Here is a 144,179-nt window from a genome sequence, read left to right on the forward strand (position 1 = left end):
AGTCATATAACCCACGCTAGGTCGTTTCCAAGTTTTTTTTCCAGCGTAGCACCGTGTTATTATCCATTGGTTAACAAAACACACAAAATTTAGAGTGGGATCTCGAGATAATAAACATTAAGTAAAATTGTCCTAATATTTCGAAGAATGTTAAATATATATCCTAGGGATACGATCGTACCTAAACTGCTGATATACAAGCTCTTTCGATACAAATTTTTACGAATTACAATGATAGTGGATTATGAGTTTACTTAAAAACTTTTTCAGAACCAATTGCCCATAATGAAACTATTAAAAATTGAATTCCGCATAATTCTAGAAGCTTAGGCAGTTTTTTTTATAGAAACATCAAAATATCAGCTATAGACCCGGCGCGGTTGCTATTATGGCTGAGATATAATAAAAAAACCAGGACAACCTCGATTTTTGAACTATTTTTGATCTATTTCGGACCTGCAATGGGTCAAAAATATATTTTAACCCGATTTTTTTTGTTTTTCGCCAAAAAAAAAAATTTTTCATACAAAATTTTTTATTAATAAATTAAAAAAAAATTTCGATAAAAAATTTTTCAATAATAAATTAGAAAAAAATTTTCATTAATAAATTTAAAAAAAAAATCCATAAAATTTTTTTCAATATAAATTAGAAAAAAAATTTTTTAAATTTTATTCCACTAGAAATATTTAAAATTATAATTTGGTGAAGGGTATATAAAATTTGGCACAGCCGAATATAGATCTAGTAATTGTTAATTTTTAAGTCCGACCTAAATGTGAAATTTTTCAATTAAATAACATTTGCACTTTTTTCCCAAATAGTTTAGATATCTATTTCTCCAATCTTTCGAAAAAAAATTTTTAAAAAAAATTTTTCCTTGAAGACCTATTTGGGCTTAGTGGGATGCGAGTTGGATATCTAATGGTTTTTTTTCGAAAGATTGAAGAAATAGCTACCTAAACTATTTCGGACACATTTTTCTAAGAACAATAGGTAATAAGTTACATGGATGAGAAAAAACACCTGCTTGTCAAATTTTTACCCCCTCTAACTCAGACAGTTCTCCACCAATCTTGTTAAAAAATTGTGTCTGAATTACTATCCAAGGAGTTGGTTCACTTGACATGAAATCCCCCATATATGTTTCTAATCGAGCAATAACTTATATTTAAGGGAAATATATGGAAAATGGAAGATTTTCTTTTGAAATATCCTTTGTTCAAGGATGATTTTCAGTACTATATTCACTTTTGATGAGAAATGGGTTTCTAGAAAAAAATCTGACTAACAGTTCTACAGTTATTTACAGTTTTACTTTATGTAATTTGCACGCATCTATTAAAAAATGTGAACTTTGAATATATATAAATCAAACCAAAACAATTTGGTCCCGGTCCCGGTTGTAAATCCCATAATAAATTCAAGCTCATTTTTTCAAACCAACTGATTCTTAGCTAAAACAAAGAAACAGTTACATAAGAGGGTTAATTTGAATGACAAAAGCGATTCAAGCGATCAACTAGAAGTGACGTATTATGCCACAATGGCGTATACGTAATATCATTTGGGGTCTTTGACAACAAGAAAGCAGTTGCAACTTGCAAGCTACAGTCTAGCTAGGTGGCTGTGCTCGTAAATAAAGTTAAATGGTGGCAAAAGTCGACAAGAGTTTAAAAGAGTTCGTTAGACTGGGAATTTTAAACTAAAAGAAAGAAAAACATTTCATTTAAAATGTTGTAACAGCTTCAGAGAAAACAGCTGCAGCAACACAAAAACACCGACAGACAGACAGACAGCATGAGCTTGCTAAGCATGTATTACTGTACAACAACTATAACTTACTCCAACCATCTGCATGTTCATATACAAACGCTTGATTTTTCAGCCAAAAGCCAGCTAAAAATGTATTGTATTTGTGATGGTTGTCTTTGTGAATCCGAATTAGTTTGTTTGGTCGTCGATTTTTTTGGCTGGGGGTATAAATCGAATCTGGATTCGAACCATAATCACAGTCAAAGCCAATACGTCTTAGAGCAACGTACTCTAAGCTAAAACACAACACAAATAAATTCATTAAACTAAAAAAAAAATCGTGTGATATAGATTTTCTTTAAAAAAAATAAAACAAAAGAAAAATCGCGTGTTAAGGAAATATTCCAGTGAAATCTATTTCATATATTTAACATAATAGAAAGTTAAACCTACCAAAAAACAAATCAAACAATATGATGAAATTCATTGTAAGGAAGTGTTTTACATTTTATACTTATGCAGTGCAATTACATTTTTTTAACTCCCACCTCAATTTTAGATTCTGTGCTCTTTTATTGTGGCCGCTACAGCCGCCCTAAAAATCCATGATTACCATGGTCATGGTGGTCATCAGGAATACGAACACATCGAATATGCCAAACATGAAGAACCCGCCGAACATGTCGAAGAAACAGAACTCCATCACGAAGTAGAACACAAACATGCCACATCCCATCAAAGTGTCAAACTGCATCACTATCATGCTGTGCCTGTGTACATCAAGAAAGAAGATCAACATTTGGTCAAGAAACCTGTAGAAATTGGAGGCACTAAACAAAAATTGAAAATCCTCCATCCCGAAACTGAAAAGAATCACAATCATGGTTTAGTTTTGGAAGAACACAGTGAATCGAAATTCCACGAACACGGTCACTACGAAGAACCCCAACACTATGAACACTATCATCACCATGAATAAGTTGACATTGATGTGTTAGAAATAATGTTCCTTCTTTGTTCTTACCAACCAACCAGCAAGAAGAAAATATCTAGCTACAAAAATTGCCAAATTATTCCATATGTTCTAGAGTTGAAATATAAGACTACTTACTTTACTGATAAAAATACATTAATTTTTGATGTAAAATGTTCACGAATATGTATAGTTAAATACATATTGTGTAATTAATTTTAAGTTAAGTTTTTCAATGTATTTTTTAAATAAATAATAATAAAAATAAATAAAAAAAAAAACAAAATGCAAATTAGTTTCACTTCACTACTACTGTCTGCAATCAAATTAAAAACCTATAAACCTACATAAATATGTATAGAAAAAGTAACAGGTGTACAGAAATCATACAATCATACCAGGGAAGTACTATTTATTTGAATTTTAAACATGTTTGTATTTTTTGTATATTTTTTGCATTTTTGTCTGGTCTGTCAGTTTGCTAGCTTGTTTTAACTAACATTGGAAATTTTCAATACAAAAAATTAAAAAAATTAAATTTAGTAGGCAAACGAACAGACTGAATTTTCAACAATCTTTTTTTTGTGCATGATTTATTGGCTCATATAAAAGTGTACGACACAATTTTAATGTATTTTCCCGTTTTTACCCCCTTTTGGGTACCATTTGTATCCCCACTGCGCTGGTAAAATTTTATTCAAATAAATTTCTGTATCGTGGTGGGAACTCATAATAAAATATATACATATATATTACACAAAAATGCTAAATTTCCATTAAATAAAAATTTAATATAAACCGGTTAACCGGTTTTTTTGGAATATAAAAACCGAAACCGCTTAACCGGTTTTTTATAAAAAAACACTTTTCCGGTTTTTTAAATTTGCCGGTTTTTTGTACACTCTAATACCGATCGACTCAAAATCAAACCTAGTGTGCAAAGTACAGGTCGCAATTTTGATGATATTTCGATCAAATTTAGAAATACACTTTTTCGACCAAAGGACGAAGACTATTGAAACTGGCTGAAATTGATCCATTATTTAACTTAGCTCTCATACAAATGTCCTTCCGAAATAGAACTTTTTTGTAATTTTTTTTGAATCAATCCATAATTGACTAGCTCCTAGGGTATTCGATTTATTCGATTTTTCTCTTGTTCGAATAAAACGAATAATTCGAATAAGAGATTTTAACTTATTCGAATAATTCGATCACACGTTTAAAATTAATCGAATTATTCGAATAATTTAAATTTGTTTAAAAAGTAAAGAATGAAGTCTTAATGTCGGTTTTTTAATATTTTATTGTTAAAGAAAAACAAAAAATAACGTTAAAGTTAACAATTCAAGTATTGATAATGTTAAAAAACATTAGAAAACAAAGTCAACCATTAAATTTTCAACAGAAATATTCTGATCAGATTAACTCCCGAACAATCTACAAAATTGACTAGCAGACCCTTTAGTTTATGTTTTGGAGTTGGACATGATCCTGAATTCAAATACAATATAAACGTATTAAGAACTTTTTTATGTCGTTCATTAAATCGGGTTTTAAATTGAGTAACTAATTCTTTAGTAAATGAATTATTCACTATTTCTAAATTATTTATAACAAATTGTATTATACATCAAGCTCTATCAACGTTGCCGAATCTTTGCTTAATAAAGTGATCTTGGGGAATTACACAACAAGAGGATCTGTCCAAAGTTTGATATCATTGGCAGTGAACGTGGCTAATTTTAAGTCAGACAGTGCATGATTGACGCATTTACATATACGCAAAAAGTTTATTACCATGTTAGACAAAGATGTTCAAAATCATGTATAAGACGAACTCCATGCTTTTCTTGCAACAAAGCGTTAATTTGAATTATTTTTGTTTATCATTCGATTTATTAAATATTTTGCAACACTTTCTTACATACGCGGTTAATAACATCACTTATATATTTTAAGATCATGGCCTTCATCTATTTCAATGTAATCATTACAAATGTCATCCTCAATATCACTTTCGACGACCGTTTCAAAATCACATTCTCCATCACATTCAACTCCACTTTAATCTAAGTAAAAATTTTGATTATTAATTGCCATTCTTCTAATATTATTATATTCCGTACCTTTTATTTTCATTGGTTCAAGTCCTAAGTAATATTCTTACAGTAATATTAATAGAAGGAGCTATCGGAACACTCATCTGCAGGGATCGAAAGTCCCTTTGTCTTTAGTTATTTGTCGAATTTCAGAAACAATACAATTTTTGTGAGTCATTATTACTTATTTAAATTTGGAATTGTGAAATATTTTGAGCAATTTATTTAATTTAAATATATGTATATGAACATTTATTCGATTATTCTACATAAAATTGTTCGAATTATTCGTTATTCGAAAATGGCCATTTTTAAATTGTTCGAATAATTATTCGTAAGAAATTATTCGATTAATCGAACGATCATTAGTCGAATGAATGCACTACTAGCTCCCATATAAGGCCACTTCCGAAAATCACTTTAACAAGCACAAATCTCATAAAAATTTTCGAATCCAAATATAATTTAACAAAAATAAGTATCATATAGAAAGAAATCACGAGACTTAATTTCAGGACTATCGGGCCATAATTGGTCATAGCTCATATATAAGGCCACACTTTCGAAAATCTCTCACGAAAAAAAAATATGGAAATTTTAATTGTATGTATAATGATTTACTTATATACTCAGTCGGGCCTTACCGACTATACTTTCTTGCTTGTTAATTCTGAATTAAGATTGTATTAAGATGAAATTTAAGTATTTTAACCAAATCAAAAATCAAATTCTATAAACATATTTCAAAAATGTTGAATTTAAATCCGATTTTAACTACATTTGATGTGGCTCGTATAAACATTTTCGAACTGAAGATCTTATTGCTATTTTTTATAACTTATCCCCTAGTCAGCTCTTCAATACGTATCGGTTGAGAGGCATTGCCACAACATAATCCCAAAAAAAAGGTAAATCTAATGTACATACATTTAATTTGAAAAATATTCTTGTTGTATTTAATTTTATTAAACACTTTTCGAACATAATTTCTGTTTTTAAGAAAAAATATTAAAAAAAAAATTCAATGCAAACGAAAAACATTTACAATTATAATAAAAATGTACATTAACAACCTTCAACATATTTTATTAAAATGTTCCTAATTTCCTTTAAAATTACCCTTAATTTTTTTGGTAAAATATATATAATTAATTTAGTTAAAAGCTTGTTATACATAAATTTGTGGCCTTTTTTCCAAATAATTAATATAAAATTAACAAAAGTGTTTCTAAACTAAAATTATGTTTCATAAATGAATTTTTGTACCTAATTAAATACAAATATGTAACATATTATAAAAATGGTTTTTATTGAGAATAAAATACAATTGCAAATGCTCATCAAAACTAAACATGCTTAAAGTATAATTAAAAACAAAAAAATTAAATAATTATTAAATAATAACAAAAAAATATTATATATATAAAGAAAAACAAACAAAATCAAACATTTTCATATTTCAAATTCTATATTCATTTATACATTTTATGTATAATATAAATAATAAATAAATAATACTACAAATTATAAAATAAACTAATAAAATTTACAAACACTTGTTTTAATTAAATTTTCTTTTTTTTTTTGTTTTAAAAAGGGTAAGTAAGAAAATAAAATAAAATTTAAAATTTATTTATATTGTTAAATAAAACTACTTGTTTTTTTATGAATTTTTAAATATTATTTATAATTTTTATTTCCGCTTCGGTATAATTTATAATTTTTTTAGTGTTTTTTTGTTCCATTTTTTTTTATTTTAAATTATTCATATTATTTTGGTTTCATTTTTTATTTTGTTAGTATTTTAATTTAAATTAATTACTAGTTAGCTTTACCTTGTGTGTTTAAAGAGTAAATGTTGGTTTTTTTTAATATAAAAAATCTTAAAACTGTTTATATTTAATATTAATTAAAAAAGAAATTACTTTAACTTTACAAAAATTAAAAAAATATTTAACAAAAAAAAACTAAATTAAATTATTTTTAAAAATAATATAAAACTGAACACAAGAAATTTACATATAAATATTGTTTGAAATAAACCTTTTAAACAGAGTAATGTTTAGGTAAAATGAACCTATTGTGGGTATATATTTTTTTGAATCGTCCATCTTACATAAACTTTTATTAAGTTTTAGCATTAAAAACTATTGTTCGATTTTATATTGTAAAATATATAATTTTTATTAATAAATGTCTGTTTTCCAATACACAGTACGAAATAACCTAAGCAAACAAAATAAAAAACAGAAAAAGCTTTTCTCTTAACACGTTGTGTTTCTAACAATCCAGCAAAGGTTCGAATGAATTAATTCTTAATTCAATTTTCAAAATCAAATTAAATATATTCCATTCCATTAAATAATTCACAAAGAATTCTTGGTACTTCAAATGTATTGAATTCATTCCTTTGAGATTCATTCTTTATAGAATTAATTCCTAATTGAATCATTCAAGTTTTCTGTAATTCAAATTCAAATCTATTACAAAAAAGCTTGAGTAAATCTGTTTTCAATTCAGTTTGTAAATGATTAAAAACAGAAACATATCGAATGAAGAAAAATTTTTTTAATTCAATTTGGATTCGATTTGAATTAATTAAATATTTAATCATTCAAAAGTTGAATGAATTCCGTTATGAATTAATTTCATAAGCAATTGATTCAACAATGAATGAATTATAATTCAAATAAAAGCAAGTCTATGAATGAAGATAAAGAATTAGTTTCTGGGATTGGATTTATGGAATGAACTGCAGATATTTTTTAATTCTGAATTAAGATTTAAGCTCAAATTGAGTTAATTAATTTGAAGTTCGACTATCCAGGCAACAAAAGACAATCAATAGAACGTAGGTACACCAACATAGAAATGATAACGCCAAATAATCGGATCTGGACTATTTTAATAAGGACTGGGAGGTTAAACGCCATTCCTATATGCCACTACTATAGGTTGACCTATCAGGTCAATGTTGGATGCAAAGATAACCAGAATACTAAATGGGTTGGATAGGAAAAGTCTCAGGTCTTCAGTAATTATTTGGGGGCTTTATTTTCCTTTTCATTTTGTATGCTTAGGTTTTTTCGTGCTATACATATAAAGTATAACTAAAAAAAGTCAATAAGGAATTTGATATGACATTAATTTGTTTATGGGGAAACAAATACGTTTAATAAAATTCTAACAAACGATAAAACTTGGCTTAAATAAGTACGAAATAGCGCTAAATATATTAATTTATGAAATGAAGAAGTTCAAAATATGGAAAACTTTCAAAACAAATTTACTTAATTCAAAAACAATTTAAAGAAATTTAAATATACAAATCAGAAAGCTTGCTAGTTAAAACAATTCGTAAATTTATACTTTCGAACTTGTATGTATCAAACATAGTAATTCGAAAATGTTTTCTTTACAAAAATATAATAATGCAAAGCCATGTCATATGCAAAATTTGTCAATCTTCTAATGTACAAAACAATACACAACAAAAAACAAAAGAGAGTCATTAACAAAAATATTTGAGAAAAGAAACAATCGTCTGCAACCAAGTGGAAACTATTTATGCTTTTCAATTATATATAAAAAAAAGTTAAACGTTTTTTTTGTTTGTTTCAAAGCAGCTTTTCTAAAAAAATTACATTATTGAGTAAATATTATGTATATTAAAGTTATTTAAAAATCAGTTTTTTTTATAAATTTTCAATAATTGGCCATTTGTTGTAATTTTCTTTTAGCAAAATTTTCTTTTAACCAGTTATACACACACATATATAGATATTTAGGCAACATATACAGATTTATTTGTTTCATTGTTTTTTTTTTCTTAAATTTTTGGTTTAATTTTTATCAATATTAATTATACAAAACAAATAATCCAAAATATTCTCACACATATTAAAGTTTATCTTATTTGTTTATTTTTTGTTTTATTTTTATTCTCTTTGTAATACGAGTTAAATTTTTGTTAAAAAATTTTTAATATTTTCCTTTTTCCATAATAGTTAGGGTTGTGTATGTGTTAAATGTTTATAATTTTTATTATAAAACTTTGTTTTGTTTGGTTTCTTTAAGAGTTTTTTTCGGTTGTTATATTTATGATTTTTTTTTGTTTGTATTGAGTTGTTAATTTTTCGCTATTATCTTATGATTTATATAGTGAGTGTATTTTTTGTTTGTTTTAAGTGTTTCATTAAGAATTGTTTCTATATTAATGGTTTCAAGGAGTTTTTTTTCAGAAAAACTTAAAATTGAGTCTTAAAATTACTATTTAAATGACAATTTCAAGTCTCAACAAAGATTTTCTGTTTTAAAAAAAAACTCCTTTGTTTTCTTATAAATACATGAATGTGTGAGATTTTCTTTTAAAAGCCATTTTTGTAATTTTGTTTCTATGGGTTTTTGCCTTCTACGATTTTGTTTCTTGATTAATAGAATGTTTTTCATTTTTTTAATTAATTGTCCATGTTTCTTCTATTTGTTTTAAAAGCTGCTAAGTTGTTATAGTAATATAATGGAATTATATATATTAATGTGAACTTTTTTTGGTTTTTTTCTTTCGTTTTTATTGATTTGGAGGGTCAATTTCTTGTTGTAGGTAGTTAGATGTTAAAAATTTTACAAAAAGAAATGTAATGTTTTTTTGTTTTGGTGGTGGTGGTGGTAGGAGTAGTGTGAAGTAGTTGGTGATAGAATGAGAATGAAAATGTGTACAATTAAGCAGACTTTTTAAAAAATATTAAATTATAAATTGTTCTAAAAAAAATTCAATAAATATGAGCTACGTTTTTAAATTACTGAACAATTGTGATCATTCTTTTTATAAGTTTGGTAGCAAAGAAGTTTAACCCTCAAATGAAACATACGTTGTTCACCATCGTGTGTTGTTTTCCACACATACCATCAATAACACATTTATTTTTATATTTTGGCAGAACGAGCACATTTGACAACAAAACAATTTGTTTCTAGTGCAAAATACATAAAAATTGCATATGTGTGGAAAACCACACAAGAGAAAAGGCAATGTTATTGTGTTTTCTGTAATAAATTGATGAGACAGGAAAAGTCAAGAAAAATGTTCTTCCTAGTGCAAAATACATAAAAATTGCATATGTGTGGAAAACCACACAAGAGGAAAAGTAATGTAACTTCATAAATATCTCGTAATCAAAAAATATATTTTTGAATAAATTAATGCGTTTTCTGTGATAAATTGATAAGACAGGAAAATTCAAGAAATATCATGAACATCGCTTAACAATTTCTTTTTAAATTTATAAAAATATTAATTTTTTATGGTTTTACACACAAAAGTGAGAAGAGGATTAAATTTGTTGAGAATTTTAGAACTTTATTGAGTAAAAAATTTCAATTTAAAAGAAATTCCTTAAAAACAATTTTAATATTGAATTTGAAGTTCTTCAATTCTCATAAATGTCCTTTATGATTTCGCGGTATTGTTTTAATTATTGGTTTGTTTATGTGTTATGTATTGTTTTGAAACCGTTTATGTCTATACGTTGGCTCATATTAAATTGTTTAGTTGAGAATTATTGAAAAGGCAGCCTAAAATTAGTATTTAATGTTTATAAAAAAGATAAATCTATATATACAAATGAATTTAGATATAAAACGATAGATTTAAAGGTTTGTCAAAGTTTTATTTTACAACACATATATTTTTCAAAACTCTTTATGGGAAGATTACAACTTATGTTTTGGAAAAAATCTACTATCCATGAATATCAATAATACATGTTTGATATGTTTGAACCAATCTGTGAATCAAGAATGAATCGTATGATTATAATTAATGGGCGATTCTGGCCTTTACAGAGAATATCCTATTAATTTGATGTGTGTAGTACATGTTAAAGCTGCACTGTGAGAGTTTATATTGTCATTGCTTTTACGTATTTCTGCAATTAATGCTGGCAAATAAATAGCGGTGTTCCATGCTGAATTAATCATTATACGTTCGGTCAGACAAATTTTATTGAATTGGTCTCGCCTTATAATTCATATAGTCGATGCCTGTTTAGTTTCGTTCTTATATGTACATAAATTTAATTTAAATAGTCTCACGGAGTTTTCAAAATATGTAGCTTTTTCTATATTATTCAATGATTCTTGCGTCTATTATAATATTTAAGAAACAAGTCCATAACAAAAACAGATCGGTTTTAAATTTTTTAAAACCAAAACCTCGAATTTGAATTTTGTTGATTTTTTGGATAATCTAAGTCAATCTGCTACAACAACTGAATTTGAATTACCCAAAAACTAAACCAGGAACATGTCCGATTTATTATTGTTTGTAAATTATTTGGGCCTTTTTAAAACCAAGTACAAAATCTTCAATATTTAAACACTTTACCATTATGAAATCAAATTTTGAAAATATTATTTTAAAATTTTAATTCCAACTATAACAAACCTGTAATCTATCGTTAAGTAGAAAAAAAACATTTAAATTTTTCTTTTTTCTAAATTCCAAAAACTTAAACATATAAGAGTTTGTTTATTAATATTAAATTGTTTTTATTTTGCTTTAAATTAAAATAGAATTTTTATTTATGAAATTATTTCTAATGTATAACTACTAAGTAAAGATAAAAAGGGGAGATATTTGTATTTTTATAAAAAAAAAATAAAAAATATTACAAACAAAAAAACAGCCTATAAATTAATTAAAACAAAATAAGAAATTCTAATATTTAAGTTAAATTAGAATAATATATGCAAAAGAAATCTATAACTTTTAATTTATTTATAGAGATGAGAAGAGAGTGTTGAGTGGTTTACTTTTATGTTTTCATTTTGTTTTTTCACTATATAAGTAATTATAAGTTAATATTTATATATATAAAATTGGGATTTCTATGATGTTGGGTATTTTTTTTCATTTTGATGGTAAAGGAAGGGGGTATATTTATTAAATTTATATCCTATATGAATATGTAAATTTATATATCATTTATATATATATATACGTTATGGTTGACATTTTTCTGGTATTTATTTAGAGAAGTTTTAATTTTTTTTTATTCATTTTCATTTAAATTTCAAATTGTATTTTTAAAGATGACTTTTTTCATTTCATTTCGTTTTGTTTTTAGAATGATCACGCTTTTAAGCTGAATTAGCAAAAAATTAAAGTTTTTCTCGGTTTTAATTTATGTTTTATATTAAATATATTGTTGTAGTATGTGTATAAATAATTTATTTAATTATATATGTATTCTTTGATTTTGTTTAATTAGCAAAGAAAAGAAAATTTATTTAATTTATCAAAAAAATCACAATAAAAAAAAACAAGGAACTTATTCGAGATGGAGAGTAATTTAAACTTCAAAAACTGTCACAAAATTTCAATATTCATGAGTAAAGGAATTGTATTGTAAAACTTAAATAGCAATTATTCAAAATACATACAATTTCAAATTGTAGAAAACCGATCTTTGAGTACATTAAATTAAGTTCAATATCAAAGAAAAAATATATAATTATATTCATTATCTATACTTGTATGTATATAGCTATAAATGTAAAATGTAATTTGACAATTATGTTTTCTTTAAATATATTTTACGCCTTGTGTATGTGTTTTTTTTCATAAATTTTATGTTTTTTTTAATGTATGTAATGTATGTATATATAAATATGAAATTGTTTGTATGGTTGTATGTATGTTTTGAAAAACTACAATTTTTGTTTTATTTTGTTTAAAGGTGATATTGTGACAACATATTTAGCGTAATTGGTAAATGGTATCTCCGTGTATGTAATGAATATGTATATCTTTCTTTCATTCTTTTTTTTATTTAAGGTTTAGTTTTTTGGAAAAAAGTTCATTCTTTCAGTTTTTCATGTTTTTTGTTTAACGACAGTAAACCTTTGATGTTAATGTGGGTAATTGAGGTTTTGTTCTTCATTTGTATTAAATAATTTACGTACCATTGGCTTTTGGTAACGGTCGCACTAAATATAATTTCTCACCCTGTTTATTTGTATATATGGGCGCTCTTTGGTAATGATCTACAAGTTGATCTAAAGTATGAAACTTACGCTGGCCTATGCAGTACATGCTGTTTTCCACATGAACACGGAAATGCTTATTACGTCCCGGAGCCTTTAGAGAAACTGAGTAGTCGCCCATCTAAAAATAAACAAAATACATACATTAACAATTTGAACTATTATTTGTTATTTTCATGCACTTACATTAGTTTCACTGTCACGTATTAGAAAATCACCATCATGACCGTGTTGGTTTAAGACCGTATCACATTGACTGCGTGTTATAGCTCCATAATACCATGATTTGCCAGCCAAATTTGGCCTTTCCATGGGTGGTGGTGAATTTTGTGGCATACCATCAGCTCGACGATCGATTGAGTCACCATTAGCATTTGCACCACCGCCAATGCTGCCGCCACCATTGCCAGCATTACCATTGCCCGCTGCCCCACCATTATTGCGATAGGGTGTGGCCAAATAATCATTTAACTCTTGTAAATAATTGCGTGGAACTAAACCGACTTGACCCTGATTATTTCGAGCTTTATACCAATCGGGATCTGAGGCAGGACGATCAACAATTTCTAAACGATCGCCTTTTTCAAATGATAATTCTTGATCATTATTTGAATTGAAGCTATATAAAGCCACCTAAATATAATAGAAAAGAAATAGTTATTAAAAAATGTTCTCTATAATAAAATTGTTTTCAAATCTTACCACTATATCTAATACATTTTCAGCCATTGCGTATGTATGTATCTCACCATCATTATCACAATCTTCAGTTGTGTAGTTGCTTGGAAACCAGCCCACGGCATTACCACTTTGTCCCCGCCACCAACCATCATTGGATTTCTCCAATATAAGTATACGTGTACCCTTGGTTAGTGACAGCTCATCCGGTTGTTGTGCTTGATAATTATACTTAACAATAGCTGAACCAATAGCCTCTGATGGATCTGGGGGCAGTCTTCGCGACATTGTTGGACTTTCGATTTGTCTTGATGGAGAACAATTGGGTAATGTTTTCGAACCTGAACCTTTTTTCACTTTTTTTTTTATGCTGAAAGGTAAAAAAATATAACAGATATTAAAATCATGTTGTAATTTTTAAAAATATATTTTAAATATTTGTAATTTCTTCAGAATTTTTAATATTAGATTTACATCTTTTCTTTTTATATTTTGATGTCACATATAACAAACTCTAAATTACACTAATCAATTGCAATCATATTGTTTAATAAAATAATATTTCCTATGAATAATTTTTTGATTTATACCCCACACTCGTTCCTATTTTACCATATTTTTATTATTTTAATCATAATGTTTTTTTAGGATAAAATAATTATTCTTAAAATAATCTATACTATTAAAAATACCAACTAATTATTTCACATCTGATCAAGTATATTTAAAGACTTATTCATGACATGCTATCCTAATCAATCGTAAGATTTGATAGAAAAAAAAACACTCAGTTTTCGCCACTATGTTTGTTGTTGATGCCAAAACATTACATAAAATCTATCAAATACTATGTCAAAAACTGAAATAGATTCAAAATGGTCACCGAAAAACGTAAGTGAAAAATTATTTAAAGTTTTAAAAAAAAATCCAATATGGACTTTCAAAAAATTAGCAAAATATCTGAAGGATCTCGTCATACTGTTTCCAAAGCCATTAAACAGTATAAGGAAGACTTGAACATTGAAAGGAAAGGATCAGGAAGAAAAAATGGTCTAATAGATATTGGAAGAGCAACGAACACTTCTATCAGAAAAGCAGCTAATTCTGGATTGAAGTCGTATAAAATTCAGAAAGTTCCAGATCGCAATTCGGTAAAGAATTTAGAAGCAAAAGAACGAGCAAAAAAGTTGAGGTAAAATTTTATAAAAAAAATACACGCGTTATGTGATGGATGAGGAAACTTATGTACTGGCAGACTTTTTTTCATAACTTCCGGGTCAAGTTTTTTATGTTTTTTATGCAAAAGAAGCCAATCATTTGTGACATCAGGTACGATAAACACAAATAAATATTACGGAATAAAGTGTCTACAAAAACTGATTTTACATATTTTTACTACTTAAAACAGCACACAGTGTCTTCATATTTCCGGCCCGATTTGGCATCATGCTACTATGGAAAAAAGGAGGTAAAATCTTTAATCCGGAAAAATTAGATAAATTTAGGAATTTCTTTATAAGACTTCTTTCTAATGTTACAGTATTATTTATACACATATAAAACAGAAGCGTTAAGATTTGTTGCTAAACCAATGATTCGATTATATCCATAGATTTGTTCGATACTAGCAACAGAAATTTGACATAGAGCAATTGTGATTGAAATATCCGATTTTTTGTCATCATAACCAAACATTTTTTGCCACAATAGAAATATTTGGTCAAATTGTAATTTAATATTTTAAGAGAATTATTAAGGTGCTTAACATTACAACAAAGGATATACAAAATTAGCGAAAATAATTGTGGTTTAAATTCTGAATGAACTACGACATTTTCCAGACCCTCAAACTTCTTTAAAGTACAGAGAGATAGATCTTATTGAATTTTGACCGAGAGTGACAAGTCGTTTTGAATACCAATATTATGGAGTTTTCAAAAAAATCGAAAGAGTTAAAAATCTCGGTTTTGGTTTTAAAAAATTGAAAACCGACCGGTTTTGTGGACTAGTTATAGAAACATTTGATAATATAGGTACGAAACGACCAATGTCGATAAAAAAAAATGAATTCTTGAACCTTTACTCTTCCGAATTCAATAATATTTGATATACATCAGAATATATCAGAATTTTGAAAATCGCTTTAGTTTAGTTTTTATACACGTTTAAAGTTCATATTTTAATAACATCAGAACTGTTTGTAATGTTAGTATAATTTTAAAGTTTATTTTAGAAATTCGTTTCGCATTATAGCATAGAAATCGTCCTTGAACAAATGATATCTCAAAAAAGGAATATAAGTGTAACTTAAAAGCAAAAAGAGAAAAACAGAGAAAGAACAAAGTCACTTAAGCAGAAGGATATTTCAATTTTAATAGAAAATATAAGTAAAAATCTGTATAAACATTCAAAATAATACGAAATATTTAAGGAACTTTTTTAAGTTTGACATATTGATTTTTACATTATGGTCAATTATTAAAATAATAGTGTATAAAATTTAGAGATATGTATTTTAAAATATCCTTGCTTAAAGGACATTTATTAAATTTATAAAACTTTTTCCTTCATTAAAGATTTTTATGGTATTATATACAGAAAATTTTAAATTTATACAAATCGGACAACTAATTACAATGATATGTCTAAAAATATATTAGAACTTGTTTGAAATGTGTATTTTTTCTAAAAGTTTATTGTTTCGAAATCCCGTAATGGTCACACACTGAATTTTGTATGTGTTATTAATTATACAATGTCTTATAATTGAGGAATATCTTTAGAAAATTTAAGCTAATTTCTTGGTTGATTTATTGGTGTTCAAAAAAACAATATTTTGAACCTAGTTTCACATTTATATGAACCAATATTGTAAAAATTGGAAAAGCGTTTAAAAAGTTATATGAAAATTGAAATTGAGCGATTTTTCACTTTTGTTATTTAAAGTCTGAACTTTAAATTTCGCTAGAAGACAAACCAAAGCGAATTTAAAAGTTTTTAACAACTTAACATTTTGTATGACCATAAATATGCTGTGTACAAAGTTTTTACAAATAGAACAAACGCCACCAGAAAAAAAATATTTAGTTTTTTCCGGATTTCCTAATATACATTTGTTTTATTTAAGAATCACTAGTTAACCAAATTGCTTTAGTCTATGATTATTTTCCTAACAAATAAATATTAAATCAATTTTAGAAAAACATAATCCAGTCAATTTTTTATTTCATATGTATAAAACTTTCAATACTTTAAAGTTTAAACTCATATAAAGCCCCTCACATTTCAAATTATTTGTTTATTTATTATCATATGCACTCGTACGTAATGAACACTACTATGCCAGCCATTCATTATTATTAATAAATTGAACATTTTATTGGCTTTAAAATAATCATTGTATAAGTAGTACATGTACATATGAAAGACTGTTTCAAAACAAAATACGCTGTAATAACATGGAACAAAAATAAATTATGTTATCATAAATGAACTTTATTATTTTTTTTTATTATTATTATTACGTAAAAAATATACACTTTCATATGCATAGATGACGGAATAAAAGAATACCAAACAATATTAAGGGAGGAATTTTAATGATGATATTGAGCCACGCGAGTTCATAAAAATAAAACAACCATATGTACTTGTATACATTTGCAGATACTATGACAAATCAGATATGTTAAGAGAATTTGAGAAATTGTACTAAAACAAAAACACAATGGTACTTGCTTAGTACTTTTTGTTTGAATATAAACAAATAACAAGTGGAATTGTGTAGGGTTTTAGAAGTAATAAATAAATTATTTAAACAATTTCTGATAAAGGAATAATTCAACAGAATTATCACTATTATATGTTGTCATATATTATTTTAGTGGTACTTTCTATGTGATACAAACATATATGAAGAATTTTTCCTCACTGAAATATAATACTCAGATAACTACTACTCTATTTTCGTTTCGAATTCTATAATATGCAATCAACTTCTTAAGTAGTGAAGTGTTGATTAAGAAGAATAAAATTTTAAAATAACACACTATAACACACAAATATAGAACACAAATGGAGCGATGAACAATATATTTGTTTTATACAAGGGGACAGACAACATACACACAAGATATATTCTGAGATAAAGTGAGTGGGCGGGGGAGTTAACATATATTTTCACATAACACTTAGGGTTTGAACAAGTGATTTGAAATGAAACTTTTTAAATAGCAACATAAAAATTGGTATAAAAATAATAATGTGAAAAAAACCAAACAGAAATTGCTACTTAAATAATAGATATTTATATATAGAAAAATCAAACAAGTAAAAGAAAGCTTAGCTAAATGAAGGGGAAAAATAAAAAAAGAAAAACATTTTTGGATTAGTAGGGTTGGTATGTTTAAGAGTAATTGATATGATTATTATTATGATTATCAAAAATTCTAACTCACCTATCAAATAATGATGGTTTTTCCTTTTTTACATAATTACTGGGCACATAACCCGATTGATTGCGATTATTTTGTACACGCCACCAATGTTTGGAATCATCTAATAGTAAATAACGTTCATTTTTTCGTAAATCCAATTCTTGGGCTCCCTGAGCAGCATAATCGTATTTGGCTACTACGTAGCAAACATCTTCTTGTGATTTTCCTAGAAATTTTAGAAAATGGAAATTATAAATGTTATTTTTTATACAAATAATGGGAGAATGAATTTGATAAATATATAAAATAAAATAATTGCAATGTTTATGAGATATTGGAATTAACATTGATAAAACTGTTATTATGCAAACGGAATGCATAATAAAATTTTAATTTTTATCGATTTTATGACCGATTAAATTTTTTATTCAAATGTGCCTAACAAATTGAGCTTAGCAAAATATATTTCAAAGATTTTCACTCCATTTTATAAATTTCAAGCCATTTCAACATCTTTCCTGCCAATTTTACAATTTGAATTTATGAATTTTCGTATTTCAAATTTGTTTTATTGCTATTTTGAAGATATAACGGACAACATTCGGAAACTTTTATTTGAAATAAAAACGACTTCTTGTGAATCTAAACAGACTTGCTATTTTCATTGTAATAAACTGTCAGATTTTGGAGGTTTTAGTCGGAGTTTACATAAAATTTTAACCGTTATTAAAATTTCTACTTTTCTAATACTTTTGTTTAATTCTAACTAAAACCTAGTAGGATTCTTTCTACAAGGCGATTGTTAGAAAAATCTATTTTTTGTTCGGAAAATCAAAAAATTCTTAAAGTCGACTTATTAAAAAAAAAGTCGAAACTTTTATTTTTTATTTTTGATTTCTAGTAGTTGTTTAAAAAATGTTATAAAATGAATCATTAACATAGAATGAAAACTCGAAAAAGACAAAAAAATAGAATCTTCATAAAAGCCAAAGTCGAATATTAAAAAATTTTGAAAAAGTGTATAATTGGCAACAGCTCAATTATGGGACAAACATTATTTTTATTGATTTTAATCCTTTCAAATTCATCTCCCATTATCATTGAAAAATAGTTGTAAGAAAGATAATTTCTTTGCTTTAAAATTTAAATCCTTACCGTGCTTCATATTGCCCGCCATTGATTGTTGACCACCACAACTAGAATTACCGCTACTACTGCCAGCACTATAATCGCCACTATTAGAAGTTGTTACTTGACTAAAGGTGACACTTTTATGTTGAGCACTGCAGGAAGATGCCGTCGATAAGTTACGCTGATGCTGTGGTGGCTGTGGATAACGCGGTTGATGAGCCGGCGAAGCTGGTGTTGTTGGATATGAACCCTGTTGTTGTGAATGTGGATGATAATGTGAGCCCACAACTATATGTTGCTGTTGTTGTTGATAGTTTTGATGTGGCAGTGGCTGTGGTTGTTGATGATGTAAATGATGACTGTGATGTGTATTGTTTTGTGTTGTTGTTGAGGGTTCGGGGATATTACGCGCAAATCGTTGAGGATATTCCAACATTCCAAGAAACTCCTCTAAAATTTATTTAGAGGAGAACTGTAAAAAAAAACACTTAATCGAGGACGGGGAAATGATGGAATGTCTGGTTTGTGTGTGAGAGAGAGTTATTCCGCAGTCTTCTTTTCCTCTCAAAATGTTTCTCTTAATCTCTTTATTGTTCTCTAATAATTTCCTTATTTTGTGAGCTGCCAATATGTAACAAAATAATTTGTGTGTATAATTAGTAAGTTGTTCGCTCTCTTGTATGATCGGATGACAACAATGATGTATGACGTTGATGATTATGTGGTGGTTGTTAGGTTAGCCTTAAGTTGAATCCAATTGTCTACAATGATCGTCTAGGGTTTGATGATGCCAATATTTGAACATTTCTAAAGTTGCAATAAAGCAAAATCAAAAATGCAATTTATATTAAAAGCAACCAAAAAATGAAAAGAGAAGACAGAAAGAAAGAAACAAACAAAACAGAAAGAGAACATAAATCATAAGTTTCAACAAAAAAAGCATATTCATTTTTAATATATAAAATACTATATAACAAAGCCAATAAAATAAAATCAATTTTAAACTATTAACAAGCAATTTAGAAGAAATTTTGTTTTTTAAATAAATTTTAACTGATAAAATCATTGTTTAATATGTGAATAAATAGCAAAAAATTTAATTTTCTTATGCCCCATTTACACTTGCACCTAATAGTCTTTAATGTGTGATAAACATGATTTTTTTGTAAAAAATTTTCGGTTTTATTTCAAAATCGTCAATGTAATTATTATTTTTCCATGAAATTTACATACAATTTCACATTATATTTTAAAAACCTAACTTTTACAAGGCAATATTTAAAAAATCTTATTCCGATTTTATTTCAGGCAGAAATTTTACCCTTTCTATGCCTCATTTTTCAATATTCATTTTATTCTCGTAATTTTTCGCATTTTTCGTAATTTTAAATTGGTAGTAAAACTCTAGCCATAGAGTCAAGACTTAAGAAAATTTTAAACGAAAGCAATAAACGACTTGAATCAAACCCCTATCGGTAATATCAAAAATTATAAAAAAATTCTTGAACTACTTCAAGACAAGATAATTAAATAGCAAGATATATTAGAAAATTCCCAAAAATTACTACCCAGGAGACAAATTAGGCTGGTATCGCCCCTCGAAAAAAATCGTTGAGTTCTAGAAAAATCCAAAGAACACTTAAATGGATCGAGACAGAATGGAATGCAGTTAGTTCTCATTTTGAATGAATCGAAATACAATTTAAGAGGTATTGATGGGCGAACATTTGTCGAACGAAATGAAACTAAACTCAAAGTACACAAATAAAACAGTCAAGTTTGTCGATGAAAATATTATGATGTTGAGCAGTTTTTCAGAGCAAGGTATGGGTCCAATTCATATGATAAAAGAAAATATGACTGGAAGCTGATACAGATCCATTATAAACGATGTTATGTATCCATACACTGAGCAAAATATGACCCTAGTTTGGAAATTCCAGCCAGCCCAATCGCGATTTTTGTTTAATTTTTAGTTGTGAACAACGAAGTTGTTTTTTGCTTCGAATTTGTCGAATTTTGTACCAATAAAGCGTCATATGCTTCTTTACTTCTTTAATTTGAAAAGTGCAGCTGAAGCACATCGATTGCTTTTCGAAGCTTATGGTGAATGTGTTTGATCGGTTGCAATGTGCGAGAGATGTTTTGTGCGGTTCAGATGTGGTGATTTTGACACGAAGGACAAAGATCCCCAGGCCAGCCAAAAAAAGTTTAAAGACGAAGAATTGGAGGCATTACATCATGAAGATTTCAAAATCATTGGGAGCTACTCAAGCAGCAATTTCAAAAGAGACCTTGAATGACGATTTTGCTTGAACGCTATAAAAGCAAATCATTTTTGCACCGAATCATTACTTGCAATGAAAAATGGATCCATTACGATAACCAGAAGCGTAAGATATCGCATGTAAAGTAGTTGGGTAATTTTGCCTCATCCGTCTTATAGTCCACACCATGCCCTGTGCGACTACTATTTGTTTCGATCGATGCGGAACGCTCTCTCTGGGATACGCTTCACTTCAGAACAGAATATCCAAAATTGGCTTGATTCGTTCTTGGTCTCAAAAGATGCTCAACTTATTTTGCCGCGGATTCCATATGTTGCCAGAAAGATGGGAAAAGGTCATAGCTAACAATGGCCAATACTTGGAATAAATTTATATTGTACAAATGTTTCAAAATAAAAACTAAACATTTTTAAAAATCCAGCATTTTTAAGTCATACACCCAATACAATAACATATTAACAGAATTATATCAAAATAATGTTAGAAACCTCTGACCAATTATTAATTTTCTACTGGAAGGAAACAACATAACTAGAAACTAAGGTCAATTGCTAATAACCTTGGGCATCAAGCGATACTGTTAAATCAAACCTGTTAACTCATATTATAAAAAATTAAAAATAATATGTTACTATGTATTTTATATTCCATCCATTTTCTGCAATTTACAATTCCAGGTAAACACAAGAAAGTTTAATGAATTACTTTACGTGTTAAACTAGTTTTCTTTGCCAGTGGAAACAACACAACAATAATTTTCTGAATAAATAATTTAAAATTGACTGTGGAAAATATTTGAAATTTGAATAAAACATATTTAGATGTAGATTTTTGTGACAAAGATTTAATAAACAAAAGTAAGAAAAGTTCGTTTCGTTGAATTTATTCTTTTGAGAGAGTTTTTATTTCGTTTTAGTTTTTGTTTTTTGCTGCATATATTGAAATTATGCTTCGTTTGGTGTCCTAGTTATTCATGCTAATATAAATATGTGTACAAGTATGTAAGTGTAGACGTTGTTTTTTTCATATTCTTCTAGTTTTTTTTTTTGTTTTTCGTATTCAGATTGTTCAGTTAAAGTGTGTTATGCAAATATAACTTCTAGAGTAGTTCATGTGCATTCAGTTCATGTTTGTTTTTGTAAGGGTTTTGAATTTGAACATAACTGAACTGAACGACAGAGCAGAGTACAGTTCAGAAAAAAATTGCATTTCAATATGTTTGTACGTACGTAAAAGTAATAACAGTTTTGTTATTAAACTTTTAGTCGAAATTGCAACCAAATTGAAGTGACAAATGAATGTTGTTAGAATAACATAGAACATAAAACAAACAAAAAGGGGAAAATTTACAATAAATAGGGGATATTGTATTGTATTGACCTACATATATTTATTTACTTTATATCATTTTTAAACAATCATATTATTTGGGAATATCTTGTATTCAGGAATGGATTTAATGTTAATTTCAAGTCTTTAATTCGTGTTAGTAGATTGTTTAATTATTTTAGAATACATGTCAATTAATCCTCCTTACAATTTAGAACGAAATTCAAAATTTTTTGAAAATATTGAAATCTAAATTTTTATACTAGGTTGTGTCAATAAGTCCGTGACTTTTTTTAATTTCCCGCCTTTTAACTGTGAGAGCAATACTGCTTCTGTCAACAGGAATCTGTCAGTTGACTAGTGTCAAAATTTGACCAAGTTGTATGATTTAGTTTGTGTTTGACAGCCACTGATAAAAGACTACCGCGAGATTGGAGGAGAAAATGGAAACAATTTAATTTCTTATTTTTTTGCGGAAAAAAACCATCACTCAAAGCATGGCTAAGCTTGGGAACTCTGCACTATCAATTTCAACGGAAAAAAATAAAAAAAACTTTTTAATTAATTTAATTTTAAATTAATATTTTATGCTTTTTATTATTATGTATAAGAAACCGAAACTGAATATTCGTTCGAACTCTATTGTCTAATCATAAAAAAAACTAATAAATGAATCATATTGTTACACCTTTAAACGCCAATATGTTTTTAACAAATATATTCAACACCATGTCAGTAACAATGTAACAAAATAAATTTTCAATTTATATTTATGAATATACATAGATTTCAATTTGGAGATAAATATTCAAGAGCTTAAATGCAGCATTTTAATAAAAAAAAAAGTGATATGAAAAATACATAGTAAAAATGGTCAATAATTTATGCGTTTTTCAGTTAATTTTAAACGCTTAGTGTTGGTGACATTAGCTTAAACGATTAAGAAATGAATCGATTCGATTTAAAACTTTAACTCGAAATTAAAATGTAAGAAATTGTATGTTTTACAAATTCAGTAATGACTTCTAAAACAGTAGTACCAAAAAACCTTTTTGACCTTTGACCGCCGTTATATCTCTCCTACTTTCAATAATTTCAGATAAGTTTAAGACTATAAAGTTCCAATAATGACTGCATCGTCTTTTTTTTAAAATACAATTTTAAATATTGGATGTATGACTTAAAAATGTGGGATATTTTTTAAAATGATTAGCTTTTATATTGAAACACAAGAAAAACTATTTAAAAAGTGGCGCCTTTGTAACCCTTTGATAAAATTGAAGGTAAAATATGTAGCATATTTTCGAGGGATTAGGGCAACATTATTTGAAAAGAACACGTTATACGCTGATGTAAAGGTAAAAGGCAGAATAAAGGCATCTTTTATGTCAGAAAAAAAAACACCATAAAATAAAATTTGGAATTCACCCTATATACGGGTTCACCCTATATATTCCTATGATTTTTATTAAATATTTGTCACCCATCACCCACCATTCATCAATTATTAAACCCTGTTCTTAATATCACTAACTGTTGTTTTGGCACCCAACCCTAAATTAAAAATATTAAAATAAAAAGGGCGTGCTAGGGGAAAAAAATATATTTAAAAAAATAAAAAATTTACAAATCTTGTAACGCAAGCAGAAACAACGCCTACACAACTAACTCAAATAAAGGAAAGAAGAAAAAAAGACCAAACAATATGTCCAAAAAAATTACTACTACGATTACGAAATGTTTTCCGTTTTCTCATTATTTTTTTCGTATTCTTTTCATCTACAAAAATGTACGTTGGTAATAAAACAGCAAACGACCAATAAACATGTATTATGGAGTCGATTCGAGTCTATGTTGTATGTCAGTCAGATTGTGGTTTGTTTGTTTTGTTTGTTTCTTTCTTACTTCTACTATATTCTGTTGACGTCTTAGACACAGCCATAAGCTGAAATTTCAAGGACGTTATAAGCTTCTATTATTAGATGTTAGATGTTGATTATTATAACCATCATACGTATCATAAAACATGAGTACTTAAGGCAAATATTATGGGCATACGTTTAAAAGAGTCAATTCGTTAATATACCTACATTGGTGGTAAAAATATACAAACAATTTTATAAAATTAAAATTTCAGGTTTGTAACAAACCATTCCAGCATCATATGTAGCACGAAATATCCATGGCGCTAAGGTAATGTACTGTATTTGGTGGAAAAGGGTCCTATATATTATAAGCTGCTGAAATCTGATCAGAATATCATAGGGAAGTTTTGCTTTACTTCTTTAATTTGAAAAAAGTGTTGCTGAAGCACACCGATTGCTCACCAAAGCTGATGATGAATGTGTTTCATCGTTTTCAACGTGCGAGAGATGGTGTTGATTTTAACACGGAAGACAAATATCGCCCAGGCCAGCCAAAAAAGTTTGAAGAAAAAGAATTGGAGGCATTACTCCATGAAGATTGTTGTCAAACTCAACAAGAGCTTGCAAAATCATTGGGAGCTACTCAATCAGTAATTTCAAAACATTTGCGAGCAACATAATTCATTCATCAAGCAGTAATTTCAAAACGTTTTCGAGCAACAGGATGCATAAAAAACAGGGAAATTGGGTACCATATAAATTGAAGCCCAGATACCTTGAAAGACGATTTTGCATGTTCGTAATGATGCTGGAACTCTTTAAAAGAAAATCATTTTTGCATCGAATCATTAGTTGCGATGAAAAATGGATCATTTACGATAACCCGAAGAGTGAGAGATCGTATGTAAAGCCTGGCCATCCAGCCAAATCGACACCAAAGCCAAATCTCCATGGCGCTAAGGTAACACTCTGTATTTGGTGGGAGCAAGAGGGTCCCATCTATTATGAGCTGCTGAAATTTGATCATACCATCACAGGGAATCTGAAGCATTTGCCGAAAAACGCCCAGAATATGCGGCCAGGCATGAAACCGTAATATTCCATCATGACAACGCTAGGTCACATGTTGCAATACCTGTTAAAAACTATTTAGAATGGAGTGGTTGGGAAGTTTTACCTCACTCTCCTTACAGTGCAGACCTTGCCCGTCCGACTACTATTTGCTTCGATCGATGCAGAACGCTCTCTGGGATACGCTTCACTTCAGAACAGATTATCCGAATTGGTTTGATTAGTTATTGGCCTCAAAAGAGGAGATGATCTTTTGGCCCGGAATCCATATGTTTCCAGAAATATGGGAAAAGGTCATAGCTAACAATGGCCAATACTTTGAGTAAATTTATATTGTACAAATGTTTCAAAATAAAAGCAAAAAATTAAAAAAAATCCCGCATTTTTAAGTCATACACCCAATAGATAGCAGGCTGCTATTAAAAATCGGGGAAATCAAGTAAAAGAAAAAACTGCGACTTCCCCGCTTTTTGACCTACATATATCTCGATTATTTATTCAAGTACATAGACGATATGGATTACAAATTAAAGGCATTTCAAAGACCTTTCCCACGACGTATACAACGCCATAAAAGTTCAGACCGACAATGAGTCAAAATTGGTTTCAATCTTTATCGAATGTATCACACTAACTTGTTTAAATGAGTTTTGTTTAACAAGAGAAGCAATTCCTTTAAGCACCCGATCAAATATACACACTATTTTTTACACATCTAACGAACAGTAGTGGCATTATTACAAGTACAATTTTGCTTGCAACATGGGAAAAAAATATTTTGTATAAACAGTTATTATGGTTGCAGTTTTTAATACAGAAAAAAACACATAAAATAATAGGAAAAAATATATAGACAAATACTTAAAACAAATCACAAGCTGTCTCTATGTCTGCACATTTTATTACTCGTATATGTTGTCAGATTTACTATATTTGCCTAAGTGTGTGTATTTTATATACATATACATATATTTATGTAAGTGTAGACTCAACGGCTTATTACCGGAAATCCGATATTATGTATAAATATATGTATATATATAATATATGTATGTTATAATATTTAAAGAAAAAATATAAAAATTATCACAAAATATCACGTAGATTGTTGGTGGTTGTTTAAATAAATTTAAAATGCGGAAAAGTATTTTTTTGATATGGAAAATATGCCATGCCACAGTTTTAAATCTGTTAAATAAGAAAAAACTCTAAATATTTCTAAAATATTTCCCTGCTTTAAATTTTAATTAAATAAGCAAGAACTAAATAATTAAGAATTTTCTTATTACTTGGTGGGCGTATTATACTCGTGCTACATACATACATATGTATTTTATTTCAAACTCAATATTTGAACTTCTGACACCTAATTGATAACAACAGCAAAAACAACCACTACCATTCCATAAATTTATTTTTTTTTATTTATGTTCACCACAAATCTCTTATATAGACATTCGTGCATTCAATAAAATTTCTTGCGCCTAGAGATTTTTTTGTAAATTGTTTGTTATTTCTTGTTTATAATTGTCAAGGGAAATTGATAGCGATAGATAGATGGATGGATGAATGGAGGCGATGGTTGGTTGATTGTTTTATAAATAATTTGTTATTTCTTCTTTTGTTAATGCTCATTGTATGTATTTACAGGCATACATACATGTGAAAAAATAAAAATTTATTTTATTTTAAATCTTGATTTTTTTTTCTTCGATCGAGGTGTTTAAATTTAATTATTTACGCTAAAAAAAAATGTATTTTTAGATAAAATAAGAGAATTTGGGGAAATTCTTAAAAGTTGTTTATTTTAATTTAATGATAGTTTTTTTCTGAATGAATGTTAATAAATTAAGATTATCGATCTTTTGAGAAATGTGAAAAAAGGTGATTATCGATTTTTTTTTTATTTATTCTACTACGTATTTAAATAGGTCAGGCATAATGTAAGATTTTTACAGTTTTAAAATGTACCACTAAATTATATACGAATACATTTTTAAATTTTTGTTATGTATATTCTGCCTCAGAATAACATCAACCGAGACCTCTTTTTTACGGCCCGAAAAAGAACCAAACCAAATATTCGTTCAAAAACTCATTATTCGCCCATAATCCGAAACAAACCAAGACTTTTTCAAATGTAATTTTAGAGCTAGTTGCAACTAATTTTTAGGTGCCAAAATTTAGGTGAAAAAAATTTTGTCAACGCTTCGCTTATCTCGTGTATGCATCGCCGAAAATAGTCCAGCGGCTTTAAATCAGAATATCGAGGCGACCAATTGACTTTGCTGAATTTTTTAGTCGGCTGTATGGCTCGTCGCGCCGAAACCAAAGATCAAAATATCAACATTAGTTTGTTTCCATAGCGGCATAATTGAAAATGTGAAAATTATCACTAATGACGATTTTGTCGCTGCTTCTGTTCAGTTTTTCAAAAAGCTAATTCACAAACGTTAAGTTCATACTAAATAAATGTCAAAGGATGACGGCTCAATTCTTGACATTTCATCAATTTTTTTGACAATTTCATCACTTAAAAAGACATCTCATCGACAGTCCAATAAACGATTGTTTGTAAACAAACTTTCCTCCGACAACTCTCCAATAGATTACTTCTGGTGGGTAAAGTGCATTACACAATAAACCTTTAAAGTGACTACATTCTAGTTTACTTGGAGACACAAAAGTGACAACTGACTTCACGCTAGGTTACATGGAATATCAGAATACTTAAGCAAACAGCAAATAAACTGTATGAGAACTATATATCAACACAAAAACAGTTTGTACGAATTACTCACAAAACGTTTAAAGTGACTACACCTCAATCTACTTATAGACACTTAAGTGATAATTGACTTCATGCTAGATTACCAGAGGTGTATAAAGTAACCAATTGACTTCTCTTTGCGCTATATAGAGCACATACATGTCAAATGACCAAAAATATATGAATTGGAATCAGTCAAGTGATCAGACATAAGTGACAATTACTGTATATAAAGGATACTTAGACTAATTGCTTAACTGCTGGGTTATTCTCCTTAAATTCAGTATAGAATTGTTCTTCTAGGAGTTTGTTAGTGTCTGCATTAACATACACTCGGAATCCTGATTTGTTTCTATTGGGTCTCTAACACATTACGAAGTGTCTATCTATGAACCTTGGCTTGTTTACACTTTTTAGCTATAATTCTTACTGTCATATGTTTTTTTCCATACGATTTTAAAGTTAAAAAACCAATGATCAATCATTCTGGTACGAAGTTCGGGCTACAAGTTCTCGCTCTGTTTTCATATTTAAACCCAAAAAAGGAGTTTTACAACAACGGGTTTATTTTACACAGAGAAAACAGATTCGTAGTAGCAACCGAACTTGATGCCAATCGAATGATTCTACCTCAATGACCGAATTTAAAATAGATAATGATTGGAATTGTCACACAAGAAACTTCTTGGCGAATTTTGATTGTTTTTTATCCGGTATTGTTCTTGAACATCACCTTCACCATCAACCACATACAAAATTTTGAAATTGCGAAAAACAGGTCTATTTTTTTCACTCGATCTTTTGCTTCTAAGTTCTTTATCACATTCCGATCTGGAACTTTCCGATCTTTATACGACTCCAAACAAGCATTAGCTTTGGCTTTTTTTTGCTGTCCATTTTGACCGAAAATGAATGATTTAGAAAAGATAATATATGACATATTTTTAAAAGCTAACGTGATTAAAAAATAATCATCCTTATTCTGTTATTCGTCGTCAACATCGTCGTCAATCTTGAGTCAACATCACTTTAACACAACGTCAATGCTAATTTTGTATTCTCTAACAGTCTTATGACGACGTTGAAAGCCCTTGGCCGAGTGAACTCGGGTCATTCCGGTGCGTAGAACAGGCTGTCGTGGTAATGTTGGTGTTATTATTTTCAGCAATTGGAGCAGATTTGCCACAGCTGAGTCCAAGGGGCTCAGTATATTTAGCGCATTCGCAACACTTTCCCACTGTTCCTTAAAATATTTAGAAAAAGTGCCCCTGCGAAATTATTTGGCAAGAGATGGATTCTTTTCCAACTCTCCCACCAGCTTTTCAAATTGGTTGGGGTTAGAAATTTTAATTTTGTCCACGTTTAATTAATTTCTTTCCTTTTTTATTTTTACTATTTAATTATTTTTTTCATTTATTTGTAATACAAAGCCTAAAAATTTGTTTTTTTTAAATACTTTTTTGAACACAACAGCAGACGACACCAAAAACGGCGTCGACAAAATGAAAGGCAACATCAACGTCAATTTTTCTTACAGAATACCAAACAAATGTTGACAGTCATCGATAAGTGGCAATATTGTCAACGTGAATACAGATTTACAACAAATGATTAAAAACGGCGTTGTGTTGTGTCGACGACGCCTAACAGAATAAGGGTGAATAATTTGTTGGACCAAGGATAAATTTTGACTGGAATAAGGTATATAAGTTTTTTCTGACTCACTAATTCCTTATTTCTTTTCTTCTTTTATGCACTAAAAGAAGCGAAGTGTGTGTAATATTAAGTACAGCGCAACATAGCACAATAATTTGGTTTTGATTATTCTTACAAAATAAAAAAAAATTAAATTATATTTTCAAACAAGCCCAAAAACTGTCGATTTCAAAATTTTGTCGTAAAATCTATAAAAAATATCAAAATCGAATATAACTATACCACTTTGTGTCCATATAATTAAATCTGAAACTTTTAAATTTCTAAAAAAAACAAATATTCAACACGATTTAAGTTGTATGTCCATTCCGGCTAACTGCAGCCTATGAACAAATTTGACACCATTCAAGTTTAATGTCTCTTTTTCAAAATACATACGAATGGTAGGTACTAACTCTGTATGCAATGTTATTCTCACTTTTAAAATATTTTGAAAAGTTATACGTCTTAAATTTCTTTGTTCTTTTTTTTTTGTACTGTCCGCTTAATACACAAACAATAATATAGTCTAATCAGATTATAATTTCAAAAAGTCTTAAATGTCTCACTAGACAGAGAAAGAAACAAAATATGTTTGTAGTACGACGAAATAAAACTTGGCCACGGGAATTCCAAGTAAGTTTTCAAATATTTATAAAGTGTTATAAAAAACCCTTAAGTGTTGTCTGCTTAGTAAGTTACTACTACGACTACTACTGCTAGATACTAGTGCTGTAGATACTTGTACTAAGAAACAACTTAAATAAGTATTGTTGCTACTTTGTTGTTGTTGTTGTCTTAGTAGTTGCTACTGCTGATGTTGCCGCAACATAAAAACAAGTACTTAGTAAATATGTAGTACATTTCAAACTAAAATTAAATGAAGGCAATTGCCTAACATAATATTATGATTGAAACATACACAATAGTTACAGTGTTGGACATAAAAAACAATAACATTTTAAAATACAATTACACGATTAAAAGTTTTCTCATGGTAAAAGTTACTTTACCTCGGTCTTGTCGAGCCATCAATTTGTTCACACTGCGAACAATTTATTGACCGCACATGAAAATGTCTCGTGTGGACAACTCTTGTCGTGGTTATTTTCGCACAACATTGTCATGTTTTCCCCATACAAAAGAACATGAACCAATTTGTGTTCAAAATACTGCCAATTATCAGCACAAAACGACGAATAATTTAGAATGCATTTTAAACATTTTCTATCCTCAACTGTAGCTACTTCAACAAAGAAGACTTCAAAGTGTGAACATTTGTGTTGTTCTTTATTTGAGCAAGAACATATTTTAGAAATGTAAAGAAACTTTCATTTTAAACAATAGAACGTCTCGATAGACTTTAAAGCAATACTGTAAAGCAAAAAAACAATAGTTAATATTTAAGCCAAAAAGTAGTTAATTGATAATTGCCTAAATTAACCTTTAACTACCCCCACATCATTATTTTCTTATCAAAATCCCCATTTTGTTTTAAGTGAGTCATAAAATACCAAGGAATTCCTAACTTTCATACCACTATTAAACAATTTCGAATCAAAGCAAAAAATAAATTCAACAAATTATTTTTATTTTTTCAATGTACTACTATGTGTATTTAATTATTTACTTAAGATATCATGGCTTTCACGCTGTCATGCTGCTGTGAAGTCAGTCAGCGAGCGGTTGCTAAAAGCGCAAAAACACAAAAAACATTATTTATATCTAACGATATAAAGTAGTAAAAGTAACGTCATCACTGCAACACGAGTAAACTTGAAAGTGTTTGCGTCTGCTGAAGTGGTTACAACCAATCTTGTGTGTCTTGTAAGACATGCAATAATTGACAATGAAAAACGTCAACAAATTATTGCATACTTTTTGTTTTATTTAATTATTATAAAAAAATAGAAACAAACATTTAAAATATTTTGAATTAATGAGCGGAAAAAAACTAAGCATACTCCAAATGCAGAAAACTCCCTTTAACTACTTCTTCTATTTGAATCTTGTTAATGTTCCGAAATATATTAAGAAACGAAAGAGGAATATAAATAGAAACGCGGAGAAACAAGCTAAGCATACAGAAAAAGTAAAATAAAAAAACAGCAATTTAATTAATAATATCTACTTCTCCTATTTGAAACTTTTTAATATAGCACAACATATTAAGACAAATTCAGGATATTAATGTCCACAAATCAGGGACCGGTTATAAGTGATATCAAAAAAGTTATTTTTTAACAGTTATTTTGTGACTTTAAAAATAAAATTTCGCATGAAACGCTTAAAAAAAGTTTTAAATAGCCGTCATAAAAAAACTCATTTGAGGAGTTTTATTTTTCCCGTCAGAAAAAAAAACTCATTTGAGGACTTTTATTTTTCATTATATCAGATAAACTCAATAAAGAAAAAAAGTAGAAAATAATCGAAAAGAGTTTTATTTTTTGACGGCAAAAATAAAACTCCTCAAATGAATTTATTTTTGACGGAAAAAATAAAACTCCTCTGAAAAAAAGTAGAAAATAATCGAAAACAGATTTATTTTCAAACGGAAAAAATAAAACTCCTCAAATGACTTTCATTTTATGACGGAAAAAATAAAACTCCTCAAATGAGTTTTTTATGACGGCTATTTAAAACTCTTTTTTAAGAGTTTCATGCGAACTTTTATTTTTACGTTGAAATCAGCCCCCAAATAACTTAAATACATGATTCATAATTCAATATTCTTACGGCTGGGTTGCTATTTAAAATCGAGAAAATCGGCCCACAAATTGCTGAGATAACTGGAATAACATAGATTTTTGGCCTATTTTTGATCTATATCTGGATTACTAGTCATTAATATGGATATCCAATGATATTTCAAAGTCCATTGCAATTGTATATAAGGCTATAGTAAGTTGGACCTACAATGGGTCAAAATCGGGAAAAATATTTTTAACCCGAATTTTTTTTCACCAAAAATTTTTTTTTATAAATTTTTGTTTTTCAATAAATTAAAAATAAAAACAATTGGAAAAACTTTTTTAAAATAATTTAAAAAAAAAATATTTTTCAAACCAATTTTGAAAAAAAAAATTAAAATTTTGTTTACCTAAAAACATTTAAAAAACTAATTTTAAAGTTTGGTGAAGAGTATATAAGATTCGACACAGCCGAATACTTGTTTTGATATGTCGTAATGGAAATTTTTTTCCTCATGCCAAAAGCTATCGAAAAATCGATAGGACAATATCAAAAAAATTATGGCTTTCTAATCGACCCACTCTAATGTATGTAGATAAATGATTCGATCATCAAGATTTTATGAGACTTTTGTAGGACCGTTCAGTCACATTTCAACATTAGATTTCTGCCCACACTGCCTCGATTTTTCTGGGACAACAACTAATTTTGGTAGATCTTCACCTAATTCATCCTTATGTGAACAACGATCTAATGAAATCGAAACAAACAAACGAGCCAATAGTCGAATCCTCGAAAAACATTAACAAGAAAGAGTGTTATGTTCGGCTGTGCCGAATCTATTCAAACCGAGAAAACATGACCTCTCGGACCAAAAGTCCGAACCTCGAAAAACATAAACAACAACAAATAATTTTGGTAGACCTTCTGCAAATACATCCTTATGTAAACAACGATCTAATGAAATCGAAAAACCGAGCAAAAATTATATCTCGGCCAAAAGTCGGAAACTTGAAACACATAAACAGGAAAGAGTTCTATATTCGGCTGTGCCGAATCTTAGCAAACATGATATCTCAGCCAAAAGTCGGAACCTCGAAAAACATAAACAGGAAAGTGTGTTATATTCCGCTGAGCCGAATCTTATATACCCACCACCAAAGTAAGTCCGAACAAAGTTTTTCATATATTTTGATGCAAAACTTTTTACCTTCAACCTATGTATTTTGTTAATTTTTCGACATATTAATAGCAACAATAAAAATTGCGTATTTTAATTGATTTTGTAATTTTTTTTTGACATTTTTTTGTAATTTTTTTTTGGGAAAAACTTCATCTCCTTAGGTTGTTTCCTCTGGGACCTATTCTGTCTACAACAGAAAAACATAACATTTTACCATGCAGACAGACATAACATTTTTCTACCTCTTGAAGAAAGTACATTGGCAATAATAAAAAAAGTAAACAAAGTACTTTTATTATTGCCAATTTTTTTATTTATTGAAAGTGAAACTAGTTTATTAAAATAGTAAATAAACAAACTCGCAAAATATGTTTAACATTTTTTTTTCAAAAGATCTTTACTAATGTGTTAAATTAAATAACAACTTTGTAGAGAAATAGAGGAATGAAAACATTTCAGAAAAAAAAAATAAAACAATCCATTTTGTCTTACATAAAACTCAATCACTAACTCTTAATTTAATTTTCCTCTCTCTCCATTTTAAACATAAATTTCACATTTTTTGTTTTAGCTTTAAATTTTTCTTGGTAATTACAAGTTTTGATGTTTTGTTTTTATTTTTGTTTTTTTTTTGGTTAGAAATTCTTCTAATTACTATTTTTATCACTAAAGTGTATTATGTACAAGTTTGTATGCCAATGTTAGAGTTGTTTGTAGCTGCTACAAAATGCTGTCATTGAAATTTATTTTGATCTTAATAATAAGTGAAAGTTTCCATCACCATCAACTATCTAACAATGAAAAACGGCTACATCAACCTCAACATGACAACCACAATTTGATGAAGAAATACATAGAAATGCCACTACTATGTACGAGTATTAAAAGTATTAAGAAAAAAATAAATAAATAAAATAATAAAACATAAACAAAGTGTATAAACGTGTTTTTTTATTTTTCTTCTTTCTGTAAACATTTTTCTTACACGCTCTCAAGTATTTCTTTCTTTTTTTCAAAATATAATTCTTTTTTATCCGAAACCATATACAAAACAATACATATTTTAGAGTACAATACCACAATACAATAAGTCATTTAGTCAGTACAAAACGACCTGAGTCGTACGTAATGGATGTTTGCACAATATTTCGTAGCAGAAAATACCCAGCAGTTCTTCTGCTTTTAGACCGTAATTTTCCCTGGCTGACTGCAATTTATATAGTTGTGGGTCATTTGACAAGTTAGTTCATTATGTAATTAATAGAGATTTGGTTACTTTATACATCCCAGGTAATCTAGACTGAAGTCAGTCGTCACTTTACTGTCTCCAAGTAATCTGTGGTGTAGCCACATTAAATCTCTAAATGCGGAATTAACTCTTTGCAATTTATGTAGGATATGCACATGTTAAAATATGGTCGTGTCCCCATTGATGGGTAAAACCATTAGATCGGTACACTTAGCCAGAACTGCTGGGTAAACAAAAACACGCACATATTTTTATCTTTCAAATCAATGTCTTTAAGAGGTGGTGTCTGTTTGGATTTAAGTTTAGTATCTTTGTCTAGAATTAGTTAAAACATTGAATTTTTGTGTGTCTGTTGTTTTGAAGTCACAACAATTGAAGCATTGTTTTTATTCAGCATTTGCAAAATGTTTTGCAAGTGTTAAATAGTTTTAACCTCTTAAATACAAAGCTTAACTGATTCATGCGAGTTGTGTTGCAATATGTTATACATTTTGTTACATATTGGCCATATTATGTTCGTTCGCCCTCCCCTGGTGCACAACTCTAGATTTAAGAAAAACTATTGGGTGTATGACTTAAAAATGCGGAATTTTTTTCAAATTTTTTGCTTTTATTTATTACATTTCTGCAATATAAATTTATTCAAAGTATTGGCCATTGTTAGGCAAAGACATTTTCGCATCTTTCTGGCAGTTCCGAAAGAACTCTTCATCTTTATAGCCCAAGAATGAATCAAACCAACTCTGTTTCTCTGTTCTGAAGTGAAGCATATCCCAGAGAAAGCGTTATGCACCATAGCTGTAAATGAATCATTCATTTTTGATTTTATTTAGTTACGAATTAGCTAAATTTTGAATTAACTCTTTTCACAATAAAAAAGAATTAGACAGAAATGAATTTCAAATCATTTTGAATTCAAATGAATTTGTAAAAATAAGTTGCAATTCGTTTTCAATTCAAATGAATCTGTAAAATGAATTGCAATTCCTTACCAATTCAAATGAATTTGTTAAAGTGAATTGCAATTCATTTCCAATTCGTTTGAATTGATTTTGGATTTTGGATTCAAATGAATTGAATTAGAACAATGAATTGCAATTCAAATGAATGAAATCAAAACCAAGTAAGAGAACTATATTCTGCTGTGCCGAATCTTTATACCCTTCACCAAACTAAACTTAACATTTTTTTTTTTTTTGAAAATTTTAAAAAAAATTTTTAATTTTTTTCCAATTTTATTTTAATTTTTTGAAAAAAAAATATGAAAAAAAATTCGGTTTAAAAAATATTGTTCCCTATTTGGACCCAATTTTTTTTGGTTTGAAAATTCAAAAAAAAAAATTTAATTTTTGAAAAAATAATTTTTTTAAATTTTAATTAAATTTATTAGTGAAAAAAATTTAGACAAAAAAAATTTTTTTAAGAAAAATTCGGGTTAAAAAATATTTTTCCCTATTTTGACCCAAATTACTATAGCCATCGTTGCAATGGACTTTAAAATATCTATCATTAGATATCCATATTGTCAATATTAATGACATATTAATCCAGATATGGATCAAAAATAGACCAAAAATCGAGGTTGTCCCGGTTTTTTTCCTTATATCAATATCCATTTTTGGGCCGATTTTCTCGATTTTAAATAGCAACCGAGCCGGAATAATTGATGTATTAATCATGTTTGTAAGTATATTTGGGGGCTAAGGAAAGTTGATTTCAACATACAGACCGACTCCTTATCTATAACGATCCAGAATATATATACTTTGTAGGGTCGCAAATGAAAAAGGTTGAAATTACAAACGGAATGACAAACTTATATATACCCTTGCCACTCATGGGGAAGGTTGCAATCGATCAAATTCAAGAGCAGATCTAGGGGGAATGAAAAATAAAAATTTAAGATTCTTTTAGCAAATTATCGCCATTACCTAATAATTCAATTCCTATTCTGCCGCTACCTGACAATTCCAGTATATTATGGGAATTTAAAATCTAAGAATTTTTAGTCTATACAATATACAATGATATACAAAACGAGAGTAATACTTTACATACAAAATTAGTTGAATAACAAAAAAACAGTGATTACTGTAGATTTACTTACAAAATCAATTCAAATTTCAATCTATATAATTCAAATGAGTTGGAAATGAATTGCTAATTCTTTTTTTTGGAAATGAATTGCAATTCACTTTGACAAATTCATTTCAATTGGAAACGAATTGCAATTCACTTGAATTGAAAATGACTTGCAATAATTTTTACCAAATTCATTTGAATTGACTCAAATTTCATTTTTTGTGTGAAAAGAATTAATTCAGAATTTGCTAATTCATGATAAAAACGAATGATTACTGATTTGTTATGCATCGATCGAAACAAATACTAGTCGGAAGGGGCAAGGTCTGGACTATAAGGCTGGTGTAATTTGTGAGACGGGACTAAAAGCACGTTTGCACACTAAACTAATATTAAACAAAATGTATATTGTCATAAATTAATACTCCTCTTCTTTGCATACAATTCAATCTATAAAAAAATGTTTCCAGTTGACACACAATTCAATTTCTTCAATATACAGTCGTTAATTTTCTAATTATAGCAACAAACAAATATATTTCAACTCACTCAACAACAAATATTTGACCTAAATTTTTTTACGAAAACAAAATTGTACCCTTCAAGACAATTGCTGTATCAATTATAATTAATCATTTCATTAGTTTTAATAAGAAGTAAAATAGAAATAATAAATAAAAAAAAAACACTCAAAACATAATTTCACAATCTGTCTGAGTACAAAAACATACATATTTAATAATGTAAATGCAGCATTAAATGATTCCAATTCATTGAACACTTTAAAATATTTATATTCAATAAACCTCCAGAAAAATTAAAGAAAATATGGAGAGAAAAAAAAATAAAAACAACATAATGATTTAGTTTAAAATACTCAAACAACCGTATAAATGTATGGTTGTTAATAAACAAAGAAGTCTCGTGATACTTTTACAGCACAAAACGGCACCATGGCCAGAAAAGTTAAGTTACAATTCCTGTTGGTGACTCATACAATTTGGATTTTCTTAAGCCAAAAATATAGTTGAAAATACAATTGGAATGGAAAAAAAATTATGTACATATTAGCTGAGATTGAAGAAATGTAATCAAAATACACTGTAAGAAATTGTATAGGATTTGTTATGCACTTAAGGAAATACTTTTGTGGTTCACCTTGAGAATGTGTCAGATATAAAAATGTGTTTATTCAGTAATGCTAAGATATTTCCAAATAAAATTAGAAATCAAAGAAGAATCATTTAAAGTTTAATGAATTGTTTGATAAATTAAAATAAACGCCTTGGAATGAAGCTAAATAATTAGATTTTGGGAGCGGATTTAATGAATGAATGGCTGATATTTTTTTAATTCTAAATTAAGATTTTAGTGAAATAGGAGCAATTTAAATTAATTAATTCGAAGCTTGGACGCTATGAAATTAAATACTTATATTTTGGCAAAAAAAATAGAAAAAATTGTTATACACTAAATTATCTATAGATAAACTGTTATACAAACAATTTTCTATAGAAAAAACTGTTATAACTAAAATTTTCTATAGAAAAAACTAAATTTTCTATAAAAATACTGTTATACACAAGATTTTGCTAGAAAAACTGATTTACACAAAATTTCCGATAGAAAAAAACTGTTATACAACAATTATGTTGGCAAAAGTGTTATACACAAATGTTGTCTAGAAAATTCTGTTATATACATTTTTTTATATTTTTACAATACTTTGATACTTTTAAATATAAAATAGTATCAATTAAACCGCTGCTTATTCTGATGCCTTGAGAAATGCTGTAGGATCTTGCCAAGAAGGTGAGATAACGGAATGGAAAAGGGTGAAGTATATATTTATGGAACTCGAATTCTCGGCCATAAGGAACGTGCGCAAAAGGAGTGGATCTCCGATGAAATCGGCAATCGAACTACGGAAAAGCAGGAAATCTAATCTCATTTGAGCTCGAACTCGTAGAGTTAAACTACATTTGCAGAGATCGATAGAGAAGTGAAACGTAGTGCTCGTCGAGATGGCTGGATGAAATCAGCAAGGATGCACAAATCGCACCAGATTGTCATCGTACCAGCGATATGTATAGGTCTCTGAGGAAACTGCCGAATGGTTATGCGACATCGCAAAGGTCGCTAAGATGTGCGAACAGCGAACAGAAGAGCAACAGGTTGAGGTATGGGCCGATCAATATAGCTGAATGGTCTCGGGGAATGTCCGTCCTCTACGAACGGAATGCGTATTTGAGTCTCACGTGGATGACCCAAGCATCATTTCCGAATGTCCTACCATAGAGGAGATTCCGAATACAATTGACTGTTTAAAAGGAAACAAATCCCCAGGTGTTGACGGAATATCTGCTGAGCTCTTGAAGTCCGACCCACATACGAGTGCTGGAATAATACTGCCAATCATTCGAACATTCTGGGAGAGCAAAAATCTTGATAACGAGCTGCCTTAGGGCGTGATAATAAATATACCAAAGAAGTTAAGGCCTGTGAGATGCCGCACCACTTCCCTAAGAAGTGGTGCGGCATTATTCAGCCAATCGTAATTAATTAGGTTACAGCCCAGATAATTGTCAAAAAGATCTCTCACAGGGTAACATCAACTTTAAAGCAGGAACAAGCTGGATTCATACCCCATTAATACACAGCAATTGCAAGCTTCAATGCCAATGTAAAATCTACCCTTCTGTATGACTGCGAAACTTGGAACGCTGCCACTCATGATATACGAATAATACAAGTATTCGTGAACCGCTGTCTTAGCAAGATCGTACGTGTATTCTAGCCGATAAACATATCTTATCATACGCTCTGGGAAAGAACAAGCCAACAAATCCTATCGATATAAATAACGAGATTAAAGACATTACTAGAATTTCCATAGACTAGAATTCGCTCATACATGGAAAAGACAGATTGAGGCCGAAGTAAATATCAGTGGCAAGAGTTGGGGAGAAGTTAGCACCAAATAGAGAGATTTTCAAACATTTTATTGATATTTTCTAACACAAAAACCCATATTGGACGATCTCTACGAAATTCGTTCTGATTTGAACTACGACCACAACAGAAATCAGAGAACCAAGGAAACATGGCTCTCGGTAAACTTCGGAAAACATAAAATTTCAATCTATACGCCTAATATTCGGTCTAATCCAAGTACTAACTGAAATTTTTTGTAAAGTACTAATGATTGCCGAAATAATTTAAAGCTACAAATGTTAAAGTACATTTTCAGGTGCCATACATCACGATTTTTAATTCGTCTTGTATCATGATTATCTGTACATTGTTCTCTTTCAAAATTACGTACTCCCAAAGAAAAAACAACTTAAAATCAATAAAAACTATATTGAATCAATATGAAAAATTAACGAAAGTCTAGTAGTGTTTAAATTCAGTATAATTTTTCTATTGTAATCTATTATAATGAACATTATTGAATTAATATGACGCGTTTTTATTTTTAAGTTGCAGGTTTTCCCTCAGTATAATCTAGGTTTTTCTTTTAAAATGTTATGGCCTAATCCGAAATCGAATACTCGGTCAAATTTTTAAAATATAACTCAGAATTGTCTCATAATTAGCGAAATTGGACGAGCCATTAGTCAAAAACAAAATAACAAATTTGTCACAAATAAATTTTCATTAAAAAAAATATTTTTCCTTAAAAAAAACTATTTTTCATAAAAAAAAAAACGAAAACCAAATTTTAAATTTTAAATTTTAAAAAATTTATTTATTTTCAGATGCTAATAAATTGTTATCAGTTAAAAATTTATATCAGTTTTAAAATCTCAAAACACAAATAGTAACCCTCGTAAACCACCACAACTAAAAACTACATAATTTATATTTAAACTATTCTAAGCAGCAGTTCTTGAAATCAAATACAAAAAAACACACTCAATAAACATTTATTGAAAACGGAGGTATAAATTTTATTTCTTCACTTTACAGAATCTTCCTTTGTGACAAGGGAAAATTGATTTTCCGGTGTTAGAGACAACAACGACAACAACAATAACAGCAATAAGAGATGAAAAGAAATAATATATTTTTACATGCTAAAAGTCTTTTAGTACGAGTATGAGCAAAGAAATATTCAATTTTCTTTTATTTCATTTATGTTTTAATCTTTGGTGAAAGAAATTTTAAAAAGACCGACAACAAGATTTTTGTATGCAAACGCGTCTCTATAAAATTGTATGCAGCATTGCTTAGCGCCAAAATGAAATTTTTTATCGTTGCTGTTGTTGTCGTCGACGTCTTCTGCTCCTCATGCTACATCTTTAGGGCTTTGTGCCAACAAGTATATTTTTTCTTTTATTTTTTTTATTTATAATATATTTTAAGTATTTTCACTTTATTCATGCTCCACCTTGTTTGGTGAAATTAGAAAAGTAAGAGAGAAAAAAAATCATGAATAAATGAAAGAAAAACCACTATTATATACTACGTTCATTTGTGTGTACTGCTGACGGTAAATAGCAGGGATTTTAAAGAATTAAGTCGTTTATAAAGGTTATACGCTCATTCCAATTACACTCCTGACATTCTCAGCAAATAGCCAAGAAGAGTCGAAAGGACCCCGTTTTTACTAGATCACACCACTCGTCTGATGTAGTGTCATTTACATCTTAATATATGCTAATAAGGCTGGTATCAGCTCCAACCTGTGGCAGTGATATACAGTGAACCTCAAAAGTGAGTATACATCAAAAATTATTTGATTTTTTTTAATATAATGAAAATTCTAAAATTTTGTTGGAGATTGGGTTGAATAACAGATTCGGTTGTGAAAAAAAAAGATTTAAGTCGGACTATAATGATTTTCATGATATAAAAAAAATCAAAAAATTCACTGGTGTTTACTCACTTTTGAGGCTGTGTGTATCTCAGTAGATCGTTAAGTCTGGATCTAGTTAATTCATCAAGGTTGGTTACTATGTCATAGCCCAGTTAGGGCCGTGCATTTGAAGAGAAGGTAGAAAAATCGTTTCCTTCTTCAACTGAAAATTCTTATTGCAAAGAAAATTATTTCTTTTAACACAAAGAATAAATTCCTTTAAATAATTACCCAAAAGTATTATTATATATTTTTTTTAGTATTAGTTTTGCATTAGGGAGTTGTTTTTCTTACAACTTCTTGACTTTATTACAGGTGCATAAATTATTAAAGGGTGAGCCTTCTATTAATGCGAAAAATGTTGTAACGATTAATGTAAAACAAAATTATATTTCTGCACTCCCTGGAAGACTCACCCTTTATTTACAATAGTTTTTAGTTTTTTATGTATTTTTCGTCTGCGGTTTAACCACGTAATATTTTCATTATGAAAGGAAAATTTCATATTTAAATTCTAAAAGATTTATGCCATTTTCTCTTGTATTTCATTTATTTCGCTTGTCATAATAAAGAAAAAATAATCCAGCAGTCTTTAATTAGTTATTTAATGCATTCGCTATGCCATCAAATTAGCTTTTTTTTTAAATAGAAAAAATGTTTTAATACAATTTAGGTTTTGTGGAAAATAAATAGAATTAAAACAACTTCCTGAAATACATACATGCATATGTAAATAATTACAATGTAGGAGGTGACATATTTTTTTGAAATAAATTAAATTAAGATTTTGAAGAATTACATTTTAAAGGCCTTTATTATAATAAAGTTTTTAAATATATCAAAGGTTCATGCTTAAGTTAATTCATTCTAAAAATATTTATTAATCCTTAATCTGAACATGTCCATGAATCCCGGATATCCCTTAAAGAGATGACGAGCCATTCAAAATTGTGTCACTGTATCGTCAACATTGTAGATAAACTTGAGGTAGCCTTGAATAATGAGCGACACATATATAATTTTTGAATCACTTTTCTTTGTATGCTTAGATTTTTTCGTACAGTTATTGAATTAGAACACTTGCACCGTATCGAGGACAATATGGCTAATACTGGACCCTCTGAGCACTTAACATCTTCTAAGATTGCAGCATATCATTGGACATTGTAATTTTGGGATTCATGCGAGTCATCTCGGACTATCCTTAAGCAATCAAATTTAGAGGTTTTCGCATTGAGGAATAAGAAAACACAATTTGGATTATTTCGGTAAATGTATTTGCTCCTATTTCATTAACGGCATTTCATTGATAGATGGCGATGGTAGGTACATTAGGGTGGCCCTTAATAAACGAAAGTTGGATTTTGGCCATTCTCACCCTCCAGTTTGGTGAACATTAGCAAAAAAATCATCCTGAAAAAATTTTAGGTAAATCGGTTGGGGTTAAGACGTGCCGCAAGCCCTCTGAAGTTTTGAGATGCATTTACAAGGGGAAAAAATGCATTTTTTTCAGTTTTTGTAAAAATTTTGCCATTAAAAAATTACTTTTGTAATTTAATTTAAAAGAATCGAAATGTGTACGTAATTGTCGTTCTAATGAGACATAAAAAACAGAAATCGGTCAAAAAATGTTAAAGTTATTAAAAATTCGCCAGGCCATTAACGTGTCTCAGGCCACTAGAACATGAAATGTAGGAACAAAATTAACATATTTTGAGAAATATTAAAATAAAAGCTCATTTTTACTTAAAATATGTCCATATTTACTTGTATATGAGTTTTTGTCTTCGTAGGATACCGTTAACCTATTCTTAGGTATGAACAAAAAAATTTAATTTTTTTAACGGCAGTTTCAAAACTCCATTTTCAAATTTTTAAAAATTTTGTTAAACAAATTTCAGAATTTTTTGATCATCTCATTGGGATTTATTAAGAGTATAATAGGGAATAAAAATGTGAAAAAATTATGAAAATATCTCTTATAGTTTTTCCGTACCTGCGATTTAAATTTTGAAATTTTCGAGAAAAACCAATTATTTGGCAATTTTTAGGCCAATGAGCTCTATGTCCTTACTCTTATGAATTTTAAGTAAAACCTATTCAGAATATTATAGTCCAGATAATTCAAAATATACTCTGAAACTTCTACTAAAATCGGAAGACGTTAACCCTTAAATCGTGAAGGTCAAAGGTAAAATTTTTCAATATTTGGAATTTCTCTTGGAAAGATTTCGAAATGATCGAAATGTTGTATATTTTTGGGCCGATTTTGATGAAATTTAACAAAAATATAACATAAACTCTAGGGTTTATAATAACAGCACAAGAATGGAAATTAACGCTTAATGGCACTTGGGGTTAAAATGACACCAAACTTTTAAAATCATAATTTTTTATGGTTTTAGAAGTTTGGGGTCATTTTAACACCAAGTGCTATATAGGGTTAATTTTAATTTTTCTGCTGCTTTTGTAAATACTAGGCTTTGTGTTATATTTTTGTTAAATTTCATCAAAATCGGCCCAAAAATATACAACATTTCGAACATTTCAAAATCTTTCCAAGAGAAATTCCAAATATTGAAAAATTTGACCTTTGACCTTCACGATTTAAGGGTTAACGTTTTTTGATTTTAGTAAAAGTTTCAGAGTATATTTTGAATTATCTGGACTATAATATTCTGAATAGGTTTTACTTAAAATTCATAAGAGTAAGGAAATAGAGCTCATTGGCCTAAAAATTGCCAAATAATTGGTTTTTCTCGAAAATTTCAAAATTTAAATCGCAGGTACGGAAAAACTATAAGAGATATTTTCATAATTTTTTCACGATTTAATTCCCTATTATACTCTTAATAAATCCCTATGAGATGATCAAAAAATTCTGAAATTTGTTTAACAAAATTTTTAAAAATTTGAAAATGGAGTTTTGAAACTGCCGTTAAAAAAATAAAATTTTTTTGTTCATACCTAAGAATAGGTTAACGGTATCCTACGAAGACAAAAACTCATATACAAGTAAATATGGACATATTTTAAGTAAAAATGAGCTTTTATTTTAATATTTCTCAAAATATGTTAATTTTGTTCCAACATTTCTTGTTCTAGTGGCCTGAGACACGTTAATGGCCTGGCGAATTTTTAATAACTTTAAAATTTTTTAACCGATTTCTGTTTTTTATGTCTCATTAGAACGACAATTACGTACACATTTCGATTCTTTTAAATTGAATTACAAAAGTAATATTTTAATGGCAAAATTTTTACAAAAACTGAAAAAAATGAATTTTTTCCCCTTGTAAATGCATCTCAAAACTTCAGAGGGCTTGCGGCACGTCTTAACCCCAACCGATTTACCTAAAATTTTTTCAGGATGATTTTTTTACTAATGTTCACCAAACTGGGGGGTGAGAATGGCCAAAATCCAACTTTCGTTTATTAAGGGCCACCCTAAGGTACATATCTAGCATTTATTCTCACTTTGTTATTGAACATTATAGTGTAAACAACAAAGTTGTTTTTGCTTTGAAAATGTCAAATTTTGTACCAACAAAGCGTCATATGTGGGAAGTTTTGCTTTAATTCTTTAATTTGAATAAAAAGCACACCAATTACTCACCAAAGCTTAAGGTGAATGTGTTCCATCGGTTACAACGTGCGAGAGATGGTTGGTTCCGTTCAGAAGTGGTGATTTTGACACGGAAGACAAAAATCGCCCAGGCCAGCCAAAGAAGTTTGAAGACCAAGAATTGGAGGCATTACTCCATGAAGATTGTTTTAAAACTCAACAATAGCTTGCAAAATCATTGGGTGCTACAAGCAGCAATTTCAAAACGTTCAGCAGGATTCATCCAAAGGAAGGGAAATTGGATATCATATGAATTCAATTCGAGAGACCTTGAACGACGATTTAGAAACAACACTTGAACGCTATAAAAGAAAATCATTTTTGCACCGAATCAGTACTTGTGATGAAAAATTGATCCATTACGATAACCCGGCCAATCAGCCGAATCGACATCAATCAGCCAATCAGCCGAATCGACATTATCCATGGTAATTCTCATTATTTGTTTGGAGCTGAAGGGTCCTATATATTATGAGGTGGTGAAATCTCACCAGACCATCACAGAGGACCTGTACCGAATTTTGAAGGGAGCATGCGGCTAGACATGAAACCCTAATTTTCCATTACGACAACGATCGGTCACATGTTGAAATACCTGTTAAAAGATATCTAGAATGAGGTGGTTGGGAAGTTTTGCCTCACCCGCTTTATAGTCCAGAACGAGCCCACCCGACTGCTATGTTTTTCGATCGAAGTAGAAGGCTCATTCTGGGATACGCTTCACTTTGGAACAGAGTATCCGCTATTGGCTTGATCGTTTTTGCAGTTCTGAGTTCTGATGAGCAGTTCTTTTGGCCCGGAATCCATATGTTGCCAGAAAGATAAATTTCAATGTTGACTACCGATTCGAGGTAACGGTATCGCTAATTTGGATTATTTCGGTAATGATAACAGTAATTTCTAGAGGATTCGGAAGCGGAATTTTAAAGATAATGATATTCGACCTTAGAGCTCTTGGAGCTCTTGGAGGTAATGGAACCAACCTTGGAATTATGTGTTTTGAAAGTCCTCAATGGTTCCAACATTTTTAGAACCAATATTATGTAGTGATTGGGTCGATATTTCGAAACATACGACAATTCAAATGATGTAACACTTCAATGTCCGCATCCTGTATACTTTTCCCGACTTGTGAGATATTCAGCGACAATCGTTTTTAAGTATTCTGTGCAAACTATCCACGATCGATCAAGAATTGGGATCGGCACTCATATCCACCATTGTCCGAATGTCAATAAAGTTCAAAAAATTATAAAAAAATCACAATCAGATTACAAGAGAGAGAAAAATAAAAAAAAAAATCACAATCAGATTACAAGAGAGAGAAAAATAAGAAAAAAAATCACAATCAGATTACAAGAGAGAGAAAAATAAAATCATGATATTATAATCCAAATTCCATATTCCCATTATGACGGTCACTGATCTAGAATCTAGATCGTATGCTAGTACGTGCTAATCTGATATTTTGATTTGAAAATAGTTACTTTCCTTAACTTAAATTATTATTTTCTGTCATCTTATTATCCTACTTCTCTTTTCACCTAGCAATTGTTTTTATTCCAGGTTAAACAAAGGCTTTCGCTTAAAAGCTTATTCCATCAAATATTTCCACGGTCATATCTTTAGTTAATTAAATTTGATTCATATTTATGAACAACAATCTCGTATATCCTATACTATCCAATTCCTAATATAATCATCAAAAACCACTTTGTTTTTCCCACTTTTTTTTGTATGCTTAGATTTTTTCGTTTTAAATAAAATTTTATTATAATTTCAGGGTAAATCAACTACAATATAATTAATTTTGTTTAATTAATTGTTATATTTTTAATTAAACTTGTTTTACAAACTTTCAAATCAATATGCTTTGAATTAATCATTTATTCTTATGAGCTTCTATGATTTATGAATATATCATGTAAAAAACAATGTTTATTATGCATGCAAAATATCTTAAATATCTTTATAAAAAAATTTAATTAATTTAAAAATAAACTATAACTACTACCAAACGACCTTCACCTTAAGTATTTAATTAACTGAAGTAATACAGTAAAAAAAGTAACTTAAGCTACAGTGTAACCACAATTAAATTATACAAATTTGTAATTTTGAATAAATAGAATTTGGGTTTACTAACAAAATATTTTGAAAATACATAAACTTTAATTGAAGTTCAGGTGAATTTTGCAAATTTTTATATTTTCAATAACAACAACTGTTTATTTTTGAAAAGATCTTTCAAAAGAAACATAATAACTGTCACTTTATAACTTCACATACAAGTACTTTTCACTACAAGCAATTTAATAAAAAAAAATTACTGAACAATACAATAATAAATCCACAAGAACGAAAAAATATTATATTAAGAAACCTCAGCAATTGGTAGACGTACGTAATACAGAGAATACGAGACAAAACAAACAAAACCAACAAAAAAAAAAAAAGAAAAAATATTAACATTCACAAACCATAAGAAAGGTCGTTCTATATTTGTTTATGATTTTAAATCCATATGGTTGTTTTGTGGTACAACGTACAACTGCCAAAGCCAAGTGAATCATTTACTTTAGCAAATATGGATTTTATTGAATCTGTCTTGTTTGTTTTTTGTTGTGGTATTTCTTTTGCCGACATAAGTTTTAGTCTGGTAACGTAATACATATTATAATAATTGAATAATTGTTTTGTCAGTTTCTTTTTGGAATTATTAATTTATTCGACAAAGAAAGATAGACAGACAGACGGACCGAAAGAAAGAATACAGGGAAAAGGAAACTTAAAAATTACTTAATAAATTTATTGATCTAAAGTTGTTGATCTGTAGGTCTGCCGATTGTTGTTAGTTTATTTTTATGACGATATTTTTATGTGGGTTTATTAATGTTTGTTGTATTATTTTATATTTTTATATTTATATTGTAATATTAATTAATATATTTGTTATGGATTAAAAATGATTGATTGTACTATTTATACATAATTTATTTATAATAATTTATAAAAACTGTTGTAACTATAAACAAGTAAGAGAGCTATATTCGGCTGTGCAGAATTATTCTTAAAAATATAAATTTTAAGTAAACAAAATTTTAATTTTTATACCCTTCACCTTCGTGAGAAGGGTATATATAAGTTTGTCATTCCGTTTGTAATTTCTACATTTTTCATTTCCGACCTTATAAAGTATATATATTATGGATCCTTATAGATAGCGGAGTCGATTAAGCCATGTCCGTCTGTCTGTCTATCCGTCTGTCTGTTGAAATCAGTTTTCTGAAGACCCCAGATATCTTCGGGATCCAAATCTTCAATAATTCTGTCAGACATGCTTTCGAGAATTTTGCTATTTAAAATCAGCAAAATCGGTCCACAAATGGTTGAGATATGAGGAAAAAACCAAGACAACCTCGATTTTTGACATATTTTTGACCTATATCTGGATTACTAAGACATTAATATAGACAATATGGATATCTAATGATAGATATTTCAAAGACATTTGCAACGTCGTATATAAGACCATAGTAAGTTGGACCTACAATGGGTCAAAATCGGGAAAAAAAATGTTAACCCGAATTTTTCTTTCAAAAAAAAATTTAAAAAACAAAAAAAATTTTTTTTAAAATTTAAAAAAAAAAATTTATATTTAAAAAAAAAAAAATTTTAAATAACAATCGAAAAAATTTTTTTTCCAAAAAATGAAAAGAACTGCAAAAAAAATTAAATTTTGTTTACCTAAAAATATTTAAAATTTTGAAGTATAATTTGGTGAAGGGTATATAAGATTCGGCACAGCCGAATATAGCACTCTTACTTGTTTTTTTAAATTGTTTTTCAAATTATTTTTTTTTTCAAAATAGTTTTTTTAATTTATCTCCAAATTTAAAAAAAAAAAATTTAAATTATTAGTGAAAAAAAAAATTATTACAAAAAAAAATTCAGGTTAAAAATATTTTTCCCGATTTTGACCCATTGTATGTTCAAATTACTATAGCCTTATATACATCGTTGCAATGGACATTGAACTACTTACATATACACATCTGCTCAAAATAATAGATACACCTAATTGGAAAAAATTTAAATGGCGGTAACATTGAAAATTTCCGCGCAAGCGTTAAGAATACATCATATTATTAAAATTTCTATCTGGCAATGTCATGTCAGTCAAAAATCTGGCAACTATTTGCTTTCATGTTGATTTTTAAAAACGAATTTATTTGAATTACAAAAAATTATTAGCTCATAAAAATAGATACACATCAGTAATTTGTAATTTGTTTATATAAAATTTTTTTTTTGTGCAATTTTTTGTTCCTATTTACGTGAAACAGTAAGTATAATTTAAATTTTAGCAACAATTTTATAAAAAATAGGACTCTTTTGAAGAAAATGGGACGAAATCATCATTGTACCGAAGATGAGAAAAAAATTGTTCAAACGATGAGAAATCAAGGAAAATCATTACGGGAAATAGCAAAGAGCATAGGAAGATCTTTACATTTTGTCCAAAATGCTTTATCTAAACAACAAAAAAGAGAAACTCGCGGTAGACCAAAGAAAACCAGTCCAGAAACAGATAGGCGGATCGTCCTTATGGTTAAAAAAGACCCTTTCATATCATCGAAAGCTATTTCTGCGGAGCTATGTAACGAAATCAGTCCACAAACAGTTCGTCGTCGTCTTTTACAAGCTAAATTGCCGGGAAGAATTGCCAGAAAAGTGCCACTAATGCGCCAAAAAAATATCAAGACAAGATTAGAATTTGCTAAAGAGCACTTACAATGGTCCGGGTGTGAAGGCGAAAAAAAATGGAGAAATATTTTATGGAGCGACGAAACAAAAATAAATTTGTTTGGAAACGACTGCCAAAGAAATGTACGCCGACCAAAAGGAAAAGAATTCCACGTTAAATTTACAAAAAAGACGGTAAAACATGGCGGGGGAAACATAATGGTTTGGGGTTGCTTTTCATGGAATGGTGTTGGTCCGATATTCCGAATAGAAGATACCATGAATGCTAGTGGGTATAGAGACATATTGGAAAACGTAATGCTTCCATATGCATCGGAAAATATGCCATTAATATGGACATTCCAGCAGGACAACGACCCAAAACATAGTTCAAGATTAGTTAAAAACTGGTTCTTGGAGAATAACGTACCTGTTTTAAGCTGGCCCAGCCAATCCCCTGATTTAAACCCAATAGAAAACTTGTGGAGTGAATTAAAGATAAGGCTTTCGAAGGAAGTTTTCAAAAATAAAGACGAATTATGGGAGAAAACGCAAAAAATATGGTACGAGATTCCATTGGAGAAGTGTCAGAACTTGATATCCAGTATGCCCAGAAGAGTGGAGAAAGTTTTACAAAACAAAGGTGGATATACTGGATACTAGCTTTACTTTAATAATAAACTAATTTTTTTAAGATAAAATTTATTAGCTTTTGTTTAATAAGAATTTTTAAAAATGTATCTATTATTATGAGCACCAAATTTTTCGAAATTTAAGAAATTTAATTTACTTTATAATATTTATTATTAATTATGAAATATTTTGTTTTTGTTTTTTACTCTCCTTTTAACTATAAATAAAAATCGACTGAATTTTTTTTATAATTTTACTATATACCATTATTTTTTTTCGTTTTTAAAAAATAAATTTTGGTGTATCTATTATTTTGAGCAGATGTGTATATCATTATATAATAATGATCCAGATATAGATCAATAATAGGCCAAACATCGAGGTAGTCCCGGTTTTTTTCCATATATCTCAGCCATTTGTGGGCCGATTTTCTCGATTTTAAATACCAAGCCGGGATAATTCCCGATATATTGATGTATCAATCATGTTTGTAAGTTATACAGACGGACATGGCTATATCGACTTCGCTATCCAGAATATATGTATATATATCGGACCCCTTATTTTCATAATCGAAACCATTTTTAACATACTTTTGGCATATTAATATAGTTTGAGGGAATTTCTTCTTGAATTGAGCACCAAAAAAGCGTCATATGCGGGAAGTTTTGCTTTACTTCTTTAAGTGCCGCTAAATCACACCGATTGTACACCAAAGCTTATGGTGAATGTGTTCCATCGGTTTCAAAGTCCGAGAGATGGCTTGTGCGGTTAAGAAATGGTGATTTTGACATGGAAGATAAATATAGCCCAGGCCAGTCAAAAATGTTTGAAGACCAAGAATTGGATGAAGATTGTTGTCAAACTCAACAAGTTGTCAAACGTTTTCAAGCAACTGCATTCATCCAAAAGCATGAATCCAGTTGCTGAGATGAGAGACCATAAAAGACTATGCTATAAAAGAAAATAATGTTTGCACCGAATCATTACTTGTGATGTGAAGCCCGGTCAAACAGCCGAATCGACACCAAAGCCAAATATTCGGGGCGCTTAGGTCATGTCCTTGATGCTATTTGATGACATTTGCGAGTTTCAAAGTTTCATTTAAGGTTCAAGACTAATTGCATTTCGAAAAATTTTAAATTTTATAGCTCATACATATTGTTGTAACTGTTGCCAAGAGATCTTTCTGATATTGACAAAATTATTGATTAGTGCTCTGGATATAGGTTTAAATTGCCCGGAACAATTCGTTCACGGTAGCAGTTGTGGAATCTTCACCAACCACCTCTTAATTGTGTAAGAGAGCAGAGCTTGTGTAAAGGATTCTTTTCTCGTTTTTCCACAATATTGACTTCGAAATATCGCTTTTCCATCCTCATATCCTGTTTTTTAATGAAAACCATCTGGTCACGTTAGTCATATTAGACTAGAGTTTCTTGTTCGGTTTTACCGAATGAAACAAATAACTGAGACCCAGATCACAGAATTAAAGGAGTTCAAGACAAAATGTTTATAATTCAATGAAGAAATATTGCTTCAAAATGTTTTATTCCATAAAGGAACTTTCTAATCCATATTTTGAAAACTTCCAATAAAGAAAGTTACCAATTCATTTAAACAATTTTTCATATCTCTTCTCAACTCTAAATTGAGTTATGACTGCCAGAAAATATCAAACTAATATCATTTGGTACTCAACGAGTTTTCAGCATATGAAAAATGTATTTTATAACATTTTTTTAATTAATATAAATGAAAATAACCGAAAACCGACCGGTTTTAAATTTTTTTAAATTGAAACCGTGGTTTTCAATTTTGTCCGTTTTTTTTTTTTGAAAATTCATATTGTAAAGTTAATCAGAGTAGTATTCGAGTTTATTTTTTGAGGACGGTCAACAAAGACCAGCGCTGTGGGGTCTCAAAATAGAGAACCTCGGACAAGCAAAACTTTAAAATTCTTGCAAAATCAAAGATTTTAATAAATTCTTATAGCTCTTTATTATGCTATAAAACAGAAGTTCCGTGTGCTATTTATCTCTTTAGTTAATGAATTTGAAAATTCAAATTTAAAAATTTATGACCGATTATGTTAAACATTAAATAAGAAATTCATAGGAAAAAAGTAGCACAGCAATTTTAAGAGTCCAAAATAATCGATTTTGAATTTTTCTTTTTCCAAAAAACTGTTATTACTCTTTGCTTCCTAAAAAAAGTTTCTTAGTCCCGGTCCACACTGTGAAACATTTGCTGCATTCACATTTTTTAATTCTCTTTTGAAACTGCATTCGTTTCAACACAGTGAAGTTTTTGCTTTTCAGTTTTTGACATTTCTGTACAGTACGAATACGAACGAATAAATGTGGATGACATACTCAACAAAAACTTCATGTACATGAAACAAAGTTCCCTATTTCATTCCTCTTTCCCCTTTCATCAACAAACTCAAATGTTTTGCAGCAAATGTTTCACAGTGTGGAACGGGACTTAGGGAACTTATAATGCTTTTTTTTTGTTAAAGGTATCTCAACAATGATAGGCTTTCCCTAGGCCCATTCGAATTAAATCAATATTTTTTATCGAAATTTTGAATTTAAGCTAAGTGTTCTAAGCTGGAATTCTAAAATGGGCAACTATGTTCGATTCCAAATCATTCATATTATTATTTTACCAGCTGGAACCAAATGTGGACTTTATGGACGATATTCAAAAAAATATGCGAAAATTGGAATTATGGTTTGTTTTCTAACAGGTTAATATTGACATCAAAATTTTAACAATTCAAATTTCACATTCACCTGAAGCCGATTGCAAATTTGTTTTGATTTGTAGATTATGTCATGATAATCTCAAAACTATTCTCAGTCTAAATCTACTTCACTTTAGCTCAAAAATACATATTATTTATTATGCCTCATACAAATCCAAACATTCTGTGCTAATAAATGACACAACCTTTTAACTATTTCCTCGAAAGGTTGGCTGATCATAGGAAAACATGTGAATGTCGCTTTCTTTTAACTAATTTAATGAATCTTACATATTTCTTACCAGCAATATGTACAAAGCACACTCACATTTTTCTACAAAACAATCTAATAAAAATTAAAACAATTAAAAATTACTGACATTGTCATTAATATTTATATTGTATTGAATGAATGACGAAATCTTTTTTCTGACACACAAACTGGCTGTAAACATTTCGAGAGTAGCAGACATTTGCAACAATTAGCACTTGAGAAAAAATGTATTTTTCTGTTCTGTTGGTGAGAGTGACAAAGAGAATTCAAAAGAAGTTTAAACATATGTCAGCATATGGTAAAAAATAGGAGGAGACAACCTTAGCCTTCAGGAGCTAGAAAATATAAATAAATCTCAATTATTTTAGTCAACCATTCTTCTTTAAAATTATAAAGGGCCCTAGGTTGTTGATTTCATTCTCCTGTACATATTTTATATGGTAAATTGGAAAAAAAGAAAGATTCATTTAATTTATGTGAATATTGTGCATTCTGCCAACAACTAAATAAAATAAAAATATCTATATAGAATGTACGTATGTATTCCATATAGTGCGATAGAAATTGCGAACTAACGAACATATCAATGACACTATGACCTTATGGTATGGAAAAAGTACATTCATCCATCCATTCAGTTAGCATTTATATTATATTTTATACAGTAGATATATTGATAAATTTATTACTACACATAGTACATACAATATGTTTAGTACAACTACATAAAAACACACTTTAGTAAATATATAAAAAAAAATGCTATAAAATCTAAAAAAATTTCAAAACTTTATAGAGTGAAAGTTTGATGTTCATATAAACTGAACTATTTCAGGTTCATAAAAAAAGTTATTTAAATGTTTAAGTTTATTTAAAATATATAAATCGTATTTTAGTTATTTTTCTATAAAGTTTATTATAGCTTATCTACCAATTGTAAAAACCATAAATCTTTCCTGGAAAATGTTTGTGAGAAAAAAAATTTCTGCTCATAAAATAGATGTTGTTTATAATAAACTTTTTGAAAAAAAGCTAAGTATTATTAGAATCGAATTATATTAAATAAGTTTAAAATTAAACATTTGTTGCAAAAAATGCTTAACATTTTGAAATTGTGTGATCTCTAAAAATGTTTACTTAAATAAAAAAAAAAATTGTTTGCGTCATTATTTTCAGTGTTGTGAAAATGTGAATGTGCTAAATTTATTTCGCATTATTTTTTTTTGAATTCGCGACATAGCAGAGCAACATGCAAAGGAAAGTAGAAATTCTGAACTGAACATTGAATTATAGGGAGAATGAATCGAAGAAGAGAATTTTGTGCCAACAAAGCTTCTTATGCGGGATGTTTTGCTTTACTTCTTTGATTTGAAAAAAGTGGAGCTGAAGCACATCGAGCTCATTAAAGCTTATGGTGAATGTGTTTCATCGGTTTCAACGTGTGAGAGATGGTTTGTTCGACCAAGAATTGGAGGCATTACCCCATGAAGATTGTTGTCAAACTCAGCAAGAGCTTGCAAAATCATTGGTAGCTACTCAAGCAGCATAACGCTATCTCTGGGATACGCTTCACTTTGGAACAGAGTATCCGATATTGGCTTGATTCGATCTTGTCCTCAAAAGATGAGCAGTTCTTTTGGCTCGGAATCCATATGTTGCCAAAAAGATTGCAAAAGGTCATAGCTAGGGTTTTTATCCTCGGATTTCCCGGTACAAATTTCCCGGGAATTTTGCCAAAGTACGTTTTTTCAAAATTTCACAGATACATATTTACAACGTAGTTTTGGTTAGTTTTAATTAAATTTTTATACTAAAATGGAATTAATTAAATTTTAAAAAGGAACATGAAATACTGCTCTCGGGGACATTCACATTTAGTTCCTACTAGCAAAAAACAGTTCTTTAGATACCAAAAAGATATATTCAACCCCATTAAGACACTTTAGTGAATAATTTTGTGGTTAAATCCGAATTTAAATAATATTACAAGAAGAAATGGTATAATGGTATTGACATTAGTCTATTGTAACAATTGTTATATATGTATTAAATTTTTTTAGTTTCATTTGGTTAATTCGAATCTGTTAATCAAAATACTCAAAAACTCTTCATAAAATACAACATTTTTTTAACAAAACTCTAAAAAAAAAACTGAATTGTATTGGGACAATTTTATAATTTTGATCATTTATTTTTTCTAAACTGATCGATGAACATATCGAGCCCTTAGCGCCAAATTATCGTAAGCGACATTTTCAAATTTTTTTTTATTGCAAAAATTAAAATTTTATGGACCGACTGACGTTTTAGCGTTCTCAGAATATCAAAATTGTTAATAACTTCAAAATTATAGGAGGTAAGATTTTATCGTAAGTCAATGTTTACATTTTACAGTAAACGAATTTTATCGTAAGCGACACATAGTGGTATAGAAAAAAAGAGGGAAATAAATCTGTAACTTCTAAATGGTGAGATTGGTTTGAATGAAATTTCACATGAGCAAAGAAGAAGTGTTCTCAAGTTTAAGTTCTGAACGTGGACCTCATTTGCCCACCAGGGCCGCGACCAAGGGTCCTCAAAGTAGGACACCTTGGGTATATTACATTTTTAAAATGATCCTACTTCTTCGTTTGTGTTCCGATTTCAAGAACATTACACACATAAAATCGTTTCATCGAGTGCTACAAAAGACCTAGTCGTAACTATCAATTGCCTCTTAGAGCTTAGGAGATATTCGCATTTGAAAATTAAATTTTCAAAATTTTTACCCAACCTACTCCAGATTTTTGATAACAGCGTATCCAAATATTTTCCGAGTATGTGTCAAATAAGAAAAGAACTGTTTAAAAATAATGACGAAGTCCAAAGTTATATGCATTTGAATTAAAATAAATTTTGAAAAGCCGATTTTTTTTGGGAAAAAATAACTTTTTTTCTTTTTAATTTATCGCAAAAAATTTCTAAGAGGATATATAAGGAATTGATACTTTCTGAAAGCTAAGTTTTCATAAAATATTTTTAATGAAAAAAAATTTTTGTTACCAGGGGACCAGGTCCATTCAAAAAACACCTATTTTTTATGTAAAATTAAACTTTAGGCCAAAAATTCTCAAATCGCATATTCGGTATCAAAATATAACAACATAACTGTGAAATTTCATTAAAAACTATTCATAAATATTTTATTTAAATTCGAAAAATTTGTATCTATGCAAAAAAAAATATTTTTTGTCATATTTTTCAATAAAGTATTCCATGAATTTTTAATTGTCAAAAGTTATAAATATTTTTGAAAAATAGACAAATAGCTTGAACGGAATTATAATATATCGAATCATAAATTTTTTAATTCTATGTATAAATTTCAAAATAATCGAAAACACCTTCTCCTGTAAAATTTGTGTTTTATCGCTTACGATAATTAGGCGCAAGGGCTCGATATACTGATGTCGGTTATCCAATAGATTTATATTTGGTAAAAAATAAAGGGCTTTAGAGTGAGTGTGTTTTGCAGACATTGTATTATGAAAATTCAAAATCCTCTCAATTTTGTGAATGAACTAAAACAAAAAAAAAATCAAACTAATTTCATCTTTGATTTTTCATATTTTATGAAAAGTTATTTGGATAATTGTATATGGAACATTTTCAATCAGACACTATATAATGGGTTCATCGCCAGAAGCAGTAATTATCTATGTGCTATTTAAAGCTTTATATTTTTTAAATAATAAGACATTAAATGAAGACTTTATGTTGATATGCATATAAAATACATAATGATTATAACATTAAGTTTTTATATACATAAATGTTAGGTTTAATATTTCGAATTAACAGTAGAATTATATATTTCGGGAATTCTCGGGTACCTGGGAACGTACCAATAAAATTAACCAATTCCCGGGAATCAAAAAAGTCAGGAAATTAAAAACCCTAGTCATAGCTAATAATGGCCAATACTTTGAATAAATTTATATTGTACAAATGTTTCAAAATAAGAGTTAAAATTTTGAAAAAATACAAAATTTTTAAGTTATTTCTTAAGAATGACCTATTAAATAAATGAATATTTGAAAAAGTATTCATTTTAAAAAAAATATTTATGAAAATTTTGGTTTTGAATCGGTCCATAAATGACTGATATGTATATAAAGAAAACCCCAACAACTGATTTTTGACTATTTCGAAATTGACACAGAAATTACTTGTGGTTAGTTTCTGGTTCGTATGATCACATTCAAGTTCTTTAACCCGTGACTATCTCTCAAATAAAACTGGTAGAAAAAATAACTGAACAATACATACATGCAAATCTGAAATAAAATTGAAAACTCGAAAATAATTAAAACAATTAGGAAAATTAACATTTTTAAAATGTGGTATTTATTCAAATAATAATTATATGCCTAAAATGATTATGAGTTTTCTTTTGGCAATTTTTTATGTTGTTGTTTGGCTGTCGCTCTATGAGTTTTATTTGTTGTTTATTGTTTGCCATTTTTTACACTTAACGATACTTTGGTTAATGGCCAATGAACTTCAGTTTAGTTTTGTTGAATACTTGAACACATTTACAATTACGAGTAGTACTCGTCGTACTATGAAGTTGTATGATTACTATAAGATACAATTGATGTTGTTGCTATTTCTTTATTTTTTTTATTATTAATTTTATTTTTAGTTGTAATTGTTGTTTTGTTAATGTGCACATTGTTGGTTTGGTCGGTCGGTCTGGTTGGTCTCTGGTGTGTTGACAAGAGTGGTGTTGTCGCCATTACTTGTTATTCAAAACGTAGCCAAGTTGTGAAGTTTCGACATGACGTTGACAATGTAAAATAACAATAGAGTACAACAACAAAAAAAAAACAAACTCACTCACACACAACAAACAACAATGTGGCAGAGTTTAAGAAAATTAAGTTTTGCCAAGTCGATTTTTTTTTCTAAAATATTTTCTATTCAAAGAAATTGTACGCAAACATTGTATCCAACAACGAGAGAGAGATTGAAAGAATTGATAGAAAAGAAACACAGAGAAAAAAGAAGAAGCAGAGATTCAGGGAGTTGAAGTGGAATTAATGAATACCACAACAATAATAACAAATTTATGAGCCATTAAATTATAAATATACCGACTAAAAACAAATAAAAATTTGTAAAATACTTTTAACTCTATTTAGGTGTTTTGAATGCAGGAAATAATGAACAAAATGTTTTTAATTAAATACAAAAAAAAACTTAGAACTAACGGTGTTTTTTTTAGAAATTTAATGATTTACTAATGCTTATAGATTAGAAGAATTAATGATTTAGCTAAATTGTGTTAAATATTGTTATTTACCCTTAAAAATGTTTTAAATTAAAATATATTCCCTCATTTACCCTTAATTTAAGTATATTTCCAAATAATTTCATTCACTTGGCCTTTGGCAATTTCTTTTTTTTTCAATTTAATCTCACCACATCACACCCCTTGAAAAGTATAGAATTTCACCACTCCGTTTCACTTGACAGTTGTACTTTAGTCTGTACGAAATAATAGCAAGAAAACTATACCTGCTGATTGTTTATCTGTCTGTCTGTCTGACTGACTGCCTACCCATGTATTTCTTCTATCCTTTAACCAACCACCCCTTTTTTAATATTTGTGTACTGAAAATGCTATTCCAACAACCAAAACGTGTATCTTTTCCAATTGGATCTCGACAACTTGCCGGCATATAATTTTGTATAAACAAAAACAAAATAAAACGCAAACAACAACAACAAAAACACAAACAAACCTACGAAAATAAACTGTGAATTTTAAAATATGTATGTACACAAAACAACATAAACAAATTGATGATATACACTCAAAAATTAAATTGTGTTTGAATAATGCAGGCCGGTAGAAAATCTTAAATAAATTAAAGCAATTTTTGGAAAATTAATGAAATATAAACATCTGCAAACAATGGCATTTTTGCAAAAACACTACGATTAATTAATTGTCAAAACAAACATTTTGATACCCATATTGACCAAGTTTGAAACATAATAGTATTGAATGTTTGACAATAAGTATATATCGTCCCCTCAATAAAACAATAGTGCATAAGCATATACACCATTATTTTTTTATTGCATAATAAGAATCTACATGACTGATTCTATGTGGTCAAAATTTGGTGAAATTCTACTTCCACAAAGTGGGTCAAAAGATCAATTGAAATATTACTCTTGTTCTAGATGTCTACTAACACAAAAATTTTAACCTCAATTTCGAAACGGCAAAAAAATTATACACTATTGTTTTATTAAGGGGACGATATAAAACAAGCTAACCATTACTTATAACAGGGCGGTTACTGCGTAACTCAATCCGAAAACGAAAATATTCGAATTTCATACTTCTTTTCTCTTATATACGAAGTTACACCCCCCCCCCACTTGCACATTCCGAGCAGTGCAAGTGGGGGAACTGAGATACCCAACTTTAGGGCCTTGAGCCTTAGAAGATACAGATTTATTTCAACTTTATTTTCATTTCCCCCACAGCAATTTACAACCTTTATATTATTATAATTCGATATCTTCTGAACTATTAGAAATATCTAAATGAAAGTTCACATTAATAGCGTTAAAAATTGCAAGAGATGGCAATATTTGTGAGTAAAATAAAAAAAACTAAAAAAATAAAAAACTTATATGGATCGAAAGGTCATTGCTGTCCTTAAATACCGGAATTCGTAAAACGGGAAAATATATTTCAAAAATTGAATTTTTTTCATAAAAGAGGCAACTTTCCGTTATTTACCGTGTTATATATTATTAGCCTTTGGTGAATTTATATAACATATAGGGGCTTCCAAAAATAATGGCCCATAATCATAGTCAAAAATAAAGTACATTTTAAGAGAATTAAACTCGACTTTACTTAAGAGTGGACTTTATTGAACAGTTATCAATAAAATTAGTACCAAAATATCGTAATTATAATCTTATATTTTCCATTTTTCCACAACAAACAACTTTCTTTCTTTAGATGTCCCGGTTACTTTTATTGTTTACGTTTTTTGGATTTTTTTTAATTTTCTATGTCAGCTGTTCAGCGTTGCCACTTGTCTGTTTTTTGTTGTATATTGTATGAAAACATTTTCTACATTTGCGGTGGCACCCAGTTAAAGTCGGTTCAATTTAAAACATACTTTAATTTTGACTATGGTTGTAAATTAATAAAAAGCTGGTTTTTATTTTAAAGTTGTTTTTAAAAAGAACCGACTTTAGTGTTTGACTATGATTATGGGCCAATATTTTTTCATAATCTGGGTTTTGTGTTTTTAGAAATTTTCAGATAAATCTAAATATAAATATTTAATAAAATCATTATTTATTAACAAAACTCAATGAAATATTCAAAGTTTTTTTAAATTTCTCAATCTAAATAACAATGTATAAAAAAATTGTCAAAAGGTCAAAGGGAGAATCCCACAATTCCGAAATTTTTATACAAAAAGTTCTCCGTAAAGATACCATAAAGAAAAACATAAAATTGTTATATGTTCTTTTTTAATAAAAAAAAAGAGTTAAGTCTCCATTTCGCAAAAAAAAAACACAAAACCCTACTATTATTTGAATTTTTAAATTGGAAATTGTTTATTTTTGGATCCCTAATTGATATTGCTCTTTATCTTTTGTATATTATTGGTAATTTATTTTTCTAACTAACAATTCGAGTCCATTCGGTCCAAAAGTACGACCTTTAATTTTAAAAAAGCGGACCAAGGTATTGCGAAATTTCAATTTTAAAATGCCTATAACTAGAAAATTATAAGAGATAAATAGCACTCGGAAACATGTTTTATCAATACCGAGTGCTTTCCAAAAATATAACAATCTTTGAAATCGGATGAGAAACAAAACAAAATGGCACGTGTTTAAAAATGTTACATTTCGAATGTATCATACTTTGAGCCACCATAGCGCTGCACCTGGACCATTTGTTGACTCCATTTTAATAACTTGAGTTTAAGTTAACTTACTATTATTTGACGCCCACTTCAAATTTTATACTGTTCGGACCAGCCGTTTAGAAATACCATTTTTATTTCCAAAAATTTTGATTCTGCCCCACTGTGCGATGAAACCAACTTTTGGAAGGCAATACCAAAATAATCAAAATCTGTTGATACATTTGTTTTGCAAAAATATTTCCTTAATCAGAGTAGTTGAGGCTTTTTGCTTATATGACCCAATTTTAAATAGCAACCGAACCAGGACCATATATGTATATATTGCCAGGACCGGTATATTGCGGTATTAATTATATTTATAAGATATTTTGGGCCTTCGGATAAAGGGTATAACTACTCAATGTAATCAATGGGAAAAACATCAAGAGTCTGAAGTATTTTATCGCATAAGATTAAAAATAATCGGATCAACTAAATATTGAAACAAATTTACAATCCAATGCCAAATAAAAAATCATTTGAAATAAATGTAGATGTTTGCTATGATATACTAATATATAAGAACAAAAAAGGTATTCAAGAATAGAGAGCGAAACAAATCCAATCTAAATAAAGAAAACTTTATGATCATTTAAACTGTTAAGAGAACATTTATACTTGGGATGGAATATATTAACAAAGAAACGGAGTTGACAAATGACATTGAATTTATTAAATAGTGGCAGAATGAAAAAACTGAAAAAACTCTAATGATAGACATCAAAGTTAAAAATGAGCGACAACAAAACTAAATCCTGTAATTTTAACACTACCACAATGTTATTTTAAGATATAATTTATAATATAGGATGATTCTAATATTAAATCTTTTATTATTAGGAATATTTTCCAATTGGGTTTTAATTATTCCTGTTAACACACACCAACAAATACATAACGGTCATATACGTATACAAGTGAAACACAAACATATATACAAACAAGTATATAAACATGCATACAACAAATACATACAATCAGTAGACCAGACCCTTTAAAAACTCATACTCTCCAGGAAAACAAATAAAAACAAAATAAAACGAAAACGAAGCTTTACAAAAATCCACTCGGCAACAACAAACAATTTTACACAAAGGAAAACAATTTTTTAAATCAACTTTTCACACAGAGTACTACACATGTACGTACCAATAATGATGGGTACTGTTAGGATAACAAGAGCATGAGATGAGATGTTTTTAGGAGGACGACAATGATGCTTTTGCTGGTGGTACTGTTGATACTAATGCTGCTGGTTGGTGATGATGAGAAAGGACATTGAATATATTTGTTTTTGTTATGTTTTGTTTGTTTAAATGTTGATGATGTTTTAGCATATGGTTGGTCAAATCATAAGTTTGTTTATTCTTACTATAGTAGTTGTTATTCTGTTTAATTCTATGATTCTATATTTCCCTACAAGAACCAGGGAGTAGTCATTGTTCATTAACTCTTCGTTAGTGACTCTGTATTGTATGTATATGATTGGAAATCTAATGAATTTAAATTTTTAAAAATCATATCTACATGTGCTGAGTAATGATTATTTTACATAATTGAAGTAGGATTTTAAATATTTTGCATTAAATAGAAGAAATTAATATAAAAAGTGGAAAACATTTTTTTAGGCGTATTAATTGTTGAAAATTGTCAATACATAAAATTAAACAGGCTAACAATCGTACTGAACAAAGATTAATTCTTAATTCTATTTTCGAAATCGAATTAAGTTTGAAGCTAAAGATTTAGTTTATGGAATGATTTGCTGTAATCTTTTAATTCTGAATTAAGACTTCTTTTAATACTGATTACCACAACAATAGATTATTGATCAACTAAGATCAAATCAAATAAAAGCAAGCAATCTTTCCCAAGTTCTTTAGAAAATTACAACATACGAAACATGTCCAATTAAGCAGCGTAAAAAGTTAAATTCGAAATACATTTTTAGTCCTTATTTGAATATTAATGTGTTTCATTTGTTAAAATGTATGTTATTTATTTCTTATTGCAGAGGAACTACATCTAAAAATTTTTGTTCAGTGTTAAAAGGAACATTTTTTAAAGGTCATCTTAAAGTAATATATTTTACTAACAGCTGTTTAGCAGCTGTGCATTGGCAATTTTAGTAAAACTTATTCGTTTGCAATTTTGAGTATTAGCACTTCTTACACCATATCATCATGAGAGGTAGGTTGTTTCCATTTGTAATTTCTAATTTTTTATTTGCGACCCGATAAAATATATATTAAGTCATGTACGAATTCGCTCCGTCTGTTGCAATCAACTGTCCGAATAACTTTTGTAAATAATTTTGTAATCATTTTTTATCTGTATCTGTATTACTAAATCATTATCGAAGACAATGTGGATATCTAATAATAGATATTTTAAAGACCTTTCCAAAGACGTATGTATGTAAGACAAGGAAAAAATTTTGAAAATTTTTTTTCACCAAAAAATTTTTCTTTTTTTCCTTAAAATTTTTTTTTCGCCAATAAATTTATTATTTTTAAATAAATCATGTTTTTATAAAGTACATAACTAAAATTTGTAAAATAGTTTTTTTATCTTAATTTACAAAGTTTAAATATGTATTCATATTTTGAAATTACAACAATTTTGTGTTTGAAAATTTAACCTTATCAATCCTAATTTTTTTTTATTATTTTGTAAATCTTATTTCAATAATTTGTTTGGATAATGTTTTGAAGTGATGTAGAAAATTATTCCCTTTAAAATTTCGCCAATAAATTAATTATATTTAAATAAAAAATATTTTTATAAATTACAAATTTTATACCCATAATTTATTCATATTTTGAAATTATGCAATTTTGTGTTTAAAAATGTAACTATTCCTTATCTATCCTAATTTTTTTTTATTAATTTGTAAATCTTATTTCAATAATTTTCCTTGTGCGCATTTTTAAATTTCATTCCATTATCGTCTTAACATAACTAAATTGCCTGTATTTCTTTGAAATACTATGATTAGACATAAAATATTGATTCAATTTGAAATTTATAATTTTCAGAAAAACACATTTAAAATAAAAATTATTTTTTCAGCAAAAATCAAAAATGTTCTATTTTACATTTAATTTAAAAAATTTAGAAAAAATAGGGAAAAAACTCCTATTTTCTCCAAAAAAAAATATTTTTCTAATAGAATTTTAATTTATAAAAAAAAATAAATACCTCTTACACATTAGCCTCAAAGCGTTTGTAAACATTAAACTTCAACAAATAAAATAGTTTACCAAGTAACAACAAAATCCAAATGATTTAAACAAATAAACAGAAAACATATTTTCTAATCGTACTCTGTTTTGCAATTATTTCAGTTTTCCCCGATTAAAAAAAGTGTTTACAATAACAAACAATAATGCAAAAAGAAATATACAAAAATGGGTAAGAGCGAAAGAAGAAAGGCAAATCAAAACAACAACAACAACAACAAATAATAACAAAAACACAACAAACAGCACATAAAAAAGGTGGTTGAAAAGAAAATTCAAGAATGGGGTGTTAACAAAAAGAGGTCGTTCATAGAAACCAAACTAAATCGTGGGGGGTTAAAGAGAGAGAATAATTTTGTAAGCGGATACAGATAAGATGAAACCGGTGTAACGGTAAAACAGATTCATATGCCGGTTTCCTTATAGACACTATTAACAACAACAACTACAGAGACTTGAATAGAGAGACTGATATCTTGTATAAAACAGTAAATTGTTCCGAAATAAGTACAATACATATGTATGGATATAAGTAGTTGACATATGGAAATAAAAGGTGTTTTAAAATCGATGAGGTGAATATGAAAAATATAAATACAGGATATTTGTAAAAAGGTGAATTTGTTGTTGTTGTTATTAATGTTTTTTGCTATTATTGAACGAAAAAGAACTTGCACAAATTTTGGGGTGGTGTTTTTAACGAGTTTGTTGCTGATGTTGTTGTCAATATGTTAGAGAGTAAAATGCAAATATAACAAAAACAAACATATTTTCTTTTTTATCCAAGTTAAAAACAGGGAGCAGAGCATTAAGTTTCACAAAAGAGTACAGGCATAAAAACAGGAGCACAAGGAATTACACGATATTAAAATGCAAAGAACGAACTTGTATAAATTTGAGCGAACTCTATGAAATTTTGAAAATGTGAATATATGCAAGATACAATATGGGGATAAAAAAAATGACTGGATATATGTGGTCGGATATTTTGTGTGTGTACCTACCGGAGACAAAACTACGATGAAAATGCGTTTTTTTCTTCGTCGTTGTCGATGAAAAAAGCAGCCCCAGCCCCTTTAATGCATTATGAACAAAAAGGCTTTAAACTGATTTTTCTAACTTTTTCGTTTAAGTTTTATTCCAAATTGATTGATTTATACTGTTAGTTATTGTATTTGGCAACAAAATTATGGTGCAAATAAATTTTATATTTATTATTGATTTCACAGACTTTCGTAGTTATTAAATTCTTGAAATGATGACGCCAATACTTCTGAAAATGCAATACTAAAACTTTTAATCTCACACACTTTTTCTTTAAATGAATTTTTATTTTATATCACTAAAACACAAGATTTATTATACGATTTATAATGAATTTTGTTTAATATTTTCTTTAATTTATTTATTTTTTCCGAAAATTTCACTTGCGAAACTTTTCTTCCTCCTTTGACTCACTTATTTTCCTAGAGACTATTTTTCCAATTTTACAATAGGTCTTCTTTAGTTTAATATTTTCACTTTTCAATATTTTTAAGTTAAACAAATTCAATTTGGCAATATATTTAATGTTTTTTTTTATATATTTTCAAGACTTTTTTAATATTTTATTAAATTTTCCCAATACGCGAATCACTCAGACACCTTTATACGTTCAATTTCTTTTGCATCTGTCTTTCTCTTTTTGTCGTTTTCTATGTCTTTTCAGTTAGGGTAGCCGTGTTGTCGAAATACAATTGAAAAGGGAGTATTACACATAGTTGTATATTATGGTAGTACAGAGTTGTTATTAAAATATTTTGCATAATGTTTACAAAGTGTAAATAATGTATAGTTTACATCAAGCTGAAGTAATTTTTTAAGGAGAGCATGTAATAATAAAAACAATACGCTTATAAGGATTTAATAATTAATTTTATTAAATTATTATTTTGATTTTCAGAACAAATTTATTATATCCAATTTGTATTTGTCAATTCATTGCATTAATATTTTGAAAGCTCATAATTCTAATTCGAAATCCTTTTAATATGTCTGTTGGTGAACATATTTAATGAAACAACACCATTTCAACTTGAAATTGAAAAATCCAAATTTATATTAGTAAATAGCAACGTCATTATCGTTTCCATTTTTTCTGCTGTAATTTATATTTTTATGTAATAAATGTCTACATACATATTTTCCTTAATCTATAACAAATAAACTAACATAGACTTAAGTTTACATAAAAGGTTTACACATGGCCAATGTATGATCAACACCAAACGCCACTTTCGTAACTTTACCGTTAACTGCTGTTTTCAAAGGGAAAAATTGATCTTGTTTATGACCTAAACCTAAATGACCAAAACGATTTTTGCCCCACATAAAAAGATCGCCATCCGAATTAATGGCGCCCATATGGAAAACGCCACAACCTATTGAGGTCACATAGGTCTTATCGCTAAAATCATTTCTGCCAAAGAGGGGTGGTAATAGATGTTGTGGCTTAGATGTTTGTTCAACATAAGGACCAAAGCCTAAAATACCAAAACCCCAGGTGTAAACAAGACCTTCTTCATTGAGGACCATGCAAAAGGATCCACCAGCAGCTATGTCTTTAAGTTTACCAATTCCTTTGGTTAACTTTAAATATTGTGGAGTGTTTATTTGAGTAATGGCATTGTCAGAGTCATCCAATTGACCATATTCAGAATTGCCCCAACCAAAAACTTCTCCCTTGTCGTTAAGAGCTAGTACACAATCCGAAGAACATGCTAATTTAACTATATGTTCTTTTGATATATCACCCAAAGCCTGAGATATTCTTCCAGTAGTTTCATAATGTCCTTGGCCTGTTTGACCATCTGCTCCCCAGCCACATGTATAAACACGTCCCTGTCGGGTTAAAAACATTGTATGGTCCTGACCACACACCACATCAATAATTTCATCTTCCTGGCCACAAATATCTTTTTGAGATAAACGATATATTAGGGAGCTACCTTTATAGGCTTCATCCTCAATTATTTCGCGACAACACTGACCATATGCATTATTGCCCATAGAGAAGATGGTGCCATTTTTAGTTACCACAACCAAATGTGCTCTTCCAGCTGACATGCACTTAATCATCATATCTTCATCTGTTTCTCCCGCAACTCTAGGCAATTTAATGGCCGTGGGATATATTATGACATCTAAATTTCTGGGATCATTGGAATGACCTTTCATTTGTAGACCCAACTGTGAATCGGTATTTAAACCAGCGCCAAATAATGTCTCACCATCTGAACGCTTAACAGCAAAAGCTGAGAAGCCATAGCCAGCAGTTATATCAATTATTTCATTATTTACCGAAAATTGCATGCGAGTTGGATGATGTATCATTTCGGTATAACGTTCCTGAGCTTTTTTGACACTTGTTTGTATGCCCAGAGCTCCGGTCTCCTGGTAGCCCCATGCGTACACTCGTTCCTTATGAGGATTTGAAGGTTTTGTTTCAATAACTAAAATAAAAATACAGTCAAGGTAAATAAACAGAAATAATTATTTTAAAACTTACCTTTAATTTTAGTTTGATCTTGTTTAAGCAGACTCCTTTTCGCTTTTGTTGTGTATGTGCGATACAGTAAATTTTTACGTCTTGCTAAATTGGCCAGCATTTTTATTTATAAATTTATATTTTCGCTTATATTTTATAACTAAACTAATTAAATTAATTTATTTGGTAACAACAACATGCTTCAATTATTTTGTGTTGTTGTTGATGCGTATTGTAAACACAGCTGTTCATGTAAGGATGACAGTTTGTTAGTACAACAATTATCGATAGCTAGTGGTGGCATTGATATTTAACATAAAATGTTGAGGTAATTTTTTTACCCAGAGTCGATTAATTTCGCATTCGTATACGAGCAAATAGTTATTTGAACGTGCTTTATTCCGATCGAATAAAATGTATAGAAATTCGTGTTTTATAAGTGGATTTTTAGATTGTGCTAACTTTTTGTTCGGAAAATAACGAATAATCGTTACGAAAGTCGAAAAGTATGCTAACAAAAACTGTTTTTTTGTTGTAAAAAAAAAGTAGATTTTTCAAAAATAACAAAAGTCGAATTTTCAATAAGTCGACGAGTGGTGTTTTCACACCACTACGAATCTTGAGATATCTCAGTGAGTAGTATCGGGGTTTAAATATGCAATAAAATGTATTTTCCTGTTTGTACCCCTTATGGGTTAAATTTGAAAAAAATACCAAACACCTGACAATTTTTTTAAGTATTGGTTACCAAATTTTGCTTTTTTTACTTCTTAAACCTAGTCCAAATATCATCTCTCTAACTTTTGACATTTGGACTAGGCGATATTGAATCAGTCAGTTACTCAGTAATGTTGTGCGGATTGCTCCATTATTTACCATAGCTCCCACATAAGGCCCACTTCCGAAAATCTAACAAACATAAATCTCTCAATGTTGATATCCAAATGAAATTCAACACAAATATGTTTTATATTTACAGAAATCACGAGATCTAATTTTTAAGATTTCTATACTCATTATATTTTGTACCTCCAAAAAGTCATAAAAATTAAAAATTTTAGTTTTTAATGTTTCTTTTATTTATATTCTTAATTCTATGTTTTTTATTTGTATTTTTTTTAGTTAAACATTATACACATTAGATAAATTATTCTTTGAGATAACATTTAATAAAATTCTGATTTTTCTATATATATATTTATTTTGTATTGTTTAATTTGATGAGTGTTAACGACACATGTCTTGATCTTTACAAACGTGTTCTAATGGAGGTTTTGCTTTGTATTGCTTCAACATTAATATCAAAATTAAAAAAATAAAAGAATAAATCTGCAGTTTAATTGAATTCATTATTAAAACATAGACATTGAATATAAAAATTTTGAAAACAATCATAAAGAATTAATTTAAGGGAGTTTGAAAATATTTAACTATTTTTACGTTTTTTTAAATTTACTTTAATAAAGGTACCTGTAGGTATTTCATCGCTTCTTTGAAATATGTAATATTTTCGAAAATAATTTTGATTAAGCTTGAAAAGGAATGTGTTCGTTCGGTGCGTAGATGAATGTAAGTATATAAATAAGAAAATATTGGTTACAGATAGAAATGATTATTAATTTAATTTTATACAATTAAAACGGTTTATTTGTATGCCAATGAGTATATGAACCAAATGCACAATTTTAAAAACCACAACAACAATATCTTAAAAAATCCTTTAATCCAATTTATTTTAATACATATTTTTTATGTTTGCTTTGTTATTATTGCTAAATTTAAACTTAGGTTTTCGTTTCTTTTAGTAGCATTTATTTATATATAATGTTTCGTTTTTTTTTTATTTTAAATTTAGCTGATAATACAGGATGATTATACAATCAAAAAACTACACACTACTAAAAAAGTTTTGAAAAAGACACTCGCTACAGGCGAGATCATTTGTTTCATTTAGGTAAAATTACAAATCAATTTTTTTTATATGTTTTTTTGTATTTAATATTTATAATTTATGCAGAACTTAGTGGTGATAGTTCTATTTTAAATGTTGCCTTTCATACTCTTCAATTTCACCAATATTAACAATATCAAATTCGACAATTCCTTTGCCAGAGTACTCGGCAAATTTGCCCTGATCAGCCAGAGGTTTAGCATCACGTTTAAAAACTAAAATAAAAAGAAATTATTAAAATATTTACACTCAAATATGAATGTAATAAATTCTACTCACCTCCTGATACATAATTGTCCAACATATACACCTTCATGTCATAACATTCGTTAGCAATACGTTCCGATATAAGAGTTAGATCTGTAATTGGAGGCATAACAACTCTCATGTTACGTCTTACGCGATCGGTATCAATATTATAGTAGCCAGAGCTCATTTTCTCCATTAAATCGATAAAGCTTTTTGGTGGCAATGTGGTATTACGATCCAAAGGCATTATGAAACAACGATTGGCTGTGGTATCAATAATAGCCGATTGATTTTCTTTAAAATCATGCATAAAACGTCCATGACGGCCATCTTTAAAATCAGGTACATCGATTTTTGTATAACTCTCATCATCACTTATGTCCATTTCGATTTCTTCGCGAAAGAAATCATCGTCATTGTTGCCATTGCTATCGAAATTTCTACCAGTCAGGCGTGGCAACAACCAATTGAAATTCAAATCAAATTCATCTGGTTGGGGATAGAAACGTGGCACCGTTAAATTACTGGTCAATTCATAGGGTACATCGCAAAATGTACGATAATGAAATTTGGTTGGATTGTCTGTGGTGCCAAAGGAACGATAAATGAAATAGCCACCAAACATGCCCAACAAAATCGTTATGAAGATGAGCAAAATCGTTAAACCATTCTTGATGCAATTGAAGGCGGGTGGATGAGTGTAGTGTACCGTTTCAACATCACCACCATTATTGGGCAGATAAGCTTTTGGCTGAAACAAAACAAAAAAATTAACAAATTTACTATTAAGATATTCTAAGAAATTTTAAATTATGTACATATATAAAAAACAAGTGTGCTATATTCGGCTATGCCGAAATTTAAACACACTTCACCAAGGCATTATTTAAACTAAATTTTAGGTAAAAAAAATTTGGTGAAAAAATTTTAAGTGAAAATCCCACTATAAAAATCAAACATCATTTTCTCTACTCATTCTCCAAAAATACAGTTGTACCCGTCTTCAACTTTCATTGTAATGTATTAAAAACTGTTTTTTGCCTCTACTGAAAATATTTTCTTTAGAGGAACAAGTGCGATATATAATTTATGGAATCGCAAAAGAAAAATGTGCAAATTACTAACGGAATGACAAACTTATGGTGAAGGGTATATCAAGAGTAGTGGTAAAATAACAAATTTCAGTTTACTTAAGGTGTTAATTTAAAATTTATTTTTTCTCCGATGACATATTTAAATTTGGTTTACTTTTCCAAAAAAAAATTAATTTGATGTATGCAATTGCAATTAAATAGTTTACATATACAAACATATTCATAATATGTAACTTGAAGATGGTCAACACAAACCAAAGACCCCCTTCGTTCTCATGTGTAAACAACAAAGCATTTATGAACTCAATAACTAAATGAGCTTTGTTCGATGACATGGATATTGCCGGAAAATCAATATGAACTAATAGACATTGTATGTGTTACATATTTTAAATTCATATGTTTGTAAATAGCAAATGTGAATCACTGTTTTGCACAATTGGATTCAATTGATTGTTTAAAATAAAAGGATAAATAAACATCAACATTTAATTGAGGCATTAAAGCAAAATTTATAAAAAGAGTTTTGTAAACTTTTAGTTGTTTAATTTAACTGTATGCATTTGCACTTACAGAAAATATATACAATAATTTAATAATAAAAGCTACTGACAATATTTTATACAGAATTAAATGCACCCTTCACCATGAATAGTAATTTTCACAATATTCATTTGAGATCATATAAAAATATATATCTAAATATACATATATCTCAGTCGAATTAGCAATATTCGTTTGCCTGTTGGTTTCGGAAGTCTACATGCATACTTTAGACTAAATATTGGTATCAATACAAGGTAGGGAAAAGCAATCACCCCATGTTCTTTTGCTGTAATTTTATTTTTAATGAAAAACTATGGTTCTGCTTTTACAAACCTTGTATATTAGGTTCGTGAGAATTTTGTATACTTAAAGATAAAGTATAAGATTCAATATTCTTGAAATCGAACAAAATAAAAAAATTATTTACATCTGATCAGTTGTATGAATATTGTATAAAAAAGTATTGATATTACAAATTAGCCACATTTTACACATTTTTCTTGTTATGGTATAATTTTTTTGATTCGATACGACCTTAATTAGCATTATTTGTAGCATTTCAAAATTAGTAAATATTAGAGTCTGATCGAAACCTAATATTCGGCCTAATCCAAATATGTAATGTAAAAAATCGTGCGATTTGCAGAATATCAATTTGTTAATTTTGCATTTTTGAAAACCAATCGATTTGCAGATCAAGCGCGATTGAAACAAAACATAAATAAATTTTAGTTTCGGCTTACCAGTAACAATAATATTCAATAAATTGCATTATATACATGAATTCAGTGTAGCTATTTACAACAAATTTCAGTGGAGTCGCATTTCTGGTCATATAATTTAAAAGTAATGACAAGCAAAAGAATATGATCTTTTAATATATAAGAAAATTATGTATAAGATTGTATTAAGCCACAATATTCTTTTTTATAATATGTATTTTGTTTACATTTGCTATGTACTACAATAATTTACTATTAATAATTCATTATGACTTTATAATTACAGTAGGAAAAAACCTTTTGTTACAAAAAAAAAAAATCTTTTATTATAAATAGAAAATGTTAAATGAAATACCTAAATGCATACAAACATTTACTAATTAAGCCTAAACAATGAAAACAATTTTAGAAACTAAGTGTTAATAGATATTAATATTTAATAGATTTTGTTAGAAAAAAACACAAAAACAACACAAAATATGATTATAAAATCTTTATGATATTTTAATTTATAGCTAAAACATATGATAAGATAAAACATTTCTATAAACATACATATACTGAAACAAAATTTAAAATTAAACAAAATACAAAAACCTAAGGTGTTTTAGTTAAAAACATTGCCATTAAAAATTACAAGTCAACAAACAAAAATACTTTCACATGCAAAAATGAAAGCAATATTAAAAAAAATGTAGCGTGCAATTTTTCTAATAAAACGTTTTGTTTACTTAAACGATAAATTAATGTATATTTTATAGATTGATGCTAAAGTCCATTAAAAATAATAGCAAACGTATAAGTATTTGTTCAAATTAAATACATATTTCTTAAGTAACGACTGCACTAAACTTGGATGTAAACAACAAATTTAAATACAGTACAATAATATAAGTATATCGAATATTTAAAAACCTTATCAAAGTTATTATTAAAAGAATTATAGTATGTATATGGACTAATAAAAGAGTTGTGATTCATCCAAACTTTGAAACAGGCCTTCATCTTAGTAAATGCAACAAATAAATAAAAATTCGTTTTTTATAAAAAACTAAATTTATTTAAAACGGTTATTCACAAAATTAAACATTATTTAACAAAAATTCAGTTATTTTTTTTTAAAATTTTAAATTTTCTAGATTTCAAAGTTTAAAAAATACTTTAATCGAATGTATACTTTAATTATAATACTTATTAGCATTGGCAAAACTATGGAAAATTCAAAACTTCTGCAAAAAAGAAGACTACAAAAAACAATTGGTCAATTCACTAGGTCTCCTATCATGTCATATTGTTACGATTCGGTGGCTCGACTTAACCCATAAGTTTTTTAAATAGTTATGGCCATGGCAATATTATGGTGTGGTATTGAATTTAGGGCAAGGTATGGTTCTAATTCGTATCATAAAAGATACTGTAACTGGAATTGAATACATATCCATTTTAAACGATATTATGTGTCCATACGCTGAAAAAAATAGGCCTTTTGTAGATTCCAGCACGATAATGACCCCAAACACACCTCTAGTATTGTAACCAAGTAGTAACAATCCAATGAGGTACGTGGTTTGAAGTTTCCTGCCCAATTGCCAAATCTCTCCTATGAGAAATCGTAGATCGCAAAGTACGGACTAAAAATTATGAAATATTTCAAAGGAAACGATTGAATCTTCAATTGATTCAAGTGATATCCAAAATAATGCAGATCCTTAAAAGGGCCAGACAATTGTTTTGTCAATATCATAATCTATATATGGGGAATTTCATGTCAAGTGAACCAACTTTTGAAATCGATGTCTTCCGATCGGGATGAAATTTGCACCAAGGTTAGCTCTATTGGATAGTAACTCAGACACAATTTTTCAACAACATCGGTCGAGAACTCTCTGAGTTATAGGGGGTAAAATTTTGACAATTTGGTCAAACAGGGGTTTTTTCTTATCCATGTAACTTATTACCTATTGTTCTTAGCAAAATGTGTCCCAAATAGTATAGATAGCTATTTCTTCGATCTTTCGAAAAAAAATATTTAAAAAAAAAAAATAAAAAATTTTTAATATTTTTTTTCCGAAATCAAAAACTTTTTTTTTTTTTTTTTTAAATTTTTTCTCTTTTTTTTTTTTTTTTTTTTTTTCTTAAAATAAAGTTTAGATATTTTCCTTGAACACCTACTTGGTCGCTTAGTGGGATGCGAGTGGGATATCTATCAAAATAAATATTTTGTAACTCAAAACATAAAATTTTTGACTTTTTTTGCAAAATCAAAAACTTTGTTGACTTTTTTTTTTCAAAATGGAACCTTTTTTAATCTTTTTTTTTAGGTCAAACAAAAGCTTAGATATTATCCTTGAAGACCCTTTTGGTCGCTTAGTGGGATGCGAGTGGGATATCTATCAAAATAAATATTTTTTAACTCAAGACTTACAATTTTTGACTTTTTTTTTTGCAAATACGATTTTTTTTTCCAAATGGGCCCTTTTTTAAAATTTTTTTTGTAGTCAAAAGAAAGCTTAGGTCCATTCCTTGAAGACCCTTTTGGTCGCTTAGTGGGATGCGAGTGGGATATCTATCAAAATAAATATTTTGTAACGCAAGACATACAATTTTTAATTTTTTTTTTGCAAAATCAAAATTTTTTTCCAATATGGGCCCTTTTTTAATTTTTTTTTTTGCTCAAAAGAAAGCCTAGGTCCATTCCTTTAAGATATTTTTAGTCCCTTAGTGGGATGCGAGTGGGATATCTATCAAAATAAATATTTTGTAAAAATTTTTTAATTTTTTTTTGCAAAATCGAAATTTTTTTCCAATATGGGACTTTTTTTTAAAAATTTTTTTTTGCTCAAAAGAAAGCTTAGGTCTTTTCCTTTAAGACCTATTTTGTCACTTAGGAAGATGTGAGTAGGATATCTATTAAAATAAAAATAAACTCAAGACATTCAATTATTGACTTTTTTTTTGCAAATTCGAATTTTTTTTCAAAATGGGCCCTTTTTTAAAAATTTTTTTTTAGTCAAAAGAAAGCTTAGGTCCATTCCTTTAAGATATTTTAGGTCCCTTAGTGGGATACGAGTGGGATATCTATCAAAATAAATATTTTGTAACTCAAGATATACAATTTTTGATTTTTTGGCAAAATCAAAAACTTTTTTGACTTTTTTTTAAAATGGGCCCTTTTTGTATTTTTTTTTTTTTTGCTATAAAGAAAGCTTAGGCCTATTCCTTTAAGATGGTTTTGATCGCTTAGTGGGATGCGAGTGGGATATATATCAAAATAAATGTTTTGTAACTCAAGACATACAATTTTTGTGTTAAAACATTTCTTTTGATAGATATCCCACTCGCATCCCACTAAGGGACTAAAAATATCTTAAAGGAATGGACCTAGGCTTTCTTTTGAGCAAAAAAAAAAATTAAAAAAGGGCCCATATTGGAAAAAAATTTTGATTTTGCAAAAAAAAATTAAAAAATTGTATGTCTTGCGTTACAAAATATTTATTTTGATAGATATCCCACTCGCATCCCACTAAGGGACTAAAAATATCTTAAAGGAATGGACCTAAGCTTTCTTTTGACTACAAAAAAAATTTTAAAAAAAGGGCCCATTTGGAAAAAAAATCGTATTTGCAAAAAAAAAAGTCAAAAATTGTAAGTCTTGAGTTAAAAAATATTTATTTTGATAGATATCCCACTCGCATCCCACTAAGCGACCAAAAGGGTCTTCAAGGATAATATCTAAGCTTTTGTTTGACCTAAAAAAAAAGATTAAAAAAGGTTCCATTTTGAAAAAAAAAGTCAACAAAGTTTTTGATTTTGCAAAAAAAGTCAAAAATTTTATGTTTTGAGTTACAAAATATTTATTTTGATAGATATCCCACTCGCATCCCACTAAGCGACCAAGTAGGTGTTCAAGGAAAATATCTAAACTTTATTTTAAGAAAAAAAAAAAAAAAAGAGAAAAAATGTTAAAAAAAAGTCAAAAAAGTTTTTGATTTCGGAAAAAAAATATTAAAAATTTTTTATTTTTTTTTTAAATATTTTTTTTCGAAAGATCGAAGAAATAGCTATCTATACTATTTGGGACACACTTTGCTAAGAACAATAGGTAATAAGTTACATGGATAAGAAAAACCCCTGTTTGACCAAATTGTCAAAATTTTACCCCCTATAACTCAGAGAGTTCTCGACCGATGTTGTTGAAAAATTGTGTCTGAGTTACTATCCAATAGAGCTAACCTTGGTGCAAATTTCATCCCGATCGGAAGACATCGATTTCAAAAGTTGGTTCACTTGACATGAAATGCCCCATATATATAAAACTACAAGGCCAGACTCACTCGCCCAGCACAAACCGTTAAAGCTAGAAACTTGTAATTAATATTTCAATTTTCAGAATTAAATTATGTTCTTATTTTTTGTTGTTACCCCCTGTCTATACTTAACAAATATTTATCATAACAATTAATGACGTTTGTTGTCAAGACAAAGTTGTCTGTACAAAAGCAGTAACAATTTTGTCATAACGAAGCAATAATACTAATAAATGGAGACTATACCTGATAATTTTTTATCCAGACAACCATTTTGAAGTTTATTATGATAAAAATTTATCAGGTATAACCAGTAGGTTAATATAAGTAAATTAAAGTATGTATTAAAAGTATTAAATGAAATATTAAAAAAAAAATACAAATGTTTCTATTGTATTATCAATCAACATAAAATTGAGGAAGTCCATGTTTTTTTTAGCATTTTGTGAAGAAGACTTGGAATTAATAATTAATAAATGAAATCATGGTCATCACATCCAAAATTTTACGAAAAGTTAAGAAAAATTTGTTAAAAGTTCCCAATAATGTACTGTATTTAAAAAAAAATAAAAATTGCTTAAATAAAAAAGGTATAATAGCTTTTTTTGCGCTACCCTGTATAATAAAAAGTTAAAAATACAATATTCTTTTTCATGCGAAATTTTTGTTTGTTTACAAAATAGAAAACAAAACTAATAAAAACAATATAAATGCATTTATTAATAATGTGGAGATCATACAAAATTAAGATATAGCAGAGAAGAAATAGGAATATTAAAATCAGATTCAAATTACAGAAAAATAAAGTGATTTAATTCGCATTAATTGAAACTTTTATAAAAATACTAGGTACCTATAAACCAAAGTAAGGAAATACTGATTTTATGTATATCGTATAAACTACAATTCGAAACCAGCAATACAATATGGATCGGGTTTATATTAAAAAAAATAAAATATGAATCTTTTAAAGTTTATGCCTATTTGTTTAGAAGAAGTGTACTCAAATGTCGCTACGATTTGTACCTATCATAGCTTTATGCTATGATTAATAAATATTTTGCTTTATTAGCAACAATAAGTCTGACAAAGAATAACACAAGTCTCATATCTACAATATTTCACAATAACCCATTTTTTCTTTAGTTTTTATAAAAAAAATACGCAGTAGAAATATTTTTGCTTATTTAACAAAAGACATTTTTACCAATAATGTATAGGTACATATAACAATATTATTTGTAAAAAAGGTAATAATATAAATATACAGTAAAATGAAACCAAAAGATAAAATGACAATGAAAAAAATAATATCAACAGGATAATTGCTAGATAAGAGATGGGTCATGGCTACAAAAAAACACACCAAAGGACCATAAAATAAAAGTAAACAAATAAGACTACAATAATTTGTACATACACTGATATATACCTTGTATATAATATAAAAAATAAGAAATAACATACATGTAAGAGTATATTACATGACGCAGTAAATGACAACGAAAAGAAAAAAAAAACAGAATATCAAAAAGGGAAAAATCAATAAATGCACTTGACTGAACCTGACACAAGGATACACAATATGAAATATATAACGAAATATACAGTAAGTGGAACTCAATGTTCAATGCTATATACTACTGATGAAATCAGCCAAATTCTCGTATATCAATTATTAGCATTGTATACAAGGACAATAGTGTCAAGGAATTTTAATTTAATTGAAAAAAAGTGTTATTTTATTACAGTTTTCTGTACAGGAACTTACCCCCAATAAAGATTTCTCCAGATGATCTTTTCCAAAGCCCAGACCCAAGGGCAATGGTAATTTAAAAGCCTTTTCAATTGAGGGTTTTGTTATAATTGTCATGTTAGCTAATTGTTTCTTCTGTTTTATTTCTATTAAAAATTAAACAGTTCTTCACAAATCACAACTTATTCAAAATATACTAGAAAGAAATGGAAAATTAGTTTTACACTTTTGATGTTTTTTTTGCAAAGATACAGTTATTTATTTTATATCTATTTTTTACAATATGTATTATATTTTACTTTTTCTTTACTTTCTATATTTGTTGGTTCTTTTCTGTTCAAGCTCTGAATAAAATTTGCTCCAAAAATCGTTTAAGAAAAAATAGTAAACACCAAGGCGAATTTATTAATAAGGTGATGACGATACAACAACATTTACAAAAACCACTTACAATGTTTTAGTTTTTGTTGTTTGAGCTGTCAAAATCTGTCTATTGTTTTGTGTCTTTTACGTTTGGAGTAGTTTTCGCCGCAACAAACACTAGTAAATTTGACAGCTCGAACATCTAAGCAACAAAAGCAAAAAATAATCTGCTGTGGCGTCAATACCACCTTATATTAAATTCGCCTTGGTAAACACCAGCGTTGCCACACATAAACTATTCCTACCTACTTTTTTTTTTATTAAAATTACAAAAGGAAGTAAATTATTTAATAATCTAGGTATTTTATAACTCAAATTCTGCTTGTGTCATTTATAAACCAATCATAACGAATTGGCCATTTACAAGGTTCATGCAGAATACTATTACGATACAAAGATTTATTCATTAAATTTGTTTAGGGATTTCACTGTAGGACTTAATGATCTTATCCAAGGTGCATTTAATAAGGTGCCATCGGCAGCACAGCTGATTATAGAAATAGCACGCACAAATGTCAAACTACATATATAAAAAATATTCGCCCGTACGTCCGTATGTCAAACTCTATATATAAAAAATAAGTGAATTCGCCTGTATTTATTTCAATTCGCCACTGCTGTCACCTTGTTAAATACGCCTTGATCTTATCCTTGCAAAATTTATTGAATTACAATACCTATATTGTATATTTGACATAATGGCGTTCCGGCGAATATTTTTTATATATGTAGTTTGACATTTGTGCTAGCTATTCTATAATCAGCTGTGCTGCCGATGGCACCTTATTAAATGCACCTTGGTGACTGCGATCAAGGCGTATTTAACAAGGTGACAGCAGTGGCGAATTTAAATAAATACAGGCGAATTCACTTATTTTTTATATATAGAGTTTGACATACGGACGTACGGGCGAATATTTTTTATATATGCAGTTTGACATTTGTGCGAGCTATTTCTATAATCAGCTGTGCTGCCGATGGCACCTTATTAAATGCACCTTGACTGCGATGAAACAACTGATTATTTTTTTATGCAGTTTGAATTGTCAATTCACTTGTGGTTGTTGTGGCGAAAAATACAACAAACCCAAAAGCAAAAACAACAACAGGCAACTTTGACAGTACACCTACTTTTTAACAAAAACAAAGTACTTGTTGTTTTTGGTATTGTTGTAGTGATGCAGTCACCCAAGGCGAATTCATATAAGGTGGTGTCAGTTCTACAAAAACAACGATTGGTCTTAACAAATGTCAAAAAACCAAAATGAAAAATTCAACAAATAAGTATTTAAACTTAATATAGTGTAGATAATTGAATAGTGAGGGCTTTAATTATTTACGTAAATAATACATTTTTTAATTCACTTATTTTTTATATATAGAGTTTGACATACGGGCGTACGGGCGAATATTTTTTATATATGTAGTTTGACATTTGTGCGAGCTATTTCTATAATCAGCTGTGCTGCCGATGGCACCTTATTAAATGCACCTTGCTTGAACCCAAGGTGCATTTAATAAGGTGCCATCGGCAGCACAGCTGATTATAGAAATAGCTCGCACAAATGTCAAACTACATATATAAAAAATATTCGCCCGTACGTCCGTATGTCAAACTCTATATATAAAAAATAAGTGAATTCGCCTGTATTTATTTCAATTCGCCACTGCTGTCACCTTGTTAAATACGCCTTGCTTGAACCCTTCCAAGGCGAAATTAACACAGCTGAGTAAAGGGTTGCCAAGTCTTTTAGTGCATAAAATTATGCATTTTAAAAATGGCAAAAAATTATGGAATAAATATTTAAAAACAAATATGACTATATCTGTGTTTACTTTATTATATCTTTCAATATCATATTGGTTTGTTTTTATCATTTGATAAAAAAAAATTAAAATAGATTTTAGATAATTTATTGAGGAAATTTGGCAACTGTATTTAAATAAATTTTGAATTCATTTCGAATATCTGTTGCGTAACAATCGGCAACCGTCTTTACCGCATTTAAATTAAAATCAGTTCTTCGTTGAAAACAATTGTATTACAACAATTCATTGTTATTACCCTAATTTCATCAGGTGAAATATTGTTGTTAGTAGTTTTCTAAAACGATGGACCAATATACCAAAGGCATTCTCCACTACTGTTCTTGCTCGCGACAGTCTATCGTTGAAAACTATTTGTTCTATGTCAGTGGTATAAAATTAAAAGGTTTTAGTTTTTTTTTTGAAGGAAATGCCGCGTCCTCTAAAAAGACATGTGGAGCTTTTATTTTTTGAAAAAATAACAGTTGAAACATATTTTTAGACTTTTAGAAAGTATTTTTTATATTTTATTTAAGTTATCGTTATAATTTTAAATTGTAGCCTTTCGTTATAAATATGTACTTAATTATATAAATGTATTTAAGTAATAAAAAAAATGTATTAACTATAAATTTAATAATTTTATTTTAATAAACAAGCTAGCTAATTTTTAATTAAAGACAAAAAAATTGTGTATGTATATGTACATTTTTTTAATTTAATTAAAAAAAAGTCGATTCCCTGAAGCTGGCAAAAATTTGAACGTAAAACTAAGTTATTAAAAATATAATTTAAACAATATTAGACTTTTTTTTAGAAGAAAATACTATGAAAAAAGTTAAAGGCTAAAGAAACTAGCGGTTTTCAATTTTAAACTAGTTTAAAATTATGATTGTTAGTATGTAATTTGATTTAAAAATCAAATCAATGGATAACTATAACAATATGGAAACAAATATGTAAAATTTTTAAAATCTTAATCAAGTTTTTCCATACTGAAATTGTTAAGTCAATTAATAGGAGGAGTCTACTAACTATAAGTGCGATAAATACAGTCCATTTTCCCAATCGAAACAAATATTGACACCGAAGAAATCCCAATAGGCAGTCATATGATAACCCATATTGGTAAAAACTACTATGTACTCGAATAAGGCAAAGAAAGTATAAACTGCAAAAGAATAATAAAAATGTTATAGGTATTAATATGTATGTATATGTTAAAATATTCTAAACACTTACCTCCCGGTTCACATTTTGCATTGTGCCTTAAGAAAAAATAGCCCGCCATGGCAAATGCCACCAAATTTGTAAGAAACAAATAAAATTTAAATCTAACAGATTTCTCTTCCAATTCTGTTAATTGTAGTTTACGCCCATTTTTATGTAGAAAATATGTTATCAGCATGTATAGTTCACTGCAAGCAATAAAAGTTACAAACGAATTCCTATGCATTTCGTAATCATCGGAAGAAGTCCATAGTGACAAACTTAGTAAAGCAAAATTTTCTATTATATTTAAAGTCACCGCGGTGCGAGCAAAAATGCGACGATTCTTGCGTATATGATCACGATAGTATTTTGAGTAGATGTGTGAAACAGCCAAACGTATGGGTAAATGCAAAATTATGGCCAGCCTCCAGACAGTCTTTTGAGGCTCATAGTTTCCTATGGCCGCCGATATGGAAGGTAAATAATTGGGTACATCGCAGTGCGTATAAGTGGCCCGTTCAAAATCAAACATTAAGGTCCATATTATCGTAAAAAGAAAAGCACCCAGTGCTAAACTTACCGCACCTATAGCTAATTTGGAGAAGGCAACATTGATTAGGGTCTTTGGAGCATTTAATCGTTCATATGTTGGTAACATTTTCCATTAATGTTACACTATTTCTTTGGTCAGTCGGCTGCTTGATTGTTTCAAAGGGTAAAACGTGTGTAGTTAATTGATCAGGGGCTAATAGTGACATGGGTGCTGCAAAAATTAATTTCAAAATTATTATTACTTTTTAATACCACTCACTTTTAAGCTTACACATTTACCTTGTCACTCATAATTTTATATTTAACTTAGGTTTTCATATATGCATGTGTATATTTTGTATTTACTTTAACTGTGTTGCATTTTATTAATTGAGGTTGTCTTTTTTTAATGTTGCCCTTATTATTATTACAATCAATTTATCAAGGTATTTATTTATTATATTTTGTTGTTGTGTTCATCATCAAACACTGTTGTTGTTATAATGTACGTAAACAAAAATTCACTCTTTCTTTTCACACCGCTCCTGTGTGCGTCAAAATGTCAACAAAAAGTTAGCAACAATGCAATATGAAAATGTGTTGGCAACGCGTGCAACAGAATACACTTTGCTATTAGTTTTCTTTAAGAGGTTTATGTTTTCCTTAACAAATCTGTTATTTTTATACCCTTCAAGCAAGGGTATATACATATAAGTTTGTCACTCCGTTTGTAATTTCTACATTTTTCATTTGCGACCCCACAAAGTATATATATTCTGAATCGTTATAGATAGCGGAGCCGATATAGCCATGTCCGTCTGTGTGTTGAAATCAACTTTCTGAAGCCCCCAAATAACTTACATACACGAATGATACATCAATATCTCCGAAATTCTTCCGGCTCGGTTGCTATTTAAAATCGAGAAAATCGGTCCACAAATGGCTGAGATATGAGGAAAAAACCAGGACAACCTCGATTTTTGACCCATATCTGGATTACTAAATCATTAATATAGACAATATGGATATCTACTGATAGATATTTCAAAGACCTGTGCAAAGACGTTTATAAAACCATACTAAGTTGGACCTACAATGGGTCAAAATATTTTTTAACCCGAATTTTTTTTGTCACCATCATTTTTTTCACTAAATATTAAAAAAAAAATTTAAAAACTTAAAAAAAAAATTTTTAAAATTAAAAAAATAAATTATAAAATTTAAAAAAAAATGGAAAAAATTTAAATTTTGTTTACCTAAAAATATTTAAAATTTTTATTTTAAAGTATAATTTGGTGAAGGGTATATAAGATTCGGTACAGCCGAATATAGTTCTCTTACTTGTTTTTATATAAAACGCATATTTTTTTTTAATTTTAAAACTATATATTTCTTAAAAACTAATCATATTTTTAAATGATAATAGCTACATAAAGGTATCATTCTTTTTTCATTAGTTAACGGCTTAAATAGTCGTCTCTTGGCTATAAGTATATCATTTTGACCATTGCCATTTAACTTTTCATTTCTATGACAAATATCTCCCGTTTGTAAACCAAATTTATTTTTCGCTTTAATTATTACCGGACGACAACCGGCAAATTTAAAACGTATATTGCCAGCACGATTTAAATTCATATTAATCGGTTTCAGGTCCGGAAATACTTCATTTATACATGGTTTGGGCTTTAAAGCCTTATTGGGATCATCACCATGACACATGGCTGCCGCTAGGGTGCTCCATTCCAAGCGTCTTACACCTAGCTTAGGATTAAACTTAAATGTGGCTGGCTTGCGTCTGACATAACGATAATTTAATAATTTCTCATAATACTGAGCATGGTGAATCATAAATGGTTGCAATTTATCGCCTCCACATACAAAATCTAACCATTCATAGAGGAAGATATCGTCGCGACCTTGTAGGAAAACCGCTGAAAGCTAAACCAAATATGAATAAATATTTTTTAATTTCGTTAAAAACAACTTACCGCAAACTCATTCCAGAGAGGTTCGGGTATATCATCGGCTTTTAGTTTGTACAAAAATGGTATAAATTCACGAAAAGCATATTCTCCCAGGGCTATGAGACCGCGTACAGCACGACTTATGTAATTGTAATCTATAGTGAAGTATAAATTAAAATTAATATACATACATAATTGTAAAAAATATAAAAATTAATTAAAAATCTTGGTGAAAAAAGCAAAATCGGTTTAAAAAATCTTGAAACATTTGTTTGGCTGAAAAACAAATTTTTGACGAAAAATAATTTTGGTCAAAAACTACTTTTTTGTTGAAAACAATTTCACCGTTTATTGTAATATTGATTAAACACTACTTACCCCTTTCAGTACTTATGAAACGTCCCTCAAAAAATCTCTCCAATCTCCGTGTCACATGATATAAACATTCACTTTGGAAATAGCCATTAATTGCAGCCAAATGTCCCAATGTTTCACATAAATCATCCACTAGCTTTACATCAACTGGGGAGGCAAAATACTGCGAAGTTTGATAATTACCAGCTGCGCTAGCATCAGTAGTGCTGCAGCCATTAATTTCCTCTTCATCCATATCTGGTTGCAGCTTATATATTTTCTCCGCATTAGTGTTATTTGTTTCAAGGTTTTCTATGGTCGACTGAGTATGATCCAGAAACTCTGAATCCAGATTATCCATTTCAACTTTAATTGTATTTTCAGCAGTTGAATCTTCTGTTTTATTATTCGAGGCAGCAGATGCTTGTACTTTAATGCTTTCATAGGGTGCCAATAGTTGACATATGAGAATTTCAGCCAAGTGGAAATATTCTTCTCGACAATCAACATCTCGACACTGAGGATTTGAGGATAGGGCTCTAAGCAAACGCCAGCAACGTTGACACATATCAGGACTTTGTTTAAAGGCTATAATTTGTATGATTTTGGTAAGTAACAAACGATAACTGTTGCCCATTAAAGGACTGCAAGCAGCTTCTGTTAAAACCACATCCAAATCATCCGTTGAGGCATTCAAAGCGACTTTTGTTATAAAAGAAATAGGTTAGTTATTATTTTGTTTGTGTTTAATGTTTATGTGTTTAAACTAACCGTATATAAAAGCGGGTACATATTTCTTGAGATTCTCCATGTGTTTATCTTCAATGGGCCATGAACATTTAAAGTCGGCACCTTGTGCTAAATTGAAAGTTACATCCTTTTGGTATTCATCTCTGAGCTCAATGATTTTGTCGGAATAGAAAAAGTAGCTGCCATCATATTCAATACGATCCCAATCACTATCCATGGCCCCCAAGCAAGGTGGAATATCTGAGTCTCGTACAACTTCATTAACCAAATCGTATGTTATGTTGCCTCCCGAATGGCGAGCATAGGTTTTAATATTCTAAAAATATTCATAATATATTAAACTAAATTTTAATTCAATTATATATGCATAGCTCATTACATTAATCAGTTCCCACAACCTGTAAGAAGCATCTTCGGCCACTCGAGCACATACATCTCCCGACAACTCAACATCACTTTGGTCATGTTGTTCCCATATAATTTTAATAGATCTAGGCTCCAAACCAGCATAACTTTTGTGATTACTCTGAAATTCCATACACATGACAAAATCTTTATAAATATTTAATGTTTTTTCTGTTAATCTTACTCTCGCAGTGGTATTCAATTCATCCCTTCCACCAGAACCTCCTGATATTCCTCCGCTTCCATGCTGTTGCATGGACGATTCAAACATATTTCCTGTTCCTCCCATTCCACCCCCAGCCATTAACGACGAAGTGGGTGTGGTTGGTGTTGTAACTAAGTTCAATTGATTTGTTTGATTGCTTTGTTGCTGCTGTGTAACTAATTGTGCCGTTGCTGTTGAACTGGCCAAATTGCCGGTTGCATTTTTACTGGAATTACCACCGCCACTACTGTTGATTTCTAATTTGGTTGATTTTGTTCTGGCTTTTGTTGATTTTTTTGTAGATTTGGTTTGTGTCGTCTTCGGTGTATCTTCGTTCTGTTGCGTTGTGGAAGTTTTCATAATTCACTTTGATAATTTTTCACAAAAACAAAATAAAGCAAATAAAATAAACAAAAGCCAAGAATTGTTTCAATTTGCAAAACAAAATAAAAACAATAATTTGTAAATAAATATTTTTGCGATGCACAAGATTAGTGGTTGCCACTGCAGGGATTATGAAAAAACTAACAGCTGTTTGGAGTTTTTCAAAAGAGAGGGGAAAATTAATGTTATCGGTTTAAGGGTTGTCAAATTTCTTTATTATTAAAAAAGGATTTATATTTGAAATACAATTCATTGAAATATTTATATATGTATATGTGATCTTTAATTCTATAAATTATATTTAAAATTTATACGACCGAATGTAAAACAAATACAATGCAATATACATTTTTTCAAACATTCCAAACAATTTTAAAAATTTTAAATTTTTTAATATTTCATTAAAATATATTTTTGAACAAATCAAGATACCTGAAACAGTTTATATTTTCATAATTATTTTGCTGTAAATATTCATATTTTCTGTTTGCTTGCCTCTTTCTTAAAGTGCCACAAAGCTGGATGTGAGTGGTATATCTTCAAAATTGTTTCCCATTTTTTTTCCATGAATATACCCAAATTTTGTTTCAATAATTTGTTACGTTTTAACTTTTAACATAAAGTCAAATAAACAAAGTTGTTTATGAATCAAAAAACCAATATAAAATTAATGGTTTTGCTCAACGTGAGCCCTACTACTATAACTCCTAAACTCTCAGTCGGCAACTCTTTGATAACAATGAAGCGTAATCGATTTTTTTGTCATCACTTTTGTTTACAATTTACAACAGCTGACTGTCAAAAAATTCTATTATCAACGGTGATAAAATTAAAAAAAAATAAAAATTTATTAATTTAAAATAGAAAAGCCAAGAAAGTAAAACAAATGGCTGAGGCAGCTAATGTACGTCAAAATTTACAGAATGTGCCCTCAATATTTGAAATATCTGCGGCTGAGACACTGGACAATCTTATCTATCCTGCCTTAAGTAAAATCTTTGATTATTTTGGACTGCGTTTGGACTTTAAGCTTTGGCAAAAACGACGCATTAAAGAAGAGCTGTCTCCCGTATTTACATGGTTTTTACAATATTTATATTTGCGCAAAAGAGGATCATCGTTTGGTGAAAGTTTCTATGGTTTGCAGAGAACCGATACCCTAAGTGGCAATCTATTGAGCCGGCAGCAAGAGGTCATATCAGCATCAATATTGACATTAATGCCATACATTGAGAAAAAGTTGAAGACAAGAGCACAACATGAAGATATATCCAAATGGGAGGAGTATTTATTGAATTTATTTCATGCCTATAAAGCTTCCAAGGCTGTGCACACATTTATGTATTTGATTAAATATGCCTCCAGTCATTCACCTATTTTCCGGGCTTTAAAACTAACATTGCGCTATCCAAATGAACCACCTAACGAGGATAAAACTACATATGTTTTCCTAAAACTTTTGGAGGTTCTAGCGTTTTTCCTACAGTTTATACAATGGTGGTATTCGAATGATCAGAGACGCAAGGTGGGTGGATCATTGGAAAATCCTGAACCAATGCCAGAGTCGGCAGAAATGTTGAAAAAATGCAATACCCCAGCTGGCGATTGTCCGGTTTGCCTTATGAAAATTGAAAATCCTACAGCTTGTTCGGTGTCGGGTTATGTTTATTGCTGGAAATGTATTGCATTACGTCTAAAGGAACATTCTGCAACTTGTCCTGTGACCGGCTATGCCATAACTATAGAGGATTTAATACGAATTTATGAATCGTAGTTAGGCCATAAATTAGTTAATTGTATATTTTTTTAGATTTATTGTGATTTTGGTTTAGGTATTATTTAAAATAAGCAAAAATTATTACAATTTAAATAAATGCAGAAATAATTTTTAACCAAAAATATTTTATTATACAATTTGTACATGTATTAACAATACGAAAATATTCCAATAAAATTACGTTAATTAAAATACTTCTTCATGATTTTGTTGTGGCAATTCAACACCAGCTTCTTTCATATCCTTCATAATTTTCTTATTAATAATATTCTTAATATTAGCATTTACATCGGGCAGTAAACCTCCACATCTGGCTGCATGTTCTATGCGCTGAACAACATCAATTTCCCGTCTTGACGATATTATATTCGTAACTGCACATTTCTCCGTATTACCAACACGACCAATACGACCGCTACGGTGTATATAATCCGATACATGTAAAGGGAAATCAAAATTTATAACATGTCTGGCTCGAGTTGTGTCCAAACCTCGACTTCCTACATCAGTGGTAGACAAGACATCGCATTCGGCATTTTGGAATTGTTCAAAACGTCCCAAGCGTATTTTCATTAACATATCACCATTTAGATTTAAACAGTTTACGCCGCTATTATTCAAGAAAATCGAAACATAATCACAGGTGGGAGTTTTATTGGAAAATATAATCACTGGACGTCTAGCAGACAATTCCTTTTTAACAATTGTCAAGAGATGGGCCGGCCGGTCTGATTTGTTAACTCTTATAAAACGTTGATCAACATGAGGCATAAGTTTATGCAGATGAGGACTTACAACTTCGTGAATCGTTTCCACATCGATAACTTTGTGCAAAAGTTCACTAATATTCGTAGGCATAGTCGCAGATGCCAAAATTAGCTGAGTACCAATATCCTTATCGTTTTGTGACATATTTTTATGGAACTAAAAGAAAAATAATTAAATAAGTTAAACTTTACATTAGCATTTTTCTGTTTCTCTACTCACTGGAAATCTTTTCATAAAATGCACCAGTTTATCTGAAAAGCTGTCATCGAGCAGAGTATCAGCCTCATCCAACACAACATGTCTGACATGATCCATTTTATATATACCAGTGGTTACCAATTTACTTAAGGCGCCCACAGAGGCCACCAAAATATCAACATCTTCAAATGAGGGATTTAACATTAAATGTTTTGTATTGCCACCCAATATGGTTTTCACTCCCACATCTAAGTTGCGGGTCAATTTCTCTATAACCCCTCCAATTTGTGAAGCCAATTCACGACTAGGTGTTAGTATTATGGCCAAAGGTGTATTAAATTTCCTTTTATTTAAATCACTAGCTTTGTGTGCAATAATCTTTTGTATTACAGGCATTAGATAGCAAATGGTTTTGCCACAACCCGTCTCAGCTGCTATCAAAGTATGATGATTCTCGTTTAGCTTTGGCCATCCCTGACACTGTATGCTCGTTAAAGTTTTCACTTCAAATTCGGTTTTTAAGTTTTGCATTAAAGTGTCATCGAAAGATAATCTGGCTTTATGCAGAAATTCTTGGATATCTTGCATATCTTTCGATTTCTCCTGTTCATTGACGGTGGCATTGATTTGAAACCAATCTCCTTTGGCTTTATTATTTAACCAGCCCGATGAGGCCAGAGGAACTGTGCCAAATTTACAATGAGCCTCCAAAGGTGTGTAAAGATTGAAGGATTTTCGTTTGCATTGTATAAGCGCTGGTCGATCTTCTGTTTTTGACTTGGCTGTGGTGTGTTTCGTTTTGATGGCAGCTTGTGTTGCTGCATAACGTCGTAGATTAGGAGAATGTAATGTTTTTGTTAATATTTGCAACATTTTTAATTGATATTTTTGTTTAAATAAAGATTTTCGATTATAACACCGGCAGCGTGTTGTTATTATTTTATTTTTACATTGATTTGTTGTTTTTGTTTTTTTGCTCAACAGCTGTTTGTTCGTAATTGTGTAGGGTTTTCTATTTATTATAGTCGACTTTTTAAAGAGCCCTTTCACACTAGGCACTTTAGTTGAGCAAGTCTCTTGTCCAACAACAAAACAGCATGTTAAATTTTCTTCTCCTTAACCAGACATTACCTCTGGCATCAACAAACACAAGAGAATTGCGCAACTAAATTCGATTGGGAAGATAAAATATAATGATGGGAAGAATATAAAAAAAAATATATTGATGCTTACTTGATAATAATATAAAAAACTTATATTATTGACGCTTATAAATCCAAGAAACACTTGCGCATACTACCGAGGTTTTGGCGATTTTTAAAATTTCGCCTAGGATGCATGATCCCCATTTTTTTCAGGTCACGGTCATAATCCTTATATTTTTGGTGATTTATTATTTTACATCCTAAAAGTATGTAGCGTTTTTTGTCGCACAGATTCATTGTTCATCCTAAGAGTAGGCTGCGCTTTTTTCACACAAATCTCTGTGTTACAGCCAGATTACAATTGGAACCGCTTTCGACAAACCACAGCAAAAGAGAAAGCGATTAATTATTATAATTAAGTGACAGCCACAAACCAAATTTTCTGGAGCTTGGTATAAAAACATACACATTTTTTGTACACACACATACACAGTATTAAAAATTAATGTATGTCTGTACGTTTCTTAAACAAAAAGGCAGATATATTTTATATCAACTGAAATGAAACAAGTGTCTGCTTTTTAAAAATGTATACATTTTAATTATTGTAACAAAAACAAAATACATTTAAATTGTCCACTCAAAGCACTCGTTCGCTATAGAAAAACAGCACATATTAAAGTCCTAAAAATGTATAATAAATTAATCACATAAATAAACATTTACATTTGCAACGACTATTAGTTGTAGGGGGGATGTCAAAATAGGTTTTTAAGAGAGTTTTGCTGACAAAATATACAATACCCTAGGGGAAAGGAAACTGAGCAAGTTGCGAAAATGGTTTCCAGGGGGTAGAGTCTGGTATTTATGGTTTCAACATTTTATATGAAAGGGATCTGTCACTTTAATATGGCGGGATTAAATTGACACTATTTAGAGTTCTCAATTATTGTTTTTCCTAACGATATACTTCCAATTAATATAATTTTTGTATGGGAACAGTCAGTATATTGGAGCGATAAAAAATAACCAGATATTGAGAAAATGGAGCTGTGTGTGTTATTTCACAGAACTAAACCGGCAGTAATTATTATGTTTTTGAATATTACTTGTCACAAATTTGGATTACAATTAATTTATTATATTTTTAAATGTGTTCGAAATTTATTGATTTTTATTGACAATTATATACCCTAGTGCATAGACAATATACATAGAGCGGAAACTCTCCTGTCAAAGACCTAACTCAGTTGTCAGAAACCTAAGTGGTGAGAATGTATTAGTAGAAAAAACTATGTGAAAACAAAAACAACACTCGTATGTGTGATTAATTTGAGTAATTTTATTGTTTGATTTTTTTTTTTGTAGTTTCCGCTCTATGTTTCTCTATGCCCTAGTGTGTTTAGAACAAATTATTATTTTTTGGAAATCAGACCAGTAGTTAGAATTTTAGTCATCATATTTAATGATCGATTCTAGTGTTATCACTTAAATGTCTCATTTATAAAAGTTTACAGTTATGAAATACATATACATATATTACTTTTTGATATATTATTCTTATTTAAGAGGCGTTTAAAAATTAAACAAAACTTCTTTAAAACATTTGCAATTGAAAATTCTAAACACGTTTCTATTTTTTACACAAAATCATGTATCATTTTGTTTTAAAGTAAAAAGTTGTTTTTTGATTTGATACCAAAGAAAAAAAATGTATCAATGAAAAGAAAATAAAATAAACAACTGTCTGCAAGCATAAAAAATGCCTAAAAGTATGCTAAATAATACAAATAAATACAACCACAAATACAGAAAGAAACCCGTTATATTCACATTATTAACGTGTTTTTTTTTTGCTCAGCATATGAGACCTTAAATAATAATAAAGTTTATTTTTATTGTTGTTGTTGTTTCTCTTTAACCTTCAAAATTGTTAACCGTTTTAATGTGTATGTGTGTGTTCTCGTTGATGTTTATAATTTGTTGTTGCACTTATTGTTGTTTTAATATTTGGTTAACCGTGCCAAGACTTTCAATAGTAAACGAGAATAAAACAACTGGAAAAAGGTGGTTTACAGTGTGTTAGTTTATACTTACATATGTATATGTATGTACATTACTGGTTTCCAACAAATTCAAAACTCTTTATAAACAAGTTCATGCACGTGAGCACATGATATTTTTGTGGTGTGTTTTGGAAAATTTTTTGCTTGGTCGACTTTAAAACCAGGTTTTGCTTACATATATGCAGACCTAATGATTTACACGTTTGTCGGGATACACACTAACATTATATTATAATAAATAAGTTTATTTTTTTTTTTATTTAAAAATTTTCTCTAAAAGCTTCTTTTCATATTTCTCTATTAAAACCTGAAATTATATAAAAAAACCTTTTTAGGAACATAATTTAATTGTCAACTACTTAAAAATCACATACATTAATGTACTTATATAAGAATACAGTTTAAAAAAATACCACAACACCCCTAAATTTTAACAATTTATGAGACAAAATAATCAACATTATTTTTTGCTTGAAAATCTTTTGTTGAATAAAAATGGAACACAATTTTCAATTTATAAACCACACCATATCTAAAACAAAACCTGTCTACTTTATTGTATAATTTCACTACAAAACTAAATGCTATGAATTTTATAATTTTATTAAATAGTAATTTGAATTAAAATCAATTTATTAATTTAAAAAAGAACTTTTCCAAATACGTATGCGTATGAGTGTTAAATAATTCGTTATACAAAAATATTTATCATACGCTCCATTGTTTTTGATATTGTTCCAAAAGTTTGTCATAATAGAAAGTGTAAATGGGCTTTTAAAAATCATTCAATCATCAAACATACTGTTACGTTTTAACCTTTTCAAAACGCTGGTTTATTTCCTTTAAATAAACTGGATACTTTTGATTGCAAATAAAAGCCGTTTAGTAGTTTAAAAATTGTAACAACTCTTTATTTATTTAAAATGTACTACAACAACAGAATTAAATAGTCACTCAGTGTTTTTTTATACACGTTTATAAATTCACAGAAATAAAGACACACTTTATAATGTACACGAATTCACTTGAAAAACACAGCACACTTTAAGGCACTCAGTTGATGTTTATTCGAATAGCGTCTCTGATTAACTCACTAACGACTGCAACCTCTGCCACTATTTATAACACTGCCATCTGCATTCTAGATTGCTCTTTAACTGTCTAGAGCTTTCTAATACATACGCCATCTGTGGTGTACTTTCTACAATGTTCTTTAACTGAATATTCGAATTCGAATATACGGTCGCAGCAAACAGCGTTGCCAACTTACGATCAATGGTCAACTGAAAGCTTTTATTCAATGTTAATAATGCCCACAGATATGTTACAGTTTGCTATTACAGCACTGCTATTTGAAAGCATTCTGCTTCTTTTAAATCAGCCGTTAAAATCGTTACATTTGAATTCAAGTACAATTTCGTAACAATACTATTAAATTCATATCTTTATTTAGACAACATTCTTGATAGTTTTCCATAAATAACATAACTGCTTTTTGATCTTGTCTTTATTTTAGAATGTTTCCAAAAATTTGGTCAACAATTTTATTAGAATAATTTAGGGGTTTTTGGCCTTGAGATTATGTGTATTTGTTTTTAATTTAAAAATAGATTAAAAATGTTATTTGATCATCCATATAAACAATTAATTTTTACTAAAGAAAACAAAAGCCTATACATATGTGTTAGGGTGGCCCTTATATTGGACTTTTACAATTTTCAGTATCTGAAATAGTAAAATCAAATTTTGAAAATTTAAGCAGTTTTGTGTAAAATTATCAATATTATGATAATTTCACATTGAGATTTAAATATAAAACTTTTTTGACATTGACCTTGTGTCCAAAGTGCAGGTCGCAATTTTGAAGATATTTCAAAGCCTATTGAAACCGGTTGAATCGGTCCATTATTTCAGACCTACTGTAACTACTTTCAGGATAATTGATCAATATTAAGCAATTCAGCGGATTATAGGATTTTTTCAACATTTATTACACCCTTCACCATGAGTTTGCGACCCCACAAAGTACTATATATATTCTGGATAGTTATAGATAGATGAGTCGATATAGCCATGTCCGTCTCTTATAGTAAGTTGGACCAACAATGAGTCAAAATCGAGAATTTTTTTTCACCAAAAAAATTTTGAAAATACGTATGTATGTATTTCAAAAAAATTTAAAAAACAATTTGAAAAAAAAACATTTTTTTAGATTTTTTTATTAAAAATTATTATTTTAAAGTATAATTTGGTGAAGGGTATATAAGATTTAGCACAGACGAATATTGCTCTCTTACTTGTTTTTTTTTAATTTGTTGAAAATATTGCAAATTGTGCAAAACAAGAGGCCACCTAATGTATAATACTTATTATCTATAAACAATAATCATAATGTAAGTAGAATGTCTTTATAGTTATAAATTTAAAGTATGTGTATTAGGATAGCCCCCAAAAAACACACTTTATAGTTTACAAGAATATACTGGTAATACAGTTGATGTTAACTATAACAGCGCCTACGATATACTAACTGTTCCGCAACTCGCTGTTACAATTTATATACACAGAAACATCTTCTAGTAGTTACGTGAATTATCTAACGGACAAAACTGTTAATGTTAGCTTCTTTAACAGTTAATGCTGTCATACTTATAAATAATGTTAATAACAGCATGTTATCAACATTGTTGATGAGAAGAAATTTCTATGATTATAAATATGATGAATGTTTCAAGCTCCTTTTACAGTTAAGTTCGAATTGATAATGTAATTTCTTAACAATATGTTGCGAGTTTTGTTCTGTACACTATAAACAAAGTTATATCTGGCTACTTAGAATTGTTATGCAATTTTTAAGTCTTTTCAAATTTATTCGCGGATTTTTTTAGTTTACATTCTAATAAAACTTTTATATTGTTGCGTTTTTACCTTTTAAAACGGTGGTTTATTTCCTTTAAATAAACCGTATTCTATTGATTGCAAATAAAAGCAGTTTAATAGTTTAAAATTGTTTCAACTCTTTATTTATTTAAATTTATACACTTTATAATCTCCATGAATACTCTGACTGACTGCTTATTTATGTTACTAATTATATACACAGTACCATCATTCAGTAGTTTCATGAATTATCTATCTAACGAACAAAACTAGAATGTTCTATTTCTATAGCTTTTAGCAGCTATGTTAATGTTAGCAGCTTTAACAGTTAATGTTGTTATATCTAAAAACAATGTTAATAAACAGCGTATTATCAACATTGTTGATAAGTAGAAGTTTCGAAAACTGAAAATTTGTATAAACATGCAGAATGTTGCAAGCAGCCGTTACAAATCGTTAATGCAACTTCGTAGCAATATTATTTGACAATATCAAAAACTGTTTTATCTTCATACAAATAAAACCATCCTAATGAGTATATGTTTGGTTTACATCCAACTAAATATACATACATTGTACATACTTAACATCAGTTCAATTTACCGGAAATTAAGTGCTTAACGAAGTGTAAAACCCTTATTGTTTGATTATGGTTTCTTGATTTGTTTGATACTCGCACAAACAACACACAAAAAAAGAAACTCCTAAATATCATTTTCAATAACAATTTTTCCTTCACCGCATCTATTGTTTTCATTGTTTTTCTACAAAACATTGCTAAAGGTAGATACGAAAAACAATACGAGCATTTGAAGAAAAAAAAAACAATACAAATGATGAGGGAAGTTGGTTATAAAATTGCCATAAGGGATTAATGTTTGATTTTCATTTGAAATGTTGTTTGAAGCATAAAATGAAGATTCACATGTATGTAAGTAAGAAATGTATGTTTGTGGGAACAAATTTAAGTTTTAGTGGACTTTTTAAAAATCACATTAGTATTATCAGTTGAGGCATGAAATTCTAAAAGAAGTTTCTAAATAGAAAATATTTCAATCAAAGCCAGTTTAACCAAAAATAATAAATTATATGGGGGTAGCTTAAATAAATTTGTTTTTAAATTGAGGAATTCGATATGGAGTAAATAATGTTACACCATAGAAATAGAACATACTAGATTTGTCCGTTAGAAAGATAATTCATGAAACTACTAGAAGATGGCATTTGTATAAAAATAGTAATTAAAAATTGCAGCCAGTCAGTTTATCATAGGCCCTGTTAGAATTAACATCAACAGTATTATCAGTGTATTCTTGAACATTACCAGTGTGTTTTTAAAGTGTTTAATTTAAATGTGAATTAAAAACGTGATTTGTATAAAAACATAGAGTGAAAATTTAAACTGTGGTTGTGTAAATTTGAATAAATAAAGATTTAATACAAATCTTTATTTATTAAACTACTAAACTGCTTCTATTTGCAATCAAAAGAATTAGATTGATTTAAAGGAACTAAATCGTCATTTTTAAAATTTATAAAAGTATCATGTACATATGTATTAAAATGAGATAAAATATATTTGCTATGATAAGCTAACATTAACATAACAGCTGCTAAAAGCTCTAGAAATAGAATATTCTAGTTTTGTCCGTTATATAATTAATTCATGACACTGCTGTTACATACAGTCTGTCAGTTTGTCATAAGCGCTGTTAGAATTAACAGCAACTGCATTACTAGTGTATTCTTGTACATTATAAAAGTGTGTATTAAAAGAAATTGACTATTTGAATAGTTTTATAAATTTGAATAAATAAAGAGTTGTTACAATTTTAAACTACTAAACTGCTTTTATTTGCAATCAAAAGAATACGGATAAAAACTGCTTTTATTTGCAATCAAAATAATTTATTTAAAGGAAATATACCACCGTTTTTAAAAGGTAAAAACGTCACAATATATTCTGATTAGTGATTAGACTGTGAAGTCGATTTAGCCATGTCCATCTGTGTGTTGAAATCAACATTTCGAATCCAGCAAACAACTTACATATCTGATTGATACATCCGCAATAATCTAACTTAGATTGCTATTTAAAATCGAGGAATTCACATACATATCTTTACCAAAATTTTTTTATTTCTCCAAATTTTACTTGTTATACCCTTCACCCTTATACCCTTCACCATAAGTTTGTCATTCCGTTTGTAATTTATACATTTTTCATTTGCGACCCCACAGATCGTTATTGATATCGAAGTCGATATAGCCATGTCCGTCTGTATGTTGAAATCAACTTTCCTTAGCCCATAAATAACTAACATGAATGATTCATCAATATATCGGAAATTCTTACGTCTCGGTTGCTATTTAAAATCAAAAAAATCGGCCCACAAATGGCTGAGATATAAGGAAAAAACCGGGATAACCTCGATTTTTGGCCTATTTTTGATCTACATCTGGATTACTAGGTCATTAATATAGACAACATGGATATTCAATGATGGATATTTTAAAGTCCATTGTAACGATGTATATAAGTAAGTTGGACCTACAATGGGTAAAAATCGGGAAAAATATTTTGTAACTAGAATTTTTTTTCACCAAAAACATTTTTTTGTCCTAAATTTAAATAAAAAAAATTTAAAATAAAAAAAAGAAATAAAAAATAATTTCGAAAAAAAAAAAAATTAAAAACAATTTTGAAATAAAAAAATATAAAATTTTGTTTACCTAAACCATACAAATTTGAAAAAACGTACAAATTTGTCAAAGTGGGCAAGGTTTGTGGAACTTCTGAGGAGTAAATAAAGGCCTTTTATGTAAGTATTTGATATTGTTGAAAACATTATGACTTGAGGATTGATAATTTAGTAAAACTAAATAATTTTATAAAATTTTGGGACCACTGTGTGTTGGCACAGCCGAATATAACTCTCTTGTTTTATTTGAACTTGTTTACACTTCTTAAAAATATTTTTTTTAAAAAATATTTTTTCAATTTAATTTTAATTTCTTTATTCAAAAGAGCAAAGGGAGAAACAATAACGACTATTGCACAATACATAACCTTCGCCTATGAATTTTTTTCACATATCAACAAATCCAAGTAAAAGCGTCTTATATAGCCTCTACCAACATTTTTATCAATACCAAACTTTGTATGGATACCTCTGTTCTATAGATATTAATGTGTCATACAGCCATCTAAATTCCGGGACAATATTTGTATGGGTGCTAGGAGAAATCATTTTCAATACCAAAATTTTACTTGATTTGTCTCATCAAGATATTCTTCACTATATTCGAGATAACTTGCTGATGGGATACATTTTTGTTAATACATAGATATCACCCTACATGGTGATAATTCTATTTAAAATGTGCAGTATTTTCAAAGAAATGACAGAAAACTAATTTATTGAGTGTTTTTCGTACTAAAAAGTCAATTGGTTGATAACTTCAGAAAGCGATTTTACTATTGGTCAATTCACAAGATCTCCTATCAGTCATATTGTCATAATGTCCTAATACCTTGTGAATTGACCATATATTCAGTTTTGTATCAATTTATTTACATGTCAACAAAGAAAATGTATAAATACATCTCGTATTTTATATTAACGCAAACTAAATTGTGTTTCCAACTGAGTATTGGAATATATTTGTACATACCTCCTTCAGTAACAAAAATGTTTTAAAGAAATTTACACAAATTGTATGTAAAACACTATTAAACAACCAGCATCAGCTCTAAAACATATATATTTTTTTAGTTTTTACCTTTTTTTAACTAAAAATAATTGTTGAAAAACAATACAAAATACAGCAATTTGTTTGTACTTGCAAAAAAAACTAAAGAAAGAATGAATAATAAAATAAGAAAAATAATAAAATGAAAATAAAGAAAAAAAGTACTAGTAAAACGTACTTACAACACAAAGAAATGCTAATTTCCTTAACGCTTCAACTTGAGTATCAGCTCAAAAAAAAAATAAAAAACTAAGAAAAAAAGAAAAAGATGTTGTAATGGGAAATTGAAAATTGCAATGTTTTTTTTTCATTTATAAACAACTAAATAAAATATTCGTAAACAAAAACCTCATCTGAGTTTAAGGAACAAAAAAAAAAACATTTTTTTTTGGTCAAACATTGTTGTTTTTTTTCGTGTATCAAATAATGAAATAACTTTTAAGTAACGTGTTTTAAAGGCAAATTGAATAAAAAAAAATGGAGAGAAAAATAATGGCGTAAAGAAAAAGTCTTAAATAGAATGTTGGATAAGAATTAGCATCAATTATTTCTTATAACATTTTTCTTACACAAAAAAAAAAAATTAACATGTAACACTGGACAACATGAAGCTAATGGGAATCAAAAAACAGTATTTGTATTAAAAAGGACTTAAAATTAATTTTGAATTTATTTTTTACATGTTTGTGAAATTCAGTTTTTTCCCCAGCTAACACAAAATCAAACGTTTGAAAAATTATGGATTTTTCATTTGATATCAAGTCTTTCTTCAAATCTTTAAGAAAATTCAAGAAAAGCTCCTTTAATTGACAACAAAAATTAATTTTTTCAAATATCATCAAATTTAAACGTTTTAGAGTTCACATTTGAGAAAGAAATTTATTGCAAATCATTCTCAATTTGATATCAAACCTCTGTGTTTTTTGGATTTTTGAAAAAAATTTATATTTTAAATTCGAATTTAGATTTTAAAACCCTTTAGAGATTTTGGTTTACTTAAACTTTCGCTTGAATTTCTTTGTTATACAAAAGCTTCAACTTCAAACTTGTTTCCCTGTGTTTTTTTTCCATTTGGGTATACAAGCATAATTTCATTTAAATCTACTTTTAAAAGATTAATTTTGACTTTTGCTTAGGGAAACTGTTTAAAAGAAATTTCAAATTAAAGCAAAATAAACAATTAGTAGTTAAAAAAAGAAAAATAACAAAAATTGTTAATTTTGATTTAGACCCTTAACCATAAGTGCTAGTGAACAAAATACAAATTTTGTTATTAAAAAAATTAAGAAAAACAAAATTTAAGATCCCTATTTTAACACAATTATTAACAAAATGTTCTTCTTAATATTTTACTTGGCTTCATCACAACTTCTAATTAACATTTCATCTTAATCTGCAACCAATTTTTTGTAATTTCCCCCTTTTTTGCAACAAATTAGGGTTTCTTTAAACTTTTTGTAGAAAAATTATGCCAAAAGAAACACCTGCAAAAAAAAAATCCTGACATAAAAGCATTAATTTTAAATCCTTTGCTTTTACAATACAACACAACCTTTGCCGTTAAACTTCAACTAACAAATTTTAACAAATAACTTTTGCCGCTAACGTGTATTTAAAATGAAAACCTACATTGTGGAGTACAAAAGAAAATTTGCAAATTTATATCTAAAGAATAAATTGGGAAAAAAAATTTAAATATACACATCAAATATATGCAAATTTATTATGAACTCTGATGTCTGTCTTTTTGACTGTCTGCACATTTGTTACTGCTTTTTACCTATGTAGTCTTAGCCAACCAACAATTTGATAAGCCTTGTTATAAAAAATAAAAAATATACCAAAAAAAGGCAAGAAGAATGAAATATTTTATTTAAGCTGTCTAATCTAGCTACAAATACTCGCTTATATAGCAGATACACTTTGTATCCATCCGTCTTTATATTGTTAAATTTTAAAAGACTGATTTTTCCTCTGCAATACTTGTAATATACAAATGTTTCTACATGTTTAGTACATTGTGCAAACATACCTACATAAATACATTTAGGAACATTTGTGGCACAGTGGCTCAATAATAAATATGTTTGTAAATATGTTCATAAAAATTTCCAAAAATGAATTTACTAAAATTATCCTTATTTCAAACGTGACAGAAAAATATGTCTCGTTCTAATTATTCTCGCATTCTTGATCCTATGTTTATTGTTAATGTATTGGAAACAACAAAATTGCTTTTTCATTAAACATGCTCCACTAAACTGTCGCGTTCTAAATCATACTAAAGGTAGTAAAAACCAAACCAAATATTCCAACATGACAATTATCAATTGTTAGCTAAATTATTATTTAAGATTTGAAGATTTTTTAATATTTCTGTCACGTTCTTGATCACATGTTTGTAGCTAATGTATTAGAAACAATAAAATGACAACACTACCCTTTGTACGAAACATGTTGCACTAAAGTGCTATCGAAACGTGACAGGAAAATATGTCGCGTGCTAAGTCATACTAAAAGTTGTAAAAATAAACGAAAGCTAATATTTCAACAGGACAACTATTAACATAAAGTCACATTATTTCATTACTGATTCAAAGATTTTTGATTTTTCTATATGCAGCTGCATGCAGTCAAAAACGCCTTAAGTTTTTTTGTAGCGTTTCCATGTTTATTGAAAACAAAACGTATTTGAAATGCTACCGAAATGTAACGGGAAAATATGTCACGTGCTAAATTATACTAAGGTTTGTAAAAATACTAAAGCAACTATTTCAACATTACAACTATCAACAAAAAGACACATTATTTTATTTAAGATTCGTAGATTTCTGACTTTTTTCAGATGCAGCCGAATAAAAATTATATTTTGTGTCGCATTCTTGATCCCAAGTTTACTGCTAATATTTATATTCGAAATGACAAAATTGCTTTTGCACTAAACATGCTAAACTGTTATCGAAGCGTGACGGGAAAGTATGTCGCATGCTAAATTATCAATAGATAGCAAAATTATTATATTTCAGATTTGAAGAATTTTTATTTTTACTAGATGCAGTCAAAAACGAGTTATATTTATTGTCACATTCTTGATCCGTTCTTGATGTTTGTACCTAATATATTAAAAAAAAAACAAAATAATAAAACTATATTTTGCACTAAACATGTTGCACATGTCGAAGCGTGACAGGAAAATATGTCGCGTGCCAAGTCATACTAAAAGTTGTAAAAAAACGAAAGCTTTTTTTTTAACATGACAACTATCAACAAAAAGCCATACATTATTCCTTTTAAGGTTCAAAGATTTTTTCCATTTTTATAGATGCAGCGTTCCCATGTTAATTGGAAACAACAATTGATGTATCTAAAATGCTATCGAAATGTAACGAAAAAATATGTCACATGCTAAATTATACTAAAGATTGTAAAAATACAAAAGCAAATATGTTAACATGAAATCTATTAACAGAAAGACACATTATTATTAATCGATTTTTGCACTTTTTTAAATGAATTATATTATTTGTCGCATTCTTGATCACATGTTTATTGCTAATATATTGGAAAGAACAAAATGACAAAACAGACTTATTGCACTTAATATCGACTCAAATGCTATTGAAAAATGGAAACAAAAAAAAATACTTAAAATTTCTTTATTTTTATCACGAATGTCGCGTTATTGACCGTAGAAACAACCAAATGTAATATTAACTTTAACATTAAGATTAATCTCTAGTCCTTATTTCATTCGTAAATGAAGCCGAAAACGAGTTATAAAATACACATAGACTTTGTTAAAGTTTGTAATCAAGTAACTGAAAATAAATTTAGAAAAATATCTTAGGGCTGGAATATATGAAGAAATATTTGGTTGGTTTAAATTTAATTTAAATCAAATAACTATGAGAAACATGTAATTCAAATTGTTTACAAATAAAATAGAAATTGAAGATCGAATTAACAAATCTGTTGGTATTTAATTCAATTTGGAATTGAAATTACTTAAACTAATATTTATTTTAAACATGAAAGGTAAATATGTCGCAAGCTAAATCATACTAAAGTTTTTAAAAAAATTAAAGCAATTATTTCCACATTACAACTGTCATCAAAAAGCCATATTATTCCATTTAAAATTTTCAGATTTTGAATTTCCTAGATGCAGCCGAAAAGGAGTTCTATTTTTTGTCGCGTTCTTGATCCCATGTTTATTGTTAAATCAAACTGTTTTTAAAAAAATTAAGTCATGACAACAAAGCTTTTGGTATTTAATGCAATTTGGAATTGAAATTTCTTAAACTAATCCTTATTTCAAACTTAATGGGGAAATATGTCGCGTAATAAATTATAGTAAAGGTTTAAAAAAAATAAATAAATACCAACAGAAAGCTACATTATTATATTTAAGATTTAATGTTTTTTGACTTTTTGGAAATGCAGCTAAAAACGAGTTCTATTTTTTATCGCGCTCTTTATGGTCACGTTCTTGATCCGTTTTTAATACTAATATATTAGAAAATTTAAAATGACAAAATCTACCTTTTGCATTAAACATAGTGGTACTGAAATGGTATCAAACTAATTGAATTGATTTTTTATGAATGTCGCGTTCTTGACCGTGGAAATAACCACATGTAAATAACTGGATTGAACCTGGACATATAACGTCCTAAATTAAAGTTTCTTTCAAGATTTATGACAGTAAACTAATCCTTATTTCAAACGTAATGGGAAAATATGTCGTAAAAAATTATTTCAACTATTAGAAAGCCACAGTATTAAATTTTTGCAGCAAATTTTGTGATTGCCCCCAATGTGCAGTTTTTGCTACATTTTCCTCAAAAATATTTGAAATTCCTAAAAGAAGTGAAGTGTATATGTATGAACAAGACTGAATGAAGAGAAAAAAATATGTTCATTTGCAATAAATTTATTTAGATTATATTTTATTGTAATTTATGAAGCCAAGAAATATTTATTATATTTATACACAAACAAATATTTAAATATTTTGTTATAACATACATACTTTTAAATTAAACTTAAGGAAAATGAAAAGAAAAAATCTATAAATATTAGGAATAATCTTTTTAAATAAATTTCCATTCTCAAGTGTTGTTTAATCAATATTAAATTTGATAAATAAGCAAAGTATTTAGAGAAAATTGAATAAAATAAGTATGAGTATGAATTTGGGATTATTTTTAGAATTTAAAAAAGTTATTTTTAATTTAGAGATTGATGAGAATTAAGTGAACAACTTAAGTAGAATTTTAAAATTTTTACCAATGTTGACACTATATACCCTTATATACTGATGGAAAAGGAACCAGAAAGTTGCCATTTATTCCATTGAGATGTGTGTAATTTAATATTTTTTAATTTTTCTATCACGTTCTTGATCCCATGTTTGTGGCTAATATATTGAAAATTTATACTAAATATTGTAAAAATACAAAAGCAAATATTTCATCATGACAACTATCAACAGAAAGACACATTATTTTATTTAAGATGTATGGATTTCTGTACTTTTTTAAATGAATTATATTTTTTGTCGCATTCTTGAGCTCATGTTTATTGCTAATATATTTGAAACAATCAAATGACAAAACATATTTTTTGCACTCAACATAGTGCTACTCAAATGCTATTGAAAAACGGAAACAAGAAAAAACTAGTTAAAATTTATTTAGTTTGATTACGAATGTCGCGTTATTGACCATATGTTAATAACATTTTTCAGGACAGCATAAAAACTGTTGAAACACTATCAGGTGTCAACATGGGACCATCGGAATTACTTTCATTTCTTTATACTTGTATGTACCCTTACTACTGATTGAAAAGGAACCCGAAAAAATTGCTGACCTTAGAAAAGTTTGTAGACAAACAAATTAAAAAAAACTTTCCTAATTTGTTTCCATAAAGTTGCAATTTATTCAACTGAAATGTGTGTAATTTAACCCTTTTTTAATATTTTCATTTGTTTGGTAATTTCACAAATCCTCAAAAAAATAAATACAATAATTAAAGGTAAATTAATTATACAAATTCATAAGTAAATTTATTTCAAGAAGACTTTTTTAAGGCAAGGAAATTTCACATTTGTGTCAGACAAAGTATTATTAGTAGATTTTTATAAGAAGATAAATAACGAAATTTTACAAATTAAATTTAAGAAAGAAAGCTAAAATTATCTAAAATATTAAAAACTTTTTTTAAACTATTTATAAATTATAACTTAAGCAAGTTCATTGAACTTGAAACTACTTCATAGATGCTGTAATCAATCAATCATTCAAAATTTATATGAGCACACTACAGCTTCAAAGGATAGTTCTTGACCAATTAAAATTTAATATTTATTTTTTTCTCTTCTCAATATATTTCCTTTTTACACAAACTGATGCAGAGAGAAAAAGAAAATACTAATTAAATCTGTTGGTGTGTGTAAATCTCACAAAACGAAGTACCATTATAAGGGAAAAAGCATCAATACCGAAAAGCTTAAGCAGCATATAAAAAAAAACAAAAGAGAAGTAACACACTTCTTACGCATAATTATGTTTGATGGACCTTTTTGTTTCACGACCCGCACACCAACAGTTAAAAAAGTAAATTTGGTAGTTATTTAAAAAACCCATAGACTTTATTAAAGTTTATAATCAACTAACTGAAAATAAATTTAGAAAAAATATCTTAGGGGTAGAAAATATGAAGAAATATTTGGTTGGTTAGCAGTTATAATTTGGAGGCTTAAATTTAATTTAAATCAAGTAAATATGAGAAATATGTACAATAACTCAAATTGTTTTCAAAAAAACTAAAAATTTAAGGACATATTTTAAACGTTAAAGGAAAATATGTCGTGTTCCAAATGATTTAAAGGTTGTAGACAAATTAAAGCAAATATTTTTATTTTAAAACTATCATCATAAAGGCTTTTTATTATATTCAAGATTCTTAGATTTTTCATTTTCCTAAAAGCTGCTGAATAGGAGTTCTATTTATAGTCTCGTTCTTGATCCCATGTTTATTGTTAATTCAAACTGTTTTTAAATCTGAGGTTATAATAATAAAGTTTTTGGTATTTAATGCAATTTTGAGTTGTAATTACTTAAACTAATCCTTATTTTAAACGTGAGAGGAAAATATGTAGCGTGCTAAATCATTTAAAGGTTGTAGAAAAATTAATGAAAATATTTTTATTTTACAACTATCATCATAAAGGCTTTTTATTATATTTAAGATTCTCAGATTTTGCATTTTCCTAGATGCTGCTGAATAGGAGTTCTATTTATAGTCGCGTTCTTGATCCCATGTTTATTGCTAATTCAAACTGTTTTTAAATTTGAGGTCATAATAATGAAGTTTTTGGTATTTAATGCAATTTTGAGTTGTAATTACTTAAACTAATCCTTATTTTGAATATGAAAGGAAAATATGTCGCGTGCTAAATCATACTAAAGGTTGTCAAACATTAAAGCAAATATTTTTATTTTATGAATATCTTCATAAAGGCCTTTTATTATATTTAAGATTCTCAGGTTTTGCATTTTACTAGATGCAGCCGAATATGAGTTCTATTTTTTGTCGCGTTCTTGATCCCATTTGAGGTCATAATAATAAAGCTTTTTGTGTTTAACGTCACTTTGAGTTGAAATTACTTAAACTAATCCTTATATAAAAAGTGAGGGTAAAATATGTAGCGTGTTATATCATACTAAGAGTTGTAAAAAAAACGAAAGCAAATATTTCAACATGACAACTATTAACATTATTCTGTTTCAGATTCGAATATTTTTGGATTTTTCTATATACCTACAACCAAAAATTAGTTATATTTTTTGTCGCGTTCTTGATTCCATCTTTCAATTGAAAACAACTAAATTATAAAACCTTTATTTTGCTCTAAAAATAATTCTATCTGAAAATGGGAAACAAATGATTACGATTTCTTAATTTTTTTTCACTACATGTCGCATTATTGACTGTGGAAATAGCCAATTTGGATTCCTTCTTTCAATTGGAAACAACAAAATTACTAAACCTTTTTTTACACTCAAAATAAAGCTATCTGAAAATGGAAAACTATTTTTTACGATTTCTTATTTTTTTCACTGAATGTCGCGTTATTGACCGTAGAAATAGCCAATTGGATGAACCTAGGTATATATAGTATCAAATTAAAGGTATTTTTAAGATTTGTCACAATAAACTAATCTTATTTCAAAAGTCTCTGACAAATATGTCGCTGGCTAAATCATACTAAAGGTTTGGAAAAATTAAAGCAAATATTTCAACATGAGAACTATCAACAGAAAGTCACATTATTCTCTTTAAGATTCCTAGATATTAACGTTTTTCAAGATGCAGATAAAAACGAGTTATATTTTTTGTCGCGTTTTTGATCCCAGGTTCATTGCTAATACATTGGAAACAACAAAATGAGAAACCTACCTCATTTACTTATCATATTGCTATTAAAATGCTTTAAAAACAATGGAAACAAAAGTGTTAAGAATTCTTTATCTTTTCACGAAAGTCGCGTTCTCGACCGAGAAAATGTCAATTTGCAAAGAAATGGACTGTATAAGGGCAATAAATGTATCTACCACAATAAACTTCTACTTATTTCAAACGTGATGGAAAATTATGTATTTTAACATGGTAACTATCATCAGAAATATTTATTATTTTATTTAATGTTCTCTTATATTTGATTTTTTTTTAAATGAGTTTCTTTCATATCAAAATTACAAAACCAAATTTTTGCACTAAACATTTTACTACTAAAATGATAAAACAAATTGTTATGATTTTTTTTATTTTTTTCATGAATGTCGCGTTCTTTAATACAAAAAGAAAAGCCTAATTTGGTGGCTTAAATATGTTTCAATTAAATATGTATTGGGTTTATGACAGCTATCGCAAATTCTATTCGATCGAGGAATTTCTGTATAACTAGTATGAAAATATTATTAAAAAGTGTATTTTGGATATTGTTACGTTTTAACCTTTTCAAAACGTTGGTTTATTTCCTTTAAATAAACCGGATACTTTTGATTGCAAATAAAATCCGTTTAGTAGTTTAAAAATTTTAACAACTCTTTATTTATTTAAAATGTACAACAACAGAATTAAATAGTCACTCAGTGTTTTTTTATACACGTTTATAAATTCGCAGAAATAAAGACACACTTTATAATGTACACGAATTTACTTGAAAATACAGCACACTTCAAGGCACTCAGTTGATGTTTATTCGATAGCGTCTCTGATAAACTCACTAACGACTGCAACCTCTGCCACTATTTATAACACTGCCATCTGCACTCTAGATTGTTCATTAACTGTCAAAGCTCGTATATTCGAAGCCTAGAGCACACGCCATCTCTGGTGAACTTTCTACAATGTTCTTTAACTGTCAATGTTCGTATATTCGAATTCGAACAAACATTCAGCGTTGCCGTACTTACATGATCAATGATCAACTCAAAGCTTTTATTTAATGTTAATAATGCCCATATGTTACAGTTTGAGAGGCATTGCTTTCAAATAGCATTATGCAACTTTAAATCAGCCGTTAAAATAGTTATATTTGAATTCAAGTACAATTTCGTAACAATATATTTTCTTTACAGTAAAAATGTATTTCCACAAAATTGTAAAATTTAGCTTAAAAATACAAAAAATATCATCCATTTTTTTAATATTTATACTAAAATCCAGGACAAAATCGTGACTCAACTTTGTAGCTTTTTAAATTTCCTTAAGCTATAAATGAAATTGAAAAAAAAAAATTACTTTTAGTTATCAAAACAAGATAGCATTTAAACACGTTAGTTGTTTTTGAAATAAAAAAATAATAAAAAAAACCTTTTGAATGTGTGTTAAGTTGCATGTTTCTTAGAAAATACAAACGTTTTCAAATACAAATTTAAAGTTTAATAGATATTTTTGGAATTTTTGTGTTGTTGCATTTTATAATAGTAGTAAAGTTTATTTCTCTTATATAAATATTTCTTATTTTTAAGATTCACTGACACATTAGTCAGCTGGTAACTTAAGATGGGTTTTTCCTTTCATACTGTTAAATCTCTAAAGAGAAAACGATTTATTTGTCGAAATGTATAGAAAAGTATTGCTTGCACTCTATATTAACACTCGTTTACTACATATACTTAGTCAGTATATTATTTTTACTAAAGTAATCGTATTTCCTAACGTTTTTATTTTTAATTTTACATTTCAAGAGATGTTGGTTGGGTTTTTTTCTTTTTTGACACACATTTTTTCTTCTTTCTTGCTTATTTTCCCAAGAGTGCAATTTTCTTCCACTTTCCGTTTTATAAAAAAAGTATTAAAAAATGTTGAAAAAAAAAAGTTAAACTTAAACGAAAAAGAAATGTGCGTGCGTTAACCAGAAATCCTTGAGAGAAATGAATATCCCATGGTAAGAAACAAAATCAGGACAAACTAAAAAAATTAAAAACATTATTTTATAAGGTACAAATACATATGTTGGTAAGTGTTTTTAAAAAAATAAACACAAAATCGTTTTAAAAAATATATGTATGTATATAAATAATAGTTTTTGAAAAACACATTAAATATTATTTAGTTGTTACTAATGTGTTTTTAAATACATACAAATTTTGAAAGTGAAAACTGAACTTAACTTAATGGTACATAGCTATAACTACAATTTGAGTTCTTTTTTTGTCATTAGTTTCTGACCTTTTCTATAATGATTTAAGAAACCTTTCTGTGTCATTAGTTTTAAATAATCTTAAAATAAACACTAAGGTAAAAAAACTATTCCCATGATAGACAAAATGTTGAAGTATTTTCAAAATATTTGCAAATTGACAGATAATAAAGTTTGTATTTAATAAAAAAATTTGATAAAACAAAGAAAATAAATTACACACAAATGTTTTTAGCTTATAGTCTTCTAAAAAGTCCCTTAACTTTTTATTTGTTTACTTTAAATATTATAAGACTTTGAATTAACTTGAAATGTTTACTGAATAATAAAGTACATATCGTTAGCTTAGTGTGTAAAAGTGCTAAGTCCATTTTCACAAATTTTACGGGAGACACAAAAAACATTTTAAAATCTTTTGTTCTAAATATTTTTGAAATCTGTTAATGATAGTTCATGAACAGATGTGTAAGAATTACTTTTTAGATTATGTTCACAAATAATTAGAAAAAAATTGGTCCATTCTGTAAGTGACAAAATTTTTTTTCCAAAAACACTGAAATATATTCTTTCTAGAATATATATCAGCAAAATCGATGATTGCACATTTCTGTCAACAATAAATTATTGCAAAAAGATATAATATTTCAAAAAAAATCACATGTATATTGGAGCGGCCCTTAATTTGCAATTTTCCGATCTTCGATGCTTCGTCATCTGCTTAAAATATAAAATATAAGCAATAGCGTTTAAACGTTTAAAATAATTTTAAAAATTAAATGTTGAAAAAAATAAGTAACAAGTACACTGAGTAAATAAGTAAAAATTTTTTCTTTTAAAATTTCAATAATTTTTGGAAGTGGGCCTTATATGGGACCTATGAGCAATTATGAACCAATTAGTATGATTTATTTCTATATGAAACTCATTTTTGCTGAGTTATATTTGGATTCCAAAATATTTTAAAAGATTTTGTTATGCTCGTTAAATTGATTTTAGGAAGTGGGCCTTATATAGGAGCAATGACCAACATTTATGACCGATAAAGTCCTATTTCGGGAGGATATTTGTATGGGTTCTAGGTGAAATAATGGACCAATTTTATTGGGCTGAAAAAATGCATACATATGTTTTTGGGTGCTACAAACATCAGCACAAACGCATAATACCCTCTCCTCTATTGGGGTGTAGTGTATAAATAGTGTTTAAATATAAATTATGAAAATGTTGGGACTTCTACAACACATTATAACTTGATATCAAAAAAAATCATAAAATTTCATGTACATCTCAAATTCCAAATTTCACATTTTCCAATTTTGTTTGTTTTCAATAACTTAACAAAACTGTTATTTTCTAATAAACACTAACGACTTTTTCTTTTCTGGCATAAATGATGCATTTAAGCGTATAACGTGTTCTTTTCAAATAATGTTGCCCTAAAACCCCGAAAATATGCTACATGTTTCACCCTCAATTTTTTTATTTTTATTAAAAGTGTTAAAATGAAAGCAAAAAGTACAATTGCATAAATGGTAATGGTTTTTGTTCTATTGTGATCGTTAAAAATATAACACATTATGAGGGTATGGATACAAAATATGTTGACAAAATTTTGTGTCAGAAAGGAAAACGCCATAAATGAGAATTTAAAATTTGTTAAAATTATTTCTTAAATATTTAAGGCCGTACTCATAAACAAATTTTAAATTTAAATAACTTTTTAAAGTCAAATTTTGTATGGAAATTTTGCTTTAAAACATTGTTTAAATTTAAAATTTTTTTATGAATACGGGCGTTAATATTTTGTATTTTTAAATTTCTAGGACATTAATAATCCTCTGGGGCCACAATTATCCAAGCCAGTTAGACTTTGAACTTCATTAACCCACTATAACCAGAAGTACAAAATAATGTTTGAAAGTAATTTCCCATATTTCAAATGAAATGTGCAACCTCTAAACGTTATTTAATTTTCAGCATTGGTTCCTAGATTACGGAGAACAATTTAAGATCTTGGAAAATTCAAACTATTTAAGACTTTATTATACGAGTACACATACCAGAAAAACATGATGATGCTTTTTCTTCTCTCTGTGTTTTACATTAAATAGAAACAATTGCCCAATTCACAATCGAAGTCGTAGCGTTGTAAGTTGTTTGTGAAAAATATTTTCCAAACAAAATTTTTTGAAACAAAAACAAAATATTAATAAAAAAATTACGACATACAACACTACAACACTACGACACCAATTGTGAATTGGGCAAATATTATTATTATTATAATGGGAAACAATAGAGAACATAACAATATAAACAACCAAAATGCTCTATTACAATAAGAATAAATAAATGATGAAGACAAATACATATAAATAAAAGTACAAATCCTAGCGGAAAAATATGCAATAAAGAGGCCTATCTAAATGCCTTAATTTATACATGAAAGTAAACACTGCCCCATCGTTTAAATTTTACACGGCGTATCATTAGGAGCCACTCGCTTCTATTAGAGCGCTGATAGAACCCCTTCTTAAGAAGGATATTCGAAGGTCTTCCGATAGGGAAAATATTCTAAATAAATTCAGAATAAAACCTAATGTCTGGACTATAAAGTCTCACGTGTGTATTTTTATATATAAGAATCTACTTCAGTTGAACTTCACAACATCAATTGTTATAAAAGACAAATTTTTTAAGAAGATTTTCTACTATCTTCTGATTCAATGTAACGCTTTTTATAAAGATATCAAAATTAATTTTATTATACATAGATAGTCAACATATAGGAATAATTGCAAAACCAATCATGTTTGTATTTTAAATAAATGTTTGGTATACCTTAGTTTGTAATGCAATTTTGATTGTGTGTGATATTTTTCAGACAGAAAATCAAAGGCGTTTTAGCACATCTTATCCGAGAAGCCAGAGTAAAATCAGTATCGCATCTTTTGGATTGTGTAAACAGGTCTTTTAAGAGGGCCTAAAAAGTGAAGACCTAGTATTATTTCCCGCAAGGATGTATCAGATATATACATATATGTAAAGGTACATACAATAACAGTACTTCTCCCACGAAAATAGAGACGCGTAAAAAGAGGCAGTAGCAGGGTAAGAGCAAAAGGAGAGTAAATAAGCCCTCATTATTTGATTAGAATTAATTGTAAACATATTATTATGCATGATTAGTTTGAGAGGTTTTTTTGATATGAAAATACAAACATACATAAATCTACTTGAAAACAAACTGAAAATGTGCCTACATATTTATTATATTAGTGTGTACGTAGTAGGGTATTCATTCGAATAATGATAGTTCGATTAATCGAACAATTTCTTACGAATAATTATTCAAAGAATTTAAAAATAACGGAGTGTAAAGGCAGGGAGTTGCAATTTCGAGGTAGTAAAAGAATTCGTTTATCCCAGATCCTCCAACGACAAAAATAATGAAATCAGCCTCCAAATCAAACGAAGAACAATCTATTTAAACAGCCGAAAAAGCCCTCTCTCGTAGAACAAAAACCATACTTTACAAAACGCTTATGTTTCTTTATGGCGCTGAAACATGTGCTCTCAAGCTGATGAAGCTGTCTGTATTACGAGTTTTCGAGAGAAAGAGTCTTCGGACAATCTTCGAACCCATATACGTGAATGGAGAATATCGATGACGAATGAATAGTGAGATACAAAAAAACACTTAAAAATAAATGGTTTTGTATTATCCCGCAATTTATTTAGAAACAAAAATTGTATGGTCCAGATACGACGTCCGTAAATATCGACAGAATCGCTATTATGTATGAATGTATACTCTTTCATCGTTTTCATAATGCGAGAGATGGTTTGTGCGGTTCAGAAGTGGTGATTTTGACACGGAAGACAATGATCGCCCAGGCCAGCCTCAAAAGTTTGAAGACCAAGAATTGCAGGAATTACTTCATGAAGATTGTTGTAAAACTAGCAAGAGCTTGCAAAATCATTGGGAGTTACTCAATCAGCAATTTCAAAACGTTTGTAAACAGCTGAATTCATCCAAATGCAGGGAAATTGGAAAAAGAGACCTTGAAAGACCATTGTCTGAAATGCTGCTTGAACGCTATAAAACAAATTTTTCCACCAACTCATTACTTAGGATGAAAAATGGATCCATTATGATAACCCGAAGACCGGCCTACCAACCGAATCGCTACCAAAGCTAAATATCAATGGCGCTAAGCTAATGCTCTGTATTTGGTAGGACCAAAATGGACCTATATATTACGAGTTGCTGAAATCTGCCCAGACCATTATAAGCTGTACAATTAAGAAAGGTATTTCGGCTGTGCCGAATCTTATATACTCTTCACCAAATTATACTTTAAAATAAATTTGTTTAATTATTTTTAGGTAAACAAAATTAAAATTTTTTTTAAATTTTTTTTTTCGAAAGTTTTTTAAATTTTTTGAAAAAATTTTTTTACAATTTATTTTTAATTTTTTTTGAAAAAGAATTTATGACAAAAAAAATTCGGGTTAAAAAATATTTTTCCCTATTTTGACCCATTGTAGGTCCAACTTACCTTATATACATCGATGCAATGGACTTTGAAATATCTATCATTAGATATCCATATTGTCTGTATTAAGGACTTAGTAATCCAGAAATAGGCCAAAAATATAGGTTGTCCTGGTTTTTTCCTTTTATATCAGCCATTTGTGTGCCGATTTTGCCGGAAGAATTCCCGATATATTGATGTATGAATCATGTATGTAAGTTATTTGAGTGCTACGGAAAGTTGATTTCAACATACAGACGGACATGGCTATATCGACTTCGCTCTATATAACGCCCAAAATATGCGGCCAGGCATGAAACAGTAATATTCCATCATGACAACGCTTGGCCACATGTTGCAATACCTGTTAAAAACTTTTTAGTAAGAAGTGGATGGGAAGTTTTGCCTCACCTTATAGTCTTATAGTCCAGACCTTGCCTACTACTACTTGTTTCGATCGGTGCAGAATGCTCTCTCTGGAATACGCTTCACTTCAGAACATTGTATCCGCTTGGCTTGATTCATTCTTGGCCACAAAAGATGAGAAGTTCTTTTGTTTCCAGAAATAAATTTTTATTGTACAAATGATTCATAATAAAAGCTAAAAATTTCAAAAGATCGCATTTTTATGTCATACACAGAAAAAAACCTAATATTTTACTTTACAAAAATTTTATTTATTCCAATAACTTAATTCTAAACGCGTAATCCCCTGTTTATACGTGACAAATATTTATCATAACAATTAATGACGTTTGTTGTCAAGACAAAATTGTCTGTGCAAAAGCATTAACAATTGTGTCATAAATGGATACTAAACTTGATAATTTTTTATCTTGACAATCATTTTGACGTTTATCATTATACAAATTTATCAGATATAGACAGGGGGTAAAATAATTCGAACAAGTTGAAATCTCTTATTCGAACAAAAGAAAAATCGAATAATTTGGATACCCTAGTTATTCGAATTGAATATTTCGCATAAATAAACATAATGTCACATTAATGGGGGCGCTAATAAGTTTATTTGAAAAATTTGTATTCAAATTACGATTGGAAGTAAGAGTTGTTTTATGTTTTTAAATATAAATAAATCTGTTTCTGATTGATTGCTTTTGATTGTTGTGTCTCACTTTATTGGCAAACAAGAGCTGGATACAAAAAAACTCATAATTTAATATTCATTGTCGTTTAAACGTTTGTAAATTACATTTAAGTGCTGCTGTTTCTATATTAATGTTTTTTTTTTTTTTAAATGATATTTATTATACATTTGCACATGCATATGGGTAAATAAATCAATTATGTGTTGAATACAAATTGATGAAAAGTGTTTTGTTTGTAAGCAAAAATTTTAAATGTAAATTGAATAAAAAATTTTTGTTAATTGATGTGTTTTAAAGCAAACATTATGCTGGATTGTAAGTTATAAGGGAGGAAGGATTTTTATATGAGAAATAAGTTTATATGGCAAGGAAAGTTTTGATGTTTTGAGAAAAAATATTATAAATTTTTTTCAGACAATGATATTTCAAAATCATAGGCCTTTTGCTTTAAAATTGTCATTTTAACACAAGTTTTTAAATTTTTCTTAAATATTTCTTAAAATTTTTTTAATTAACAACTTTTTAAATCAAATAAATTTAGCCTCCAGCAATATTTTTTCCTCTTCCTTGTCTTTAATTTTTTTCTCAGTTTGTGTAAATCTCTCATCATTTTATCTTTTGCCTTAATTTCCTGTTACCAATAAACAATTATTTGTTGTTGCTGTTGTTGTGTACTTGTTTTTTTTCGACTCTCATTTACTTATTGAACAAAGAAAGTTTTCATATTAAAAAATCTGAGATTTGTAATGGAAATTGACAAGACTCCAGCCACACAGTAGTGTACAGGCAGGGGCAATACGTGTTAAGTTGATAAATTCAATTAAATTGTCTTAAAATGTGAAATAAGGAGCGTATAAATACGAAATATTGTTCATAATGATTTACTTTAAATGTCAATTTCAGTTAAGTCTCTCTCTCTCTCTTTCTCCTACTTTCTGCCAATTTAAATTGTATGTAAAATGTAAATTAATTTGAAAATAAGAAGGCTGAAAGTAGAAGTTTCTGTGATTGTTTGTGTTTTTGCATAAAAGGTGTTTTTATTGATAATGAAATGTAATGCTACTGCCAATATATTTATATTTAAAACATCAGTGGCAGCCGGAAACAAAAGAAAATTGCTGGATAAGAAATGTTTATAGATGGCTGGATTATTATTGTTTATCTTTGTTTGCAAATGTAAAAGGAAATTGTGGGTTTTAATGGGATGTTATGAAATTATAATTATTTTTATAATGATTATTATGGCTGTTATTGTTATTTTTAAATATCTTAACAAGAAAATATGTTAAGGTTGAAATGAATATTGATAAAATGTCTTAAGGCAAAGGGGGAGTAGATACAAATTTAATATTGAACATTAAATTAAACAAATAAGTTTAAAATTTACTAGATTTATGATTGAATTGAAATTGAGTTTTATATATTTTACACTTAAAATCGAAGTAATCCATTGATGTATGACTTAAGAATGCGGGATTTATTTAATTTTTCAAAAGAACTGCTCATCTTTTGAGACCAAGAATGAATCAAGCTAATTTGGGATACTCTATTCCAAAGTGAAGCGTATCCCAGAGAGAGCGTTTTGCATCGATCGAAACAAATAGTTGTCGGACTGGGCAAGGTCTGGAATGTAAAGCGGGTGAGGTATTAAAACATGTGGCCAAGTGTTGTCATGATGAACAGTGGGGCAGAATAAAAAAAAAATTGGAAATAAATCGGCTAGTACGATCGGTATAAAATTCGACGTTGGGATAGCCAAAGAGTACTTGAGCTTAAGTTATAAAAATGGGCTCAACAAATGCTCCAGGGGCGTTGCTATTAGGGCTAAAATTATGGTATTTTTGACATGTAAAATTTTAAACACGCATTTTTTTGATTCCCATCCGATTTCAGAGATTTTTATATTTTTGGAAAGCTCTCGGCTAGGCCTTGCATGTGCTATTTATCTCTTATGATATCCGAGTTATAGACATTTGAAAATTGATATTTAAAAATTTTGCCATACCTTGCACTGTGGGAGAAATCAACAATTTTGTGGCGCAAAATAAAAAAAAAACTTTGGCATATTTGATTTATTGTTATGTAGTTTCAATCTATAGTTGTTGCTGTACTTAATAATATTTAATATTTATTAATAACTTCAGTGGTTTGGTATTGGCAACTATTTAAATGTAAAAATTTTTTCAGAAATTTTTTTTATGAAGAATTGTTTTCAAAGTTGTTATTAAGCAGGATAGTACAAGGTTTTCTTTAAGTTATATTTTTCCTTTTTTTATGTAGATGGAATATGAGGCTTGGTAAATCAGAAAAATAAAAATATATTTGCCGCTGTTTGTGATAACCAATAGCCATATTCTAATAGATTTTTTTTTTTACTTTTTCAATTTTCGGAAGGTTGCCAGTTACTAATGCTGTGAGATGCAGTTCTAATTTTTTTACCAATATCAAGGCTATATTATAGACTACATATGGTGAAAAATTCAGCTGCGAAAAAGTGCGAGGTGAATTTATATAATTTTTTTAAGAAATTATTATCGTTGGGACGATATAAAATCTCGTACTAAATTTGTTCCTTATTTTTTAAGATTGTATATAAGAAGTGCTATTGGTAATTACATTATATAAAAATGAAATTTATGTAATTCTAACTACTTACAAGTTGCTAATACCAAATTTGACATAAAATTATGAGTCCTTTTAAATATGGTAGCGCTTTATTTAGATTAAAAATATAACATTTGCAAAGCGTTTTATGTCAATATTAATATATTTGTTTTAACGCTGTGTTATATCCACATTGTCCAGAACTTCATCTGCAAGCTATAAAAAAGTGAAAAAGTTATCGAAAGATGTTAGGCAACTTTTGTTGGATCCATTACTTCCTATTGATTCATCATACTCCAGTTTTTTGATGACAGCGGGTCCAAATATTTCCCGATTTTCTCCATTCCGATTTTGGTTGTTGCACAGTATAATTGTTATTCGTTTTTAAAAATAAACTTATTAATAAAACTAAAAAAGTTTAATTTTATGTGAATATTTCGACCTATGCCGGCAATACGGTAAATGTCCAAAATCTATAGATTTAAATAGTTACTTGCTATAAATAAAATTACTTATAAAATTTAAATTTTTTGAAAGATATATTAAAATAATTTCTTAGAATTGAAAATAGTATAGAATTTCTTCCGAGATAGTGTAGTTTAGCAGCCTCTCCCGCTCATTCTACGGAAGTAGCAGTACCCATTTTGCATTACTTTATTAGCTTACCCCCTTGCCTGCAATATTTCCATATAAATGAAATTAATTTGGCCAAGCGTTTAGAAGATACGAATTTAATTCCACTAAATTAGGGTTTTCTCCCACTGTGCCTTGGTCCGATTTTTCAAAAAAATATAGGGCATACTTTTAGATCGAATGTAGTCGATTTATTTCTTGTTAGTTAGACAACTAAATTACCATTAATATACAAAAGATTTCAGAGCAATATCAATTATGGATCCATAAATAAAATAAATATAAAAATTCAAAAAATATTAAAATTTTGCTGTTTTTTTGGGAAAAAGGTGACTTAAATCTTTTTTATTAAAAAAATAACTTTATTTAAGAATATATAACAATTTTATGGTTTGCTGTAAGATATCTTTACGGAGAAGATTTTGGTATAAAAAAATATCATATTTTTCGTATATGTCGCCCCTACGCCCCACAGAGGGATGGCTTCATAGATTTTTTTGCAAAAATTATAAGGAGTGGTCATAGAGCGCTGAAATTTGGCACCGAGAATTATATGGACCAAACTAAGAAAAAAATAAAATTTTATCAAAATCGACCACGCCCAACGCCCACTGCCCATACAATCCAAATAGATTTTTTTGCATAAAATTTTTCCTATCCAAGTAAAAGTCTAGAAATTTGGTACATATTTTTTCTGAAACAAAAAAAAGTTTTATTAAAATCGGCCATGCCCACCGCATACCGCCCATGCAATCCAAATGCAATAAATTTTTGTGCAAAAATTATAATGAGTGGTCGTAGTAGAATTATATGGACTAAATTAAGAAAAAAATTTAATTTTATCAAAATCGTCCACGCCCAACGCCCATCCACATTGATTTTTGCGCATGAAATTGTTTATATCCAAGCAAAAGAAATTTGGTACATATAATTATTGAAACAAAAAAGGAACGCATACCGAGTTTCAATAAAATCGGTCACGCCCACCGCCCATAAAACCCATATATAGATAAGAATTTTTTTGATATTTCGTTTATTATTCGACAGAAAATTTTAAGTTTTCATCCTGTTCCGAAAACTTCCGAAAAATATTATTTTTTTTAATCAAAACCTTTCATTTTATTAAAAAAACAGCTTGGGGGAAAGTGGGGCTACATTTTTTTCTACATGGAAAATCAAAAATAAAATAATTTTTAGAGACTTAGAGATTTGGGCATATCTTCTTAACGGTTTATGGTATCCCCATAATTTTTTTTTGTTATTTATGAAGAAATGTTATATTTTAATTATTATATGTTAAAGGTAAATGGTATTATTAGGAAAATTATAAATATATATACCACTAAATTGCGTGAAAATGTAAATAAATTTTTGCTTAACACCCTTGCATGGACTTTACTTCAATTTTTTAAAAATAAAATAAAAGTTTTCTTAAAACTATAAGTGTACATTTCATCTCTAAACATTTCTATACAAAACTGCATCATTTGATTTTTGAAATTGAGTGTTTGAAAAATTGACTTTTTGACAAGTGAAATATTTTTGAAGGACTGTGTTTTATAGAGGCATATTTTTAAATCTAATTGAGCCGCCCCTGGAGCATTTGTAGGGTCCATTTTAATAACTTAAACTTAAGTACTCCTTGGCTACTCCTTAATACTTTCGGACCAGATTTATTTCCAAAAATCATAATGATTCAGTGCAAAATAAATTTCTTTTACTTGTTGTAACATAATTTCGGACATACAAAATGTCTTTCACGGTCTCTGAGCTTCAATTCGTATGGTATACAATTTTCATGACCATACAAAATTTGTTGCGGAAAACATGTCAAAGAATCTGTGTATCGTGTTTTACTAAATTTGGCAAGACTGTGGTCTGATATTTTGTCGTGTGTTTCCTCCCTCATATGTTTATAATTTTAATGCAGAAATGTAGTTAAATTTCTATTCCTTTTAATTCTTCTTATTTTATTTAATTTTAATTCAATTTACTTCATTTTATTTAATACATCCATTTACTTAAGTTAAATATTGTATAAACTTTCAGTACATAATCCATGACATTTACAATAAATTCAAAACACAAAATGTCAACAATGTGGTTTGTATGTTATTTTCTAAACCAACAACAACTACAGTATGAGCAACAACAAAACGAATACAAAATTCAAATGCATTTTTGCACACTCTAATGCACCATGTACTTTTGAATACAAACATAGAAAGAGCATTTACACATTCCTTTAAATACAATGTGTGCAGACAATAACCACAAAATGCATTTGTTTTTATTTTTTTTGTTTTGTACATTTTATTGACAAAATGCACAAAATTTTGTTGACTATTTATAGGGTTTACAACAATAAATACACACACTCATACACATAATTAGGGTATTCACATGGAAGTCATAAAGTCGTATTTCATAAAATAATAACACGACAAAAATATGACTGCTGTGAGCAACCCTCATACATTAGTGTGCTATTTGAAATTTGAGTCAAAAAACAATTATAAATATTTTTAATAAAAATATCAAAAACAAGTTAAACAACTAAGAGAGCTATATTCGACAGTGCCAAATTTTATGTACAAATCACCAAATTATACTTTAAAATAATATTTTTTTATTATTTTTAGGTAAACTAATTTATTTTTTTAAAAATTTCATTTCAAAGTTTTTTTTTTTTTAATTTTTTTAGTGAACAAAATTTTATGCCAAATTTTTTTTTAAATTTTATTAATGAAAAAAATTTATGATAAAAAAAAATATTTTTGGTGGAAAAAAAAATCGGTTTAAAAAATTATTTTTCCGATTTTTACCCATTGTCGTTGCAAGTGCTCGATGAAGAGTTTTTCCGTTTCGACTTAGATGTTTTACTGTTTAGTTATGACTTTTTTCTTTGAAGCACAACAACAATTTTTTAAAACTTTAGTACTTTATGACAATATGACTTGTTGATAGATAGCACTTCGTGTGAATACCCCAATTATCAAAATAATGCATTGTTTAAATAAGTTGTTTAAATTTATTGTTTAGGTCATGATAAATGAGATATTGAAATTAGATGTAACATGATATTGATGTCATTATTAGCTGCCTGAATTTATGTGAAAGTAATTGGCTTTGTTTTAATTTATTTTCAAATTACAGTTTTATACTGTTGATAATAATATAATTAAAAAAACTTATTTTGTAGTTGTATAATTTATTATATTTCCGTATTTTAATATAAATCAAATGTACTGGATTACACACACTGTAGCATATACTTACTATTTGTTTAATTGCTGATATTGATAATATTAATCATACGCATTGTTACACTATTGCAGAGTGAAGGGTAATACATTTGCATGCTTGTTTATATTTTCTAAACTACAAATTCGATTAAAATTAAGTGTATATGAATATTTTATAGGAGGCCACAAGCTTGCAGAAAATTGATCTTTTAACCAACTTATTTGTTTACATCAGAAGTTACAGCGTGTTAGAATTGAACATTTCGATTGTGTAAAAGTTCATATTTATACGAAAGTATGATACTAAGAAAATATATGGTTACATCCCCAACAGTTTTTACATCAATGAAACTGACTTATAATAGTGTTTCGTTCACATTATTGCAACATATTAAATAATAGTTTCCACATTAGATTAAGAACAAGGGACACAACAGATCTAAGTCGCATACAAGAAAATGCCAATATAATCAGAAGAACTATGGATAAAGATTTTTCATTCGGCACTAGCTGGACTTAGGCCCTAATTTTGTAAATCACGTCACCAATGTGATATTTATGTGCAAAAAATTTCACACACTTTTTAAAAATTTGTTTTTGATTTCAATGTACGAGAAAGGGTTTTCCGGTTCAGAAGTGGTGATTTTGACACGGAAGACAAATATCGCAAAAACAAGTTTAAAGAATAAGAATTGGAGGTATTACTCCATGAAGACTGTTGTCAAACTCAACACTAGCTTACAAAATCATTGGGAGCTACTCAATTAGTAATTTCAAAATATTTGCATGCTGAAGGATTCATCTAAAAGCAGGGAAATTGGCTACCATACGAATTGAATCCGAGAGAACTTGAATGATTTTGTATGTCTGAAATGCTGCTTGAACGCTGTAAAAGAAACTTAGTTTTGTATCGAATCATTACTTGCGATGAAAAATTTATTCTTACGATAATCCGAATTGTAAGAGATCGTATGTGAAGCCCGGCAAACCAGCCTAATCTACACGAAATTCAAATATTCATGGCGCTAAGGTAATGCTCCGTATTTGGTGAGAGCAAAAGGGTCCTACACGTAGAGAAAAAATATAGTTGTGCATGTTTACTGTAATAATTTCAATATTGTTAAAAGTTTTTTTTAACGATGTTATAGTCACAGTAACTATTTACATGATTGTGGTAACCCTAATATGGTTAATTTACGATGACTGTATCAACCATATATATGGTTACAGTAAACAAGTACATAATTGAACCGAAAGTCCAATTTAAGGGAAAAGAAACAGAAATTTTAATTTTCAAATGTGAATATCTCGTAAACTATAAGAGATAAAAAAAAGATTCTACATTTATAAATCGAGAACTAAAATTTGCCATCAGTTTTAATTGTTGATATACCCGATATACCCCAGTGTAGGGCCTTGAGGCTCGCCCCACCTTAGTGTTTAAAGTCCAAATTTAAAGCTTATCCTCCTCTATAGTCGTATGAAATTTTATTAAAATCAGACCTGTTCAATCATATTGAAGCTATTTTTAGATATTAAATAGAAAACATCCCAGCAAAAACTTTACTTACCTAGTAAGCCAGCAAGTAATATTAGAGCAACGCGATTATTTGACTCAAAAACTCTACTTACCTTTGTTCGAGATTTTTAAAAAAATCATGGGTTAAGCTTACAAATGTACTTACAATCAGTTAAGAAATAAGTAGTAAATTCACAACAAGAATATGTAGCTAAAAAATAAAACACAAAAAAGATTGCCTTGTCTGGGAATGGAACCGACACATTATTTGCATGTATTTGATAGTAAAGCTGCTAACTCTCTGCTCCATGTACGAGTTCTTTTATTGTAAGTTAGCGATGGTTTTAACATAAACATATAAATTAGTATAATATGAACAAAAAAATTATTGGCTTTGACAGATGGCGAACGATGAACGTCCCGTTTTCCAGTCAAACACTTGATAGCTGTGCTAAATGCATAAGTTCATTGCCAACGAGTATAAAATTAAGTACCTATTCTACTAAATAAAATAAGGTGCTGGGTAACCACCACTCATTACAAAATAATGCATGTGATAACTAGTTGCCATTACCAAAATTCACAAAATGGAAAGGAGGAGGAATAGAAAGTATATGTAAGATGTAATTAAAAATGCTATAAAACTTAATGTTTATGTTTGTTGCTTGAAAATGCATTCAGTATTTTTTGATTGTGTATTTTATGGCTGTCATTAAATTCTCAATTTATTACCAACATGTTTTCTGATTAGACTTTCCACATGCATTGTCATAGTTGATAAGTATTTTATGTTAGTTTGTAAGATATCAAATATTTGATCAGTAAGCAATTTCGTAAATATAATTAAGTTCCTACTTAGACCACAAGACATAATTTCGTGTTTTTTATAAATCTGTCCGTTTAGTTTTTCTCTTCCAACTTGTCCGTGTCCGCTAACAAGACCATCGGTTTAGGAGCTACAGATTTCTTTCCACTTATTTAATTTATGGGACACCATGACGTATAATCAACATTACCTTTTTATACCCTACACCACCAATAGTGGGGAGGGTATTATGCGTTTGTGCAGATGTTTGTAACGCCCAAAAATATTAGTCTAACACCCACCTTAAAGTATACCGATCGACTTAGAATCACTTTCTGAGTCGATTAAACGATGTCCGTCCGTCTGGTTGGCTGACTGTCAATGTAAACTTTGTGCGCAGAGTACAGGTCGCAATTTTGAAGATATTTCGATCAAATTTAGTACATATTATTTTTTCGGCCCAGGGACCAACCCTGTTGAAACTGGCTGAAATCGGTCCATTATTTCACCTAGCCCCCATACAAATGTCCTTCCGAAATTGGACTTTATCGGTCATAAATGTTTAATTTATAAATGTATCTCCACAAATTGCGCTCCAAATAAGTTTTATATATACAAAATTAATGTCAGCATATTTTGTTACGATCGGTTCATAATTAGTCATAGCTCCCATATAGACCCGCTTCCGAAAATCTCTTTAACGTACATAAATCGCTTAAAAATATCGGTATACTCACAAAATTCAACATAGTAAACTTTCATATAAGCATAAATCACACGACCTAATTTCATGGTGATCGGTCCATAATTGGTCATATCTCCCATATAAACCCACTTCCGAAAATCGTTCAAAATATAAATTATTGAAATTTTAAAAGAAAAATGTTTTTGCTCTTTTATTTAGTGTAGGGTATTATTTGGTCGGGCTTGACCGACCATACTTTCTTACTTGTTTTATATTAAAAAATACTCTTACGCAACGATGCTATGTTTAGATCGTTGGTGGCCAAACACTACCCTGGGGTAGCTATGTTATTTCCACTAATACATATGCAATATGAATGCTCTGAGTAAAAACACAAAGTAGACTCAAAACAAAAATAATTTCATACAATTTTTTAAGTGCAAAGCACATGCATTTCCATTTGTGTACTCTTTTCACTACTACATATGTATTATAAGCACTCTCTACTTGGCCACCACTGGTTTAGATCAATACACAAAGTATTTGTAGAATTTTTCAACAATATTCCTTTTAAATTTCAATATTAAATGGCAACCACTTTCACTTAGGTTGAAAGGAAAAAATGCAGTATAATATCACCATAAAACCCTTACATTCCATAAATAATACTACTCCATCATGTCTTATTTTAATTTATCTTTTTTTGTGCTACAATTTTGTTGCAGCTCTTCTTAACATTCACTATAAAAGCTCAATATTTTATACAAATAAATAGATTTCTGTCTAGTATCAGTAGTTTTATTTAAAAACATTAAAATATTCAAGTAGTTTGTTCTTTCTTTTATGAATAAATCCATATGAATTAACACAGCAATCTGGTAGTCGAACGAATACTATCATGAGAATAGTAAGGGAATGAGAACGAGTATGAGTATGAGTATAAAAGTGTTTATGTATTGTAATCAATTTTGAATTGTTGTCTTCATAACAGAGAGTCCTGTTGTACTCTCACTTGAAACACTTGACAAAATTAAAACATCACTTTTGCTTTCATCGTTTCATTTTGTAGAGTCGTGTGGTGAGTGAGTCAGTGAATGAGTTTGTCTCACTTAAAATATGCATACCAATTCGCTTATTCACCCATTCACTCACTTATACATGTTAAATAAGTTTATTATACAAACAACAGCTACAGCAACAAAAATTACAAAAAACACTATCAGACATACAGACGGACATAAAATGTAAATGATAATTTGTCATTCTTTTATGCTGGTGTTGGTTGAATAATTTTTTGTTGTTGTTGTTTTTGTCTGTTTGTTATGATAATGATGCTGATGATGAAGCTGTTTGTGGTGAATGTGTTGTATTGCTGTCGAGGATGATCAACATAATTATTATTATCTTCATAGTTTACAAACAGAGTATGACTGTTTCTGTATCTGTGTGGTTATAGGTTGAGTTTGTCTATTATGCAGAGGTATCGTGTCAGTTTGTGTGTATGTTACGTTAGTACTTACACCAATGACCACTTGTAAATGCCATAAATTTCACCAAAGATGCCAAAAGCAGCAGCATATTCTTTTCTGTGGCTGGTCTTGTTATTTTGTGAATGCATACAAAAGACTGTATGTAGGTATCTAGGTATGATACTTTGAAAGTGTGTATAAACAAATACAGGGTGTTAAACAAGGCAAACTTTTTTGACAAAAAATTTAATTCTTAGAGTACGAGTGTTTTGATTTTTCAAATGAATCAAAACTAACATTTGATCAAGTCATAGCCATTCATGAAACACTCCTAATTCCTAGTATTAATACACCCTGTTTATGAACTATATCTATGTATGTGTCTGCTAGTTTGTGTGTGTGGTTATAAGGTTAGTTCTTAGTTGACCGGGTCTTTCGTTTTTAAACTTCGATGGTGTCAATGTTAATGTTGCTAGTGGTATTTTTACTTAACAATTGTGCAGTGACACATTTTGACCAAAAGGGGAAAAGCAACCTCATCATCGTACACCAAAACCTAAGGTAGTCAAAAACATAAATAAAACAACTATTCATGTAAAATCTTAGCATAAAATACTTAAAATTTGTTATATGGTCAAAAGCAAACTTTTATTGAAATTCGAGTAAATGTTCTTGGTTAGTTTTAGGAGTAATTTCATTATCTACTTATATGATCATTACAGTTGTCAGCATTTTCATTATAGACATTTCCATAAACAGCTTTCACTCTCCTTAACAGCATATTCAGTAGCTGCGAAACTCTCAGAGATAAGATTTTTACCTCTAACATCTACGATCTCAGTTTTTGTCAAAAATCGGGTTTGTCGTCGTTTTTTTTAATTTTCTTCATCACTTTTTTAAAAACCACGATGTTTTAACCCTCTCATGCCCGAATTAAAATGGGAGTGGCTAAATTTTGTTTGAGTAGACATTTAAGATAGTGTTGACTTCAATATCAACTGATAAAAATTTCAATATCCTAGGAGTCATGGTTCAAGAGCTACAGGATGTTTTTTTTTTAGAATTTTAAATTTGGTTGGCGGAGTTGAAAAACTCTCAAATTGCCAGGTTATCCCACGTTGATTTTAGTTCCCAGTCGACCTATATCTTCATATAGGAAGCTGGAACTTTAAATCATTTATTAAAAAGTTAGGTTATGAAAACCAAAAACGATTGCATGTGGACAATGCAAACTTCGAGAAACTGTAACGCGGTACAGTTAGACGACGCCAAACATTATCCAATGCAAGAGTGAGCCGCAAAACTCTCGAAGGCAGCGAAAAAGGGACGGCCTGATTGCCCTTAAGCGATAATGACAATGACGCGCGAGCTCTTTCTCCACCCAGAGCTGAATTACGACTGCTACAGGATGTTGCGTATATGCAACATTGGGCAATGGTGTTATGAATTTAAATACAAGTTGAGTTTTGTTCAAATGCCGTTTATTTCAATTTATGTATGGTAGGATACAAAAAAAATATGTTGAGGATTGGAGCACAAGTGCACATTACATTTGCTTCATTTACAGCTTGGAAACTCGGTTTTGCATAGCCTACATCAGCCCTTTTTCCCCATTCCAGCCAATTATTATAACCATCAAATAGTAGGGATTTTACAGGCTCTGCAACATATGCTCTTATATAGGGGTTTGATACAGAACCCGTAGAAAGAGCTGATGATGATAGAGCTGCTGGTGATGGAGCTGGTTATGACGGAGTCGATGTAGAAGGTGCTGAAGTTCCAGAAATCATTGTTAAAAAGAGTGATAATGGACGACCTTTCTTGTTTGCGACAAATGTACTTTGAAATGCGTTCAAAAGCTCGGTAGCAACATCCAATTGGAATTTTATGAACGGCATATGCTTCAATTCGCCGTCTGTATGTGTGACGTCTCTGCGGTACAAAATTACCACAATAGACCAATGTTGCATATACGCAACACTATATTTACATAATTATTACAGACAAACTAAATAATATTTTCAAGCTGGGTTTTTTTTTAAATTACTCTCTTAACTTTTATTATTTAGTTGTTGAACTTGGTTTTTGGATGAATTAATTATTTAATGTTTTTTAACACTTTTTTAAAACAACACTTTTTTTGCAAAATGAATTTGTCAACTTCGCTCTCGGGAGAATAGCTACTAACTGAACACGTGTAGAGCTGACTACCAACCACTTAGGTGTAAACTTAAACAACACTTGAGGCTATATTTTTGCGACGCTCATAAACACAATATTGCATATACGCAACATTGGGCATGAGAGGGTTAAATTGTTGAACAGATATGAACAGAATGTCAGAGCTTTACTTATATGCGCCTAAACCACTAGTTTTGGAAATAGTTTTGTCACGTACGTGACATTTGTACGCCTATAGAGTGGAATAGATTTGGCAAAAATAAGAGTATCTGAAAAATAATTTGGTATTTATGTTCCATTCAGAGGGTACTATATTTTAAAATAATACAAACGTTTTTCGAAACATTGTTGTCCAAAATATGGAGCGAAATAAGGGTATATCGTACGTGACTTAAAACGGAAGTCATTTTGAGGTATTTGTAAAAATATGCGAAAATTTTCGAATCGTGAGAGGCGTTATATTTTCTTTTAATTTTTTACACTAAACGATATATTTTTCCTTTATAATCCGTCATATTTAATTAAAAGCAATCTTTGGATGATTTTATAATAAATAAAATTTAATATCGTACGTGACATACCGTACATGACAGATTTTTCTCTTATAATAAAACAATATAATATATTATATTCTGTAAATTAATAGAAAATATGCATTCGGTTTCAATAAACAATTTTGTAATAGCAAATAAACAATCAGAGTCAAATTCATTTCATACTATATTCTAATTGGGAGCTTAGAGCAATTTTAGCCTAAAAAATGCCAATTAAATTAAAAAAATTAAATATAGTCCGCTTAAACTGGGTAAATTCCATTAAAAATGGTTTATAACTTTTAAAATTTCTAGAAAAAATTTAAAAACTATTCAATTTAAAAATTTCAATTATTTTACATTAGCTATGTTCAATAACTAAAAGTTGTTACTAGTTAGTAACAATTGTTACTGAAAAAGCGTTCATTAACTCAAAAACTTGCAAGTAGAGAAAAATTCAAGAGCGTATAAATTTTAGAGAGTGCTCTCTCGTTGCAAACTATTACAAGTTCTATTTTGAACTCGTAATAGTTAGCAGCTTATATTTCATATGTTTTGTTTTGTTATTTTCAATTTTATTTTTGTGGTAAAAAAATATAAAAAAAAGAATTTTCAATAAAATTGAAGAAAATGTGAGTATTTATACATTTTAAAAGGAATAAAATATGAAAATTGTGTGTATAAAACAATTGTTACTGGAAAAGCGTTCATTTACTTTTTACTATTTTTGAGATTTTAAGAGAGTAATTTTGTAAATTTTGATTTTATTCTCTCGTTGCAAGTATTTACTGGGAAAGTAAATGAACAGACCTTTTGTTATCAGCTGACGTATAAATAAAATAAAAAAATAATTTTGTGTTTTCGTTTGTTTTAAATACTGAGAATTTAGCAAATCGCGAATTTATTTGTAAATATCTAGTAAAACTGATTTTTAAACAAAGCAAAACAGAACGTTTGATTTTTATTTCTTTTTTGGGTATGAGTTGTAAACTGGCAAACAGCTTATAATAATATCATAAACTACAAAGCTGAAAAACGGTATAACTCAGGAACGGTTAAGAATTAAGAATTAATTGATCTTTAAAACTGCATTGTTAGTTTTTTCGCATTTTCATAAAAATTTTAAAAGTTATAAAGCGTTATTTACATATTTTATGGAAAAATTACGAACCTTAATGAAAATGTTGATTTTGACAAAGTTATGAAGAAAACTCAAAAAAGGCTGACAAACCCTATTTTTGGCAAAAACTCGACTTGAGTAACCTCTTGCGAAAAATCTAAAAAATACTTTACACTATTTTTAAAATTAAGGTTGTCAAAAGTTTACTATTGCGTTCAGTTTTGAAAACTTTGATCAAGGATTTTGGATATGCAGCAGTAAAATATGTTGGAATAAAAGTATGTCGTTTTCAGCCTACAGAAATGTATATGAAAAATTTTTAAACTCAGTTTAATAGTTGGTCAGTTAAACACTTGGTTTATACAACTCTAAATCCAATTGCTGAAATGTTTTTTAAATTTTCTTTACATTTTTTTAACTTTTTTTAAATTTTGCAATTTTCTTTCTAGTAAAATCCTTGACACAAAATTATTTTAAATTTTCTTAAAAATAAAAACACTTAAAAAATAATTAAACAGTTAAGGTCGTTTTCATGGATTTTAAAAGAATAGTGTTTTCGCCCATATATTTCACAAAAGAGAAAGGTAAGAAAATAAATGACCTTAAAGAGATAATAGCTTTAAGTAGTTTCATTTTTGTATAACAATATCTTTTAATTAATGAGGGAGAGCAAAAGCAGCAGAGTCTGTTACACTGTTTGTGACACACACTTATTCAAGTTTAATGAATAAAAAAAACAAGAATCTCGGTTGTTAAGGTTAGTAAGTAAAGAGTTTAATTGATTTGAAAGAGGAAGGAATTTAATATTAAGTATTAATATTAAAAATATTAAAGTATTACTTTTATTAAAGACTGTTCTTAGTAATCTGCTTAGCTATGACCAATTTTTACCTAAATACATACATATATTTGGACGGATTTCCTTAAAATTTGCTGTTATTATTTAAAATTACATGAAACTATTCTATATAATATTTTGGGTTATTACTAGAAATATTAAGTGATTTCCTCGCTTTAAAGTATTTAATTACATACAAATTTCAATCTATTGTAAATTAGTAAGTCATTAAATACTTTATCTTATGAACGCAGTTTGTGTGGTTCAGAGGTGGTGATTTTGAAATCGAAAACAGTGAAGACCTTGAATGATGATTTTGCATGGCAGAAATGGTACTTGAACGCTTTAAAAGACAACCATTTTTGGACCGAATCCTTCTTGCAATGAAAAATGTATTCATTGGTGCCGAATCGACACCAAAGCCAAATATCCATGGCGTTAAGGTAATTTTCTGTATTTGGTGGGAGAACAAGAATGCTATCTATTATGAGCTGCTGAAATCTGACGAGACCATCACAGGGAACCTGCACATTGGACGAAAAGTGCCCAAAATATGCGGCAAGACATGAAACCGTAATATTCCATTATGACAACGCTCGGTCACATATTGCAATACCTGTTAAACAGTATTTAGAATGAAGTGGAAGCTTCACCTCACCCGCATTATAGTCCAGACCTTGCCCCCGTCCGACTACTATTTGTTTCGATCGATGCAGAACGCTCTCTCTAGGATATGCTTCACTTTGAAACAGAGTATCTGATATTGGCTTGATTCGTTCTTGGCCTTAAATGATGAGCAGTTATTTTGGTTCGGAATCAATATGTTGCTAGCTAATTGGTTAATAGTTTGAATAAATTTATATTGTACAAATGTTTCAAAATACAAGCTAAACATTTTAAAAAATTCCATAATTTTTAAGTAATTTTTTTAAACATTTTTTTAAGATGATTTGAATAAGACAAAACACAAAAATTTTGAATATGAAGGTATTTAGAAATTTTTAAGAGCAAAAATAATAGTGTAAACTGACTATATTTAATTTTTTTAATTTAATTAGTATGATGGCTGCAAATACTAAGTATGAGATGTACACTGGTGCATATTCCTATAAATGCACACTACTTTTTTTTAAAAGATTGTAAAAATTAAACATGCACATATTTAGGAGGCTACAAATTTGTTTATTAAATTAGTTAATACTTCACTTAAAATATTGTTTACAAAAAAATTCATTTGTAATTTATTTATTTTTTTATTACTTAATTTTCGAGATTAACAGCCATTTTTAAGGGTATTTTCCTATAAACGCACTATAATTTATGGGCCACTGTAGCATTATTAATAATGTGTGGATGATCCTTTGTTATGGATTGTTTAAAAAATACGGTCTGGCATTGATTCCACTAATTTTTTAAGCAGATTGGAATCAATTTCCTCCTAGACTTTTTTAATTTTTAGTTTCAGCGCTGTCACAGTCATTATGCTTTCATTCTGGACATTATTTGCTTAAATGTGCATGTATCCCCACAAGTTCTCCATTGGGCTTAAGTCCGGACTACAAGCCAGTCCAACAGAGGAATGCTATGTTCATTAAACCAAGATTTCGATTGCTTAGAAACATGGACTGCAGCATTATCTTGTTGGAATATGCAATCTTCAACCATTTTTTCATCCATAAATGAGAGAAGAGCATCTTCCAACAGTTCGTTATAAATCGAAATATTCATTTTTGTCGGAACAAAACATATTTTCGACTTGCCAAACCATAACACTACCACCACCGAAATTAAGTTTTGACATCCGAACATCGTTTGATCTCAAATCGTGCCAATAGCATGAGTGTGAGTCAGGACCGTCTAAATTAAATTTGTTTTCGTCAGAGAAAATTACTTTTTTCCACTCATCTGTCCATTTCATATATTTTCTTGCGAATTTTAGACGATTTGCTTTATGGTGCTTTTTTAGCATTAGTTTACATTTCGGCTTTTTCCATTTTATGTTTTCATCGTTTCGTAAAATGTGTGCAACGTGTTTGGAAGTCACTGGAAGATTCAATTTATTCTTTACTTGTGTGGAAATTAATTTGTTGCGGGTTGCTTGTTGTTTTATTAGATTAATTTGTCTTCTTGTTAGTTTTGTATTTCCCTTTGTAGGTTTGTGAACTCCATAATATTGACCTTTCTTCAAGAAATTTCGCACCACACTTTCCGAACGATCGATTTTACGTCCAATTTCTCTATTGGTCGTGAAAAAATTTAATTTGAATCGGACAAAAAAATTCCCTTGGGCATCTAGTGATGAAATTTATTGATTCAAATAGAAAAAGTTGCAGTAAATTGAGATGTTACTATTAGAAACGTACATTTGGTTGAAAAAAAAGAACTAAAATTGATAATATTTTATTTTTGGTAACTTTTTCAAAAACAAATTTCACGTCTGCGTTTATACGCCCCTTAAAAAACTGCATGAACCTGGATATGGTAAGAAGTTTCTTACTTATCAATAGATACATCTAACTGCCATAAGTCAGCACATTAAATGTTAAGGATGTTTGATATAAAACCATTTTAATATCGGAAAAAGAACCTTTTGTTAAAAAACAAACTAAATTAAAAATATTTTATGAGTTTTTTTTTTAACGATTTTAAATGAATGTTTTTAATCCTGATCTAATATATAAACAAATTACCAGGGCAACCAAAAATATGCAATATCATATTTTTTGCTGTGCGTCGTAACATATGAGTTAGTTATTTATCCGTTTCAGACAATTATAAGAATTTTGGCATCGATTTGTTAGTGCATATTTTTGCATATTTTGCTCTTTACTGCATATTTTAGCATATTTTGCGTTTTATAGCTTATTTTTGCATATTTAACTCATAACTGCATATTTTTGTTGCATATTTTCTTTATTTCCATTATTTTGTTTTCTAAATATAATTTTATTGTAATTTTTCATTTCTATATTTTACAATTTTGTTAAGGTCCAATGATAATTTGCATAAGCTACTTAAAGAAAAAATTAGAGTACCCCATAATCGACTTATCTTCATTAAATTTTCATTGACTTACGTGATCTTAGTTTCCATATATTTGAATTAAATTAAAAATATTCACACACAAATATCAAAATTTAACAAATAGTAAAAAATATGTACATAAAAAATTAAAATAAAAGAAATGGGCAACTTCTTAACAAAATGTTGGATACATTTAAAAAAAACTTAAGGTTGCTTGAGACAGTTATGGTTGGGCATTAACAGTTTACCACTAATGTAAAATTAAACAACTTTTCAACAAATGTTCAGAATATTAAGATCCATCGAAAATAATATCGAAAATATCACGTTTGTTACAAATTGTAACAAAGATATTAGGAAATCATTAAAAAACAATCAATTGATGAGAAAGGAAGAAACATAGGAAATGTCACGGTATTTTGAGTTCCAATAATAAAAATGCAAAAAAGGTTTTTTATTTTTCCGCAGTTTTAAAGAAAACAAATCATTTCACTATTGTAAGGCTTTTTGATAATTCTGTTTAAATTTTGGAAGTCAAATTTAGATAAGTGCTCCAAAATCCACTGCAATTTTTACCAAACAATAACAAACGCTCTCTATAGCGATTTGGAAACATAATTCAAATGATAAAAAAGTAGATTTTAAAGCTTTATGTAGAATAGAAACATTTCGAGAAATTCTTAATATCCTCTCCCTACAATATTATGCAACTAATTACTAAACTAATTTGTATTTACTTCTTATATTATTTTTAATAAAACATTGAATCAAACAATAACCAACTATTTTTAAGTGCATATTTTTTATATTTTAAGAGCATATTTTTCGTTTTTAAGTGCATATTTTATGCGCATAAAACAGTTTTTTTAGAGCATATTTTTGGTTGCCCTGCAAATTACACATTGAAATTAAATAATTTTTTTTTTCGTTTTATACTAGTGTTGTACGTTTTATTAAGTAATATTTTTTTTGCAACCCATTTAAATAATAAAAAAAATTTTGCTGACTTGATTGTTTCTAAAAGATTTCAACCCAAATGTTATAAAAATACCAAAAAACCAATTTTTGATAAGATGCGAAAAAGTACGTTTTGTTGTGCGGCTCCTCATGTATATGAACTTTATTTGTGATAAATTATATTTGGAAACCACCATTCATGCACTTTAATTTGGACTGATTAGAAATTTTCGAGAGTGTTCCTTAAATGGGAGCTATGGTATAGTATGGACCCATAATTACTGATAGTTCTGTTGACAGTTGTAATGATGAAAAATTTCTTTGGAATTTTTCTCAAAAAGAAAATATTTATTATAGTAAGAATTGTGCTAAAATATTTATCGTTCTCCACAAGTGACCAGAAGATACATATTTATTACTGGATTGTTATTGTATTAACTACTTTGATTTCATACATTCCAATTAATGCAATAAAATAAGTTTTTTATAAATATTTCAAATTCTGCAAATAACTATTAAATTTCTGTATAATTAGTGGATATACAATCAGAAAAGATATTCAGTAAATCTGTTGGCAAACATCCATTACACATAATACATATCATGCGAGTAAATAAATTCATATACAAAACTCAAAAAATAATAACTTATCAAAAGCTTTTCTGAGAAAAGTTACGTTAACAAAATATTACACTTTGTTTTTTTTTTACAACATTTATCTACTATCCATTTATATAAATATTTACAAAAACATTTTTAACATTCAGTTACAGTTTAAGAAAAAAAATAAAAAGTTGTCAAAAGTTATGCCCAGTATTTATTGTGTGAATGGCAAAATGTGGCATCAGTGTGGCCCACAACTTTTTTAGTTTTACTTTAATGCCATAAATAATATAAACTTTGGTACACGGTTCATATGTATTTTAAGTTTTTTTTTTTTTTTATATGGGGAAAATAAAAAAAAAAGAATCACTAGATAGATGTTGGACCTTTTTATCTATGTATATAATGTCATCACGTCATGGAGCGATTTGGCTGATTTTTTTTTATTCGATTCGAAATTTTCAGGAGATGGTTTGTAAAGAATAAAATTCAAAAGTTCCGGGTAAAACGCGGAAATTCCTTTTATTTGTGAATCCACTCAACTGCAATAAAAAGCTCCCTAAAGTATGCAGTACAAATTTAGATATTTTATTTGCAAATAAATAAGAACAGGCTGGTGTGCGTGGGTTGGTGAAAATCACAAAAAACTAATTTTGAAAGCTAACTTTAGTAAAATTTTTTAATTTTCCTCATATATAGAAGAAAAATATTCTGCCGTGTTTGTATTTTAACACACTCTTGCAATTCTGAGTGAGAGCGTGTGTTTGTATATATTTTTGGCTTTAATTCAAAAAACCTGCTGCATAAATAAACAACAGGAGAGTAGTGTAACTTTTTGTTGCCGTTATTTTATAGAGATAGTTTACAACAACGAGGTATGAATTTATTATACAAAATAAAGAGAAATAAAAAGAGAGAAGTTTTAAATGGATGATACTCGTACAATGATGGCATTAACATGAGAATTCATATGTATGTTTCTTTCTACTCTAAGGTAAATGGTTTAAATATTCTTAAAATGTACAGTAGATTTCCGACTAAAATGTTTTTTTTTTAATTTTAAAGTAGAATATTTGTTAGTGTTGTTGTTGTTATTTTTCCTGCCTTAAATTGTTTAATTATAAAGCGGTAAAAAGTTTTATGACTAATGTGTGCATAAATATGGCTGTTGGAATTATGGGTTTTTTTTAGCTTAAAGGAAATTAAGAAGGCGATTAAATCTGTTTAAGGGTTTAAAGTTGGTGATAAAAGATAACAAAGGATGTGTTTTTGTATAAATATAAAGAAACAACATACATTTTAATGTATTTTGAAATGATAAAATTTAGTTATTAAAAAATGGTTTAGAAAGAAAATAATTAAATTCTATGATTAATCATTAGGGTGGGCTTTATTTTGAACTTTTGAGATTTTCGATGCTTCTAGGACTAAAACTATTTTATGTAATCTAAAACGAAAAGTTGGAAAGTTTAGCAAAGTCGGATAATATTTAGGGGTTGCGCATTTCATTTCGAGATTTCGTCAAAGTAGTAAATTTATGTAGAAAAAATCCAATTAATAATATGTAGTTTGTTGTTTTATTTACCCATAGATGTTTAACCTTTTAACGACAACGGGGACACCGGTGTCCCGACACAAAAATATTGAATAACTAAATAACGAAAAAAAGAATGGGTTCGATTTTAAGATTAGTTCGTAAATGTGTCTCTTGTTAATGTGTTTAGATTGAAACAAGTTCGGTTACAGCATTTATTTTTTATTGTCTTTGACAATTGAGAGTTTTATTGGTACTGTGTTCAAGAATTGTTCAAAAATTAGTCTTAAATAACCCATTATTACTTGGTGTATTGAAATTTAAAAATTTTACGTTTGTACCTATTATGGGTTAGCGTCTCAAAAATGAGGATTAAAAATTCTACGGTTGGACCTATAAAGGGTGCTCAGGTCGGATGAAGTAAAAAATAATCGTATTTTTGAATATGGACATACGGTCAAGAACGCAACATTCTTACGCCCTTGAAGTGAAAACGTAAAGAAATCTTAATTTTTTTTTGAATTTTCGATTATCTTAGCGCAAACAGTTTTTGTCGATTTGTTGTTTCCAATATATTCGCAATAAGCAAGAGTTCAATAACGCCACAAAAAATTTAACTCGTTTTCGACTGACCTAAAGATGCGAAATTTTTTAGTATAAATTTATTCAAAGTATTAGCCAATGGCCATTGCTAGCTATTACCTTTTACCATTTTTCTGGCAACATATGCATTCTGAGCAAAAGGAACTGCTCTTTTGAGGCCAAGAACCAAACCAATATCTGATATTCTGTTCCAAAGTGAAGCGAATCTCAGAGAGAGCTTTCTGCATGGATCGAAACAAATAGTACTCGGACGGGGCTATAAAGTGGAAGAGGCAAAACTTCCCTACCATTTCATTCTAAATACTTTTTAACTGGAACTGCAGCATGTGGCCGAGTGTTGTCATGATGGAATATTACGGTTTCATGTTTGGCCGCATATTCTGGGAGTTTTTCGGTCAATGTTTGTTTCAAAAGAATTAGTTGTATTTGGTATATGTTTCCTGTGATGGTCTGGTCAGATTTCAGCAGCTCATAATAAATAGGACCCTTTTGCTCCCACCAAATACAGAGAATTACCTTAGCTCCATGGATATTTGGCTTAGGTGTCGATTCGATTAGTTGGCCTGGTTTCACATACGATCTCTTACCCTTCGGGTTATCGTAATGAATTTATTTTTAATTCGGTGCAAAAATTATTTTCTTTTATAGCGTTCAAGCATCATTTCGGAAATGGAAAATGGGTTTTCAAGCTCTCTCGGCGTCAATTCGTATGGTATCCAATTTCCCTGCTTTTGGGTGAATCCTGCTGCTCGCAAAAGATTTGAAATTGCTGATTAAGTAGCTCTTAATGATTTTGCAAACTCTTGTTGAGTTTTACAACAACCTTCATGGAGTAATACCTTCAATTATTGTAGTGGTCTTCAAACTTTTTTGTCTGGCCTGAGTGATCTTTGTCTTTCGTGTCACAATCACCACTTCGGAACCGCACAAACCATCTCTAGTACGTTGCAACCGATGAAACACATTCACCATAAGGTTTGGTGTGCTTCAGCGTAAAGAAAAACTTCCCGCATATGACGCTTTGTTGGTACAAAATTCGACATTTTGGAAGCAAAAAAAAAAAACAGTAATTTTCACTATAATCTTCAATAACTAAGTGCGAATAAATGACAGATACATATGTATCCCTAAAAATGACATATAAGTTATTAAAAACAATAACTGTGTTCAAAAAACACGCCATCTATTTTAAATCCCGCATTTTTAAGTCAGACACCCATTAGAAAAATGCAAAAGTTTGCGAATTGGAATAATATGGCTTGCTGTTGATAGTTTAGCACGAGACATTTGTAACACGGCATATTTTTCCATCAATTTTGTAATAAGGTTCCTTCCTTATAAAGTGCTTCAATAACTTTTACTGTTTAAGTAAGCCGTATACACCGTTTTTCATAACGATTTCTCTCAAAATTTTATTTATATTTAGCATAATTTTTCCTTCAGCTGCATGGTATTTGTGTTTGGAAATTTTGATAGTTATTCACAGCATCTTCTCAGCTGATTTATTACAATATTCTTTATAATTTAGAGTATCTATTTTAGTTGTATTACAAGTACCGCATTGTTTCTTCCATTTTTCTTTCGGCACACGATTTACCCATGACCATAAATATATATGCATGTTAAAATTATAAAAAACTTTTTTTTGAAAAATATACATTTACAATAAAGAACGTGACACAATTTAAGCAGTAACTGTTTTGTTTGCTGAAGCAACTAAATTTTGCTTTAGATTACAACGATCGCGCAGAACTGATACCAAACAATTATTTAGGTACAATAACGCGACATTAGAATTTACATTTTATTATAATTGAACAAGTAGTTTAAATATTTTATATTTTTTTTAATATTTTACTTTGTTGCATACTGTAATTTTTGAATACATAATTAATATTCTACCAAATACATTTCTTATTAGATTTATTTATTTACTTTCCAGCCTAATATACAAACATGGCAATTAGTTTAACTTTAATTAATTTTACATACCACACAAATTACAAGTTTATAAGTACACAGTATTATTTAGTTACTTAAATATTTGCCAAATTAAAATATGATTTTATTATTAAATAAACAAATATTTGCAGGCATAAACATGATTATAGTAATAATCATGTATGCTTTTAAGTAAAACTTTCATGAATATTCATAGGAAACATTTTCGAAACCACAAACAATTATGAGGATTTTACGAGTATTAATGAAAATAAAAATATGTAAAATTATCTGCTTAACATTTTCGCAAAATAAGTAAGTATAGAGTATGATAATGGAGTTGTAAGTGGAAAACAATTTGCACAAACCAAAAGCAGTTTTAATACAATATTTAATAACAACATATTTTTGACCAACCAAATAAGCACTTAAAACAATTTGCTATTGAAGAATAATGTAAAACGTGATTGTTTTTAATTAGAGTTTAAGGCTGGCGTAAAAGTATTTTGAATTAAATGATGTAGTAGTGGAAGAATACACATTTATAAAGCTTAATTATACCCTACACCACCATAGTGGGGAGGGTATTATTTTTATATAAAAATAATAATTTATTTTTAGTATAGTTTTTATTTTTTCACAGAACAGTTTGGCAAAAATTTATTAAAATATTTAGAAAAATAGATTTTTTGTTGAAAATATAAGTGATCACAGCTGAAGGTCCTTTTTCCATTTGGACCAGTATCTACCGACTTATAGCCACTTTTATGGTTAACTTGAGACTTAAAAAACCGATATTTGATTGAAAGTATAAGTGATCACAGATTATCATCCTTTTTCCATATGGACCATTATTTACCGACTTACAGCCACTTTTAGGTTTTACTTGATTTTCATATAAAAATCGATTTTTGGTGGAAAATAAAGGTGATCACAGATGAAGGTCCTTTTTCCATTTGGACCAGTATTTATCGATTTATAGCCACTTTTAGGTTTAACTTGGTTTTCATATAAAAAATCGATTTTTGGTGGAAAATATAAGTGATCACAGATGAAGGTCCTTTTTCCATTTGGACCATTATTTACCAATTTATAGCCAATTTTAGGTTTAACTTGATTTTCATATAAAAAATTGAGTTTTGATGGAAAATATAAGTGATCACAGATGAAGGTCCTTTTTCCATTTGGACCAGTATTTATCGATTTATAGCCGCTTTTAGGTTTAACTTGATTTTCATATAAAAAATCGGTTTTTGGTGGAAAATATAAGTGATCACAGATGAAGGTCCTTTTTCCATTTGGACCAGTATTTATCGATTTATAGCCACTTTTAGGTTTAACTTGATTTTCATATAAAAAATTGAGTTTTGATGGAAAATACAAGTGATCACAGATGAAGGTTCTTTTTCCATTTGGACCAGTATTTATCGAGTTATAGCCACTTTTAGGTTTAAGTTGGTTTTCATATAAAAAATCGATTTTTGGTGGAAAATAAAAGTGAGCACAGATGAAGGTCCTTTTTCCATTTGAACCAGTATTTATCGATTTATAGCCACTTTTAGGTTTAACTTGGTTTTCATATAAAAAAATTGAGTTTTGATGGAAAATATAAGTGATCACAGATGAAGGTCGTTTTTCCATTTGGACCATTATTTACCGATTTATAGCCACTTTTAGGTTTAACTTGAATTTCATATAAAAAATTGATTTTCTGTGGAAAATATAAGTGATCACAGATGTAGGTCGTTTTTCCATTTGGACCATTATTTACCGATTTATAGCCACTTTTAGGTTTAACTTGATTTTCATATAAAAAACCGATTTTTGGTGGAAAATATAAGTGATCACAGATGAAGGTCCTTTTTCCATTTGGACCAGTATTTATCGATTTATAGCCACTTTTAGGTTTAACTTGGTTTTCATATAAAAAATCGATTTTTGATGGAAAAAATAAAAGTGATCACAGATGTAGGTCGTTTTTCCATTTGGACCATTATTTACCGATTTATAGCCACTTTTAGGTTTAACTTGATTTTCATATAAAAAATTGAGTTTTGATGGAAAATACAAGTGATCACAGATGAAGGTCCTTTTTCCATTTGGATCAGTATTTATCGATTTATAGCCACTTTTAGGTTTAACATGATTTTCATATAAAAAATCGAAAATATAAGTGATTACAGATAAAGGTCCTTTTTGCATTTGGAGCAGTATTTACCGATTTATAGCCTCTTTTAGGTTTAACTTGATTTTCATATAAAAATAGATTTTGGTTGAAAATATATGTGATCACAGATGAAGGTCCTTTTTCCATTTGGACCAGTATTTACCGATTTATCGCCACTTTTATGTTTAACTTGATTTTCATATAAAAAATCGATTTTTGGTGGAAAATATAAATGATCACAGATGAAGGTCCTTTTTCCATTTGGACCAGTATTTACCGATTTATAGCCACTATTAGGTTTAACTTGATTTTCATATAAAAAATCGATTTTTGGTGGAAAATATAAGTGAATGCAGATGAAGGTCCTTTTTCCATTTGGAGCAGTATTTATCGATTTATAGCCACTTTTAGGTTTAACTTGGTTTTCATATAAAAAATTGAGTTTTGATGGAAAATACAAGTGATCACAGATGAAGGTCCTTTTTCCATTTGGACCAGTATTTATCGATTTATAGCCACTATTAGGTTTAACTTGATTTTCATATAAAAAATCGATTTTTGGTGGAAAATATAAGTGATCACAGATGTAGGTCCTTTTTCCATTTGGACCAGTATTTATCATATAATATAAGTGATCACAGATGTAGGTCCTTTTTCCATTTGGACCAGTATTTATCGATTTATAGCCACTATTAGGTTTAACTTGATTTTCATATAAAAAATCGATTTTTGGTGGAAAATATAAGTGATCACAGATGATGGTCGTTTTTCCATTTGGACCAGTATTTATCGATTTATAGCCACTATTAGTTTAACTTGATTTTCATATAAAAAATCGATTTTTGGTGGAAAATATAAGTGATCACAGATGAAGGTCCTTTTTCCATTTGGACCATTATTTACCGATTTATAGCCAATTTTAGGTTTAACTTGGTTTTCATATAAAAAATTGAGTTTTGATGGAAAATACAAGTGATCACAGATGAAGGTCCTTTTTCCATTTGGACCAGTATTTATCGATTTATAGCCACTTTTAGGTTTAACTTGATTTTCATGTAAAAAATTGAGTTTTGATGGAAAATACAAGTGATCACAGAAGAAGGTCCTTTTT

At 28.7% G+C, this 144,179-nt stretch overlaps 8 protein-coding genes and 1 long non-coding RNA gene across 10 annotated transcripts; 2 read left to right on the forward strand and 7 right to left on the reverse strand.

Moving 5' to 3' along the window:
• Positions 1 to 2,091: 2,091 nt before the first annotated feature.
• Positions 2,092 to 3,014, forward strand: LOC135951232 (histidine-rich glycoprotein). Its single transcript, XM_065500843.1, has 2 exons — positions 2,092 to 2,243; positions 2,315 to 3,014. The coding sequence occupies exons 1-2, from the start codon at positions 2,229 to 2,231 to the stop codon at positions 2,732 to 2,734; spliced, it is 435 nt and encodes a 144-aa protein (XP_065356915.1). The 5' UTR covers positions 2,092 to 2,228; the 3' UTR covers positions 2,735 to 3,014.
• A 9,441-nt stretch (positions 3,015 to 12,455) lies between these two features.
• Positions 12,456 to 19,739, reverse strand: dock (SH2/SH3 adaptor protein dock). The gene is made up of 5 exons (XM_065499367.1): positions 19,143 to 19,739; positions 18,009 to 18,213; positions 13,576 to 13,921; positions 13,060 to 13,506; positions 12,456 to 12,994 (listed from the first exon to the last, which is right to left on the reverse strand). Exons 1-5 carry the CDS (start codon positions 19,552 to 19,554, stop codon positions 12,785 to 12,787), a joined length of 1,620 nt encoding a protein of 539 aa, XP_065355439.1. The 5' UTR covers positions 19,555 to 19,739; the 3' UTR covers positions 12,456 to 12,784.
• A 13-nt stretch (positions 19,740 to 19,752) lies between these two features.
• LOC135949913 (uncharacterized) lies at positions 19,753 to 67,151 on the reverse strand. The gene is made up of 3 exons (XR_010575914.1): positions 66,927 to 67,151; positions 66,473 to 66,741; positions 19,753 to 19,925 (listed from the first exon to the last, which is right to left on the reverse strand). It is a non-coding gene; the product is annotated as an uncharacterized LOC135949913 (long non-coding RNA).
• Positions 67,152 to 67,593: 442 nt separating this feature from the next.
• LOC135949912 (RCC1-like G exchanging factor-like protein) lies at positions 67,594 to 69,213 on the reverse strand. The gene is made up of 2 exons (XM_065499368.1): positions 69,016 to 69,213; positions 67,594 to 68,959 (listed from the first exon to the last, which is right to left on the reverse strand). The coding sequence occupies exons 1-2, from the start codon at positions 69,113 to 69,115 to the stop codon at positions 67,692 to 67,694; spliced, it is 1,368 nt and encodes a 455-aa protein (XP_065355440.1). The 5' UTR covers positions 69,116 to 69,213; the 3' UTR covers positions 67,594 to 67,691.
• Positions 69,214 to 70,049: 836 nt separating this feature from the next.
• On the reverse strand, positions 70,050 to 80,063 carry LOC135950041 (uncharacterized). Of its 2 annotated transcripts, none has more exons than XM_065499529.1 (4): positions 79,930 to 80,063; positions 79,635 to 79,815; positions 71,225 to 71,945; positions 70,050 to 71,160 (listed from the first exon to the last, which is right to left on the reverse strand). In XM_065499529.1, the coding sequence occupies exons 2-4, from the start codon at positions 79,734 to 79,736 to the stop codon at positions 71,030 to 71,032; spliced, it is 954 nt and encodes a 317-aa protein (XP_065355601.1). In that variant the 5' UTR covers positions 79,737 to 79,815; positions 79,930 to 80,063; the 3' UTR covers positions 70,050 to 71,029. The 2 variants fall into 2 exon arrangements, with proteins under 2 accessions (XP_065355601.1, XP_065355603.1); XM_065499531.1 differs by having other exon boundaries at positions 79,919 to 80,014.
• Positions 80,064 to 82,343: 2,280 nt separating this feature from the next.
• LOC135951940 (post-GPI attachment to proteins factor 2-like) lies at positions 82,344 to 84,098 on the reverse strand. Its single transcript, XM_065501697.1, has 3 exons — positions 83,892 to 84,098; positions 83,091 to 83,823; positions 82,344 to 83,019 (listed from the first exon to the last, which is right to left on the reverse strand). The coding sequence occupies exons 2-3, from the start codon at positions 83,716 to 83,718 to the stop codon at positions 82,883 to 82,885; spliced, it is 765 nt and encodes a 254-aa protein (XP_065357769.1). The 5' UTR covers positions 83,719 to 83,823; positions 83,892 to 84,098; the 3' UTR covers positions 82,344 to 82,882.
• Positions 84,099 to 84,954: 856 nt separating this feature from the next.
• Saf6 (SAGA factor-like TAF6) lies at positions 84,955 to 87,774 on the reverse strand. Its single transcript, XM_065501155.1, has 6 exons — positions 87,252 to 87,774; positions 87,042 to 87,188; positions 86,684 to 86,978; positions 85,937 to 86,614; positions 85,583 to 85,713; positions 84,955 to 85,532 (listed from the first exon to the last, which is right to left on the reverse strand). The coding sequence occupies exons 1-6, from the start codon at positions 87,630 to 87,632 to the stop codon at positions 84,996 to 84,998; spliced, it is 2,169 nt and encodes a 722-aa protein (XP_065357227.1). The 5' UTR covers positions 87,633 to 87,774; the 3' UTR covers positions 84,955 to 84,995.
• Positions 87,775 to 88,453: 679 nt separating this feature from the next.
• Positions 88,454 to 89,627, forward strand: Pex12 (peroxin 12). The gene has a single exon (XM_065501344.1). It carries the CDS (start codon positions 88,543 to 88,545, stop codon positions 89,428 to 89,430), a length of 888 nt encoding a protein of 295 aa, XP_065357416.1. The 5' UTR covers positions 88,454 to 88,542; the 3' UTR covers positions 89,431 to 89,627.
• Dbp21E2 (putative ATP-dependent RNA helicase Dbp21E2) lies at positions 89,578 to 91,341 on the reverse strand. The gene is made up of 2 exons (XM_065501343.1): positions 90,421 to 91,341; positions 89,578 to 90,357 (listed from the first exon to the last, which is right to left on the reverse strand). Exons 1-2 carry the CDS (start codon positions 91,270 to 91,272, stop codon positions 89,620 to 89,622), a joined length of 1,590 nt encoding a protein of 529 aa, XP_065357415.1. The 5' UTR covers positions 91,273 to 91,341; the 3' UTR covers positions 89,578 to 89,619.
• Positions 91,342 to 144,179: the final 52,838 nt, after the last annotated feature.

The sequence above is a fragment of the Calliphora vicina genome, chromosome 2 (assembly GCF_958450345.1).
Source record: "Calliphora vicina chromosome 2, idCalVici1.1, whole genome shotgun sequence".
NCBI classification, from domain to species: Eukaryota; Metazoa; Arthropoda; class Insecta; order Diptera; family Calliphoridae; genus Calliphora; species Calliphora vicina.

Excerpts from the sequence above, each read along its gene's own strand:
- LOC135949912 (XM_065499368.1), bottom strand. The coding sequence starts at position 69,115 with ATGCTGGCCAATTTAGCAAGACGTAAAAATTTACTGTATCGCACATAC. Across the intron at positions 68,960-69,015 it reads AGATCAAACTAAAATTAAAG|TTATTGAAACAAAACCTTCA; the intron begins GTAAGTTTTAAA and ends TTTTTATTTTAG.
- Pex12 (XM_065501344.1), top strand. The coding sequence starts at position 88,543 with ATGGCTGAGGCAGCTAATGTACGTCAAAATTTACAGAATGTGCCCTCA.
- LOC135950041 (XM_065499529.1), bottom strand. The coding sequence starts at position 79,736 with ATGACAATTATAACAAAACCCTCAATTGAAAAGGCTTTTAAATTACCA. Across the intron at positions 71,946-79,634 it reads TGGAGAAATCTTTATTGGGG|CCAAAAGCTTATCTGCCCAA; the intron begins GTAAGTTCCTGT and ends GTTTTGTTTCAG. Across the intron at positions 71,161-71,224 it reads GGACAATTATGTATCAGGAG|TTTTTAAACGTGATGCTAAA; the intron begins GTGAGTAGAATT and ends TTTTTATTTTAG.
- Dbp21E2 (XM_065501343.1), bottom strand. The coding sequence starts at position 91,272 with ATGTTGCAAATATTAACAAAAACATTACATTCTCCTAATCTACGACGT. Across the intron at positions 90,358-90,420 it reads ATTTTATGAAAAGATTTCCA|TTCCATAAAAATATGTCACA; the intron begins GTGAGTAGAGAA and ends TTTTTCTTTTAG.
- LOC135951940 (XM_065501697.1), bottom strand. The coding sequence starts at position 83,718 with ATGTTACCAACATATGAACGATTAAATGCTCCAAAGACCCTAATCAAT. Across the intron at positions 83,020-83,090 it reads TGCAAAATGTGAACCGGGAG|TTTATACTTTCTTTGCCTTA; the intron begins GTAAGTGTTTAG and ends ATTCTTTTGCAG.
- Saf6 (XM_065501155.1), bottom strand. The coding sequence starts at position 87,632 with ATGAAAACTTCCACAACGCAACAGAACGAAGATACACCGAAGACGACA. Across the intron at positions 86,615-86,683 it reads TGTACCCGCTTTTATATACG|TCGCTTTGAATGCCTCAACG; the intron begins GTTAGTTTAAAC and ends TTATAACAAAAG. Across the intron at positions 85,533-85,582 it reads CTCTCTGGAATGAGTTTGCG|CTTTCAGCGGTTTTCCTACA; the intron begins GTAAGTTGTTTT and ends TATTTGGTTTAG.
- dock (XM_065499367.1), bottom strand. The coding sequence starts at position 19,554 with ATGTTGGAATATCCTCAACGATTTGCGCGTAATATCCCCGAACCCTCA. Across the intron at positions 13,507-13,575 it reads AAAATGTATTAGATATAGTG|GTGGCTTTATATAGCTTCAA; the intron begins GTAAGATTTGAA and ends TATTATATTTAG. Across the intron at positions 12,995-13,059 it reads TACGTGACAGTGAAACTAAT|ATGGGCGACTACTCAGTTTC; the intron begins GTAAGTGCATGA and ends GTTTATTTTTAG.